Source organism: Rousettus aegyptiacus, unplaced genomic scaffold (assembly GCF_014176215.1).
Source record: "Rousettus aegyptiacus isolate mRouAeg1 unplaced genomic scaffold, mRouAeg1.p scaffold_m13_p_10, whole genome shotgun sequence".
In the NCBI taxonomy this organism is placed as follows: Eukaryota; Metazoa; Chordata; class Mammalia; order Chiroptera; family Pteropodidae; genus Rousettus; species Rousettus aegyptiacus.
In genome coordinates this window covers 24,613,876-24,719,984 of record NW_023416285.1, presented here as the reverse complement: position 1 = coordinate 24,719,984, position 106,109 = coordinate 24,613,876, and the positions used below count along the sequence as shown (strand labels likewise).

The following is a 106,109-nucleotide window of genomic DNA, read 5'->3' as shown; positions in this document are numbered from 1 at the left end:
TAAAAAACTCAAATTGAGAAACACCTGTAAAAATAACTGGCTTGTATTTTTAAAAAGTATTCATGGCATTAAAGATAAAGAAATATGGAGGAATTGTTCCAGATAAAAGGAGACTAAAGCCTAAGTAATAACGAAACACAATATTATCATTGACAGGCTCCTGGACTCTGAAAAGAGAAAAAGTATGAGGGATATTATTATTGGTAGAATTGATAAAATTGGTATAAAGATGACTAGGTAAAAGTATTATAACAATGTTAAATTTCTTGAATGTAATTTCTATACTGAGGCTATGTCAGAGAATAAGGTCAATATTTGTATTCTTAGGTGATGCACATATAATGCCGAGGAGTAAAGTCTTGTGATTTATTATGATGTATGCAACCTATACTTCAATATATATTTGGAAAGAGGAAGAAACTGATTATACAAATGTGGCAAAATATCACCAGCTGATAAATCTGGATATAGGATATTTTGGAGTTCACTTGAAACATTTTTGTGAATCTGAAATTGTTTTGAAGTAAAAAAAAAAAAGCAACAAACAAACAAAAAACCAGGATAGTAGAATTAAGATTAGAATGAAGGTAAAAAATGGAAATCCTGTTAAAACTTCATCTCTGAATTATAGCTAGAAATCTGTAATGAAACTTTTTGTCCAGGTTGTCAGAGCTTATGATTATAATCATTTTTCACATGTTCAACATACATTGGAAGAAACACCAGAACTTCAATGATCTTAAGTGATTAGATCAGGTTACTTAGCTTCTTAAGGAAAGACTAACATTTAAAGAGAAGTAGTAAGAATTTAAAAATTGAAAATTGACCTTGATATTAACGCAATTAAGGTCCATCTTTAGATAGAATTCGATGATACTTATATACTATTAGAACAGGACTGCTTTAGGCAGATATTTTTGGTATTCGTTTAAACATGATCTATGCCACATGTCCAAATGCACCATGTCTCTATAGCTGATGACCAAACACAGCAGCTGATTCTTTTTCTTCTGGACAAATGGAGTAGTTTCCTTAGCCCAGGGAAATACTTACAAACTCAACATTCATTAAATTCTCTTTTCTTAGGACTCCTTCCCTAACCCCCACCCCACCCTGGCCTTCTCCTCACCCCACCCCTGTTAATCCTGATATCATTTTACCCTTAGCAAAATCTAATTTCATTTTAGCAATTTGTACATTTGTAAAATTGGACTCCTAGGGTTTCAATTTTCAAAGCATTGCTTAAGGGGTGTGTCCCAGCTTCTTGGCTTCTTCAAATAAGTGTGTATCTGTGTGCATGCTTGTGTGCATGCACAGCGGTCTTCTCTTTGATAAACTGGTCCTCTAGTACTCTCTTGGAATTCAAATATAGTTCTTAATGTATGGCTACAAGTTTATTGACTCATCATGTTTTAGAGGTCAAACTCTCAGAAGGACGGGACCACGTCTGCCAGTTTACCAGGTGTCACATATGGTTATTTTACAAGTGTCGTGATGACGATGCACCTAGAAGGAGGTAAAGATTATTTCCAACCCAATGTCTGAGTGGTTTGCCTGGGTTATCATCTTAATTAATTATAGTTCAGAGATGAGAGGGCTTCAGAACTAAAATTTGGAGACACAATATAATACTGACATGATATATTATGATGTCTGCAACCCATTCTCCAATATACATCTGGGAGAGCAAGAGATCGATTAGAGAATGTGGCAGAATATTAACAACTGGTGAATCTGGACAAAGGATATTTTGAAGTTATTTCTCCACCACGAGAATCAAAGCCTCCTTATGGTCTAAGGGGCCAAATATTTCTTTACTATTTCAATTTCAATTAATTTTTTTTTCTTGCTGAGATTGAACCTCTACCTGTATATTTTGGTTGTTTATGATTCTTTTGTGAATACCTTTTTTTGGGACTCTTATTATTTTTCTATTGGGTTAATAGTTCTTGCTCTTTTAATTTGTAAGACTATTTAAATATTAAGTATATTAATTGTACATCAGCTATATATCACAAATATTCTTTCTTTGCTTTTCATGTGTCTTTTAGCTTTATTAATGGTGTTGTACGTAGTGGAGTTTTACAGTTTAACTACATCATTGTGTAGTTAAATCAGTTCATATTCAATCCACTTATGATTTCTGGCTTTATTACTACACTTAAAAAGGGATCTCCATCTGCAAGTTGCATATATAGTCTCCAAATATTCTACACGTTTTATAGCTGTATTTTACTTTGAAATTTTTAATTTATATACAACTTTAATTTCTGTTTGATGTGAAGTAGAGAGCACATATAAAATTTTGGTGAATTAAAATTAACTTAGTTTTGTAAATTTAAAACTATTTCTTGCAATTTTACAATGGAAGGATCAGACTATGTATGTCTGAAATATAATACATTTATAATAAAATTAGGAAAAAATAATATATTTGGAAAACAGAAATCCTGTCTCTGGTTATCTTTAATCTACAGTGTTTGGCAGATGTTTGGGCCATCTAGGTGAAGGACATTCTATATGTTTGGTGCATTATTGGGTTGGGAGAGCAGTGTTTTTTCCCCAGAGCACGATTCTCAGCTTGAGTGGACATGGGAATCACCTACTTTTAAAAATGCTAATGCTAGACTTCAGAAATTCTGATTTCATTGGTCTGGGTCTACCTATCTGGGATTTTAAGAGCTTCCCAGGTGATTATGAGTTTGAGATCACTGCCTTAGAGCTTCTTAATAATGCCTAACTGATAATATTTGCTAGAAGCTTAGCCCATGATTCGAGTAAAGTTGTGTGTCTAAATTTTAGTTCCAAAGACCTTCTTTCTCTGGGCCTTAATCAGTTAAGACCATAACCCAGACAAGCCACTCAGACAAGGGATTTGAGAGATCTGAAGAAGTGATGTTATCTAAAAAGCTTTAAAAATAATTTCCCATGAAAGAACAAATTTACCTTGGAAGTATAACTATAGAAGCCTACCTTGGAAGTATGAATTTCTACTATGAGTTCTTTGTAGATTCAAAATCAAGGACTTTTGTAAGAGCTTTGTAAAGCAAAATTTAGCAAAGATGTGGTTATTTTTTATTTTCCTTTTTTTTAAAAAGTAATATAACCATATAGCAATTGTAGATTTAGAGTGATTTTTATTTCACATATTTGTCAAGAATATTTATTAGAAGGAATACATGTTACTTTTATCATCAGAAAACATGCATATTATTTTACAATTAAAATTATAAACACTTATGTCACATGATCAAAACTCTGTAAAACATATGCAGAGAGGAATATATTTAATAGTTGTTGCCTCTGGTATTTGAGACTATGGGCAATTAATTTTTTCCCTCATGCTGTGTTTTTATATTTTCCAAGTTTTCTGGCATAATCATGTGTTGCTTCTATAAAGCAAAAAGATAACATATGTTTAAACTAAAAATTCATGATGAGCCCATAGAAGTCACCCAAATATTATAAACTAATATTTTGTAAACTAATACAACCATTTAAGTAGTGTTCTGTTAAAATTATTTTATATTTTTATTTGATTTAAATTCTTCACAGTTTAAACAACTATTTCTTTCTCAAGGTGGGGGGATAATCTGTTCTTTTATTTTGGTATTTTCATGCAAGAAAGTATGGTGAACTCTTTTGGTGTTTTATTTTTTTCCTTTTTACTTTCTTTCTGTTTTTATTTTTTTCCCCTCTCCCCTTCTTCAAGCTAAGTGACTACTGAAAATTAGGCATCAAGTGGATCCTGGTCCCAGGCAGCAGCCTCACAAACCAGAACGCCCACCCCTGTCTCATACTGCTGCCTCCTGGATTGGTCAAGACCAGATAGATATATTCTGTGGTGTCTAGTCTTACGTGATGTACAAGCAAACTGAGACAGGGGACAATTCCACTTGTCTGTCCTGTGGGTGCTTGGGTGGCTGCCGGGGCAGCTTGTGGTCCTCCGTATGTTTAGTCTCTTTGTCGATCCACTCTTTGTCCCAGTGTCTGGGACAAAGGGCTGAAGTCTCATTTTGGCCTTCTTTCAAACAGGATTTGCTAATCTGCCTTCACCAGGGTGTCCTTTATGCTGGGATTTACTCTATCTTCAGTAATAAGGCTGTCCCTGTGGTATCTGTGTAGGTATTAGTGGTTTGTGACTATAGGGTATTGGAACAGAGGAAGGGTCAATTGTTGGTTTACCCCCACCTCTCATACATTCTCCTAGAAGCACCACATGAGGTGACATCCTGCAAACATTTATGGGATGTCTATCACGTGCAAAACACTTTGGAGCAGATGAAATGCTTGGAGTTCACAATCTACATTATACATAAGTGCCTGTGAGAGTGAGTGTGTGTGCATGTCTGTGCATGTGTGTTGTGTAAACCTGCACCCAACTAATTACAGTGCAATGTGGTAAGTGCAAGAAGAGATACTAGCAAAGAGCAAGGAGAGCAGAGAGGAGGGAGCCCTTGCCTCCTCCACTCCTTAGCTGATGTTAGACATTCGATTTCAGTTAAGAGATTTGACAACTGTTGGCAGCATGTTGTAGAAGACAACACTTCAGGAGATTGGGTCTCGGCCTGTTCTGCCACTAACATCTTTTTTTTTTTCTTTTCTATGGGCCTCATTTTCCTTTTTTTTTTTTTTTTTTTGGTAATACGGGATGTTACCAAAGTGGGCTCTCCATGATTCCTTATGAAATGCTGTCATTTCTCTTTAGTAGATAAACAATGCATTGTAATTGGCAGTCCCTTATGTTACCAATCACAGCACGTACTATTTTTGAGCCAAAGTCACCTTAGGAATCATCTGGTATGACCCTCTTAATTTACAGAGAAGGAAACCAGCACCCAGAATGTTTTATTCAAGGTCAGAGCCATTATTGGCACCCAGGCTTCCTTACTTTTGTGAAGGTGAATTATTTGAAGCCAGGTGTCAGACTAAGGAGAACAGAATTTGGTTGAGTTGCTGGATTAAATGTCCAATAGAATTGGACTCAACATAATTAGCATAAAACAAATTCAGGCGATCCAAGGGGATCTCAGGTGAGATACATACCCTCGAGCAATCAACTGGACATTCTTGGCATCAGGTTATAAATGTGATTGGGAAAATAGCTGTGAATATCATTCTTTCTGTGCCCCAGAAATGTCACCTTTCTCAGGAATGCTATAAACTGGGTGTTCAAAAACATTTTTAAAAGCATGTGAAATAGACCAGTAGGTGCTGAATTTTTTTCTTTACTTATTTCCAAATAAGTAGCATGTTTATAGTATGCTATTATTTTTAGTTTAACTTGATGTTCTCTAACTCTTGACTTGTTTCTTGAATTTTTTCAGTAACTTCCAAGTGAAAATTAAGCATAGGGTCAATAAGTGTGAATTGTTCCAACTAAGTGGCATGCTGCAAAAAAACAAAAACGAAACAAAACAAAAAACGGAACAGAATCATCAAATGAAGTTCTAGTTTAAAATGGAGTAATTCTAGCGAAACCAATTTGTTCAAATATTAAGCAAAACCAGGCACCAAATTCATGTCTATGCCTCTGACTTTGCTCTCCGTTGGTCTTTTCCTTGTCCCCGTCCAAGAACAGCTGTGGCAGTAAACAGGGTGTGACTCTGGCTGTGGGGCTCAGATGCCCGCACTAGATTCTCTCTCTCATTGTGGCATTTGAGGTTGAGATCCACACGCTGGCTTTGCTCCTGGGCAGCTGGGAGGTTGTGTGGGGTCACAGGGCTTCTTACATGGGTGTCTTGCTTCCCGTTCCCAGCGGCCTCATTTCCATCTAGGGTAGAAGTGATGCATCTCCTTTCCCCCAGGGATTCCTCGGAATTTCCCAAATGACCAGGAGGGGTTTTCCCTTGGATCAACACTATATTTGGGGGGTGACTTCTAAGGGGGAATGTCCATCATCAGTTTCATAGAGGAGTTTTCTATTATTGGGTTTTTGGCAACTATTTGCCTGTGGGTAGAGTTTCGAGTCTCTTTAGTTGTGTGCATGTGTCTAAACACATGTGTGCACACACATTGCGAAGTGTTTTTCTCTGCTTCTTTTTACCTTTAACCTGCTAGTCATTCATTTCTTCACTTGACAAAGACATACTGAGTGTCTGCTCTGTGCCAGGCACTATCTCTACATTGACAAGCTGGGTGGTTGGTCATGTGACTCAGAAATCTGGTAGCACTTTGGAGCAGCTCCCTCTAAGTTTATTCAACTTTAAATAAAAATAAGCCAGAAATCACACAGTAATAATTTTAGAGAGTCATAAAAGGAAATGAGAAATTTATGATATCTAGGTACTATTCCCAGCACAAGCTTTTTTAGTTCTATGATTGTGAGTTAATTAATGCAGTTGATTTTTTCCTCAGAGGAGAGGAGTTCTTTGGCTTATGATGTAGAACCTGATTCTCACGGTACTGCAAGAATGATTCAAATGACACCAATCCCTTCGCATAAATGCCAAGCCTGTTTTAAATATTTTTCAAATCCAGAAGATCCTATAACTTTCATACATGAATTGTCATTGATAGATTAAAAAATAATTTGATCCTATACTTTTGGCATTCCTCTCAGTAAATGTGGGAGATAAAAACAAATTGTAAAAAATTATGTTTTTCCCTACGAATGCAAAAATTTCCAATTTACAACCCAAAGCCCTGCCTTTGTCTTTTAATCCTTAGACCAGTATAATCCAGATTTGACTACCCTCTTGAAGCTGTTTTTTACTCTAAGTATTTGCTTTTTCTTCAAAGAATAGTAAATCATTCTTCTCGCTGAAGACTCAGATGTGGATAAAGATTATTATATATCTAATACTTGCTATGCATGAAACATTCCACATGGTAATTTGTTTTAAAAATTTATGATCATATTACATTATTACTTTAACACTTGTTTGAAGAAAAGAGAAACATTTAACACTATTAAACAGGCAGGCTTGACAGGAAGTGAAGAGACACAGGGGTAGGAAAACTGAAAATATTCTCAAAAGGAATTTTGAAAGAAATGCTTTAGTAAATCTGTCCATATACGTCCAAAAATAGACGGAAGGGAAACTAGTTAAGTAAGATATAAACATAAAATTATCATATAAAACAGTACTGATTAAGCACATGTTTCCACTCACACGTGCCTATTTTTAATCATTGTGTCAAGTAAACATTGACTTTCTTACTAATTGTCAGGAAAAAATTGTTCTGTTGAGGCTTCGTGTTTTTCTTCCTATGCTGGAAGTATGTAACATGTTGGATGGCACTTAGTTTGCTAACAATGGGCAACATCGAGATTGAAGTTTTAACCAAGTATCCTTTGGAGAATCATTTTATCTAGACCTTTACACAGAGTGTATGTTTTGGACTCCCCGGCGTTTTTGGCATGAACTACTGAGACTAGGGCATAGAATCCTCACCTGTGATGTCTTGAATTCCTAAGAGAATTTTGAGTAGTTTAAGTGTGGCACTGATGGAGGCAGGGAAACATTCTAAAATGATTTTATTCTAAAAGTAATTTTCCTTTTGATAAATGAGACAATCAGAAAGGGATTGCTATCAGAGGCAGCAGCAGACCAGAGGGCAGAGTTTTTAGGTTATAAGAAAACTGAACATAATACTTTTCAGTGGAAGGTCAGTGGATATCTTACTAAGTCTCCTTTAAAATTACAACTTCAAGAAACAAAATCTTAAATCACAGAGGGAGAAAAACCCATAATCTCATTGCCTATTTAAATAAACTATATTCAGTTTTCTGGGTTTACTATTACACAAAATAATAAATATAACCATCAGATAGATAAGTTTGTATTCTTTCTATTAATATTGTGGTAAAAACTTCCCTTTTAATGATTACTTCATATTCTCGTAATTTTATAGCTATTTCTAACTGTTTCTAATATTTGATACCATGAGTAATATTACAATGCTTATTTGTATGATTATAACTTCTTTTTTTAGTGGAGCGATTATTCCTTTAGGGAGAAATTGCCAAGAATGAGATTACATGGTCGACGCCTGTGAATATTTTTATGGCTCTGCAACGAGTTGCCAAATTGCTTGCTAAAAGAGTTGCACCAAATGCAAGTTGGCTCTTAATTAAAGGTCAGATTTATTTTGATTCAAGATCAACATATGCGTTACATTAAACTAACCACTTATTAACTGGTGAGAAACATAACCTATCATTTCTTAACATAAAATAAGAATGTAATCCAAGAATGGTGACCAATTCTGCCATGCTGTGAACAGTCTAGGCAATCACAAATCTCACTTCTGTTCATTTTGGTCATAATTATAAAGTAGATCCCTTCTTTTGGGAGTTATATTTTGGACAAGATGTAGCTAAGACCCAGGTATGAAAATCTCAATTCTTCTTTTTGTCCTAGCTCACTTGGGAGGACTGAGGCCATAGTCTTTTGCATATACACATGGTGAGATCGATTTTATTTTGTTATTTCCCTCGTTTGAGAGGAGTAAGAGAGTGAAGATTTAAGCAGTTCCCAAACTCCCTGAAACAATGTAATTTTCCTTTTAATAAGTAAGACCGTCAGATTCTGACATATAGTTTAAAAATCCTGCACACTAGAAGTTTTTTCTTCAAAATGCTCGAGTTGCATAATTTTGTTATTCTTGGTTTAGCAGATACATTTCATGAAAGGGCTAAAATGAATACATGAATACACCCTGGGAAATGGGAGCCACAGGTGACCTATGAGAGAATGGATTCTTTCCATGACATAGATTTAATTAGCTGAGCTGTCACAGGACCTGAGATTCAGTGTTTTAAAAATTGCTCCAGGCTGTCTTGGTCTCAGCAAAAGGGACTAAATCTCTTCCTCCCTTCTTTCTGTACTTAAAGTCTTTGTGTAGAATTTGGAATAACACCATTTATTAGTCATGCTACAAACAAAACACTCACTTACATTCATTCTTGGGGTTGTTTCCTTACATTCACATTTTACTTCCCTGTCTTTAGTACTGATTTAAACTTCCTTGCAATCAGGACATCTATTTCTCTAATATAATGACTGCTTTTTTTTTTTTTTCTTAATATCTCCAAGCACATCTTTAGGGATCACTGAAAAAGACTACTTTAGTTTTCAAATGATACAAATTACGGCTTTCACCAGCAGCCAGAGAGACCTTATCAGGTGGAATTTAAATGGCTGGGTAACACCAAAGAAGTTGGCAAAAAGAACAGGGAGATGCAGGTGTCCTGGTCTCAGGAGCTGGCATGGGGGATGGGCACTCATCTTAGCATATTAGTGAAATAAAAGGAGCCCTGGGGAGCAGTTGTTTAGGCGCATGCTCTACAGCAGCAGTCCCCAACCTTTTTGGCACCATGGCCCTGTGCTCTTGCTCCTATGAGAATCTAATGCCCGATGACCTGAGGTGGAGCTGAGGTGGTGATGCTAGTGCTGGGGAGCAGCTGCAAATACAGATGAAGTTTCATTCGCTAGCCTGCCTCTCACCTCCAGCTGTATGGCCTTGTTCCCATCAGACCATGGACCAATACCAGTCCACAGCCCGGGGGTTGAGGACCTCTGCTCTAGAATCAGAATGGCTTGGTATTTGTGTCTATTTCCATCACTTATAGCTCTGAGACTTTGGGCAAGATCTTTAACTTCTCTAACCTCAGATTTACCTTCTATAAAATGGAGTTAATGCCTGCTTTTTATAGGGACGAGATGAAAGCTTTCCTTTTCAACCTTCCTCCTGATGGTGTCCTGACTGACGGCAAGCAAAGGTAGCTGATGTTTGAAAAAATAAATATTTTAAAAAATTTTTAACTTTGTGTTATGTGTTGTGAACCGAATGAAAAAACTCCTTACATAATGAAATATTTAGCTAGTTTACAGCATACAAAGTCTATATATACAACTCAATTTTATGTCTTTAAAAGAGCAACAAACAGCTAGAAAATAAAATTGAAGAACTATTCATTTATAAGGGCATTCAAAAAACAAAATACAAAGAAATTTAACAAAAAGATAAAAGTTTAAAATATCGATGAAAAAAATTAATGAAAGCCTAAATAAAGAAACATATAATGTTCATAGATTGGGAGACTTATTATTGTTAAGATGTCAGTTCTTCCCAATTTGACCTATATATTCAGTGAACATAATATGTGCAAAAAAATAAGCTTCGACTCCAATCTCACATAATATACAAATAGTAATCACAAACCCCAATATAAAAACTAAAATGCTAAAAGTGCCCAGACAAAAATAGGAGAATATGTTGAGACCTTGAAGTAGGCAACAATTTATTAGAGAGAATACATACACAAAATATAACCATAAAGAAAAATATTGATAAGTTGGACTTCTTCAAAATTAAAATCTGCTCATCAAAAAACAAGCCATGGGCTGGGAGTAAATATCTGACATACATATTTACATATTTATAAAACAAACACCTGGATTTGTATCCAGAATATATATATAAAGAACTTCTACGAATCAATAAAAAATTTCAAAATTCAATAAAAAAAAATGGGCAATAGATTTGAATAGGCATCTCACAAAAGAAGATACATAACTGATCAATCAACACATGAAAAGATGGTCAAACATCATGATTCCTTAGGAAAGGCAAATTAAAATTGCAATGTGCTATTAAGTCATACCTACTAAAATGGTTAAAATTAAAAAAAAACAGACAATACCAAATACGGGTGAGGATGTAGAACAACTGGAACTCACATGCATTGCTGGTGAGTATAACATGGAGCAGCCACTTTGGAAAAACGTTGCAGCATTTTATAAGTTCTATAAGTTAAACATGTACTTACCCTATGATCCAGCAATTAGGCATTAACTGAAGAGAAAAACATGCATTGAACCTGGAAACAATCCAAATATCCATCGACAGGAGAATGGATAAACAAATTATGATATATTCACAGAAAAGAATATTCCCAACAATAAAAAAGAGTGAAGTACTGATACAGACAACATAAATGACTATCAAAAACATTATGTTGAACAAAAGCCAGACACAAAAGCAAACCTACTGTATAACTGCAGACAAAACCAACCTGCGATGATAGAAATCAGAACAATTGTTGCCTATGGATGTGGGTGGGATAGATTGGAAGGAGCATAAGGAAAATTTTGGTGCTGATGGAAACATTTAACATCTTGGTTAAAGTATTCATTTGATGCATATACTCTTTTAGCAAAACTCATCAGATTTTACACTTAAGATCTGTTCACTTTATATAAATTTTACTTTAGTAAAAAATAAGTGAGTTGGTCTGAAGCTTGTCAGTTGTCGTTAAGCTAATAAAAATAAGTGAATGCATCTCAGTTTGAAGTCAGGCTGGCAAAACCAAATGAAAGCAACTTAATTTATTTTGTTTCTCAGGTATTTGAAATTTAAAAAAACATATCGTTGACTCAAATATTTTCTCTCCACCATGTATCTCGTACATCTTTTCAGTTTTAAGTGGTAAACCATGATTATTTTTATCTAAATAATTTCTGTCCTTGAAGGTAGAAAAGGGAAAGAAGATACTATTTCACGGTTCTATAAATATAATAAGAGCAAAAGAGGAGCAGCGAACTATGGTTTGAGTTTTCACTAATGTCCAGAAAGTAGTTTTAATTACATGAAGTTTATGACATCTCTAGTGTTCTTGTCACCCCTTCAAATGCTCCATACTTAATGGAACTATGCTCTCTAAGGACTCTGCAGAACTGAAGGGCAGGGGAAAGATTGTACTGGGATGATAGAAAAGCCAGAGTTCTTTCTCTAAACCTTGACGTTAAACTACCTGAGAACAATGAAAGGAGGCATTGTTGAAGGACCCCGCCAGTTGCTCTGTGGGGTGCACCCCTGCAATCAGAGACTCTCCACCCCTTTCCCTGACCTTGAAATGTACATTCTACCTACTGTTTCCACGCTAAGAGCTGTTGCAAGGATGCAGCCCTGTGAGAATAATGGACAGTAAAAGTGACTGAAACCGTTAAGGCCTCTATATATACTTTTAAGATTCCGGCAGGTGGGTGCAGAGATCAACTCTTTGCAGCCACCTAAGAAAAGCCTCATTGTAAGTTCCCTGGATTTTTAAACCTGTCACCTACCTAGCTTGTCCTAAAATGTGTGTAGAATGCATATATTTTATGATAAAGTGGTTGTGTAAAGCGTGTTTTGCATAGAATCAGAGGAAAACCTATATCTGGTGATTAACGATGCCAAAAAAATGCAAGTAACTAGCTATTGTTCAAATAAAGAAGTGCTATTTCTCTTTTTTGGCCTTTTAGACTTTTATTGGGAAACCATTTTCTACCTGGTCACTCTCGATGATGGTTTTTTCTTTTTTCTACTTTAAACAGTTTCTAAATAAAATTCTGTATTTCAAGAGGGAAAATAAAAAATAAATAAATACACTACTACTTACCAGTCTGGACTGGTCTACTTTTCTTGGTCTCTTTCCTGCCCTCCTGGGTGAGTTGGGGGCGTTGCAATTTCAGATTTCGCCTGGGGAATTCCCAAGGTTGCAAGCTAATGGTCATGCTGAGATTATGTAAATAAATGCAATGAAGTTTCAAATGAGCTCTTTCTTTAAAAAAAAAAAAATTAGATTTTATTGCTGCTTCATATAATTACAAATTATATATTATAAATTATGTCTTCTTTTTTATATACCCAATTTCCGAAGGCTTGTTTCTTCTTCTTGGTCAGAGAAAACTTTCTGGGTACTTGGGGCAGGCTTAGCTAAAAAATGGAACATAGGAAAGATTCTTCTTTTACATATCTTATTTAATCGAGTGCTTTAAAAAATCTGATTTCATTTGGTAGAAGCATGGCTTTACTTAATCTGTGCATTACTTAATATCCTTTAAAAAAATTGAATTTTTTTTTTTAAAGCAGTTTTAGATTTACAGAAAAATTGGGCAGAAAGTACAATCCCCGCCATCACCTCCTGGCCTCCTCCTCTGGTTTCCCCTGTTATCAATACCTTGCATTACTGTGGTGCATTTGTTACAATTGGTGAGCCAAATACTGACGCATCATTATTAATCAAAGTCCACATTTACATTAGGATTCACTCTTGTACATTTTATGGGTTTTGATAATAATATAATGGCATGTGTCCACCTGTATGTATCAGTGCCCTAAAAGTCCTTTGTGCTCTGCCCATTCACCTCTCCCCTCCCCCGATCCCTGGCAACCATTGATCTTTTTACTCTCTCCATAATTTTGCCTTTTCCAGAATATCATATAGTTGGAATCATACAGTATATAGACTTTCACAATGGCTTCTTTCACTTAGCAATATGCACTTATGATTCCCTCAAAGCGCGATGGTTCATTTCACCTTATTCCTGAACGATATGCCATCGTATAGATATACCACAGTTTGCTTATCCATTCATCTATTGAAGGATAACTTGGTGGCTTCCAGCTTTTGACAATTATGGATAAAGCTGATATAAATATCCATGTGTAGTTTTTTTTTGTGGACATAAATTTTCAGCTCATTTGGGTAAATATCGAAGGGAGCAACTGTCCTTTTTCAATAAAACTTTTACATGTGGTGTTCATACCTTGATACATTATAATTTGCCCTTCGTAGCTAGCTCCGGTGCCGTGCCTCTCAATTTCTTCCCCTCAACACCACTGCAGTGTCTGCCACATAAGAATCACAGAGATGCCAGACACACGTCAACAAGTTTCTCTCTGAAAAACAAGAAAGTGTTGTAAAATCTTGTAGGAACTGCCCTGTTAAATTTGATATTCACTGATAGAAGTGGCTTATGAAATAGCCTGTGTACTACTGTTTCTGCAGGTGGATGTTTAGTGCTAATCATTATTCCTACAAAAATGCACTGCCTGGTCACTTCTGGTTCCTGCAATCATCCCCATATGTATAGTATAAGGTTTTTGTTTTTGTTTTTGTTTCTGATGATGCCTCAGCTTGTTTATTCTGATCAAAACCACCATCGAACAAGGAGAGAATAAAGACTTCAGAGTTCATATTCTCCATAAATGTGTGTGACAGTGGGAAATTTCTCAGTCTCTCTAACCCTCAGTGTCCTGTAAAATGGGCAATAATATCTACTTGTGGGGCGTGTTGATGGTTGAAGGTGATATGAATAGAGCCTGGCACATTGCGGGCAATCTGCTAATGGCGCGGGGTGATGACTAATGACAGCTGTGTGGACAGCACCCAGGAGCATTAGGTGCTTAGTGCTTCCAAAGGGAAATTTTATCTGAAAAGTAAGAATGCGGACCAGCACCCATACACACGTCTCGCCTAATAGCTTCCCTTCTGTTGCTGTCCACTTACACTGAAAAGCATTCAGAGCTGTCTCCTTGTCATTAACGTCTAAATCTCTTAGACCTACCAGCAGGGTTTTCTCCCATCCAGCTGTGTCTCCTCAGGACTTGGGGATCTAATAAGCAAGCATTTTTTTCTTTGTCCATTTCTGTTTCACATCCTGTTGTCGGCATAGACTTTCTCTTTCTCCTTGCCTATGTGAGGCTTCTTAATTATTACGCCAAGCTTTGCTGCATGCTCCAGTCCGCAGTTTGGTGCAGTTTCCCCCTTCTTTTCTGGCACGTCCCGGAATACTTAGTGACCAGCCACTCATTAGCTCATACTCATAAACTATTCGTTTTTGTCGTTAGTCAACCTAAGCAAGCTTTTGAACTTAGGGGGCCATAACTTATATTTTTTGTACCGCATACAGTGTCCCATCACACGTAGCTGTTTAATTAATTAACGAACTCGTTATTTTGACTCAATTACAGAAATGAAAAGGTATTTGGCAGCTCAAACCCATAAAGCTATAATAGATTTTTGAGCAACTTTAAAATAAAGAGGACATTGATTTGCCTAGGAGAGATTCAGTTTCATCTGAAAGTAAGAATATGGACTTACAGATATCTCTGCAAGTCCTTTCTAGATGGATGGCTCTGACCTATGATTTTGCTATCCGGGCAATCTGGGCTGTCTGTGGATTAGCTGGGATTGGTCTTTTATATCACTGGTCTTGACATCTACCACAGCCATGCTCAGCCCATCATCTCTTAAGGGGCTTATACTCAACATTAATGATAACATTAGCCCAGGTGACATGTAATTAAGAAAGTGGCCTTTTTTCCACAAATAATAATGGGAGAGATTCCAGATCCAAAAAGAACATGGCTGTGGATTATTTTATATCTGTGTTCCAGCCATTCTCCTCATTCCTCTCCACAAGCACAGCTTGATGTTTGACTGTCCTCTAAGCCCCAGCTATTGCTGTCACCTGTGACACTGGCGATGCATTTTGCTGAAGAGGAAGGTTGTTAACAAGGTTAGAAACTTAGTGCAGGTTATTTGTAGGACACTCATTCTGAGACTTGAGTCTGAGTGAGTCCAGAAAGTAATGGAATATTCCACGTGCCCCCCCCCCCGCCCCGCCCCACACACATACACATGATTTCTGCTGCCCCAGGGTCTGTTTCCCCTATAAGTGATTGAAAAGTGCCCGGCAGAGGCCGGCTGAAATCAGAGAAATCCTGACTTTAGCTGTTTCAGAAAAGCGACCCAGTATTTGAGGAATGATGAGGACACAATTGAATATGAGTAAAAGGCTTGGAGCTGTTCCCGTTCTCCTCCATAATGGGTGCAACTGTTATTTTTGCAACTATCGCTTTAATCTGCATTTTGACGAGCACTTGGAACACTACCTCTGGGCAACTTAAATGAAAGGTTGTTTTCCAGGATGAAGTAACCTGGCAGAAATTTCCATTGTTCATCAAATCTGGTGTAAATGGTTTGCCTAAGCCAGATAGATACTTTTGGGCCTTGGGTGTACTGAAGAAATAACTGCTGTCGACCCAAGTACAGAGTGGTCAAGGAATTAATTGATACCTCATGCCTTTATTTCTATCACTGCGGGGAAAGATAGGCTGAATTATTTGGTTAGGAAGAGCAGTCAGCTCTGTTGGATTTCCAGCGCTTTCTAGATTGTGCACTATTCCCTTATTTTTTCCAACACGGCTCTATAATAACAATCCACTCTTTTCTCTGCTCTCCTGGCCCCTTGCAATGTTTTATTACAGTCATGCTGAAAGAAAAGGTGTCTGTGCATACCATATCTCTTCATTTGGCTCCAGGGATTTCCCTTTGATTTGGAAAGAATAATCTTTCAAATTCCGCTATAAAATATACAGGAGAGAGAGAGAGACAGAGAGAGACAGAGAGACATATCGAGAGAGAGAGAGAGAGACAGAAAGAGACAGAGAGAGAAAATTAGATTAAGCTCCAGGAATGTGCACTGGTGTTGACATTTTGTTCATATAATGAACAGAAGGTAAATTTTCTTTAGTATTGCTCAAGTAAGTGATCAATTACTAGGAGTCTGAATTATCAGCCGTGTTGTTCACTGTTGATTTATATGACGTAGTTTAACTGTCTCCATTCTTCAAGATATTAAAACATAGCTAATATTCAGCAGGTACCTCCAAGACACCAGAAGCAGCTCCACAGCCCCCTAATCGCTCCCTCCCTGGGTCTGCCCGGAATATTTATGGTGAGTAGCCAGTTATCTCTTCTTTGGCAGCCGGCCCTGCTTTCCTGTAGTGTGGAATTGCCTGCATTTGAATTTGCAAACAGAGGCTCGCTCAAGTGTCACTAAAGGAAGAGGAGGTGGAGCCAAAAGGGCTTTGAAAAGGAAAGAGGAGTCATGCTACTTTTCAAAAAGAGAAACTGTGTTTGGGGAGGAATCATATCTCCACATTTCTTCTTTCAGCTTCATCAAGGGTTGTGGTTGGAACTTTCCATCAATTCTTTCCTTTTTCTTTTTTTTTCTCTCTCTCTAGCCTTTGCCCGCTGCTCTGCCTGTCACAGTGAAATCAGCTTCAGGCCTCCAGAGTGTGGCTGTTAAACTGCGAAATTTGTCATAAGGGTGTCAGGTATTTCTTACCGGCTTCCCAAAAACTTAGATAAAGAAATCTTTCCCAGCGTATCCCTTTCAGGCTGCATTTGGACACCGTCTTGAGTGGAAGCAGAAGGAGGTGGCGGGGGTGGCAACAGCGAAAGAAGAGAGGGAAAGATGCCCCAGGGCTGCAGGCCGAGCCGGGTGAGCACGCCTGAGGTCAGACATACCCACCTCGTTCGGGCTGTGCTCTAGCAAAGTCAAGTGATTTTCTACTGAAAATTCAAGCCCATTACCATCATGCTGCTTTTCCTTGTCATTCTGTTGCCGGTAGTTTTTAAGTCTGGTTTTGTTAGTCTCTCAGCACTGCCTCGCTGGAACTGTCCTGAAGAGTCTCCCTCTGGAAATGGGAATCCTGCTTGTGTGGGTGAGTAATCCCATTGAAAGGAATTCACACCCTTCTGGAAGCTGCCTTCAGGTACCTCTACCTGTTCATTCCTTCTGGTAAAGGTGGGCATCTTTTTCTGATTTGTCTTTGGGGGTGTATGTTTGCTTAATTTTTGTTTTCTAATGCTTGTATAGTTCCTTACTGGCTGTCAGAAGTAATCTGCTGCCAACTCTAAAAATTCTCGGCTGTCAAACTGTTCTCCCATGTGTGAGGAAGTGCGTCTCATTTTTAACTAGCTGAACATTTCTTTTCATGGAAACCTCTATCTTTATTCCGACAGGAGGAGTAACTAAACATCTAGTCGATCAGATTTTTATTGGAGACTTGGGGAAATATATGGTGCTTTTTTGGTTTGTTTTCTAAACTGTCTCTATTTGAGGCATAAAAGAAAAAAAATCCTTCCTCTGATAATTTTGTGTAATAGCTCAGAAGTCATTAAAAAAAAAAACTCCAAAAAAACTGAAAAATAGGATGGGAATTGGGAACAAACGCGATTCTATCGCCAAAGCCAAGCTAAGTTTCATGTTAAACCTCCTCCCTTGCTCCCCGCTCCTGCTGGCTCGGACGCTCTGACACAGTTCCAGTTTCTCAGTAACAGGTGCATGGTAACTTTGAGAACTGCTAAGAAATGTCAAGATGCCACACATGGGTTTTTAATCAAGGAGAAGTGGGGGAATTGTAATGAATGCAAAATAACAATCCTGCTTAAGGACCTTGCCTGAAAAGCATCTCTCTCTCTCTCACTGTCGACTCATTTTATTGAGTCCTCAGGTGGGTCTCCAACCTGCAGCTCCAACAAAGCAGCCATTCCCATCCATGACAGAGCAATGAACTGATCTGACATTCTTTTCTTGTCATGTTGCTCTTTTGAGAAAGAAACTGGCTTCCAAAAAGAGGTAAATTGAGAGAAACACAATAGTTTCCAGAAGCGAAACCTCTGGAAGACGGCACAGAGTAATGGGAATAAAGAGAATAGTTCTGAGCCAAACTGCTGACGTCGGGCTCCTGCCTGGCTCTCTGTGAAGGAAGTCGTGGGTGAGGAAGTCAGGTGCTCATACTCAGAACCTCAGGGCTCTGTCTCCAGGCCGTACTCACTGTAACAGGTGAGCAGAACCCTACAGTATTGGAAGAAAGGACTAAATTCTGATGATCTCTGTGGCCTCGGCACCCGGAACATTTCCGCTTTCACATCATGTACTCAGAAAAGTCTTGCCGAATTGAAGGAGGAAACTTCCCTTAACCTGCCAATCACACAGTCCTAGGCCATAATAACAAAAGGGGATGATGAAAGACTAAAACGACCTCACGAGCCTGTTGCTCAGTTGTTGGAGGCAGAAGTAAAAGCTTTTGGATACAGTTTGTCTAATGAGCTGGAGCTTCTCTTAGGTAGGAGAATGGTCCCTAGAGTAGTTGGCAAGTGGCCAGAGTCAGGCACTGCTATTTGCATGGGACGTGAGAAGATGGTAGGAGCCAGTCAAGAAGCAGATCCAAGAGAAGGGGGAACAGAAAACCCCACAGAAATGAACTTTTGCACATAATTTTAGAGTTTCAGAGAACAACCCGATTCCTGCTAGCAAGCGGTCCCGTGCCTTGTGCTCATTGCCACCACCCCTGCCGGTGGCTCAGAAGTGCCTTCACGAGGCTAGTTGCATGAAATAAACTTGAAGCCCAGGAGAGAGGCCATGAGTTAAGTGGACTGTGTCTCAGAGCGGAAAGAATACAGGTTTTAGATGCAAATATACCTCATTTCAATTCCATGCTACCTACTTAGTATTTGAGTTATACTGGAATATTGCAGGAAAGCAGTAATATTCCCCTTTCGGGATTATTGTGGGGGTCACACGAGATACCGTGTGAAATGCACCTAGCACAGAGGCTAGCAGGCTGTGCTCAATAAATGTTCTCTTGGCTCGATGTCTTAGCTAAACCTCTTTGATCAGATCACACTGTGAGATGCTTTATTTGAACACTGCAGTGACATGGCACAGACCCCACGTGGTATGGAATGTCTGGTTGCTACTTCGTGACTTTGCCTCTTTGCTCCCTGGATCCTTGTAAGTCACTGGTTTAAACTCTCTACTTTACACTTCAGGTCTCACATTAGCTGATAAGTGCCTGGGTCACACCCTGTGCCCCCTGCATTTCAGAGGGTAGTATTTCTCCTCTCTAAATAGATAGGGTGCCATCATCTATCCGGGTCCCTCCCCCCACCAATTAAATTCTACTCACCTCGTTTCTTGCCCTTGGCTTTGAGACAGACCACCTCTGGCCAGCCTGTCTTACCAGAAAGAATGCTCTGTGGTCCTAGCTTCGTGCAAGGTTGTCATGCATGTGACTGCTAGTCAGACAAACCAAATGATGACACAGAATTAGGTTTTCTTTTCATCTCCCCTCTTCCCCACCCCTCCTGCATTTTTTTTTTTTTTTAAATATTGAGTGTTCTGTTAGCTTCTCTTTGAGCTGCAGTAGGTGAGCAGAACAATAAAGAAAACTGCTGGCAAAAGGCTTCTGAACTTTCAAGCCTCTTTGCGCTGGAGGAGAAATATCAGTGGAAAAAGGGAGGGTTCCTATTTGCTGTCAGTACCTGCATTATTTGCATGAACTTTCTTGGTAAATAAAGGGTTAGGAAGAAGTACATGCCAAGCCTCAGAGAGCTGGCTGCAAGAGGGATCCTGGGGCACTAAGCCAACTGGGAGATCACTTTCAGCAGTAAACAATGAAATCACTGATTTCAGCACTGGCTGAGGCTTGGTCAGCTTCCCAGTCATGTGCAAACCAAAGTAATTTCATGATCAGAATCTTGTTTGTTTTTTCAGCCAGGGTTATGCAAAAGGTTTCTTTCTTTCTTTCTTTCTTTCTTTCTTTCTTTCTTTCTTTCTTTCTTTCTTTCTTTCTTTCTTTCTTTCTTTCTTTCTTTCTTTCTTTCTTTTTTTTTTTTTAAATCTAACTACAGAGGAATTACAGAAATGATCTTTTATATGTACCATGTAAATGAAACCATCCCCTAGTACCCAGTGGTTTGTGGTATTTGATGGGTATAGTGTTTAGCGGTAAAGAGCTTAAATTTTAGAGATAGACCTGGGTTCGAATCCCAGTTTTGCTGCTTGTGAATCGTGTGTCTCATTTTCCTCACTGTAAAGTAAAGATTTTACCCCCTCTTTCCAGAATTGTTGTTAGAATTGTGTTACTATGTTTGTTTTCAACGTTGGCTGCACATTAGAATCACCGGTCTCCGGGTTCCCACCCAGACTATCTGGGCTGGAGTCTATCTGGGGGTAGAATCCAGGTATCATTTTCTTTGTTACTTTCCCTTAGTGATTCTAATGGGCATAATTAAGACCACCAAGTTAATACACATCTGGTGCATAAAACAGAGCCTGGCAGGTAATAAGCTCTCCGTAAGTCTTAGCTGCTATTAATATTTTCGTTAAAATTATTTTTATTGGAGGAAATAGTATATGAGTATTTTCTAAGGTTGCTTGCTTTCTTCTATAAAAACTGAATTTTTTTTATACATAGAAAATGCCACATTGAAAAACCTGATGACAATTTTACATAAAAAATTATAGTCAAAATAATTTTAACATTTGTAACTTGTATTTTTGTAGTCAGAAAAAAATGTTTATTAAAAATACAAAGACTTATCAAACTGATTTGAGTAAATGCCCTTGTGGAAATGCAGTTCCAATGTTTGTCTTTCTGTGACATTAACAGATAAAAAAATGCCACTGATGGCATCATAGCAAATTAAACCTGCTTGTTGGATTTCTTACCAGTAATAATTTTATTTTAACAACAACAGCAAAAACAAGACAGTTGAAGGTGATAGTTATTATTTTAATTTCATGTGTATTTTTCCTTATGTTTGGAACCAATTTCTCTAAGGTTTTTAAAACCATTGAGGGCATATAAAGAAATGATAAAATAATTCTCTCTTTTTTTTTCTTTTTAGGCGAGGCAACCCTTGGTCAATCTTACAGATTGCAAGGACCTTGTCAGCTTACAATCCCTTATTTTTTATTTTTTTATGCCTATAGCATCTGGTCTTCCTAGGTGGTCTCCCATCCAAGTACTAACCAGGCTTAATCCTACTTAGCTTCCGAGATCAGAGGGATTGGGCTTGTTCAGGGTGACATAGCCATAGACAAAAAATAATTCTTTAAATAAATTTACACTTTTGGGCTAGATGAAGGTTGTTCAAATATACGATGTTTAATTTAGTAATTGGAAGGTGAGAAGTCTTTACTTGTGTTAAGGGTAGAGCAAATAATGGATTGTTTCCTCTCAAAAGTAAATTAACTAGTAATTTGGCTCAAATTTGCCTTCATAAAAATCCCTTTAAAATAATTTTTGTTTGGTATGAATTTTTTTTCTTTACATTGGTGGTTTTCAAACTCCATCTCATCTATAAAAAAAATTAAAATGTGGGTATATACTCTGAATATGTGTTTATTCATCAGTTACTTACACATTATTTATACTACTCTTATGAACATTATACAACACATAACATGTCTAATATTTTCTTTCCACACAATAGTGAACCTTCTTACAGTATATAAGTGGTACACATCCGACTTGGGAGATACTGTTATAGAGAAATAATAAAATGATGGAATAAATGCTTCATCTTTTTTTGCCATTAGCCTAGCTCCTTTCACTTAGGCATGAGGAGATAAGCAAAAGGATTGCTTTTTTTCCCCCGCCCCAAGTAAAAGGGAGTTATTCATAGTGAATGATCTTTCTCAGAGCGTATAATCGAAGAAATAAAAATGCAGTAGAGTTGCGCTGAGATTTTTCCATGAGGCTCAGAAGGCCAGATCACATACCTAAGGATGGCTGGAATTCCAGAAACTCCAAAGCTCCATGGCCTATTGGGTCACTGTATCTTAGGATTTTTAAATAAAAATGGCCTATACCTCCATCCTATGTTCTGGGCAAACCCAGTGTGTGTCTCTCGTAAGGTAGTAGATTCCTGAGCACGAGCACGATGATGTGGAAGGGAAAGCTCTTATGTCTCTGCTGGCCCTTCTACTGAATTGTTGATGTGCTGTGAGCCTCGCTTCTCTTGTGTGCTTTCCCTTTCCCACACTCACTCCATCACCTCACACCAAACGCCACCTCCTTTCACTTCTTGAAGGGAAATGAACCGTGAGGGGACAGACTTTAACTGAAAGTTTGGGGCAAAAAAAGTCCTGGCCATGTCCTGATCCAGTATACCAAACAACTAAACACATTTTTCATTCTTGTTCTTAAAAGTTAAGTGACTGTTCTCTGTGGAAAGACTCACTAGCCATCTCTCTCGGGTGCTAGCCCTCTGCCATTTTGGCCGGCCTTGGTTAGGCTGACCTATACCTAGCCCTCTTTTCTGGGCCTCCACGATCTGTTTCAGACCACCCGCATCCTTTTGCAGCACATTTTAGATTTCTTCCTCCAATTCTGTTTTCCTGATCATATTCTGGGTCTCTTTTATTTTTATTTTTTAATTAAAAAAAAAACTAAAAAATTACTAAATAGCATATTAAAGTTTTAATAAACAAAACAAGTGTTTCTCAGAAGAAAAAATCTGGCCAAGGGGTTTTAAACCAATTTTTCCTCTTTTCTCTCCATAATGAGAGAAATTTAATTTTGAGATGAAAATGGCTTCTCGGAGGCAGGTCCCAGGTGGTGAGAATACTACCTGCAGAGAAGACGCTTTCCTGTATTCTTAGGCTAGGAAGGAATTCCAGGGTTCAGAAATGGCCTTCTTTGGCCTCATGGACACAGGTCAGAAGTGAAGCAGGACACTGATATCAAAAGAGACTGTCATAAATTCAGTCTTGGCCAGTGATTATAAGATATTCTATGGGTTGTTCTTTCCTATTATTCTCCATCCTTAAAGAGGGTCTTATTGAAAGTTAGAGGTTGTTCTTACTTGTGCGGAGGAAAATGAGAAACAGGCCAGTCCCATGTTTCAGGTAAAGTGGTACAATGAGTGGCAGGTAGGAGGGACTGTCTTCCAGAAGCACTGCGGCCTCACGGTGGTGTGGCCAGTGGTGGAGGAGGTCAGGTGAGAGGCATTAATGGGCAAGGATGGGGAAGGCAATATGCCCATATCAGTGGCCTACTACGAAGAGTGTTAAATAGTTTGGATTGTGAATCAATTATTGTATCTCTTCTCTCTCTTTTTTGTTATTGGCTTATAGATTTCATTTTACTAAGTTATTTAGATTAAATTATATGTTATCTCTTAAGCCAGATAGTTAAAAAATCAAACATTAGACCTCAGATGAAAGGTAACAAAAATCCCTTATCTGGAAAATAAGACTTCCAAAATCTGTTTAACATTATTAACTTTTGAGTCACTTCGATTATAGTGGAGAAAGCAAGGAGAAGAAACTAATAACTTTCTGTTACCAGCGGCTAAAGCGGTTATCAAAGTAACACCCTTAGATGTGTTCGTGTCTTTCCACAAGGTCAGGGTTAGTGAGTGGCACCTTCTCAGATAAACTGATCAGGTACCCACATAGCTTAATGCACAATACAGAGAGAGGGGAAGTACAGAGTCTTACATGATCATGAAGGGATGGATGTCCTTAGTGTCTCCAAAGTGAGCTTCATTGCCTGGTGGCACAGATAGCTTTACATAGGTCCCAAGCCAGCAGCTATGACCAGTAGAAGGACAGTCTCTGGCTCTCAACATACCCATCTGTGATGTTCTCCTGTCAGGCTTGAGTGTCATCTGTCTGAGGTATTCAGCTTATATGGACCTTACAAGATGGGATTCTTATGCTATTGGCTCCTGCAGTCAGGAGCCAATGGAGTCAGCTCCTGCTGATCTATGGGGTTGTGGCTGATGTTTCCGTGGTCTGGGGGTGTCCCAGTTACACCATAAGGGCATTTGCATTATGTGCCAGTTGACATTACTGTCCAAAAGTTTATGCTCTATACAGTTTCCAATATGTGTAAATTGCCTGATCTAAGATATTTCAACAATTATTTTAATGAGGTAGTTTATATAAACTCGTTATGAACAAAAGAAATTAAAGACCTAATAACTAACCCCAAGACCTGAAAACTATTGCATTAGAGAGCATTTTCAGAATGTCCATGCCAGTTTTAAAGAATGTACTTTCTTTCTATGATTTCTTGAATATTTTGAATATTTTCAAAGAAATTCTCAAATTCTATGAAGTTGTTTAATGTTTAGTTTAGTTTTCATTATTACTCCAAATTTGAGCCATCCTAGTGCTTGGGAGCAAAATGTTAGTTTTATTATTTTATCATTTCTAAGGTTAGATCAGAATTAACTTTAAGAAACAACCTGGAACAAGAACAAGAATAACAACAAAAACCTTGACCTTTGGAACCTATTTGTCCCCACCGTTTATTTCCTTCTTACCCTCAGGTCAGTATTTTCATCCAGAGTGATAATACTGCTCACCGCGAAGGAAGTATTACCTGGATGTTAGGTGAACCAGGAATGCAGCTTCATTTTCTAGAGGTTCTTTATTAACAATGATGCTAATAAATAATGGCTTTGCACTTGACCACTCCAGTCCCATCCCCAGCTGGGGCCCACAACAAGAAGATAACTGAGATCTGAGTCTCAAAGGATGAGTAATGTTTTTGTAGAAGAAGCAATGTTTTCAGATATAGAAGAAGAAAAAAATTACATTAAACAGAAGGGACATTTATACTTCTTGAAAGATCTCACTACATCTGAAAAGACATTTCTATTTCATTTTATATGGCCAACGTTACTAAACTTTGAGGGCAATTGTGGAATAATGCATGTAAATATGTCTTTCTTTAGGAGTTCTTTTCCTTAACATCACTCGAACCTTGCCTTTGATGCTGGAAATTAGTCAATGTATAGAAACTTCAGTCATTTTAGTCAAATACAAGGCAGGAACTTCTGCTCTCATCACCTCTTGACCTTCTTTCTAAGCCTGGATTAGAATTGGTGTGTCTGTTTTCACTTATGACCTTGATTTTCTGATTCTCCCAAACTTGGCCAATCATGCTAATGTCTCTCAGTGTCTGGGTTTCCCAAGCATTTTCCAGGATACACCGTACATTGGAATTTGTGTGAGTGCAAAGGCATTTGAGAGCCAGCGGACTCCTGTGACAGTGATGCATGGTGCACACAAATTAATTTGCAAAGCCCCCTCTCAGTGATAGGATAGAAAAGGCTTTTCAGAGAAAAGCACTAACTTCTTCAATTCAGAACGGCCTGTCAGGGTGCTACAGACCAGCCCTGTGTGTCCTAAGTGGATTTCATCATGAGATGGTTCTTTTTGTGGATAGATGGTTGCTGGGATACAGACAGTCCTAGCAACATCATGGCGGCTGCCTTGTTTTTCAACACATCGTGTGTCAGTTGAGAAACAATGTTTTATTTTATTCACCTCCACACTCTTCTGGTTAACATTTCAAAAGCTTGAAGAGGATCTTTCTTTTTCCATAGACTCCATCCTTGTATAAACAGATCAAAGATGGAAGATCAATCAAAGTCAACACTGTCATAATATATGGCTGCTGACACAAATCCTGTGTATTTTGGGTCTTTTCTTTATAAGGTTTAAAACCATGTCCCGAGGCAGAAGCTACCAGGGATCTTCTAGTGTTTTTCTGTCTCCCTCTAAATTGTCAATGATTCTGTTTACTATAGAATTTTCAATACAAAGGAATTTAAACTCTTTGGTGAGCAGAGAAATTGCAAAGATTGCTGTTATTAATCTTACTATGCAGTATGTGAAAATGTATATCTTTTAGATTCATGCAGTCTGGTTGAGAATTTAAAAAATTCTAAGTGGATTAAAAGACTTATGTTTTGAAAACAAATCTGAAAAATCAACAGAAACTTTTATATTTCTTGATTATGCTAATGAATCATAATAAAGATTTCATGTAAGAGGGGGGAAAAGGTATATGCCAGAAATTTCCATCTAGAATCTCAGTGTGTTTAAAAAGTACTCAGAGTGTTTAATAGAAGATGGTAGGTGACTGTCTTTCAGTACCGATATGTTATTTCCTGGAACAGAAAGCTGAACAGAAAGCTGAACAGAAGCACACGGCAGGGGTGTCCCTCATCAACATAAGCTATGTTGATGCAGCTGAAATGACCAGGTTTTATTACTTCCAGCAGACAGGATAAAATGCCACTTTTGAAACAAAAGATACAACTCGAACAGAGTAAATTGTGGTTGATGCTTTATGTAAGTGGATCGATCTTGTCACAGGAAAAAGTGGAGTAGTTTTGAATAGGTAGGTGGTTCTAGTGTCACACTTGCTTGTTGCCTTAACTTTGCAGGAAAAAGTTCTCTCGCTCTTAGTCGGTACATTATGCTTAGCAGGTTGCGTTAGGCCTTGGCTTTTGAAATCAGTGCAGTCTAACTATATAGCTGATATAAGCGGCTAGTACTTATCTCATAGGATTGTTATAAAGACTAAATAAATTAATTCATATAAGATGCTTTGAATCTTGCCTGATACAGTGAGTTCCTAGTAAATATTAGCTCTTACTCTCTGCCAAATACCATAAGCTGAGACAGTAGTGATACCTTTGTTTTGTGTAATTTTTCTAACCCTATTTTTCAAATTTTCAGTGATGCTTAGAGAAATCTAAAGCTGGTGTCTTGGGATGAGCCAAGTCCTAAAAGTTGTCTAAGCTAGGGTGTTCTCTGTGATTTATCCTTGATGATAAATTATGGCATGAAGTCTCCAATTAATTATTTTACCTAAGTAATTATTCTTATTATTTGCCTCATTTTCCCTTAACATGCCAAAAAAATGTTTACAAAGCATTTTTTTCTATATTTGTATAGTTGTAGACACAGCCAGGGTGCAGAGTTTAGCGCTACTGGTCAGGCGGGATTAATGAGAACAATGGAATTGGACTCAGGAAACCTCCAGACTCCAACAATTCTTAATTGTCTTTTGTTTTTGTCTATTTGTTTAGGAACACTTGGAATGCAGTATGTATAGGCAAATATTTATTTGTTTAGCCTTTCAATTCAAGGAACGTTATTATAAAGGTAGTAAAAAGAGAAGATAATTCTGTTAGTTACAAATGAGACCCACACCCCACATTTTGTACCTCTAATAAATTTTTTATAGACTTAATCAATAGATTAATTTTCTAGACTTCCTTCAGAGAGTTGAGGTTTCCTGTCACTTGTCAGAGAATTATTTGTTTTAGGTTATTGTTTTATTTCCTTTAGCGGAAGAAAAGGAAATAAGGTTATTGATTCGGTATTTGAAGTGTAGAGAAGCAGAAAGAAGAAAACATTTCATAGAAAATAGGAGTTAAGATGAATAATATTTATTTATGAATTTGCCATAAGCTTAGCCTTCTTTACAAAATGCCACTAACAAGGGAACTATTGAATTCTGTAAGACAGGTAGGATAGAAATTGAATTAATGAATGTTAGATTAGAAAGGACCTTCAAGATCATCCTACCCAACCACCTCATGTTACAGATGAGTAGTTGTTATTTAGGGAGAAGAAGTAAATCATCATGATCTTATGAGACCTAAAACTCAGGATCCTAGACTCTTATTTTACAAAATTTACCACACATATGCCACCTCCCATGATTAACTGCTGAAAGCCCACCAAAATAATTATTAGTCCTTCCTACCGAAAAGTATTAATAATATTGACTTGGTCTAGAGAAAGTCTCTTAATATATCTAGGTTCGTATGTTGAAAGTACCTTGAAAGTAGAACAGATTTCCTTTTATATAAATCACACTAATAAATTAATTTAAATCAATTCAACAAATATTTCTTCAACATTAGTTATGTGTTTGGTTGACGGTGGTGACATCACTGATCCAATGCCCGTGGTATCCCGAGGGGACAGCTCAGAGAGCCAAGTGCAGGGTGCACTGCAGTTTACTTTATGACTTACAAACTGTATTTGTTGGATTTATCAAAACTAACACTTACGAAATCCAACAAATGGCTTAAAAACGTTCCTGCAAAGGAACTAACGATGACAGACAATGTTAATAATTGAATCGAAACCCGAGAGACTAGTGAGGAAAGGACGGGACTGATCTTTCTATTGTTTCTAGAATAAGCTCTTTGTTGACTGCTTAGAGGTAAAAACAATGTAAATCTCTTTAGATTTGACAAAAAAGAAGAAAACAAATTAATGAGAGGAAGTCTGAAAAATGCTCTTCTGCTTATTATTATGAATATTATTATGTGAGTAATGAGCCTTGCAACAAGGGTAAAATTTGCTTCAAAAAGATATTTGAGGGTAATGTGAAGGTATCAGGACAGGCAAGTTATTTAAAAATGAGTATCCAGAATGTGAAAAGAACTTTTTATGATTTTTACAGTAGTGTTCAAAGTGATGATATTTAAGACTGTGTTTACTAAGCTTAGTGATAAAAAAAAGAAGGCTCTTTTGAGGTTTCTGACATTATAGCAAAAGTGAAAAAGCTTTATACTATTAGCAAAAGTGTTCTTTCTGCTTCCTGCAGTCGTAACATAGCTAAAAGGATACATGGAAAAACATGTGAAAACAGATTAAAATGTGCTCCTTTGCCAGCAAATACGATTAAAAACTTCACAGAAAGCATTAGTAAAATTTTGAAGAAGTAAATATTAGAAAATCATATAGTTGAGTGAAAGTAAATGTGTCTCTAATATATCTCAGCTTATGGTATTTTCTAGACACTCATAGTCAACATTTATTGAAGGGTCACATTATATGTGAGTCTAAGCACTTGGCTTGAATGAATTTATTTAGTCTTTATAATAATCTTATGAGGTAAGCACTATTATCATCTTCATTTAAAGATAAAGAAACTACTGCACAAAGAGGATAAGTAATGAGCTACAGGTCTGTAGGGAAAAGTAAAAATTCCCCCTTCCCTCTGGTTCTTTTGAGTGGTTGAATAATCAAATTGACACGAGGCAGATTGACAAGAGAAAATCAAATTTAATTTTGTGTGCACAGCAACCCCACATACGTGAGAGAGTCAGAGGCCCTGCACACACGAGAAGTTCAGAGACAGAAAGTTAAAATGAGGTAGATATGACATTCTGAGCTAGGGATGAGGTAAGGCATCTAGGGGCTTCCCAGGGGAGGAAGGTCATTGCAGGATGATAAGAAGAGCAAATGTTCAGTAATTAGTAGTTTGCCCTGCCATATAGATAGGTCAAAAAAGGTTCCCTCTGATAATCTCTTATTATGGGCAAGGCCCCTAATTCAAATTCTTCTAGGTAGTTAAGGGAGGCAGATTTCTCTTGAGGCTGCAGGGTACTGGTTGCCTTTAGCTCAAAAATAATCTATGTGTCACAGTGTCACATCTTGGGGTGACTTGTTCTGAACCCCTCTGGGCCTTCAGCTAATAAGTAGTGAAGCCAGAAAAGAGTCAGCATGATATTCTGTATCCAATGCCAGTGATCTTGGCCACTCTTAAATTTGCCTCTGTGTTTCAAAAATGAAATGCTCGGAGAACTACAATACTCCTTCATTAGCCAATAAAAGAAAAAGAGTGGGCCTAGATCGCAGTTACACAGTCTCGCAGAGAAGCAGTGCAACAAAGAAGTTGATATTGGAATTGCAAAGTGCAATGGGACGTCATTGATGTCATTACTCCTATGAAAACAAGAACAGACTAGATTCTTTATAATACTTCATATTAGATGGGGAGTAACCATGAAAATATTTGCCCCGCATGCTTCCCATAGAGTATCTTCAATCAAAGCTCAAAACAGAGCAATCGAAAGTTACAGTTTTTTCTTTTTAAAAAAGAAATGTTCCAATATTTTGACCTTTTCTGTGATAACAAATAGGTGTCGCTAGTATGCTACTGAAAAAATAACTAAAGCAACAGAACTTTCTACAAGTTAAAGGTGACATTCTGACAATGAATGAGAAAGTGACTGCTGATAGTAAGACATTTTTGTGTGAGGAGTGCAGATGCTGGAAATGTTTCCACGTTGTTGAACAATGTCAATATGTCACTTATTAAAAACTCTCATGTTTGCAGGTAAAAAAATAACATATAAATAGAATTTTCCAAACTATTTTTTAAAAACTTCTAAATAAAGAATTTGTATTTCTTTTAATCTATTTGTTAAAAGTATAAAATGCAACACCCTCTGGTTAGTTTACATTTACTAAAATCTAGGATGATAGAAATTTGCTAGTCTAACTCAATAAAATTTGTGAATAATTGATGGATGTAATTACAAAGTATATTTTGTGATTTTATACATACAGCCAATGAAGCATTTTCTTCATTTGATACAGACATGATTGTGGAACATCTTTTTTGTCTATGACAACTATCAAAGACTATGTCAAAATATATTAAACTTTCAACAAGATATTTTAATTCCCATGTCAAATTAAATCTTTTCAGTAAATGCAAACTAATCAGAAAGTATCACATGATCTCAGTTTTTAACATGTGGAAGGACTTTGGGCATGTGAGACATGCCCAACATGTCCAGCAGAGAGACGAAAATAAAGTGGCAAAACTCAGAAGACTGATTTCTGAGAGTCTTGTAGCGTGGGGTGTGAGGTATGTGTGTGTGTGTGTGTGTGTAACATCTGGAAAAACTTTTCTAATGCTTTAATATTGGCAAATGTATTTTAGTCTTGTAGCAGTAGTCTTTAAATAAAAGTAAACATCATTTATGCTGATAAGCTGAAGAATATTTAAACATGTTTACTTAAGATGAAAAATTACCTACAGCACAGAACCTTAAAACATAGTTCATTGTTCTGCAAACCGCATTGTTATGAGTTTTAAAAAAACTTTATACTGAACTGTGGTATTAGCCAAGAGATAAGCATGTAAGTTAATGGAATGGACTAGAAAGTCCAGAAACAGGCTTACACAAATATGGTCATTTGATGTTGGCTGAAGGTACAAAGCAATTCAATGGAGAAAGAATAGTCTTTTCAATAAATGATATTGGATCAATTAGACATCCATGAACAAAATAATGAACCTTAACCTAAACTGCACACCTTATACAAAGATGAGCTCAAAATGGATCATCTATTAAATTTATGATGTAAAACTATAAAACTTTCGGAAGAAAACATGGGAGAAATTTTTGTATCTCGGGGTTAAGTAAAGAGTTCTTAGGAATGAAACCAAAAGCATGTTATACAAAATAAAAAAAAAAACTAAAAAAAACAAAAACTGATAAATTGTATGTTATCAGAATTAAATTTTTTGCTCTGCCAAAGGCAATGGCAAGAGGATGAAGACATCCTGCATGCTGGAAGAAAACATTTGCAAGTTATATTTTTGACAAACTTTTTGCATCTAAAATATATTTTGAAAAACTTTCAAATGCAACAATAAGAAAACAACAATCTAGTTAAAAATGGACAAAGGATTTAAACAGATACTTCACTAAAGAGGACACAAGAATAGCAAATATGTCCAAAAGATGTCTCAAGGCCTGCAGAAGATAGTCCATTTCTTTTCTTACTTTCTTGTGTGGGGCTACTTCCAGAGACTCAGAGCAGATGAAGAGCTGCCTGCTGTGAATATTCAGTATCTGCCACCCACTGTAATCAAGACCTGCTTTTTGTAACTGACCTCTGAGCCATGGAGGCCCTGGTCCTTGATAGTCGTCAATAAAAATTTTCACTGTGCTCCAAACATTCTGGACTCCTTTCTAATTCCTGAAGATCCCCTTCTAATCTCCAGGTTAAGAAGTCAGAGGTTTCAGTTGGTATCTTGTGGCCTGTTGGCTGTCTGTGGGGTTGTATTCCTTAGAATGATGTTTGATTTTCTATGCACTTACCTCCTACTGAACTGCACCCAAAATAAATGTTGTCAGTTTTGACATGGGAAAGTTTAGCTGTTCAAACATGCACACCCTGCTGACATTCAAATCCCCACTCTGTACCATACACCGATGTTTAGTCTTTGACAGCTCTGAAAAAACACGAACTTATTTATCATTTCCAGTGGTAGTACAGAATAATGACTATTTCACCAAGCAAAATTCTCACTTTCATTTTCTTTTAGATCATATTACATTTCATTTCTGAAAATTCCCAGCCCAAGCTCTGGTTTACATAAAATGATGCTGACAGTGCAGGAATAATTAACAATGTTTTGAGGGAAGTGAAATTAAAATCACGTACATAAATCAAATGAAGATTATAACATCCTGACATGTAACATCTTGACATGTGGCAACCACAGCAAGAAAGAGAATTGGATTGGGAGGGTGGTATCTTGGTTCTAATTCCAACTCTACCAACTAGTGGTGGGACTTTGGGAAACACCACTGAATTTCCTCATCTGAACTAGATCGGTGATTTTCAAATTTTCAATAAGATGTAAGAATCATTTGGAGTGTCCATTCAGAAAAACAGATTTTTGGCCCTCAGCCCAGCCACACTGAGTTGGAATCTCAAGGGAAGGGATCTGCAAAAGACACACACACACACACACACACACACACACACACACACACACTCACTCAGTACTCTGTGGGACTCTTGAACAAAGCATTTTGGGAAACACAGGGTTAGGTAATGTCTAGGGTCTTCCAGTTCTAAGAGGCCATGATAAAGCCTGGAGGCTATGATTCACCAGTGAATAGAAAAAAATCTGAGGATAAAATTTGTTAATTTATACTTAGTAGTTTATAAATACTCTATACTTGTTTTTTTTTTGAAAAGTTACTGAAGTTAATGCTATCATTTGTGTTTTAAGGATCTCAGTATTCTTCAGATTTCTCATTTCTCTTTGATTTATTGACTGTCAAGTCTGGCCTATCTAGTTCACAGTGTTTTATTAAGGATAAATAAGATTAGAATGTGAAAGTCTGTTATTATTATTGTTATTGTTATGGCTGTTGTTGCTATTATTATTATTATTATTATTATTATTACTATTAGTAAAATAACTACCATAGAATAGACTTATGAATTTGATAGATTTGCTAGTGTCTTTGGCTTTCTTCCTATATGTAAAAACCCAGATAAACACAACATAATTATTTCTTCATTAGTTTATTTTAAATTTTGTGTGTCTATTATTTACAAAGCATTCTCTATGTTCTGTCTGAAAGAAGGGATCTGCAAAAGACACACACGCACACACACACACACACACACAATACCCTGTGGAACTCTTTTGAATGAACAATTTTGGGAAACACTGAGTTAGATAGTGTCTAGGGTCTTCCAGTTCTAAGAGGCTAAGATTAAAAACTCTACATATTTAATTTGGAGTACCTTTCTTTTCTCCTTTTTGTTTTCTTAAAACTGGAAAGCTCCCATTTAGTTACATTTTTAAATGAATAAAATGCTTCTTGATCTCATTAGTGTACCAAAGCATTATAAAATTAATAATATATGTTGGAAATATTTACTTAGTTTATAGAGAATACATGACACACATTCCAAAGACAGGACTCTTCAGCCCATAAGTTAGAAGCTTCTGGTTTAGGGTGCCTTTTCCTGTGCCTTCCTTTTCTCCATGATACATTGCTGTAGGAGAGCTGAGCTATGCCAACATTCTAGTCCATGGGCTCAAATATGAACTGTGGCACTAAGCTATGGTCGCAAGAGCTTGGCTGTGGGAATAAGCAATGAGGAATTACATGTGTGTAGGGCTCTACGATTAATAAAATTTTGGGGGGTTTATAATTTCATTTATTTTCCTGATAATCCTCTGATATGGGCAAGGAGGTCCTGGGAGATGTCCAGAGAACGAGTGGAGCCAGGACAGAAAACTGGGACTGCCAGCTCTCAATTTCATACCCTTTCCATTTCTTCTCTGATTCCTCCGATTCCTCGACTGGAGTGAGAATGGAGAATGAGCTCTCCTACACATCTGTGCAGGGGGGTCTTGTGTTGTGGAAAAGACATGGGAGGAGTGATTTGAGCCGATTCCCTTAGACATTTATGCTGGCACCTATTTCACACTGTCATGATTTTACACTTCTTCCTTCCTTGTGTCTCTACTCCAACATGTTCTCTAAAGCAGAGATTATGTTTTCTGGCTGTGGAATGTAATCCCCGAATAAGAGGCCATTAATCCATCATCTCATCATCTTGTTTAATCTTTAGAGCAATAAACACATATATTATGTTATGTAAAGGAATTAAAGTTTAATGTGAAAATAGAGTGCAATAAACCCAGCAGAGAAGTGAGAATCTGCTCGAATTGTATCTAATCCCCCACTGATCCCAGCAGTTCCATTGAGAGGCAGAATGGCAGGAGCCTCCTCATCCTCAGACAGAGGAGACCAAAGAAACTAACGTGGCTGCAGGGGATGAAGATATGCCCTCGTATTGGAGCATCAAAAACTCTGTGTGGAGTCAGCCAATAACTTATGCGGAGGTTACCAATGAGAAGTATAGGGTTCTCAAACAAGCGTTGAGTGGTTGGGAGTCAGAGTGGGTAGGTAGCCATCACCTGGAACAGGACAGGACCCAAGGTGTAGGGTTAGGGTATGTGGCGATGCCTGCAGGAGTCAAGACATGTACTGAAGTCCGCCACCCAGATTTAACAAATGAAAACATAGGGCACCTAGTTAAATTTCAATTACATGTAAACAGTGAATAATTTTTTAGTTAAGAGTGTCCCACACAATATATATATATATATATATATATATATATATATATATATATATATATATATGCAGTTCAAATTTAATCGAACATCTTGTATTCTATATGGCAGTGCTAACAGGGACAAAATATTTCAGAGCTTTCACAAGACAGCATTTCAATTTTTTCTTCTTCCACTGAAGACCTCTGGTTTTCACCATCTTCTTGCATGTCATGATCCTGAAGGCTCTTCATAAGTGAGACTAGAGCAGAGGGGTTCATTAGAAAGTGGTAATATCTGTAGTATTATTTCCAATTTGCATAATTAGAATTTACATTCATATAGACTCTTTCCCCAATAGAATACAGTAGGTGATTACTTTTTGAACATAAAATGGCATTGTATAGATAAGAGAAGAAAGTGCTTTTCTCTTCAAATAGTTCTTTTTTCATAATTTGGCATGTTCATTTCTTACAATTTGTGGAGAAGAAAATTTACAAAATTAATTGCAAACATCTATAGAAACACTATATTCTCTACACAATAGTCTTTATTTAAAATATAAAACCAGGAATTAAAAGATGAATTCTACTTGTATTGGTTGTCATGTGGAATTATTTTGTCTAAATCAGATAAAATATTATTGAAAATACACAAGTTTGGTTTTCTTCTTCCCTTTCAGGTCCTGCACCCTTCTTAATTTTCTCTCATGGAAATAGTATCTTTAGGATTGACCTGGAAGGAACTAATTATGAGAAATTGGTGACAGATGCTGGCGTATCAGTGATCATGGATTTTCATTACAATAAGGAAAGAATCTATTGGGTAGATCTAGAAAGACAACTTTTGCAAAGAGTTTTTCTGAATGGGACAAGGCAAGAGGTAAAGTATCATTTCTCAAGGTATTTGTTGGACTTTTGTATAGACTGACAAAAGTGATACAGTTAATTTGTAACATATAGATAAATGAAAATTAAACTACACATCAAGCGTGTCTGGCATTTGTTGGTATTTATTTAATCTGCATCTGTGGCATGTTATTGAATAGGCCCATGAATGTAGCACTGACATTCAGATCTTCCCAAAAAATAGAAAGTGAGAATGTCAATGTAATTTTGAAAATATGTAAGTTTATTAAGTCAAATAGATGATTTACATGATTATTTCCTATTCCAGTTGTTCTCAGCTGGGAATATTTTGCACTCAGGGTATATTTGGCAATGACTGAAAACATTTCTGGATGTCACCACTGGATTGGGAAGGAGGGAGGATAAGCTACTGTCATCTATCTAGTGGGCAGAGGCCAGGAGTCAGCCAAACATCTTACAAGACGCAGGACGGTCCCCACAACAAAGAATTTTCTGGCTCCAAATGTCAATCTTGCTGAGGTTGAGAAACTTTCTTTCATCTGTCTAAAATCTCTGTCACAGGTTTTGGCACCTGATATTTAGGAAGAAATTTTTTTCTTTTTTTTCCTCAAGATGTTTGCACTCTGAAAAAAAAAATTAAGCAGATGACAGATATAAAGTATTTTGCTTCAGGTACACACAAAAGACCTTTAATCCTTCTTTTTAACTGGTAGAGTCCTTAAATAAGTCCCAGGAAAAATGTTCTCTCTGTTCCTGGGAGATGGATTCCAGAGAGAGTGTGACTAGAGAAAACTTCAGCATTTATTCCCAGCACAAAGTGCCCACTGATTTTTTTTTAAACCAAACCTTCTCCCTGTAATTATTCTTAAAAGCATCAATAAGGTGCTAATTTGTTTGATCACATTTTATAATACTTGCTAATCTCACTTTTAACAAGGATGGCTACTCATTATTCTCCAGCCATCTGCAGAATAGTTTCAAAATCTTAAGTCTAAGAATCTGGAGGGTTTCCTGTCACATAACAAGAAAAAAAGTTAAACAGTGGTGAATATATGTCAAGTCATCAGGACAGGATTGGCTGGTTGCCTCAAATTGACCATAATAGTTTCTCCTTTGAGTTAAAACATTGTGTAGGACAACCATTAAAGTGGAAACAATTTACCTTGGTGAGCTGTAAGTTAATATATTGACAATTGGTTAAACGAATTGGCAAGATTACTCTGTTTTAGATGTAGAAATAGTACAGGCTTATGAGAATATTTGACCTCTGCCCAAATGCATTCGGTGACATTAGGTCAGTAGCCGGAACTCAGCTAAGGTGGGAATATTTATGCTGTTGGAATCTGCAACCATACACATCAGGGCTTCTCTCCACCTCCCACCCTCCACCCTGCAAGAGGACCGAATTACCTGCATATGATGGAATTAGGAGATAACAGCATTTTTTTGTTAGGTGGTTTTCAAATGAGAGAGCAGGAAACAGTGCCCAAGAGGCTCGAAGAAAAACCCTTCTCTTTAGGTCACAGGGTCATCATGCAAAGACACTGAGGGTTGTAGAAAGGGAGGAGCCTGATGGAGAAGGAGGGGCTGGAAGAAAAGTGGGGTCCCTAATGAGAAATTTATCTGCTTGGGGAACTCTGTGCACAGACTTCAAGGAGATCTTGCCAGAATTTGGCAAAGCTTGGACTTGGTTCAGGCGAGAATCTGGAAAATTCCAGTAGCAAGTGGAATGAACTGTCTTTAAGGTAACATAGAAATTCCACATTTACTATAGTTGAAATTATTAATACATCATGGTTGATTGCCTAATTTCAATAAGTATAAGATAACTTTCTAATTCAAAGCTATGGTATAAATACTATTCCCAGGTATATTCACATGGAAGAGTTAATATTACTTCATTACAATGATGGCACTGTAGCTGTGATTACATTTTCATTAAAATAATTTTGAGAATCCACAAAAATGACAAGTGCTTAAAAGAAGAGACTCATACATAAAAATTTTTTAAATTGTTGTAAATGGGGAAATAGTAATAACAATTTTGAAATTTGGTTTTACAGAGAGTATGCAATATAGAGAAAAATGTTTCAGGAATGGCAATAAATTGGATAAATGAAGAACTTATTTGGTCAAATCAACAGGAAGGAATCATTACAATAACAGATATGAAAGGAAACAATTCCCGTGTTCTCTTAAGTGCCTTAAAATATCCTGCAAATGTAGCGGTTGATCCAGTAGAAAGGTAAATTCTGCTGTTTTCAGACACTGAGATATATTTCAAAGTCTGATGAAAGTTCACAGAATCACAACATTTTGACTCAAAGGGACCTTCTCATTGAGACCAAAGCCCTTTTTTTTAGTACAAAAAAGCCATTTCCAACGGGACGCTTGCCTGGATTTGAACCATGACTGGCTCCCTCTGCAAACAAATAGCCCGCCTGACGAGCATGGTTTCCTGCTGAAGAAGCATAATCCTCCTCTGACTTGAAATCACACGGAAAATCCATAATAGGGCAATAAATATTTGTTGAATTGAATTTTTATTCAAAATAGTCAAACTCATCGTATGCAGACATCTAGGGACTGCTGAAACCCTGAGAGTTGGCCATTTAAGTGACCTTTGAATCAATTAAATGTCTGTGTAATGTGTTTGCCCCAGGTTTATATTTTGGTCTTCAGAGGTGGCCGGCAGCCTTCAGAGGACAGATCTCAGTGGTGTGGAAGTGAAGATTCTGGTAGAGACGGCAGAGAAAATAACAGCTATGTCGTTGGATGTGCTTGATAAACGGCTCTTTTGGGTTCAGTATGACAGAGAAGGAAGCAATTCTCGTATTTGTTCCTGTGATTATGATGGAGGTTCTGTCCATTTTAGTAAATATCTTTCACAGTAAGTTTTGCTTTTGGTATGAAATGAAACAATTGCCATTTGAAGTTTGTGTGATAAGTTAATTTTACATTTGCCAGTTAAACTGATGTGTGGTTTAGCACAGATTTTAGATTTCAAAAGACTTGAGTCCAAGTCTCAGGTTTACCATTTATTAGACAAGTGACTTTGGGCAGGTAAATGACTTCTTTTATCCTCAGTTTCTTTTAATGTGGGATATTAATAGTACCTATTCTTGGGGTTATGGGTAAAGTTAAGTAAAGAAACACAAGTGAAAATAACAGATTTTTAATAACAAGTTTTCATGTGTTGTTTATAATTCTTTTTGGAATTTTTATGTCATATACTTGTGAAGCACCTATCTTTCATTTGATTTGCTATTTTGCCAGTAACAGACTCTCCAGCTTGTGGCAAGAGATAGATATTAGCCAAGTGTGAAATGGACAAAACCAGAAGTCACTCTTATCCTGTTTCTACTTTCTTCCCTATTTTATTTTCATTACACTTATGTGCTGGTTAGCAAAAGAATGAGATAATGAATCTAGAGTTAGAAATTATATCCTATTAATTCAGATTATGACTACATAAATAAATTTTTAACTTTAATACCTGTTTCTAAATATAAATGAAAAACAATTGTAAAGGTAGTTGAGTAAAATTCATACAGTAAATTGAAATAAAGTGAAACTTTAATAAGCCTGGGAAGAAATGTTCTGCCATTCTTTATTTTTTTTTCTATTGTTTTTTAGGCACAATTTGTTTTCAATATCCCTTTTTGGTGACCGAATCTTCTATTCAACATGGAGAAAGAAGACAATTTGGATAGCTAACAAACACACTGGGAAGGATATAGTTCGAATTAACCTCAATGCATCATTTGTACCACCTGGAGGAATTAAAGTAGTGCACCTGATCGGACAGCCCAGGGCAGAGGATGATGCTTGGGCATCTGGTGAGTCATCTTTGACCTTGAACAAGGTCTGGCACTTGGTCCCCACCTATCCACTTGCTTAAACCAGACACTTAGGGGGGTCATCCTTGATTTCTCCCGCTGCCTTATCCCCGGTTTCCCATCTCCCATCAAGTCCTTTCAACTCTACCTCCTAAATACATCTCCAGTGCCCAATTCTCCCTTTTCTGCCACCACCATAGTCCAGACAACTGGCGTTTCTTGCCTGGCCTATTGTAGTAGCCGCTCAACTAATCTTTCTGTTTTCCCTTCCTGTCTTTAAATAGTTAATATGATCCATGAGCTCCCCTGCTTAAAGTCCTTCGAAAGCTTCCCTTTGCATTTAGATTGAAACGTGACACTTTCCCAGGCCTATCATCAATGTTTGACCACCCTGATCTTGCACTCTCTCTCCTCCGCCCCTCGCTGGAATCTAACATGGGACTTTCCATCATTCCTCAGGCATGCGCGGCTCCTTCACACCATTACACTTCTGTAGTCACTCTTCTCTCCGCCTAGACGTCTCTTCAGTTCTGAGCTTAAATATCATGTCCTCAGATAGGCCTTCTCTGGGCTTTCAATCAAAGTAGACCCTTTACCTATTTTTTTCTCAGTACACCCTTCGTTCAACTTATCACAACGTGTAATTACATATTACTTTGCCTTCTTTTTGATTTTCCTCCCACTTGATTATAAATGCCATGCAGGCGGGGACCATGTTTGTTATTTATTTATTTGTTTAAACCACCCTATATTCGGTGGTTATTTTTAAATAAAAAATTTTAAATAATGTTAGTAAAATAAATGGATCGACTGAATGAATCTAGTCACGGTCCCAAAGTTTTATTTTTAAATGTAGTCTTTTCTGTTTAAATTCTTTAGCATGTACTTTTTTAAAGGTAGAGTTCTCAATATGGCTTATATACTGCATAAAAATGATGTTGCAATAACATTTGCTTTACGTAAAAGTTTTATTTTAAGAAGGTTTTAATATATCTTTATTTTTATCCCCAAATAGCCTTGTGAGGTTTTGAAGCAGAGATGGAGTTGTTTGTTTTCTTCCTACTTGTTGGATGTCACTGGGGGTTGGTGATAGTGTGGGTAATGGTAGGGACTGTGAGGCCCTACCACAATTCATATACAAATGTGTTCGTACCTGCCCCAGACATAAAGAGCTGTGGAGACCGAATAAAATGACAAGCATGAGATTTCCGAAGGAAGGCTAGAATCTAGGGCGAACTGACATTATTATTTCTTATATCCTCAAGGAGGTAACTACTACTGTGAATGCTTTTATCTGATTTCTTTAAAAACTAAGATAGAAACTATAATGTAACTTGTGTAATGACTATGCTTTCAATGCAAGTAATGAGGAACTGCCAAGAATAAAAAATTCCAAGTGATGAAGCATTTAGTCAGATAAGTTATTTTTTAAAAACTCGATTTACTTGATTTTACAAAGCACGTGTCATGGGAAATGAATCAACTATGGGTTGTAGCACAACATTAAATAGCAACAACCTGTTGGTAACACTATAAAGTAGATGGTGACCATATGCCAGATATCTTCCATGGGAAATTTTGACTCAAGCTGTCTTCACATTCATTGCCCAAGTGGTGATGACTCACAACAAAATGAGAACCAACAAGTACTCTGAATAAGTAATTAGACATCTCATTCATAATATAGACATATCCATCCGTATCCTCAGCAGCATCCCTTACATTTATATGTGACCTCATAGTTTCCGAAGCATTTTTATGGGCGTTATCTTGTTGATTTGTCACAGCAACATTGTAAGACAGAAAGGTCAGCAATAATTGTGCTTATTTCATAATCGAGAAATCTAAAGCCTAGAGAAATAGAGTGACTTTTCCAGGATTTCACAGTTTATTAATGATGAGGTTTGGGGGAAAAAAACATCCCTGGTCTGTCAGTTGAGTGTTCTTTCTACCATCAACACTTTAACTCTTCAGAGTCCTTCATTATTACTCAGCCTCCATGATAGGGAGTTCAAATAGGATAATTGAAGCATGAATTTCAAAAGAAAATCCCTAATAATTCATTACAGAACGGCTTCACAAAATGTGGCAAGTAATAGAATTTGGTTGGGAAGCCGCTGCCAGCTGCAGAGCTACAGGCAAACCTGGAATCTAGATGGCAAGGGGCAGTGGGGATGTTGGCTGCAGTTACTGACTAAGGACATGATTCACATGCATTCCAAGTGCAAAGAACTTTCGCCATCAAGAACCATTACTTTAGCCAACACTAAAGAGGTTTAAATTGTTTTAGTGCCTTGTAGAGCAGAAATTCTTTACCCGAGGTTTAAGATGTATGAACCTCTTGACTGTATGTGGTAGATGAAAATACTCAGCTGTCTCCCTAGGAGATGGTATATGACTTTCATCAGGTTCTCCAAGTGTCTGGCATTTAAAAGCTTAACTTCTCTAGAGGACGGGTGGTTCCTCAGGTGAGGTGCACAGTAGCAGTACTTGGGTTTGCAAAGCATTTAGTAGTGAGACTACTTCAACCAGGAGACAACTGAGAAAGGTCATGTAACCTGGTAGATATTATTTTCGTTATAAAATGTGAGTCTTTGGACACATAAGAATATCAATAAACTGTGCTAAATGCCTCCACTACTATTTATTAAACCATGTTCTACAAAACACTGACTTCGTGGGACTTAGTGGGGTTATTTGGAGGAAAAAAATATTTCAAGGCAAAAATGATTTAGACAGGCTGGGTTAAGTAAGTTTAAACAGGTTGTTTTTTCTCAGTGACCCCTCAGAATCACGCGTACAGTTATGTGCATTGTTAATCTCTAAGGGCCAGGCAACCTGTGGCGTTTCTCTAGTCCATTTCCTGTGCAGCAGCCCATTTGACTCCAGAATTATTATTATTCCAAACCCTGACCTCTTTCTTGAGATCAAGACCAATTTTTTAAAAGAAGAAAAAGATTCAGAGGCATAGCTAGAGTTAAGTTGCTAGGATTTGCTACAGAGTTAAGCTGCGGAGAAAAGTGATTGAAAACATTGGGGATTTATTCAGAATATACAGAAGAAGTAGCCCTGGCGAAGACCACTGGCTGACCAAGGTCGGGGCGGGGCTTACCAAGGCAGCTCAGCGCTTGGGCAAAAAGCCTCCTTTGCTCTTTAGCTGAGGCCTGGGCTTGCCCTGCGGATTGGCTGGTCAGTGAGGATCTTCCCGCAGCTGACTGCTGAGCCCCAGTCGCCATGGTTGAGCCGCAGTTTCCCCATGAGGCTGGTTCCCTGATAATTTCAACCAGTTTTCTGAGACCGGTCACTCTGGTCCCTCCTCCAGGCCACACCTGCTTGCTGTCTGCCCTCTCCAGGCTCAGGGTGCCGCAGTGGGTACATGGTATGTATGTACACACTGAGGCTCAGTGAATATCAAGGCCCGCATGTTTAACTGCCTTCTGAGCGTTTTTGCTTGGGTTTCTTACAAGTGCTTCAGGTGTAAAGGAAATAATTGACATAGCGACTTTCATGTCCCTTCTCCCCAGCTGCTCTCCCTCCAGTTTTCGTACTGCAGTGAGTGACATCTCACCTCCATCTCCCAAAGCAGAAATCTAGGAGGTGCCCTTCCGTCCCTCTTCCTTCACTCCCACCCCATGAAATAAATCTGCAGATCCTAATAATTCTACCACCTTCAATCTAACCACTTCTCCTCTCTTGGCAGCAATCCCTCCCCAGTATCTCCCATATTTGTACCCTGCCTCCCCTTTCTGTCCTGCAGAGAGCATAACCCTTCAAAATGAGGGCCCAATTATGACATCCCTTGGTTGAAACCAATTGACAACTCTCATTGCCAACAGTGAAAGTCCACTCTTTATTTAGCCTATTCACAGGGCCCTCTGCTCATTTCTCAGCTTCACCTCTCACCATTTCCTGCCTCACTTCCTGTGCTGCAGCCATCATCAAAGACTTTATTTCCTCTCTCAGGGCAGCCTTGCTCTCTCTTCCAGGCCTTTTGGGAGGCCCAGGAACACTCTTTCTTCTTCTCTGTGCTGGCTCACTGTCCTCATCCCCTGAGAAACAGTTTAAATGTTGCCTTTTTCAGGAACACCTTCCCTGACCCACTCACAGTGAGCCCCAGTTAGCTGTTCTCAGAGAACAACAGATATCTCTGTCACATAGCACTGTATCATGCTTTGCTGTAATTGTCCACCTCAAACTTCCTTGGTCCTATGAGGACAGGGAATACAACTCACCTTTGTACTGCTAGTGGCCTGAGGACGTTTAATAACAATTGGAAAAAGAAAAAAAAAAACAACAAATAATAAAAAAAAACACCCTTTGCCACTCTTTCCTCTAATATCATAAGGAGCAAGTTCTAAGAACATTTAATATCTAAGTATGTGTTGCCTTCCTTACACCCTGGCTTTGGTGAGACAAAGGTCTTCATCAGGGCTGTTCCCTCTCATATTCTGGGGATAAATTGATTTATATCTCAAGAAAGTGATCTGGGCTAAAAATTATAGAGTGGGTGGCACATGAGCTGCCACATAGAATATAAAACAGAAAAGTGCGACAGGTTGTACCAGCCTTAAAAATAATAGAAATAGCCATAATTATTGAGCATGTACAGAATTATCTACTCTGTGATTATTCGTACCATTTTATAGATTAAAAAGCTGAGGTTCAGAGATGTCGTGATAGCTTGTACAAGGTCACATTGTGGTGGAATTGGGATTTGAACCCAGGCAGAGTGACACCATGCTGTCTCCCCAACTCAGTCTCACTATTATCTATCATTTTGTATCTTCGATTTCACCTTATTTATTTTGGGATAACATGTAATTCAGCATATTATTGTCTATCGATGGCCTGCTGGTGGCTGAATGTTTCAGTTTGCACAGATCATAGGGTCAAATCTCATTTCTCTCTCTTAAAATTTTTTTTTTTCCCCATTTCAGGAGCTCCGAAAATCTCTCTCTGTCTCTTTCTTTCTCTCAGACACACACACACACACACACACACACACACACTTACTCATTCACTCACTCACTCACGCACTCACACTTCTCTCCTACCTGTCTGAAAACAGACACAGAATTGATCTTACATTTTCGTTGGCATGATTAAATTCATTAAGTAACAGTGCTCTCCTGGCTTCCTTGACACCCATAGTTTTATTTTAACCTCAGAGCCAGTGTGTGGGAACCCCTTTATATACAACCGAATGACATTATTTCAAGCTCAACTTCTGGGGATTTTGCAGCTAGTTTTACTGCTCACAAATTTTTTTTAAAGGTGCAAATATTTTTGCTTTTTTTCTGTATTCTTTTAAATGTGGATTCTAGTTTTAAGCTCATAAGAGTTTCAAAAGCATATCCTTTGGAAAATGAAAGGTATCTATGATCAACATGGTACAAAATTTGCATTTATTTCATGTGCAAAAAATATCACTAAATTTTCTTAATTCTGAGAGGTCATGAAGGAGGATTGCCTTCTCCTGGAAATGCACCTGCTTACAGAAGTGATTGGTATAGGTAAAGCTGCCTAGATAGGACTCTGATTCATTCTGATTATGTTATTGCTGGAATGTCTACTGTAAACCCTTGGTTATTTGAAAACCTCTGGAAGAGAATCATCCTAGATATGTATTTTTTTCCCACATAATTTTTTTCTAAATTTTTATTGTGGTAAAATACACATCACATAACATCGACCATCTTAGCTATTTCTCAGCGTATAGTTCAGTTGTATTAAGTGCATTCATATTGTTATGCAGCCATTACCACCATCCATCTCTAGAACTCTTTTCATCTTGTAGAACTAAAACTCTATACCTACTACACTGTAACCGTTCTGAGCTCCCCCAGCAACCATCATTCTACTTTCTGTCTCTATGATTTTTCTAAGTATCTCATATAATGGAATCATACAGTATTTGTCTTTTATAACTGGCTAATTTCTTTCAGCCTAATATTCTCAGGGTTCTACCATGGTGTAGCATATGTCAGAATTTCCTTCCTTTTCAAGGCTAAATGATATCCTATTTTATGCATAAGCCACTTTTTGCTTATTCATTTTTCCACTGATGAATGGTGAATACTTGAGTTGCTTCCCTGTTTAGCTATTGTGAATCATGTTGCTGTGAACATGGGCATAGAGCGGCTGGTTCTTGTTCTTTTTGTGATGTTTGAGATTCATCAGCAGTTTGAGTGTTGCCAGCCTGGTCCATCCCTTACAAAGATTCCCATCAACCTTTTGCATAACAAATGGTTTTAGAAGTTTATCATTGCCTAGAGCGATTTTTTAGTTAGATGTTCAAAAAGATGACGTTCCAAGTCTATCATCACTTATGCATTTATTAGCTAAAGAACTTTTCCACATCAGCTACATGATTTCCCTGAGAAGGATCTTTTATCGGAAAGGTAAAATAAATGCTTGGTTCTTTCCCTAATTTATCCAGAATAAGAGTTGGTATAGCTTCCCAATGTGTGCGTGTGTTTTAAAAGCATCTTTATAAACCTATGGATTTAAAAAAGATTTGACATGTTTTAATTCATTGCAGTTATCATTTTGACCCTCAAATTGTACCATCTTTCTCTGGGAGGAGCCCTGATTTGAGGCTTCTAGTCTTCGTGGTGGAGATAACCAATAGGGTCATCTCACCAGCTCACTCCCAATAACTTCCCTGGGAGTTCTGGAAGCTGGGTTGAGGCTTTTTGGGGGGCTCAGCAAGAAAGGCCACCGGAATCATGTAGCCACTTCCACTGTAGGAAATGCAGTGGTGGGGGGTGATGGTAGTAACAGTGGGAGTAAAAGATACATACCTTGCATTTTCGTTTTCAAGCTATGGGCCAGCCACACTTGTCAGAAGTGGCGGTAAAATAGGAAAAACTAAATGGGCATTGAGAGGCTCTTCTGAGAGTAAAAAGCATTTATTTTTTTTTAACTTCCGGGAGGCTGTTGATTTGTTTACTCTTTGATTCTTAGAGGGATTCAGATAATTAAGAATATCTAAGTGATTTTTTAAAACAGCATTACTAAGAATTCCACTGACACAAAATGGTTATTCTTGTATTTTCTTCCTTGTTTTCAATTAACCAAGAAGAATAAAATTCTATATTATACGGTTTGGGAAGCTTTTTGAGGAAGTTGAGGGAGTCCTTAATTTAGGGAACTCACTAATAAGAAAGACAATAAATAGATGAAACAAAAATATCATTATTGGTTTTTATAGAAAAATACATGTTATTTATATGTAATTTAATGTGTTTTATCTTTATATATTACATATAATATAAAAGATATATGTAATATTATATATTATAAAAATATATACGGGCATACCTCAGAGATATTGTGGTTTCAGTTTCAGACCCCTGCAATAAAACAGGTATTGCAATAAAGCTAATCACACAAGATTTTTAGTTTCCTAGTGTATGTAAAAGTTGTGTTTACACTATTCTGTGGACTGTTAAGTGTGCAATAGCATTATGTCTAATGAAACAATGTATACACCTTAATTAAAAATACTTTATTGCTAAAACATGCTAACCATCACCTGAATCTTCAGCAAGTCACAATCTTTTTGCATATGGAGGGTCTTGCCTCGATGATGGCTGTTGCTGAAATTTGAGGTTGCTATTGCAATTTCCAAAATAATGCAACAATAAAGTTTGCCACATGGATTGATTCTTCCTTTCACAAACAATTCCTCTGTAGCATGTGATGCCTTTGGATAGCATTTTACCCACAATAGAACTTCTTTCAAAATTGGAGTCAAGCCTCTCAAACCCTGCCTTTGCTTCATTAGTTAAGTTTATGTGATTTTCTAAATCCTATTTTGTCATTTCAACAATCTTCACAGCCTCTCACCAGGAGTAAATTTGATCTCTAGAAATATTTTCTTTACTCATCCATAACAATAAACTCTTCTGTTCAAGCTTTATCATGAGATTATAACAATTCAGTTACATCTTCGGACTCCATTTTAATTCTAGTTCTCTTGTTATTTCCACCATATCTGCAGTTACTTCCTCTACTAAAGGCTTGAACCCCTCAAAGTCATCTATGAGGGCTGGAATCGACTTCTTCCAAACTCCCATTAGTGTTGTTATTTTGATCTCTTTCCATGAATCATGATTGTTCTTAATGGCATCTAGAATGGTAAATCCTTTCCAGAATGTTTTCAATTTACTTCCCTGGTCCATCAGATGATCTACCATTTATCACAGCTATAGCCTTATGAAATATATTTCTTAAATAATAAGAAATCATGTCAAAATTACCCCTTTGATCCATGGGCTGTCGAATGGATGTTAGCAGCATGAAAACAACATCTCATTGTGTATCTCCCTCAGAGCTCTTGGGTGACCAGGTGCATTGTCAGTGAACAGTAATATTTTGAAAGTAATCCTTTTTTTCTGAGTGGGCGTTCTCAATCATGGGCTTAAAATGTTTAGTAAACCATAGTGTAAACAGGTGTGCCGTTATCCATGCTTTGTTGTTCCATTTATAGAGCACACACAGAGTAGATTTAATATATTCTTAAGGGCCCTAGGATATTTAGAATAGTAAATGAGTATTAGCTTCATCTTAAAGTCACCAGCTGCATTAGCTCCTAACAAGAATGTCGGCCTGTCCTTTGAAGCTCTGAGGCCAGGTATTGATTTCTCTCTAGCTGTAAAAGTCTGAAATGTCATCTTCTTTTAATATACTTCTGTTTGGTCTACATTGTAAGTCTGTTGTTCAGTGTAGCTACCTTTATTATTTATCTTAGGTCTTCTGGATAACTTGCTACAGCTGCTACATCAGCACTTGCTGTTTTATATTGTACTTTTACGTTATGGAGACAGCTTCTTCCCTTAAGCCTCATGAATCAACCTCTGCTAGCTTCAAACTTTCCTTCTGAAGCTTCCTCACCTCTCTCAGCCTTCCTAGAATTAAAGAGTTGGGTCCTTGCTCTAAGTTTGGCTTTGGCTTAAGGGAATGCTGTGGTTGGTTTGATCATCTATTCAGACCACTAAAACTTTCTCTGTATCAGCAATAAGGCCATTTCGCTTTCTTATCACTCATGTGTTCAAAGTAGTAGCACTTGTAATTTCCTTTAAGAACTTTTCCTTTACATTCACAACTTAGCTAACTGGCACAAGAGGCCTAGCTTTCAGCCTGTCTCAGCTTTTGATATGCCTTCTTCACTAAGCTTAATCATTTCTAGATTTGATTTAAAGTGAGAGATGTGAGTTTCTTCCTTTCATTTGAACACTTAGAGGCCATTGTAGGGTTATTAATTGGCTTAATTTCAGTATTGCTGTATCTTAGAATGGGGAGGCCCAAGGAGAGGGAGGGAGATGGGGAATGGCTGGTCAGCTAAGCAGAGTACACACAACATTTATCAATTAAGTTCTCCATCTTATTATAAACAATTACAATAATATCATCAAAGATCACTGATCACAAATCACCACAAGAAATATAATAATAAAAAAGTTTGAAATATTATGAGAATTATCAAAATGTCACACGGAGACATGAAATTAGCAAATGCTGTTGAAAAAATGGCACCGATAGACTTGCTCAGTGCAGGGTTGCCGCAAACCTTAAGTTCTTTAAAAACGCAGTATTTGAGAAGTGCAATAATGTAAAGTACAATAAAATGAAGTACGCCTGTAACATATATTTTTCTACAAAAACCCACAGTTATATGTCTACAATCAAAAGGCTTGAGCCTGAGTCTAAGTCCTACCCCTTATTACTACACATGAGCCTTAATACTAAACTGTAAAATGGAAGGTAATACTCTCTCTGCATAGCTCAAGGGCTTGTTATGAAAATTAAATGTGATAATGTAAATCCTTTATAAAAATGTTCAATTTTTCCATTGTACCTGCTAAATATTGGGGACGCTAAATATTTAGTTATAAGAATGATTAAAGCGAATGGATTCAAATGGAAGAGACTAGTAAGGCGTTGTCAATGAGGCAAGTCTTACTGAGTTTGAGGTAGGAAGAAAGATGTGATCAGTGGGAAAAAAGCAGGATAGCTAATCCCATGTGCACTGTTTCAGAACTGGGCCAGAGTAAAGCCTATAGATTTACTTGGCTGTGGTAAAGCTCCTGAGAGCCCGTATGTTAGTCAGGCAGTTATCGAAGGCACAGGTGGTGGTGGACATTAAACTCCATGATTAGGAGCTTTAATTTGATCTCGAAGGTAATTAAGCCCCACTGCTGGGCTCTGGGAAGGGGTGTTATGTGAGGTCAGCATTCTGAGTGCTGGCTTCGGCCTAATTTAAAAGTAAAGAACAGCAAGCAGACGGTTAAGGAGATTAAACAAAAATATAGCCCTCAATCCTTTCTATGTGTTGCCACTTCCTAAAATGACCTTTTAAAGTGTTTAGTGTCTGAATTCAGGTCACATCATCAGCACGACCATTCGGAGGAGAATAGTGATTGCTTTCCTGCCTATGTTCATCTTTGAAGAGTGGTGTATATTTTTAAAATAAGTTCATTAAAACCATCAGCAGCATGGTATAGTGGACAGGATACTGGGCTAGCATAGTCTGACCATATGTTTGAGTTCTAACTCTAAGTTGACTAGGAATTGAAGGTGAAACGAAATAAAGGAGTCAGGTTGCAGGTGACATGATCACAGGATTTTGTGCATGTGTTTCAGGTATCTATAGTACACCTGTGTTATAAAAGGCACCATGCTAAATGGGACTATAAATGTGAATGGAATATATATGCACCTTATCCTCGGAAGCTTATCGATTAATGGAAAAAAGATGCATTTAGAGAATCATAATGACAGTGGTCATGATGGTGATGATGATGACATAAAAACGAGTGAGAGGTAGTAGAAAAGTAACCTCCCCCAAAAGATAAATAATATTAGGTCTAGATGAAGAACAGGGCAAAGCATTTCCTATACCCTAGACACTAATTATTTTATTCATTAGTCAGTTTGAATATGCATTAACATATTATAAGCAGTAATTAAGTTTTGATCATCTTTAGAGGTATATAATTAGAGGAATGTATCGTAAACATCTGATCCTGTATAGAACCATAAAAAATATTTTTCTAAGTGAAGGATCTCAGAGAATATCTATTTCAGCATTTTAATTTTATGGATTAGGAAATTGGAATCAAAGAGAAAAGCGGTTGTATGTAAAAGGCAGAACGAGGACAGAACTCAGCTATAAGGGATATTTACAGGAAAAATAATAACTCAATTTTTTGTTACCTCGAGAAAGTGGTAGTACTTTAGTGCTGTTAAAAAGCCAAATCAGACTTTTCTGGATTTCTGTTGTTGTTCACTTGAAAATGTAATTAAATTCAAGTTAAAAAAATTACATGCTCTCTTTGTTAGACATTTGCAGAGGGTGTATTTTGTCTCAAATAAATTTAGAAGTTTCTAATTTTAGTCATTTATTTAAAATCTTGGGTATTTTATTTTAATTTTGCTTAATTAAAATTTCAGTATGTGAATTATGTAGGAACATGAAAAACAATGTAATTATAATGTGCAATGGCATAAAAAACAGAAAGAAAATTTTTGGAATCAATATCAAAAAATTATTCAGTGTAAATCTTAACTGATTTAGTAGGTAATATTACAACAGTATGAATAATTGGCAAGACTGTGCATTTAATTTTATCAAGAGATCTGAATAAACAAGTTTAAAATAAGTAAGGAAATAACACAGACTAGGTAAAAGGAGGTATTCATAACTGAGATGAAGGAGGGATGTTTCATTAAAACAGACTGGTGTTTCTCAGTGTGCTGTGAAAAATTCAGATTTCGGAACCACTCCCCTGATTTACCAAATCAGAGTCTGTAGTGTGTGACAGTGTCTCTGACTTGGTCTTGATGCACACTAAGGACATTTTCAAGGGGCAAGAATATGTTTCTAATGTGTCATGCTGTTATTGGTCAAGAAAAGTGGTTAGTGGCTTAACAGAAGGAAACTGGTAATCAGAGTGAGAGACACTTATAAGTAGATAGAGACCTCCATGGAAAATGGGCTCAGCCCCTCGCACTGTGTGCTCAAGCACTCCCTGGTCTGTTTCTTGTACCGTTCACAGCTAGGCTGTTTTCAGCAGTCTGCCCTTGGGTCCTCAGCTCTTCTCACTCTTCAAAGGCTCTTGCCGACCTCAGACATGTAGCGATTTGGAGTCCATGACCCCTATCTACTTCTCTTGTGGTCACCTCTTGCCAGAGCTTTGGCCTTCATATCTACCTGCATCCTGGAATCTGCCCCAAGATTCAAGCTTATCTCTGTATTTTAAAGAGCATTTTACAAAGGTCCTGTCATTGTTAAAACTGGCAAAAAATAAGAAGGAACAAAATACGAGCAGAGAGATCCATGTTACTAGTTTAGCCTTTGACTGTGGCTCTGGAAATCAAAGGTACCCTGTTGGCCATTTGTTGTTCATTACATTTGACTAATTCAACCCAAGCATCTACCTCACTGAGCCTAATTTACTATTTACCCTGAACTATTTTGTAAAACATGGAATGCTGGCACAATAAACTCAGAAATTTGAGGATAAGCATATAGCAAAGATATATATCAAGTCTGAAAGAGGTTGTTCTTTAAAAAACGATCCTAAAAACAGCTAAATATATAGATCCGAACTATAAATATTATACTTAAGATGTTCTTAGGTTTGAAGCTTTTTTTATTTTTTAAAGAGCTATTTCATTCTCAGAACTCTTGTTTATGTACTTCATTATTATTTTTTTTATGTATAAAAGTAAATCAGACAGAAGAAGCTAATAAGTTGTGTTTAGTGTTTGTAACTCAAGAAATGACATTTCCAGCTCATTAGGTTGCCCTATCCTGAGAGCTTTAGCAGATGTAGTTCAATTAGAGAAATAGATGGGCTGCAGAATTTGTCTAAAGCTGTCTGACCCTAGATCAGTGCCACCACCGAGAAAGACAACACCCCCTGCTGACGTCATAGGGAGATTAGATTTCTTAAGAACCATGAAGAGATCCAGCGTTGTCCTCTGTTAAAACACACCTCGACCTCAAATAAACCATCATCTCTTTTAGATCAGAACTTCTGCAGACTGAGGAAAGGCAACTGCAGAGGCAGCGTGTGTGGGCAAGACCTTAAGTCCGGTTCGTGCACGTGTGCGGAGGGATATGCTTTAAGCCAGGACGGAAAGTATTGTGAAGGTAATGTGTGGTCTCTAACTGAAGCAAGGAACGCCACCTGACCCAGTGGCTGGTCTATAGTGTGTCACGCAGAGCTTCAATGTGAAACCGAGTTCGTTCCCCTCCTCCTTTTCCCAGAAAAACAATTTTATTCCCCGCTTCCCTGTTTTTAAAGCTTTTGTAATGCTTTCCAATCTTCTTTATATCTTGTGTTCCTACATTGAATGATTCGAGGCTTCTCGGGGGTCTTCTGAGTGGACCCCATGGACCTCTGTGGGTTCCACCGTGTGCTAGTTCCATAGCTATCACAAGATTCTCGAAGAGTATTTAACTCCACATCTCTCCCATGAAGGTCTAGTGGGAACCTAGGAAAACTGTGGAGCAGACTGATCATCTAGGATTCCTCCTATTTGAGACCCTAGGCCAAATTTAACGAAGTTCTGGGCCCTTCTTTGGGGAGCCCCAGTGAGCTACAAATGAAAAGAATCCAATGGCTGCAGCACATACTCAGTGGAAGTAGCTGGAGAATCCAATGGCTGCAGCACATACTCAGTGGAAGTAGCTGGGGTGAGACTTGAAGTCAACCTGACACATACCTGTTACTATAGTGCCCTGCTTACCTGGGACTAGCCAGAGGATGCCATCTCATAGAACAGTCACCTGAAAGCTGATTGTCAGCCCGATGGGCACTGTTAGGGAGTGTGCCCACATTAAGGTGAGGGCTCCTGTCAGCATTGTGAGGCGGAGGAGCAGAGCATGGGTGTCTATACTGGTCAAGAACTTTCAACAGCCCTGCCTTAAGTGACTGTATTTTTCCAGGGGAAATTGTACGACTTTTTCCCAATGATAATTGTAGTATTAAAATCTGTATTTGAAAGTATAAACTATGACAGTATAAAAATGGTTTTTATGATAATTGAACTGATTTCTTTCACTGTTTGCTGGTGTAGCAAAAACAGTCTTTCCATGTTCAGGTACAACAGATGCAACTATGAGATACCCTAATTTGGGCTGACTAGGTGATGCTATGATTTATTTTAAAAAAATAACAATCCGACTGTGTTTTGTCATTGTCATTGTGTAGATGTTAATGAATGTGCTTTTTGGAACCATGGCTGCACTCTTGGATGCGAAAACATCCCTGGATCCTATTATTGCACATGCCCTGTAGGATTTGTTCTGCTTCCTGATGGAAAACGGTGTCACCGTAAGTCACAGCAAGTATTTATTGTGTTACTTCCTTCATTTTCACTGATATTTCTTTTTTTAATTTAAAAAAAATTTTTTTTATTTTTTAGGTGAGGCAAACCTTGGTTGACCTCACAAATTGCAAGGATCTTGTCAGTTTACAATCCCTTATTTTTTTTATTTTTACTTTTACACCCACAGCACCTGGTCTTCCTAGGTGTTCTCCCATCCAAGTACTAACCAGACCCAGCCCTGCTTAGCTTCCAAGATCACATGGAATCGGGCTTGTTTAGTGCAGCATGACAATAGACTTCACTGATATTTCTAAGGTGGCTGTGGTCTGGGTTGATGGTCCTCGATCAGCAGTATGCATCGGAGTTACCTTGGAGTTTTATTTTGTTTTGCTTTTTAAAACCTGAATGACTGGACTTTACCCCAGATCTGTTAAATCAAAACCTCCAAGGATGGGAAACAAGCATATACATATTTTTTTCCCTGTTTCTTTATCCATATTTTATTATATTTTATCATATATCACTGAAACATAAACATGTAAAAAACCATAAACATGATGTATTACTATATCTAAAACAATAAACTACCTGTAATTCTCTAATATCATCTAATATCCAGTCAGTTTTCAGGTATAACCATAATACCATTATTACACCTAAAAAATAATAATTCCTTAATAACACCAAATATGTCATCAGTTTTCAAATTATCTTAAAAATTTTTTTAAAACAATTGCTTTTTTGACTAAGTGTCCAGACAAACCCCATGTACTGTACTAGGTTGATATATCTCTCTTTTATTCTACAGATTCTCTCTCGTCTTTTCCCCCCTTTTATTTGTTGAAACCATTTTTTTTCCCTGCAGAGTTTATTACATATTGGATTTTACCAATGGCATGTCTGTGATCTCCCTGTTCTTCTACAAACCCGTAGTTAGATCTAAAGACTTGATCAGATTTGGCTCTGACGTTTTTTGGCAAGAATACTTCATAGGTGTGGTTATAGTTCCATCAAGAGGCACGTTATGAACGTCCCTAGTAGTTTTTCTTTTTCGTTTTCTCTTTTTCTTTTTAAGAAACAAGCTCCAGCCTATTTTACTAAAGAAAAATTTTTCATGATTTACTTTTCACCAGTCTGTTCTGGCACGTTTCTAATGATATAGAAGAATCACCTGTGTGCATGTTCTGTGGTATTTTCCACATGCTGTGTCCAATTCAGTATGATTGCCATTGTTGTAATGGTCACCAGTTTTGGCCAATATAATATAGTACTGTATTTCGGATTGCCACAAGGCTGGGCAGTTGCTGACGAGGATGGCCAGTTTCCCTTTGCCATGCCTTATCATTTTTAGAGTCTACTTGTACATGCAGCACTTTCCACTTTTCGTAATGAATTGGAGTCCAGAGTTGACTCCAGTGACTTTTCTGTCTTCTTTTCAGCTACCATCTTCCCTTTTGTGGTACAAGACTGCCACCAACTAAACACACCTTGAATCTGCCAAGAATGCTAAGGCAAGAAAGATCCCAGTCATCTGTCAGGAAATGGTTGTAGCAGCCATTATTGATCCTTTCCTAGCTTCATTATTTCCTCAAGGTTTTCAAATGGTGATGTCTAGTTCTAGTATTTCTTTATTAACTGAAATACCTTTGTAAAGAAAACTTTCTCTCATTGGCTATTTGGTTACTTCAAGATATAATTCTTACAGTTAAGGCAAGATAAATGTTGGATTTTTAACATTTTTGATATGTTTCTACCCACTGCAGTTGTTATCCTTACCAATGAGCAAACCATCTCCTCTGGCCAGTGGGAGCCTCTGTTTCTGATAATTTTCTCGTTAACTGTAGCACCTATTTTCCAGGCTTGTCCTGTACATTCTATATTTTTGGCCTGGTATTTACAGTCTCTCAAGGAACATTTCTTCCTTTTGATGAGAAACTGTATTTACAGAACATAATCTGCTACTAACTAGTCATTGTTTCTAGGTCTTTTGGGGTATCAGAGCTAGGAATACACTATTTAAAAGATGTACATTATGAGTTTATATTCTCAACTCAAATTTAGGATTACATATTCAGATACCTTCTTATAGAATTTTTATTAAATCTACTAGTCTAGCTAAGTAGAAAGGAAAGAGCTACGTAGGAATGTAAATAATGTATATTGTCTAGTCCTGCTTCAGAGATGATGGAGACTAAGTCAGTCTAGATATCTGGATATCATCTATGCTTATGAAATCAGGCATGTTAAATGAATAAATGATAATGAATTTCTTGGACATTACCTATTACTTTGGTGCTTGTCTATGAACTTGACCTTCTTCTTAAACCATGTGGTTTACCTGTTGGCAAATATACTTAAGTGCATGGTGTTAATGTATTATAGTCTATGATATGCCAAGCACGACGCACATAATCACACTTGATTGCCAAAACTTCTAGAATGTCTGTGGTATATATTTTACATTTTAATCTTTGATGTACTTGGAATTTATTTTGATATATGTTATAGGGTAGGAATTTAACTTTTACTCCAAATCGTGACTCAGTTATTTCTCGATCATTTATTAGATTATTTTTTGCATGCTCAATGATTTAAAATACCTTACCGATATGCTATCTTCTTACATGTACTTGAATATTTTCTAAAATGAGCTTTCTATCTGGTTCTGTTATCCTGTATATTTCCTGACTCATTACCCGCTCTCTTAATTATTATACCTTTATGATACATTTCAATATTTGCTAAGAGTCTCTCATTTGATTCCATACCTAACTGCAGTCTTACAATGTTCTTGGTTTTCCATACACATACAATTTGTTTTCCAGATGAACCTGAGAATCATTTGCCTAAGTTCCATTTAAAATATTTTGGAATTTTGATAACTAATAACTTTTTAAAATATTATTTAACATAAAAGAAACTTAGAGGAAAATAAAGTCATCTTCTATAATCAGAAGTTTTGCTTTAATTTTTTTAGATTTGAATTTTTTTCTTTTAACATCTCCATTACCACAGCAATTCATAAATATTTGATCTTTATTTAACTTACTCTTTTCAAGATAGCATTTTTTATTAGCAATTGATTTTACTAAATTTCCATAAATCTGATTTAACACTAACCTTGACCTTATCCTTTGTTAATTAGAATTAATTTCCTGTCCAAGCAATGCATCTGAATGCAGCCATGAGTGCGTTCTGACTTCAGATGGTCCCATATGTTTCTGTCCTGAAGGTTCAGTGCTTGGGACAGATGGAAAAACGTGTAGTGGTAAGTTTATTTACCTTTCATTTGTTTGGAAATATTCATTTTCTAAGTGGCACTAAATATTCCATCTTATTAGCAAAAGAAAATGGATTATCCAATATTACACACTGGAAGATATTTATGCAATGGATTAACATAGATTTAAGTAAGATATTGTTTTGTTTTGGTTTGGTTTGGTTTTAGATAGTAAGTGTAGTGGTTATGAACAAGGATTTTGAAATTAGACAGCTAGAGGTCGCACAACCAGTTACTACCAATGTTATTTCAAACTAGCCCTCTCTCGGTCTCAGTTTTCTTATCTATAGAGGTTAACAATACCTTCCTCTTGGGTTTGTGGCCAGGATTAAACAGATGATGGATGCAATGTGCTTAGCCTGTTTCTTGCACCTATAAGTACCTCTCTACTTTTATCTTCATAGACTTATGCATATATAGGACTGGATGTAACTCATAATTATCAGAAGAGTTACACATGGCTTTAAAAAAAAATAAAGCAAAAAAAGTCGAGAGGCCAAAAATGTGAGAGAGAAAAAATATATATTACTCATTAGGAAGAGTTGGAACTGCCAAACTAGTCAAAATGTATTTCATATTCCAGCCAGCTACCAGTGTACTTGCTCTTGAGCTCAGTGGTAGAACAAGAAGACAAGGACCATTGGGATATGTAGAATTAACAATCAAGGTTATAGGGAAGTGAAATATGGTGACATTTGCTTCTAATCTCTGAAAAATAAATTGATTCCAGCAGTATAAATGATTGTGGAAATAGTTTGAAAAATTAATGTGTATTTGGCTCCCCTCAATTTTTTGATTGACATAGCATCATTAACAAGCCATTGGTTTTTTTGTTTTTGTTTTTTGTAGGCTGTTCATCACCTGATAATGGTGGATGTAGCCAGCTCTGCATCCCTCTCAGCCCAGTATCCTGGGAATGTGGTTGCTACCCTGGTTATGACCTACGACTGGACAAAAAAAGCTGTGCAGCTTCAGGTTAGTACTGAGGGTGTTTGAAAGTGCTGTTTGCCAATTCTCATGATATTAGTTAGTGTAACATAACCTGAGCTCTGAAAAGTTCATTAAGAAAGAGAGCATTAAGTTGCTTTTGGCTTCTGGGTAGAAAGTCTGACTTTTTATTTTTGGAAATGGAAAACATCGCATTAAACATATAAATAATATAAATAATAATCATATAAATAGTAACCATGTTTTTGAGGAATATTTAGAAGTGAATTAGTATTTGGCAAAGATTTGCTATAATATCAATTATGGTATTCTAGTATATGTGAAAGTTCAGAATAGACTATGTGTATGTATATAAATATATCACTTTATTGTTAAGAGTAATTTAATAAACATTTGTTGATTGATTTGATTTTCAACTCTCCAGTGATTGTATTAATAATAATAGTCTGACAAATTCTGTCCTTTTTATGTCAAAATTTAAGATGAAGTATGCTTCAACTATTTTTTCATCTTCTGAAAAAAGGACATAAGAGATGTCCTTCAATAGCCTCGAGATCCTAGATTTATACTAAATTGATTTTCTCTCTCCTGAGGTTTACCATGCTTGTAATCTGGGATAACATAATGATGAGCCTACAGAGCTTGCCTTAGTCAGAGCCCAATACTCTTAACTTCTCAGGGCCCTAGTTAATATAGCATAATCTGAGCTCCAAAAATTAACAAGAGTCTTGTTATTAACTCAAATAATTATTCTTCCCTTTCAGAAGTGCCCAGGCCTGAGAAAGGCATTTATTTCAATACAAGTTAATACAGTCTGCTAATATGAATATGTTTCAGAATGTGTGAATTAAGATTACAGCACTAAAACTTGCACTGTTTAGTTACAGTGTTGGTTATTTAATGCTGGCTCTTTCTATAAGTAATTTGTGTTTTAAAAGCAGGCATGGGCTATTAGACAGTGAGGAATCTGGTGATAAAAATTCCGACAATATGTCATCTCATGAAAGAGGAACTCTTCTTTTCTGTCTTAACGTACACCAACTTCTGGGAAATTAAGAAAAGAAGCACTGCGGAAATTAGGGAAGAGGGTGCAATCAAAGGAAAGAGTCAGAAATGACTTTTGGGTTTTAAGGCGCATTTTAAATGGAGCCATATTTGAATTTGGTTATCAGGACCACAACCATTTTTGCTGTTTGCCAATTCTCAAGATATTCGACACATGCATTTTGATGGAACAGATTATGGAACTCTGCTCAGCAAGCAAATGGGAACGGTTTTCGCCATAGATCATGACCCTGTGGAAAATAAGGTATGATTTTGTCGCTTGAACAGATGTGCGTTTTAAGGACAGAGTGTAGGATCTTACCCTAACAGATGACCTGGGCTACTTGAAAATGCTCTGCTAAGCTCTGATCCATTAGGCACAGAAAAATTTAAATATAGATATTGAAATATTATTTGATAAACTCTAAGGACTTTCTGTTATTATGACGCTGGTCCTCGATGTAATTCAGACATTTTATTGAAGATGATTGAGTAGGACCTTAAGTTTAGTTTCCTTTCAGGAAGTGAGGATGAGAGCCTAGCACAGTGTCATACACATAGCAGAAGCCCAGAAATAGTTTTTGCTGGTAGTAAGAGAAGTGGGAGGTTGGGGTGGGGCATAGAAAGTATGGATTAGTAGTTTGCATTTAGTAAATATCATTGAGGAAAGGAATTCAGTGATTTCTTAACCATGAAAATCAGGAAACTTAAGCTTTATGGCTCATGTGGGAATGGCAGTCTAACTCATGACATCATTTACCTAATAATCAGTTTTTACATGCAGTTTTTTATATATAACTTAGAATTTCTATATCATCAACCTAATTAGCTGACCATTTGGTCTTTAATTTCTTAGTTGTATTTGTGCTAAGTTAGAATGTACTTGAAATATGTTACAGTGTTTTCTGGAAATTAATCACTTAATATTTATAAATTTACATAGTTATTAATCTCACTCCACAATTAGTTATTATTAGATTAATTCCCAGAATTTTAAACTTTGTGCTTTTGTTTCTTCCTGATTTGAAATGGTCTGGTAAAAGATAAAAAAGAGTGAAGCAAATTAATTCTGTGTTTAATTGGTATAGCTCAATGGCCAGATATAATTATTTTTGCAAATAGAAGTTTAATAATTAAAAAAAGTAATTTCTTTTTTTCTGAGCAGAATCTGTATGACTCCATGGAAGAATTATATTAACAGAAAAAAATACTTAATAGAAAAAATTAGTTCAATATTCCTTTATTACCAAACTAGTTTTTTCCTGCACAGTCAGTATTTTTACAACTAGGTGAATAAGGAGACTTAGAATGAACCTTAAGTTATGTGGGTGATTTTTATTTCTCTGGTCAATGTTCTCATTTTTTTTTTTTTTTTTTTTTTTTTTTGCTTCTCAAATGGTAGTCCTCGGACCAGTGGCCTTAACGTCACCTGGAGCTTGTTAGACCTGCAGATTCTCAAGCTCCACCTCTAATTACTGAATCAGAGTCTGCATTTTAACAAGATTCCCAGGAGATTCGTGTGCACATTCAAATTTGAGAAGCAGAGCTTTAGAGGAGTGTTTTTTAATATACTCGTTTTGCATTATGGAATAGAATCTTTTCTATTTTATGTGGAAAGATGATAACCCATTATTTAATGAATTATCATTTTTGTGAATACTCCCATCATTCATTATAAGTTAATGTAGCAGTTAAAATTTCACAAATGCTATCATTGTCAGCTTACCCATAGCAGTTTTTAACACTCTCATTAAAAATGAATTTATATAAGATTAGAGATGAAAAAAGATCTTAACAAATATCTAGTTTAACTGCATTATTTTTATAGTCAAGAAAATTGAGGTTCAATGACTTGGCCAAGACAATCAAACAAGTAAGTGGTGAAACTGGGAGGAATCTGTGTCACCTGACTTACAGCAAAGTGGAGTGCCGTGGACTGAGCATTAGAAGATATGGCTCAGCATGTAGTCCCTATTAAACTACCAATCATTGCTCTCTTTCAGGTTGTAGAAGCCTAGGGTTCAAGTACAATGGCTTTGTTATTGACCAATGATCAAAGATTAATAAATTACCAGTAGCAATAGAACTATGTACCTGGTGCAGGGCTAAGAAGTTTTATATATTACACGAATGCACATGATTATAATGGATATTATTATCCTCACTTTACCAACGAGGGACTTCAGACTCTGCAACATAGACTAACTTGCTTAAGTTGACACGTATCTGGGAAGCAGCATAGTTGGAGCTCAGTTGCAGGTGTGTCTATGTCCAATGCCAGGCTCTTAACAATTCCACTGTGTGATATTCAACCCATTTGCATTCATTCCATATTCATTTTTTAAAACAAAGCAGACTGAAATTCCTGTGTTCTCTCTTGTAGATATACTTTGCCCATACAGCCCTCAAGTGCATAGAGAGAGCAAATATGGATGGTTCCCAGAGAGAAAGGCTTATCGAGGAAGCAATAGATGTGCCAGAAGGTCTTGCTATAGACTGGATCAATCGTAAACTCTATTGGACAGACAGAGGGTACGTTTCCTGCTTCAGTTTTTAGCCACAGGGGATGGGATTGATGGGATAGATAACAAAGCTGGCTTCATCTTCCACTTTGAACACAGGGGACCTGGCTGGGATTGGAGGATGCCCCTGTCTACACTCCCCACCATCCCTCCCCACCACCAAGCAGGATGTTTCTCTTTTCATCATGATTGGATCCGTATCCACAGGAGAATTTTAAGGACCGAGAAAGTAGCATACGTTTTTGCACTTCAGGCTATTGTAATCAGAGAAACGCAAAACCTGTCTGAATACAGTCCACAAGCATTCTTTGGGCATCTGCTATGGATAGGGAACTCTCCTAGGTGACATGAGAGATACGAAGGGGCATGAGGAGTGTCCCATCTTTTTAGTTGGCTCACAGTTTAGCTGAGAGATAAGATACATATACAAAGAAAAAACTAATACAAATGCCTGGCCTGAATTTCAGCACCAGAAATGTCATAAGGTCTATGGCCATGCCACTCTGAATGTGACTGATCTTGTCTGATCTTGGAAGCTAAGCAGAGTCGAGCCTGGTTAGTACTTGGATGGGAGACCACCTAAGAAGACCAGATGCTGTAGGTGTTAAAAAATGTCATAAGGCCATGAATACATAATTGCCAAATGAGGGGTTACACTCAGAGGGAGTGCTGGAAGGAGCTTGAGGGATCAACTGGCCCAAACTCCCCATTTTGCAGATAGAGAAACTAAGGCTCAAAGAGGCCGAGTGATTTATTCAAGTTACACAACATACAAGCAACAAACCTTAGACCTGAATCCACATTCTGGCTCTGTGTTAACTGACATGAAGTAGAGAGTGAGAGCTTCACGCTGGAGATGTGAGGAAAGTTCTTGTGAGAATGGAGAATGGTCTGTTTCCCCTTTAGTGGGAAATGACAGAGCCAGAGAGCAGTTGTAGTGTTTCTGTCTTCTGCCATACTGCTCTTCAGGCTGCAGGAAGGGCTGTTGCATGTGTGTATATGCGTGAGGTGGCCTATGTGAGCCCCAAGAATGATGGGGTTGAGGGGAGGGTACAGGAAGTGCCTGCAGCCCTCACGCGTGCTGTGAGAGCCCCCTTCCCTGCTTCTGAGAGAGGAAGCTAACCACGGAGCACCTCTCAGGAGAGCATCAGAGAGGCTCTATGTTAGAGGATATTTTCCCAGGGTCACTTAAAACTATAAAGTGAAATCGTGGCCAACCTGAATATCTAGTACTTATACAACTGTGTTAAAAGAAAGAAAAATTAATTAGGGTTTCACGTCTGTGAAATCAGCAGTCTCAACAGAGGGAAAAGTCCCAGGGAGCAGGCTTATATGCTTGGGGGTAGGCTTTCTATGTCCCAGAAAATTTATTTTTGTCTGGATAACCCATGGGAAACAAATATGTTTCTAAAAATTAGCCAGGTATATGGTGTGATGTACAGTTATCAATAATATGGCACATTTATGTCCAGAGTGAGTGTATTTTTGTACATTCATTTGTTCATTTAACCATACCTTCATTCTTTTATTCTTTGGATATTTATTTATTGAATAAATGAAATGTTCCAGATACTACTCTAAGAGTTTTATATCCATACCATCAAATCTCCAAATGGTAAGTTTTCTTATCTCCAACTTAAAGATTAAAAAAAATTGAGAATCAAAGAGGTAAAATAACTTTACTGAGGTCAAACGCCAGCAAACAGTGGCTCTGGAATTTGGACTTAAGGACAACCATTTCAAAGTTTGTACTTTTAATAATCATAAATATGTGCTGCCACACCAACAAGAGTTGATTAAAATGTGTTCAACCCAGAGTCATTTAACAAATGAAAATCAACTTCAGTTGTAATAATGATAAAAATCATAATAACAGCCTCTTCTGTGTTAAACCTACTTAAAAGGACATTTAAAATGTCAGCTGTGCATAATCACAGAGCTTGTACGTGGCTGTTCTCAGAAAAGTAAACGTTGATCAGGACAGCAGATGTTAGCCACTATCGACCCCTCTAAGGATGCTGGGTCTCCTCATATTTCCCACATTTGCCCAGCCCCTCTAATTTTGACAGTGTTTAATTAATAGCACCATGGGACCTACTGCCGAGGTGATGCCTTTAGGAGATAGACAGGCGCTACATCCTGGAGAAGATCTCAGATTCCCCAGTTCACTGAGTTCAGTAATAACAAGCCCTTCTGAAGTCCTCTTTCCTCTAAAGGCAGCTGCTAAAAGAAAACCTTTAATTTGTCTGGAAATGAAAGGTTTATAGTTTGAAAACCTTGATATTAGCTAGAAATTGGATTTAAATAACTGAGATTCCAAGCTTCTGATATTAGATTGTATGGTAACTCTTAACCAATAAAAGAACCAGAGTGGATGCTTTTAGTTTATATTGGCTTAGGAAAAGACAGAGTCAAATTAACATCTAACAGTAGAAAGGAAGCTAATTGATAATTCCACTGGCAATGCTATTATTTAGTATTAAGGAAACCTGATTTCTAAAGTCAATTATCCAGTTAAAAAAAAAAATCAGAGTGAAAAAACATATAAGGTATTCGTTTGCGCATTCTTTTAAGATAACAAAAACTACCATGAGGTGAAAATTACTCTCCCAGGATTTCAGAGGGACAACTCTTGTGCTGGAAGGTCTTAGAGGATCCTACTGATGTTGGGACCAATAGGTAGTGGATGTGAAGAGAAAGATGTTCCACCAGATCAAGGGCTGTGATTGCACTCATCTGGGCCCCACTGTCCGTGCTCGTCTTTGCTTTCTCATTACCAACACTGGAGTTTGAGATTTGCTTTCTGATTAAATCAAATAGAAATGTTTTATTGGATGAATCCCTTGGGGAGCTTTGAAAGTCAATTCCAGTAATCCTGCCTGAGACAGCTCCAGAGTCAGGAGTTCCTGCTGGTCTCAGTTCTCATCACCTCACTCCTGCTCAAAACAGCAAGAATTTAGAGATGATATAACAGTGAGAACAGAACTGATGGCCACGAGCAAGTAGCCTTGGAATTCCTTCCCTCCCACCAAAAGAGCAGCCAACGACAGTTGCGTCTGAGTGACTGTGGCACATTGAGTTCAAAAATACCTCCCGCCCAGCAGTACCCTTCCGATGACCACTTCATTGGGAATAAAATTACCTCTTAAAAGTGGCACTGGAGTATAAATGGTTTTGAATTATCCACCATATTTAACCCAGCATAGGCTCTGAGCTAATTTTGCCTTTACCTTCCTCTTCCTTATAGCCTGTAAGGAGGAATTTGTAAAGCCCCTTCCCGCCCAGTGGCTAGAAAGTGCACTCTTAAGCCACTTGCAGAAAATCTCCTTAGTGTTCTGTAAAACCAGGAGGAGAGAATGGTCCTGCCCTGTGTTTCTGGGCAGGCCTGTCTCATGTGGACAATGCCTACAAGACCAAGGGGCTACAGCCTTACCAGATGTTTGCTGAATGAATTTAAGATGGTTATATTTTCAATGTACAGCGGGGAAACAGGGCCAGGAAGCAGCATATAAGAACAAGGTTGTGGTAGGCCCTTACCAGATGTTTGTTGACCGAGTCGAAGGCAGTTACACTCTCTAGTTTTGGTAGGAAACAGGGAGAACAGGTAGCCCTTGGTGGGGGTGGGCCACTCCTCTTACTGTCTCTGCCTGTGTTCCTGCCTGCTCCAGAAGCTGCTCTGAAGCCCAGGTTACCTCGCAGGCCAATGACAGGGTGTGGGGGGTGTGGGGTTGCAGAATGGATTTTAGCATTTGACTCCACCCAGTTCTCTCCTTCCTATTACCGCAGTCCTAGCTCAGTCACATCATCTTTTCCCACCTTGTCCTCTCCACACCAAAGCCAGAGCGAACTTTCTAAAGTGAGGTTATGACTCTTCCATGCTCTTTTAGGTCTCCTGGACTCTGCCCTTGCTGATTTCTCTGCTTAGGGTGCTCCTTGCCTCTCCACCCATCTTCCTTCTCCCTCCCCTTCCCTTGGCTGTCCTGCTGAACTATAAGCTCTATAAGCACAGAGAAAGCCAATCCCCGGCATATAGTAGGCGCTTGCTCAGTAAATAATAAAGATTTGTCTGACAAATAAATGGACATATTAGGACACAAGAATTTTCACCTCTGCCAGATCCTAACGTGTTCTTTTTTTTAATGGACAGTTTAGCATATTATAATTCAGTATTTTCATTTGTTTTAGTATCACATGGAAGAAAATTAAAGTCACCATAAATCTCTCCTACTGTCCTTGTGCTCGTTGTCTCTGTGGCCCTTTGATGTCTACTCTTCCTTTTCCCGGGTTTGGTGACCGTAACCCGGACATCTTCTTACCGCTGGCTTCCATTGGTGCCAGCAGGAGATAGGAGGTTGTGAAGAGAAAGAGATGATAGTATTTAGACAGCCAGCTTTGTCCCTGCCAGGCCACTGACACAATTTCCTCTTACCTTATCCTGTCACTGTGTATTTTAGTTTCCTGGGATAAATATTGAGATGCTAATAAAAAGACTGTTTTAAAAAGCTTGTGGGCATTTAGTCCCAACTTGTGTGTGAGTGTGTGTATGTGTGCACACGCACGTGTGCTAATGAAAGTAGTTTAGAACACCTGTCTTTGCATTCAGTAAGAAAGGGACAAGGAGTGATTTTGTTTACAAAGTAAAGTTGTTGTAACAAGCCCTTCTGTATTCCACACGTTTTAGGAAATCGGTCATTGAAGGCAGTGATTTAAGTGGAAAACATCGTGAAATAATCATTAAGGAAGACATCTCTCGGCCACGAGGAATTGCTGTCCATCCAGTGGCCAAGTAGGTACTTGTGAAATTCAGGTGCCTTTCTGCAGAGATTATGTGACAGTTCATGTTTGAAATGCTAATGTCCAAAATTTGTCTTAAGATTTTGGGTGGCCGGTAGAGTCAGAAGCCAAGAGAATCCACTAGATTCGTTCACATCTTCAGAAATGATGTGGCTAGCATGATTTCCTCCTTTTTAAAATGTCTTTTCATTTTTTGTTCTTGTATAAATTTTTTTTTTGTTTAGATACTCTTTCATTTGAAGCAAATTCAATTGCTTTATGAACAATAAATGGGCCATAGTTTATTAATCAATTTAGACATAAGCCCATTAAACCACTTTCTTTAAAAATCTACATTATTGCTTTCCTGAGTGGAGGATGATATTTGTATTGTATGAATTATGAATTCTCTTTAGAAAAATCATCAGATGAGTTCAAATGATATGTCATTCCTAGATTTAAAAAAGAAGACATAGAAATCATAAAAGATTAGAAGATTATGTGGTTAATTATGCATTAGTGACAAATAGAGGTTTAGGTTCAGAGAATTAAGGAGAGTCACTGATTCCTTCTGAGATTTTAGAAAACAAGGATAATAACCAACCTTATTTTATTTACCATGGTCTATGGGAAATGATATATCGGTGACAATTGATTTGGAGCCAGCACCATGGTTAAAACAGGGAGAATATAACCATCTCTAAAGAGGCCAAAGAAAAGATATTGAGCCATATTGACCTCAAAAAATCTTCCTCAGCACACCGTGTGGTTTATAGAACTTAAAATTAACCAAGTTAACTGAGTACATTGTATAAAACTGGATAATAGATAAATATGCTCTTCCTTTATGTTGTAATTTTACATACACAGTGAGTTTTAAGTATGTATGGCAGAGGGACAAGCTAGCAAGATATCATTGCCTTTTGAGGAATGAAATGTTAATTTAAGAATATGCCCTTGAACATACTTTCAATTAGTAACATATTATAATTTTTTAAACTAATAATTCCTTTCTTATCCTATGACCTGAGCCTTAATTCAGCATTTCTTGCCCAAGATGCTCTACACAGAAAAGTTTTCGCTTTTGAAAAATTATTCACCAAACATACAGTGTTACACTTTCTCCTTCTGTATTCCTCAGTGTACTGCTTTAGTTTATCCTAAAGTGATCTACATTGACAATCCAATGATGAAAAAATGGAAGAATTTTTTTTTTGGTGCAAATTTTATTTGTCATATGCTTTCTTGATTAAAGGAGATTATTCTGGACTGATATGGGAATTAATCCACGAATTGAAAGTTCTTCCCTCCAAGGCTTTGGCCGACTGGTCATCGCTAGCTCTGAGCTGGTCTGGCCCAGTGGAATAACGATTGACTTCCTAACCGACAAGTTGTATTGGTGCGATGCCAAGCAATCTGTGATTGAAATGGCTAATCTGGATGGTTCGAAACGCCAAAGACTTGCCCAGAACGATGTAGGTGAGACTTTGGGATGGGCGATGTCTTCATCTTGCCTAAGAGTTGATGGATATTAAAAACAAAGTGTGTTCACACACACACACACACACACACACACACACACTTAACCATATGGTGAGAAAGAAATAGAGACAGACTGACAGACTTCGGATTTATGAACTGCAAGGATTATCTTAACATTGGAATGTTGAGTAAAAAATAGTGACGTGTAATCATTTCTTCTTGCCAAGATTTCTCAAAAATAGAATGAAAATATTGAAAAGTTTAAAGCTTCTTTAAGAATAAGAACTTGGTTCAGCCATTATCATTGTTATGCTTTAGAAATGTCATTTTCACAACAGTGATATAACCTTCAGACATTAATGAATAGCTAGTGATAACATGTGCAAAGATTAATATAGTTTTTCCCCCTGTTATATTCCTGGATTTTACATGAGGTATCATGTATTTTCTTAAGAATCTTTAAAACACTCCAGTCTATGCTAGCTGTTAAAGAAGAAGTACAAATGGATATGAGCTTCATGGGGAGATTCACGGACCTAGGGAATCTGCAAAGAAAGCATTTGAACAGGTCCATGTGGTAAATAAATGGTTATAAAACTTTATCATTTGAAATAAGGCTGCAAAAATTGGTCTTTGTATGTTAGTATTGCCAAGATATGTTGATGAACTTAATTCTGAATGCACTAGGAAGCCATTGCATGTTCTTGACCAGGGAATGTATATAAGATTGGTATTTCGGGATAACCACTTAGGTATCAGGATAGGTTTGGATTGGAATTTGTAGAAAAGGAAATCAGTTAGGAAACTATGAAGGTTGTCCAGACAACAGTTAATGAAAATCTGAGCTAGAACATTGCCATTTGACAGTAAAGTAGAGGATTAGAGTATTAAAAATATCATTGTGAATAAAAAAATTGAGAGAATTTAGTAACAGATTGGATATACAAATGAGGTCCAGGGAAATGTGGTTCATGTCTTTTAGGAGGAAGCTAACAAAGTTAATAATCTACATAAGATATTTATTTTGCCCATTTTCTTTGGTTTTAGAGATAATGAATTTCTAGATTTGTATATACATTAAATAAATCAAGATAGCTATAATTGAAAATTTTATGCACTGCTAAGTTTCTTTAATAATTAAAGAGATACTTTACAATAAATGATAAGCTTTTGTATAATCACAGACTTCATTCAGGTACTTAACAGATATTTATTGAGTCATTATAGGAAGTGGAAATACAGTGGAGAGTTAAACAAATATGATTCTTGTGGAGTCATGGAATCTTGTGGGGGGACATACATTATTTAAAAATATATTTTCCAGATAAATGTGAAATGTATAGCTTTGATATATGAGAGTATAAAGGAATTTGAAAATTTCTAACCAGAATATAAAGACACAATATTATAAACCAAAAATCATAGCAGATATTTAAAAAATAATTTGAATTTCTATTCTAATCTGTGACTAATATAACTTCCTATAAAAGGCCATTATCGGATAATTGGAAATTAAAATGTCCAAATAACCATTCCCGTCACTACAGTGCCATCTACAGGTATGGAAGTAGTGGCTTCTCAACTGCCAGTAAAAGGATCTTTAAAGATTGAAGAAATTTATTCTTAATTTTAAATGCAATTGTGGCTCTTCTATAACTAAAAAATAAGAAGAAATATGTCTAGTGTGGGTATTCATTGATAAAACTATAGCTAATTCTAACACATGGTACAACATGGGTGAATGGAGAGGACATTATGCTAAGGGAAATAAGCCAGTCACAAAAGATAAATATTGTACGATTCCACTTATTTGTAGTATCAAGGATAGTCAACTTCATGGAAAAAGAAGGTGGAATGGTGTTTCTTAGGGACTTGGGGGAGGGGGAAATGAGAAGTTGCGGTTTAATAGGTAACGAGTTTTAGTTTTACAAGGTTAAAAAAGTTCTGGAACTTGGTTGCACAATAGTGTGAATGTACTTAGTACTCTTGAACTTTACACAGGTTAAGGTGGTAAATATTGTGTTACGTGTTTTTAACCAAAATGAAAAAAAAAAGCACCACAGCTATACAAATAATAAATAATTTCCTTGCAGCATTTATGGCTTGAATTTGGGACAAAGAGCTAGAGACTACAATGAATCTCAATGGCCTTGATCAGTAATGGTGGGTGGAGACTCCTTGTCCCCAGAACAATTCATTAGAGTCGCTGACAGGAGAGGGAGACATTCATTCTAATCCACCAAATCTGTTGCTCAACTGCAAAAAGACTGGCCTGGGAGATGCGGGACTGGACATGGTTAAAGCTTCTAAATGTGGGTCTCTAACCGCTGGAGATGGTCAAATACTGGACTATCTCACCAGAGCAGTTTCGATGCAGTGGAGAAGTGGGTTTAGTTGAGGTGGGGTAAGAAGGGCCCACCTAGGGGTGTATTGCCATGACAATGGAGGCATCAGATAACAAATGATTTTCAAAAAACTTGGGTAAAAGTGGAAGGGATCTGAAAAAAAGAAGCTGAGGGAGTCGAAGGGGGTGGCGGATGAGGCAATTAAGACGGGAGAGACCTGAGGGTATTCGTCGCCTAAGGGAAAGGAGCTAGTAGAATGAAGAGAATGAAGGTGTAAACAGAATGGGTAAATTGACTAAACAAGGCCCTAGAGAAGGCAGGAAAGATGACGCCAGGAGCACAGGTCAGTGAATTAATAATAGATAAGAGGCGAGATAAGAAAGGAGGTGGGTGTTCAATGCAGGGAAATGCGTTGGTGTACCTGGGAATTTGAGGAGACTGTTACTCCCTTACCTTAAATTTTTAAAGATTCTTAAAAAAAACCTCTGAATTTAGTGTACTACTTACTAATCACTGTCATTCAAAAGACAAAGAACTGAAGGTAAAGAAGGAGAGGATAACTTACTCAAGTTTAGTCTATAAATAGAGACAGAATCACTGAACGCAGAAACATTCCCACCTGGCCTCCTCCCTCTCAGTGCTATTATTATGTCAATCAACCCACATTCTCCAGTTCTCCAAATGCTGGGTGACAATGGGCTTTCCTAGGATTTCATACCACCAGGCTTCCATTCTATGATAAGGTTGTCCCACCCTGTGAGTTCTTCTTGATGCAGATAGAGATAGTGGCTCATGCTTCGCTTGGCAGTTATATTAAAGAATTGATGTAGTGTAGGGATTGTGTGAACGTTTCAAGCCTTGTCCTCTTAAAAATATTCAAGGCAAAGACAAGATGTATGTGATGAACTGGAACTGCTTTCAGGTCGCCCCTTTGCTGTGGCTGTGTTTGAGGATTACATCTGGTTCTCCGACTGGACTGTGCCCTCGGTAATAAGAGTGAACAAGAGGACTGGCAAAAACAGGGTACGTCTCCGAGGCAGCATGCTGAAGCCCTCATCACTGGTTGTAGTTCATCCATTGGCAAAACCAGGTACACTGGACATGTTACACAATCTGTCTTTGGCTGGAATCTGCAACTATTTTAATCAATGGCGGGGGGGGGAGGGAGGATGTTGCAGTTCTCACCAGTCTGGGTAGATGTTAAGATTTCCTGACATTTGGATTTCATTTAGAGTGGAAGATAGTCTGGTGGGCTTTATTCCTCCAATCTCATTTTTTTTTTTTTCTCCTTAACAGCTTTTACTTATTTGCTCCTTTTAAAAGACTCTTAGGTTATAGTCTTTAATGATGGGGATGGGGAAGGGGCAATCTAGATACCTGCAGTGGAAGCTTCTGTCTATACTGGGACCTTTCTCTACCCCCTGAGAGTGCCAGGAGTGAGCATATAGAAAAGGCATCTAGTGTGTCCTACAGTCATTCTTCTTTCTGAATTGCCCTTTGTCAGTTTGACTAGATCATGAGTTAGGAAGTAGGAATTTCATCTGCCTAAAGAGCTTCTTGGACAAAAGTACTGGTTATAATCAATGAATACTCATGAAGTAATAGCATTCTGAGCTTAGTGGCTCCTTATAGAAACTCTTCTGAAATAGCTCTTCGTATAGGCTCCATTACATGCACTGAATTCCTCTCCCCCAAAGCTGCACACTGTGATTTGTGTAAACGGCACCCTTTTAATCTCCAAGCCCGCCTGTGAATGAATGCACCTCTTTCTCCACCAGGAGCAGATCCCTGCTTATATCGAAATGGAGGCTGTGAACATATTTGCAAAGAGAAGTTTGGAACTGTTCAGTGTTCATGTCGTGAAGGTTTTGTGAAAGCCCCAGATGGGAAACTGTGTCTGGCTCTAAATGGCCATCAGATAGCGGCAGGTAATATAATAAATTATGTAGCTAAATTATCTTGCCTTGGCTCAGGAATGTTGTTCTGTTCTATGTTAAATCCTATGCTTTTGCTGATTTTTACTATTTTGTATAATTAAAAGCTCCCCTGCTTTTTGGGATACCAGGTGTTTTTTTGTTTTTTTTGTTTTTTTTCCTTCCTCTGATGAGTTTGGGCTCCTATTCTTAAAGACGATTCAATAGACCTCCTCTAGTTAAAATTAGTTCACGAAAGATAATTTTCAAAGTCCAATCCTCTAGCCCCCTATGTATGGTGGAGTAGCTGAAACTTAGAAATAAATGCCAGTATTTTACTACCTCAGATAATGTTCAGACATTTTATTTAGAAGTTTTATGACCTTAATATTACAGATATTCTTATACAAACCCCATATCATGTGACTGGTCTTAGTATGGAAGGCAAAGTCCTTTCTAATAAATAATGTTAAGATATCAAGTGTGGAGAATCCAACCTGAGAAGGCTGTGATTATGTTTTTGAACACTATGGCTTTGAGGAAGAGGAAGAGCGGATCAAGCGTGATATAAAGTCGGTAGTCCTAACTTGCTTCCCTTGACTGTGCATTGAACAATTACGGTGTATTTGGATTCATTTTTTGATATCTTTGTACCAAAAACAATTCAGATTTTATTACAAACATTTTAAAAAAATTTATATTCATCTGGTAAGTATGGTGTAAGTTAGGTGACAGATTGACAGCAAAAAAATGGATCAATCTATCCATGGACCGGAATTAGATATTTTAGATTTTCAGAACTTTCTATTAATTGTTGCTTTAGGAAAGTAGTTCTCAATCTTTTTGGTTTCAGGTCCCCAAAGATTTTTTATTTATGTAGGCTATATCTATCAATATTTGTATTAGAAGTTGAAACTAAAAAATTCTAAAATATTTCTATTAAAATTATAATAATGCTTCATTATATATGAATGTAACATTTTTATGGAAATAAGTTAAATAATTATATTTTCCAGAACAAAAAAAACATGTAATAAGAAAAATTGCATTGGTTTACCTTTATATCTTTAATATCTAGCTTAATAGAGGCTAGCTGGATTCTTATACCTGCTCGTCTGTTAAATCTTTTGCTTTGCTGTTTTAGTTGAAGACTACGAAGAAAGTCTGACCTCACATAAATGTAGAGATGGAAAAGAGAGAAATATCATTAGCCTTTTCAGATGCCTTTTTTTGGTATTCTTTTGATATTATATCAGAACGAGACAGGTGGTAATTTCTTGGAGTTTAGTTGCAATGTGGAATCTGAAACCATATCAATAAATTTTTTGTCCTTTGTTCATTAAAATCCAGTGGTCTACATTGCATTTTGAGTGTATCTTTTATTTAGTATCATGATTTTGTAGCATCATGTTTTGGTTATTTGAAAATATTGATTGAGTTATGGAGATCTTTCATGTCACATTAATGTACAAAAAATTACATTAATTATTATCATCAAACTCATCAGAAAAGTCTTCAAGTATTGAGATTTTTTTCAGACTCGGTAGTGGAAAAATTTTTCCAAGATTCTGCTTTTTATTTGAAAGCTCAAATTTTTACTCGTGGCAACATTACTGTAAGTTGTTTCCTTGAAGCGACAGGCTCACTTCATTCATTTTTCAAAAAATGCTTGCCAAATCCCCAAGTATTAATAATACAGTTTATCAGTCATTCTTTCAAGTAAAAATCGTGTTCAATTGAAAAAAAGAGGCTAGTTTGAGCTCACAACTCAAAGTGTGTACAAGTGCTTTTCCTCCAGATAACCTTCATAATCAGTATCTTCACAGATTACAGGGTTTTATGTGTACTTCCCATTTCATTATACAGAACATCAAAAGCCAAATATTCTATAATCAAAATTTGAAAAAATTAATAATTTTTGCTATTCATTACGGATCTCCTTAAGTGAAAGTGGAGTGTATGTGTGTGGCAGTGAAGAACATGACTACTAGTGTAGTTTGATGCCATGGCCTTGATTTATGCTAAAGCACTTCAGTTTCACTCATCATTGCTTTTCCCCATCAGTATCAATTTAAGTACAGTGAAAAAAGGCACAAAAAAAAAAAGGCAAAAAGAGAAAGAAAGAAAGAAAGAAAGAAAGAAAGAAAGAAAGAAAGAAAGAAAGAAGGAAAGAAAGAAGGAAAGAAGGAAGGAAGGAAGGAAGGAAGGAAGGAAGGAAGGAAGGAAGGAAGGAATGGAAGGAAGGATAAAGAAAGAAAGAAAGAAAGAAAGAAAGAAAGAAAGAAAGAAAGAAAGAAAGAAAGAGGCAAAAAAAAAAACCCATTAAAGTTATTTGTCTTTTATGAAAATAGTTTTGTCCTTATGGACTCCATTCAGTGGAATCTCAGGGATCCATAGACCTCACTTAGAGGACACACCTTGTTTTTCAGGGGAGGCATTTCTCCCACATCTGGGGAGTGGCATAGGTCTCATGCTGACATTAAATGATGGCTTGTTTATGCCCTTTCACATTTCTAAATACAAGTAAAATCAGGCTAAAGTAAGTTTTGAAAGAAACCTAAAGGAGAGAGTGTGTATGGAAGGCAGGTTGAGGGAGATCATCTTACCAATTTTTTTTCTTGTAATGGCAGGCTGTGATTATGAACTGATTATATTCATAAAGATTTTGGTATTTTACACTTATTATGTTTTGCCAGTACCTAAAAAAATCCTGTCTTTCTTCTCCACTGGTCCCTCTGCTCTCAATCATCAAGTTGCGCAGAGCGAAGCTGGGAGAATGTGGTACATACAGCAAGTGAGGTTTTTTCAGTCACCAAGACCCTGATAATTCCCTAAATCCTGTTACTGAAAGAGTGAGTTTGAACTCACAACCAACAAAGGTCTGTGAATATAAATTAAATCACTTTTCTTGAATCATCAAAGATAAATTAATTGTGTCTGTTGATCTTCAATAGGTAGTGGAACAGATCTAAGTAATCAAGTAAAACCATCGGACATCTTACTCAGCAGTCAAGGGTTTGAAGATAATATTACAGAATCGCAACATGTGCTAGTGTCTGAAATCATGGCATCAGGTATGAATAATGAGTTCTCCAGTACAGTGTTGGTTCCAACAATTCCCATCTTACCAATTAGAAATTCTGAGTTATCTCTTTAACTTAATGTTGGCTAAATCTATGGAAAGTTGGTGAAGCCAAAGTTGGACTCCAACTTCGGTCCTTCCTCTCTTCTGAACTGTGTGCCTGAGGAAGATGGCTCCATATTAGACTGGACATGAACTTTAATCATCGACACTCTGCAGATAGGAGTGCACCCTTCCACCCCTGGTATTTTTGATATTTAGCCCATCTAGCTTTACTTCCATTGGTGTGAAAGTAGATAGTAATTGATAAGCAAATATAGGTTGTTGTTTGTTTTAGCTGCACCAGAAAGTCCACGAACAGCAAATGTTAGATTTTTTTCACCTTCTACATGGCACATTTATCACCAAAAATGCTGTTGTTTGTTCGATATGTAACAACTTGAGAGAACTTAATTCTTTCGTGTTCTATATTCACTCATGAAGCTAGCGGTTTTCAAATTGGGTTTAGCTCAGCCCTAAGGCTTCTGCATGCCCATCTCTTCTCACTCTAGGTATCAGTGCAGCTCTACTTTGAAACATATTTATTTATATTTCTGAATAAGATTTTTAACAAAGTGTCTGTGACTAAAAATAAATTTGAAAACCCCACAGTAGGACGTTACCTACACTTAACAAAGTGCCCATCCAACTTGTGGTCTGCAGACTACTTTGTCAATGTATGAGTCCCTGGGACCGCTTATCCCTCCTTATAAGAACTTATCAGTGTGATTTGGATAAAATACAAACAAAAAGGTGGCTATTTTTAGTAATGATAATTTGTATCAAGCTATAGAGTTTACCAGGTGCTTTATCCTTTAATTGGATCCTTATCACAACACATCAATTTCCAGATTTGAAAACTGAGACTAAAATGTATTGTTAGTGCTGTAACCAAAGATTTTTGAAAATTATGACAAAATAATCAATTTATATAAAGGAAAGAAGTACTGGAAAACACTGTCACATTATGAATATTATTCATTTAATGACTATTTATTTGCCACATACTATGCTAAGTTCTGGGGATACTGGAAGAGCTAATAAAGCCCCAGTGCCCAAGGTTACAGTCTGATGTGGAGACAAACAAGATGATGGAATAAAACAATATCAATAAATATTAGCAGTATAGAGAATTTTTCATAGTCACTAGAGATTCCTAGAAGTTCATAGGGTATATTTTAAAAGACTAATGTTTGGGGGACTCAAAGACCAACATAAATGACAGTAAATTGGGCACATGGGTGGGATTGGGGCGTAACAGAACAGCCAAAGATTTGGAATACATAAATAATAGGCAGTATTTGGCTTTGTGCCTGGAGACTATACTCAGTCTTGTGCAGAACAGATGAAATTGATTGTCCTGGTGAAAATGACCTCATCTTTCCATGCCTGGATTGTGTTCTATTTCGTCTTTGCCTGTAAAGCTGTAGTTATACCTGTGTTAGGCTGAGGGGTCTTATTTGTATTGTGTAGTGAGATTTCATTTCAATAAATTGTCTATACTTAAATAAGTTTGAAAACTCTATATTAGATTTTAGCTCAACATATTCTCATTCTCCAAAGCATGCAGACTGATATGTAGCAAGTAGATCTGTGTACAATATGGCAAAAAGATTCCACCACAAAAAGTTTCTTTGTCACATTTATTAAAATCACAAATTATTCTAAATTCATGAATTAAATTTAAAATTCTTAATGTGGCCTGTTGGGCCCTAGATGAATTAGCCCGTACATACCTCGCCAACTTAAATCTGTGCCCTTCCTTCCTCTACTTACTGTGGCTGGCTTCAGTTACCCTGGCCTTACCTAAATTACATACAGGTATTGTGTTCTTGGTCCGCAGTGCTCTTTCTAAACTACGTCAAGTCCTGCTAATTCTTCAGATCTCGGTTTGATGTGCTCTTATGCAGAAAGCCTTTTCTAGTCTCCTGACCACGTGAGGTGAGAGCTACTTCAGCTCTCTTAGAACTAGGTATTGTTTCATGATAGTGCTTATCATACCTATGCTTCAATATCAATTATGCAAAAAAGCAGAACCCTTGTCTATATCCTCCACCACTATATTTTTGGTCCTCATTAAGATCTGGCACATAGTAGGCACTTTTGAATGAAATTATTAATTTTATATACAGGCCTCAGAATCTTTTCTAGTGTGATAATGGAAAATCTGATTCAGGCTGTAACAGCATTCTTTTTTATCATCCTTATTTCAATATGCATAATATTTTAGAATTCTCAAAGGATTTTTTAAAAAATCATGTGAAGTGGACTGGATGGAAATTGTCACCTGTATTTTAAAGAAGAGGAGCATGGAACACTGGCATTCTCTTTTTTCAAAGCTAGTTTGTGACAGAAAGAACTTTGGCTGTAGCCTATCCCTCCAACAATTTTAAATCTATTGCTTTTCATTATGCAAAGCTGCCTTAGGGTTTGCAAGTTACCAAATAAATCCTGAATCATATTCTAATTTAAGATAATTCTGCAAGTGATTGAAAATTTCTTGAGTAATTGGATACTGTCCACCACACATTCTGAATAGCCTAGTGATTTGGGAGGTAGGCCTCCGAATAAATGTCAAATCAAATGGGTAATTGCTTAATCTGAATTTATCCATCTCCAAGAGTCATGAGTGACAGAGGAGTAGGCAAACCTGAAAGAAATCTCACTAAGCCTGAAAGAGAAATCATGTTTTTCTGTAAGAGAAGTCTCACTCAAATCGCTAAGCAAATCAAACGCAATTATCCAATGTCTGCGTTCACATGGCATCAAATCCTACTTAGATAATTTAACTTTCTTTAATTTATGGGCAAGTTTGAAGGGCTTCTTTGACCTCTTCTATACTCATTTGAGCAAACTTAGCAGTAAATAGACAGATGACAGTTTATAACTGTGGGATGTCAGATCCCCCTAACTTTAAAAGGGAGGAGGCATTTAGAGAATGATTATATATATAAGTAGTTTAGAGAAAAAAACTTGCTCATGTTTATGGCTTATCATGCAAGTCTGTCCCCTGGGGCATTTGCATTTCAATGGAGTATGAAATCAAATGATTCAGTTACAGCATTTAGTTTGTATGGTTCGTGACTTTGTAAAAGTGCCTCGAGGTTTGCAAGTCACTACATAAATCCTGATAATAAGCATACATTGTGACATACATATTCTATTATATGAAACATAAGTTTAGTAAATTGAGAATAAATCTTTCTGACTGAATCTCTTTGCCATTTTGGTACACAGAGCTACTTGGCTTTATATTATTCTATGTGCCTTTGAGGGATAAGAATATTTTGACCTCTTTTGTATGTTATAATGGTTGGGAATTCTCAAATGAGCAATAAACTTTGAAATTTGAGTCCATTTACTCCTAGCAATTTTATAATTCAAATTTTAAATGCTTTTAAAACTTGTTAATAAGTTCACCCAGGGTTGTTTGACCAACAAACACTTCTTTAAGACTAAAGATTTGTTGAAAACATAGAAATGGAAATATATGGCTATAACTTGCAGGTCAACAGTGTTTCTCTGTGGAGATTAACCTGTTCCAAACCTTGAGAAAGGAAGGGCTGGAATGCTCTGTAGAACCCAGAACATGAAAGCCCATTTTCTCCTCTGAGGTCTGAAAATAATCTGATGGGGTTCTCCCTGTTTGCAGATGATGACGACTGTGGTCCCATGGGGTGTGGTGCACACTCTCAGTGTGTTTCAGAGGGAGAGGTGGCCACGTGTCAGTGTTTGAAAGGATTTGCTGGGGATGGAAAATTATGTTCTGGTAAGAGCAAAGGCCAGTTGATACACATCATTGTGGAAAATAGTGAACATTCTCTCAGATCATATGGGTTCGAAATCTCCAGAAGGATTTATGTAATCAGCAGAATTGCATAAATTATTTGGTATTAGCTAAGAAGATTGTGGGTGGCATGTATAGTAAATATGAAACATATATGTTGTTACATTACCTTGAGTTTATGTTAAAATTATGTCATTCATGCAGTTGACGTTAAGGAGAAGAATTTATAATTAGTTTCAGAAGCATGAATTTGAGTTCAAGTCAAATTTATAAATTTAACGATTTCAATAAAAATACAACTTTTTTCCCCCCCAAAAAAGCTTAGGTCATAAGTTTTAGTTTAGTAAATGGATTGTGAGGGATAGGTTTTCGTTTTATATTAATAGCCTCAAAATTTTAAGTTAGTGATTACTGTAAAAATAAATTCTTATGGTATGCAACTCTGGTATAAAGTGATTTATTTGTACATACTTAGCTAATCAAACATGTGAAAAATCTGTAAAAAATGATTCAGACATGAACTTTATGTCTAAGAAATAGAATTTGCATTGCATTTGCAAACAGTCTCTGTAAATGACTAAATGATTGTATATAAGATTATACTTATTCTTTCATAAGCCTCATTTATATTGAGATTGCTTACATATTTCATTAGTTCATCATTTGCCCACAGATATAGATGAATGTGAGATGGATATCACAGTTTGCCCGCACCCCTCCTCCAAGTGCATCAATACTGAAGGTGGCCATGTCTGCCAGTGCTCACAAGGCTACCAAGGAGACGGAATTCACTGTCTCGGTAAGAGTGCATGTGCTAAGGGGGGTGGGTGGAGGCAGGCCTTAGAGATTCACGAAGCGCTCTGTCTGTGGGGGGCCAAGAAAAGATAGGGTCACATACGTGGTAAGACTAAAAGTAGAGTTGTGTGACCCGTTCAAACTGACACATTTCAGTTCTTGGTACATAGTAAAATTTATGCCTTTGTGCTGTTCTTGCGCTAGTCAATGTCAAATCTGTGTGGAGGTTATTTACCCCTCTACCTTTCTAATTCTTCCTCTGGGATTAAGTGACACAGTGCCTCATCAATACTCCATACTTCGAGCCATAATGAGGGGATCTGAACAGCGGTTTTCTTTGTCACCGAATTTGTCTATTGAACTGTGGTGAACCGCAGAGCTGATACAGGTTTTGCTGTGTGCGTGTAGATGAAAGAAGGTGTGGTTCTGTGAAAAAGCTCCTCGGGTGGCTTTTGATAAGTTCAATAGATGAAAGACTCAAGCAAGGCACTGACGTTTAGATACAAATAAAGAATGATTAAGACCTCTTTCATAATCACCATCCTCTGCCAAGTTCTGGGTGTGGCTTGTCGGGTGGGACCTCACTTAGTGGAGGTCTTGTCCCATTCCAGGTGCCAGTAGTATAGCGTCATCACACAAGTAAAGACCTGCTTGAAGCCATTGGGGCTCAGTGAAATAGTTAACTGAAGTTTTACAGGGTTTTAAAATGTCTCTTTCAGTATTTTCTTTTCCTTCTGAAAACATAAAATTCTTTTCACGGTGAGAGGCAGATGTCCTGATAAGAAACTAAAATGGTGCTGCTTTCTCCTGCATGTTGAGGTTAAAGATGAACTATCAGTCATAACTACCAATTTTCTAGATCTGATTGGTTTAAATCAGACCTTTATCAGATTAGTTTCATGGAGTCCACAGACATGTGTAAATGCTCTTTTAAGCACATAGTTGGCCGTCAGTCAGGAAAATGTCACTGCTCTAATTAAGTGGGCTCACAGATAATTTAGACAAACAGGCTTGATATTTAATTTACTTTGAAGAGAAAGAAAGGCATACTTTCTTGGATGTTTAAACTCATTAGACTCTGAATTTTCACTCTGTTCCTAACCCGCCTCCTTCCAGTGGCAAACATGCCATGGGGTGTCATGTCCAGGAAAGAGTGAGCTTGTTCCTGTCCTCTCCATGTCCCCTTCCTTCTCCCTCTTCTCTTCTCTCCTTCCCTCCCTTTCCATAAATAGATAGATACATAGATTGATAGAGATAGATAGAGATATGGATAGACATAGTGCTATATAAAAGCACTGTTATTCTTATTGTTAAGAGTAGTTGTGTTTTTTGGCCAAGAGTATATCTTTGTTTTTGCTTCTCGCAAAAGCTCTCTCTCTCTCTCAAGGTGATAGATAGTTCATAGAGATTGTAGCAGAAGTCAGTAAAAACAAAAGAAAACAAAACAAAAAAACCCCTCAGTTTGAGTTATTCAGGATAGCAATTCAATGTGATAAATATTTAATTGGCCTCTTTCAGTGCCAAGGCACAGTACTTGGAACTGTGAGAAATACCAAGATGGTGAAGGTAGTTCTTGCTTGCGAGGAAAATGTGATCGAAAAGAAATACAGTTTTGATAAGTGACGAAGAAAGATATGTATCAAAAGAGAAGTGAAAACTACAGTGGAAGTTCAGAACTGGAAGAAATATCTGTTTGAAGTAATGGGAAAGTTTTCAGGGAGGAAGTGTCATTTTGGATGGACCTTTGGGCATTTTCATTAGGCAGAAATGAAGAAGCAGAGAATTGCCTAAATGAGCACTAAGAGTAGGTTGTATATAAGGGAAAACAGAAACTGGGGCTGGTAGGGTGGTATCTTAGTCTGGTATAAAGACTAGGTGGCCTAAACAGCAGACATTTCTTTTCTCCCAGTTACGAAGGCTAGTTTGTCCCACATCAAGGTGCTGGTTTATTCGGTTCCTGGTGAGGATTCTTCCTCATGTACAGAGGGCTTCCTTGCTGCATACACACATAGCTTTTCCTCTGTGGTTCATGGAGGCGGGGACAGGGAGGTATCTGTAGATCAGGCATCTCTTCTTCCTATTGGATCAGGGCCCCTCTCTTATGACCTCATTTAACTTTAATTACTTCCTTATCAGCCCTTTCTCCAACTATAGTCACACTGGGAGTTAGGAATTCAATAAATAAATTTTGAGGGATATAATTTAGTCTATGGCAGGTGAGTTGGGTTACGTTTGTGGAAGATGAGCATCTGAGGGTCAGTCATTGGGGTTATACTTCTTTAGAATAGCACTGTCGAATAGAAATATAATGTCAGTCACATGTGTAATTGAAAATCTTTCTAGTAGCCACATTTGAAAAAGTAAAAAGAAACAGGTGAGGTTAATTTTAATATTTTATTTATTCTAATATACCCCAAATATTAACATTTTAATATTAAATCAATATAAAAATTATTAAGGTAGTTTACATTCTTATGTTGGTGCTCAGTTTTCAAAATTTGGTGTGTGTTTTACACTTACATCACTTCTTGGTGAGGACTAGCTGTGGTTCAGCTGCCCAGTGCTCACGCATGGCAACAGCCACCATACTGGACAGCATAGCTCTAGGCAACAGAGAGCCTAGTGGCGCAGTGACAGGAGACGTGGTTCAGGAAGATTCATCTGGCTGGCTCTGGTGTTGAGGAGAGGAGTGGAGGAGAGAGGGATGCAGGGAACATGGTCAGGCTGTTCTTCTTAAAGTAATGAAAACTGAAGAGAGGAGGGTCCTAGATGTTAGGGTGGTGGTAACTGAGGAAGGAAAGGTGGATAGTTAGGGAAGAAGGTGATGACTCAGTTCATCTTTATGTTAAAAAGGCAAAAGTGTTTTATTCGATATGATTGGAACTACTAAATGTTTGCCTAGAGATAGTTTACCAATCTCCAGCCTTCCCACTGAGCTGCTTATGTTGGGAAGGTTCCTTCCCTTCCAGGCAGCAGGAAAACTCCTAGCTCATGCCAGGAGTTTACCTGGATGGACATGCAGCCGAGGGACCCCATTCCTCTGTCTCACCAACTTTCATGATAAAATCTAAACATGTGTGGAGCTCTGAGAACGTGCAGCCTGACAGAAGTCAAAGGTGCTTTCCTTCTAGAATGTTGGGTTTTCTAATTGAATGACCCTCATCCTCCTCTATACCCCACTTTTCTCTTCCCTGCTCCTTTTTTTTTTTTTTTTTTCTGGCAGATATTGATGAGTGCCAACTGGGCATGCACACCTGTGGGGAAAATGCCACCTGTACAAACGCAGAGGGAAACTACACCTGCCTGTGTGCCGGCATCCCGTCTGAACCTGGACGGATTTGCCCTGGTAGGTTGGTGGGTTATCTAGATTCAAAGGGAGGGACTTGATTCCAGAAAATTCTGTACTTCAGTGTATTTGCATTAGAGATTCTAGAAATCATTTGGTTCAATCAGCCTGGAGAGTTTGCTTTCTCAATTAGGCCGATGCTGGGTTTGAGAATGTAAAATGTCCAAGTTTTCTTAATTTAACAGCATCTGGAATAAATCCTATTTTATTACTCATAATTCAATAAAGGTGGAAACACAGGTGGTTCTCTTTAACTATGCAGCTAATGTCCTGATTTGTCATGCCGATTTCTCAGGCTGCTGGAACAAGTCAGTGGGGCTAGACAGGTTGAGGAGGGTATCTGGACTTTTAGCATTTTGAATCATTTAAAAATATTACTTTAAAAAGTCAGTAGTTCTTGATCTGAATTAGAACTCCGGATATGTTTTCATTCTTTTTAAATGTTCATGGTGGTTGGCTCCTGACTCCTGAATCTCTTCCCGTACCGCAGTGTCTTCTCAGCATCGGCACCCCAGAAGGGGACCGGAAGTCAGAATTGGGGCTCTTTCCTGTTACTACCAGCTATTTATCCGCCTCTGCAAGCAGAAAACATACTAATAAATGAAAGTTCTGTGCTCGCTTGGGTCTCTTTTTTTTTAACACATGATTTTATCCCATAATTTGCTCTTCTTAAAGATGTTGGAAGACCATTACTACGGATTAGTCAGCTGCCCACCTTAACGTTTTCCTTTTAAAGAGCAGTGAAAAATTCGATGAAAGGGCCTTTGCCACTTTGGCATATGGCAACGCTTCCTCTCTGTCGATGTGACTAGTTTTGTCTTTGAGGGTTTCCCTTAAAGTTAAACAGACTTTAGAAGAAATTGTTGTGTGGGAGAAAATTTTGAGACTCCCAGGATAGTGGGAGTAATAGACTGTGTACTGGTGGGTGGTTTATAAGCCGTAAAGAGATAGTGTTGTCCAGTGAGACCCTCTTAAAGCTAGCGTCCTTTCACACAGTTAGTATGTGTTTGTGCATGACAGATGTGCTTTTATAATGAGATCAGTGACTTGGCATTCATTCGGTGTCTTAGGATTGACCAGTTTTCTTATTTGCCTCCATGTCAAATCATGCAGAACTAAAAGAAAGAATGGCTTGCTTCATAACACGAAGTCTGGTTAGAAAGTGTTGCTTTGATAGTCCTACTGTCACTAAAAGACACTATGTCACAAATCGTTCACAGAAACTACTTCCTGATATTGATACAGATTTCCCCAGCTATCCAAAAACAGAGAGTTCCGATGAAAACTTTCACAAGCCATAGTGGTGGTGTAAAGGAGCCATCACTACCATTAATTTCTATGGAGAAAATTTTTGAGCATTCCAAGACCCCCAAAATAACTTACCAAATACATTTAATTACTTCCAGTTTTATATAAGTTTAACATCCTTATAAGCTCTCTTAGGCTTTTCTGATACCTTAAGACACATCTTGCTAATAGATGCACAAAATAACCGGAGATGAAGGACGATGCTCCCAGACAGAGTTCGAAGCTATGGCAACTTGATTCTGAGATGCTCAGTGTGGTTCCTGGGGATGGAGCTCGGTGGGGCCACTCTCGCCACTCAGGTGCCTCTGCCCCTGTAACTGCCCATGAAAAACTATTGCTGAACCCTATTTTCACTTCTTGCCTTTTTTCCATAACAGCAAAAATCCTCTCAGGATTTCTTTTGGTTAGCAAAAATGGGCACTAATGTAGGTCTTGTGTGAAGCAAAGTGGCATAAACCAAGCTTTTGAAAAGTGGAGATACCTGTACCTGAAAGACCCCGATGGCTTCAGAAAGTAAAAGTAACGTCTTTGATTCTTCTAGACTCCACTCCACCCTCTCATCTCAGGGAAGATGGTCACTATTCTGTGAGGAATAGTTACTCCGAATGTCCCCCGTCCCACGCTGGGTACTGCCTCCACGACGGTGTGTGCATGTACATTGAAGCCGTGGACAACTACGCATGCAAGTAAGTCCAGCTGTTTTTGTGACAGCGCAGAGATGTGATATTGCAGCCCGTAACTCTCGACTAATTTGTAAAATTTATATTAAGGAAAATTTTCCTTAGGGAAAAATAAATAAACATTCATATACAAATTGTGTGTGTGTTGTCACTCCCACCACACCACCCGAAGCTGCCAGGGGCAAATATAAATCTAAAGAATTGGTGATTTTTCCCTTTTACTTAATTAACTTGATGTTACTACTGGTACAGTCTGGGGATTAAAGTTTTTATTCTGGTTGAAAAACTTAGGTTCGTGAGAGAAATCCTTAAAACTTTCATTTAGTTTCTGCCAAATACACGGAGAGCACCCACTGTATGTTTCCGAACTTACAAAAGTGTTGTATATTTTCACACTAGACTTCTCGCCTTCAGTACAAAACAAATATGTACATATGTAAAATACATATGTATTTCAGGATATTTTTATGTTATAAATATTTTCTTAATTTCCTAATAGCTGACATTTATACGTTTGTCGTTGAGTGACAACTGCTGAACGCAGTCACCGCTGCTTTTTGCTCCTTTTCGTGTCCCTGTGATGATTTTGCAGTGGCCCATGTCAGCCTGAGAAGTAGGTTCAAGGAAGCCCTGGGACCACGAGGCCCTCCTGCTGTCCTCATTCAGAAAACCTTCCCCGTGGAGCCTTTCATAGAACGACATTCACAAAAATCTAGTTCTGCATCAAATTTCACTTTTTGTTGCTTTCATATTTTGAAGGTAATATGAAGGAATTGATAGAAACCACAAAGCAAATAGGCCTCCTATGGCTAGACTCCTGACTCACGGATAATTTTCTGTGTGTCTGAGAAAGGATTGATAAATTATTCTGGTCCTCACAAATAGATGCTGTAAGCTTAAAGGCTTTTATTATTTTATCAATGGTAATCAGCAGTTACGTAGTTTAAATTATTAGAAGAATTAAGTTATATTCTGTGCCAAAGTGTATGGCCTTGCATTAAAAATTATGTAAGCCTGACAAAAATAATGAAAAATGTCCACGAATATTAGCAAAAATGACTCAGTTCAGAAAGAAATCTGTTTTCATATTCATATTTGCATGCTATACTTTTTTAATCTAAGATAAATCTAGTACTAGTTTTCCTTGATTTTGATAACAAGAATCAAATTGTTTTACTTGTTCATAGTTTCTTATTACCCCAAATAATGAAATTATAAAAACAATTATCCTAGTTTATTAGATCACCATTTGTTTTTCTCTCTGATACTTTAACTTTGGATTATAAAAGACTTTATGATAATATGAAGAGTCCTGCAGGGTTACATATGATAATTAGTACATTATTTTCATTTAGACCCGATAGTGTCAATTTATTAGATTTATGAACTCTTTAGCACACTACTTTTCTTTCTGTCATTAAATCCTGAGGAAAATATCATATTCCCCAGATAATGTTTTGAACTTGAGTTGCTACAAAATGACAAACTGCAGATAACACTCAAATTTAAGGACCTTTAATCAAAAGCAATTTTGAAAATATCACCAGAGTTCCCATTTGTCTGGATCATAACTTTCTTTTTGATTTCTACATTTAATAAAAATGTGCTTTAATCAAACATTCAACCCTCCATCCTCCTGCCCGATGACCTCATCTTGTATTTTTTTAAATTCCATAATAACGGATCTCTAGGGAGCTTACCAGTCCAACTTTTATTAGAAACACTTCATAAGCATTATTCTACATAGAAAGTTCCTGAGGCTGCAAGGAGTTTATAAAGAGGGCTCTTCCTTCCTTGCTTGGGGGCAGTGGACACTCCCCTCAGAGATAAGGACACCTTGTCACCCCCCCCCCACCTCCCCCACACACCCGTCCCACCCATCCCTGCTGCCTGGGGATGCAGGGATGTAAAGATGCTGAGAGTCTTCCTCACAGGTTCCCTGGAAGTCTTCCTCAGGAGACTCTAAACCTGAGCTCAGAAGAGGTCCTCACTCATTCTGGTTTGGCTTCGAACCAACCCACACCCTTCTGGGCAGGTCTTCTCCAGACCCAGAGCCTCTAGCTGTGAAGTGTTTCATGAAAAAGAGTGCTGTGAAGTGTTTAATGAAAAAAGGTTGTGTGGTCAAATCATTTTGAAAATGCCGTACGCTCTAGCTTTTGATTCTCGATTTATGATATACCACAACATGTGAAAAAGGCTTGTTGACCTTTAGTTTGTCCAGAATTTCTTGAAATTATTTGACCATAAAAACTGCAACTTATTTGACCAGGGACTCTTTTGTTTGATTTAACAGAAGGACTCATAACTGAAAGAACTAGTGGTGTGTGACCCACCCATGGAAACTTGTGAAATGCTGGCTCACAGAGGCTCTGATATTGCAGCCTGCCTTGGCCTCCATGACCCTTGTCACGTGATTGGTATATTTCTTGAGACCCCCAAATCTGAAAGGCTCTGAGGTGTGGTCCATTAATATCCGAACAGTTTAAAAGTATCTGCTTGGCATTGATAGTGAATGTCTATAACCGACGTTGGCTAGAATTAAAATGGCATCCAAGAAAGCCTGCAATCAGCCCATAGTCCTTTATGCTTCCTACACTGCCATCTCTTGCGTGGTCAGTTCTAGAAGAATAGCTTTTCAGAAGGTGTGTGTTGCTTAAAATCCTTTTTGGAAGAAGCCCAGTGTAGTAGGAAGACCCCTCGAGCTTTGAAATCAGAGAACCATTTGACTGGAACCTGCCATTTATTAGCTATGTAACCTGGTACGAATTACCTAACCCCTTTGAGCCTTACTTTCCTCATCTGTAAAATGGGAATATGCCATCAAAAATGAAATGAGTAAAAGTGCCCAGAACAGTGTCAGATGGATAAGGTGCTTAGAAAATGCTAGATCCTTTTCTTTTGATCTCTGAAAGTGACTCACCAAAGCTTCTATTACCAACTCAAGGTAGAACTAGGGAGGAGTCTGGGACGTCATCTACTGCTTTACCTGGGCTGTCTCTCCCTACCATGGGAACTGCATTCATTCCTTAAGGTCCTTTTGGAATAAGGTGGGGTTATGAATAGATATAGTCGATTCAGAGCCAAGGGAGAGAAATTCCTAACAAGTGAGCATCACCAAATATTTACTAGGATATTTTTAAAGTTTATGCTCTTGTGGAGAACAGATGGCAGTTATTCTTTCTACCCAAGATCCTGATAGTTTCTGGAAGCATGCATTCCCAGTAGATGGCAGCATTGTTTCATTTACTTTCATCTGAAGGTTTACAGCATTAGTTGCTGGTAATTCTAGAAACAATTTCACTAATGAAACAGCAGGATGTTTGCCAGTGAATGCCTGTTTTCCCCTCTCTTTAGTTTTTTCCCCTTGAAGAAAGTAGGCAAACGCTGAGAGCTCTTCTCTTGGGCCTATGGTGATTTAAAAAAAGAAAGAAAGAGAGAGAGAGAGAGAGAAGAAAGAAAGGAAGGAAGAAGGAAGGAAGGAAGGAAGGAAGGAAGGAAGGAAGGAAGGAAGGAAGGAAGGAAGGAAGGAAGGAAAGAAGGAAGGAAAGAAAGAGAGAGAGAGAGAAAGAAAGAAAAGAGAAAGAAAAAGAAAAAGAAAATGTTTCCTCTGTAGAGTAGGCTGTGTTTCCTTGTTCACCTTATTTATAACTTCTTCTCAAGTGAAGGACACTGCTGTCAAATTCTTTCTGCCTTTGAATTGAGATTTCATTGCAATCCAGCCAAACATTTGTTCAAAAACTCTCTTGGCTCTTAGGGCAGAGTTGCTTTGTGTTGGTCTTAAAGGTAGCTTCTCAGGATTTTAGCCTAAGAGTAATTGATCTTTAATCAATGTTCTGCAATGCTTCATAGAGGCAGTATGCAAATAATCCCCCATCAATCCCAGGGCAAACAGACAAAAGGGGAAGTCCATGCAGCATTAACTTGTAAAGCGGAGCGCTTTCAGTTGACCCCTGATGGATTTTCCATATGCTTCCAAAAAGCTGAGTCTGGAAATGCGGCGCTTGAGAGGCGGCTGGATACTGAGTCTGAAAAATAAAAGCGTTTTTTTGGCCAGGGCTTACAGCTGACCTCTGTTTGTGTGTTGTCACAGCTGTATTGTTGGCTACGTCGGGGAGCGATGTCAGCACCGAGACTTGAAATGGTGGGAACTGCGCCACGCTGGCCACGGGCGGCAGCGGAGCCTGGCGGTGGGGGCCGTCTGCGTCCTGGTGCTCGTCCTGCTGCTGCTCCTGGGGCTGTGGGGCGCGCACTGCTACAGGTGATGCTTTCTTTCAGCCTCTTTCTGACCCCGCCCACGGGGACCCAGCCTCCTTGAGAGGAACTTCTACACCCTTTCTACATTTAAAAAAAAAAAAAAAGGGAATAATGGTAAAATAAAATAGCGGATGGGGCAGGATTCCTGTTGTCTGAAACATCCGTGGTTTTACTGTTTCTCGTTCTATTCCAAGGCAGTTCATGGGACTGCTATTCAATGAGCTTTTTAATTTGTTTTCCCTTTTTTTCTAGTACCGTCACCTGCTTCCCCCGCCCCCCCCACCTCCACACCTGCATTACTATAATTCTTTCGTGGCTGCATTCCATTGAGTTGATTTCCACAAAGTATTAACTTTTGTTCAAGAAAATCAAAAGCGAACATTTTTAACTTCCCCAAGTTGGAAGGAAGTTTCTGGTCCTTGGATTTTGTGTTTTCAGTAATTTCAAGTTAAGAGTTAAAAACCGTGGAACAACATTTATACATTTAATTTTAAAAATTGATGGTATATTAGAGTGAGGAAATAGGCATCACACTGTTGCTGGGTTTTCCTTTTCTCGAAAAGGAGGACAGCACGATTCACTATCTTCAATATCGAAAAACACTTTATGTGCTTTTAGTTTGTGCCATACGAAATCAGTGAGTTGTAACGCTTTGGGGTTGAAGAGAATTTTATTGAATTATCTAATTTGCTCTCCTTATTTACGGCCAAAGAACCTAAGACTCACTTAACTAATAGATTCCAATTCTTTGGAATTTACGAAATACCTATCACCATCTGCCGCTAAAACTCCAGTCACACTGATTGGTACTACACAACCGCTCAGATGGCAACTGTCCTGTATTATGAAGAATTCGACATATCATCCCATATATGCATGTCTGATATCCTGGTATATGCTAGTGTGGCGGTTAAGAGCATGGGCTCTGTAATCAGACTGCACAGGTTCAAATCCCAGTTCATGTTTAAATAACATCAATTTCCTTTGCTATAAAATGGGGACAAGAATAGTACTTAAGAATTATTGTGAGATTAACTGAGTTAATCTAAGTAAAGAATTTAGTGTAGGTCTGGCATATAGGACTTGTTAAATGTTGTCTGTTATTATGATTTTACATGAACTGTAGTCTTTACCTAAAGAGTCACATATTTGATACCCTTTTCTATCTTGAAACACAAGATTCTCAGGGAAAACTTGAAATTTTATTTCAGTGGTCCATCAGTAACCATTGTACTTTGTAGCCTGATAGTTAATCAATATCTTGGATATCTGTAGAAAGAATATTGAATAATCGATGCTTTATCCCATTGGACAGACTGCCGAAAGAGAAGTAGACATTTGGTAAATAGTGTAGAAAAAAATGTAAGCAAAAAACTTAAGTTTTTAAATGGGCCATAATTATCAAGTATTTTTTCTTATTCTATGGGCTATGACATAGTAAGTATGTTTTACATTCTGTTAATGTTCTTCAGAGCTCTGGACTGAAAGCCAGTGGCAGATTGCTGGCTTCTTGACTTAGAATTCAAAGATCAGCTCAGCTGAAGATGACTATAGACTTCGTACACGAAGAAGGATGTCTTTAACTTCTGACCCCCATGTACCTAAAATCAAAATTTATAAGGACTACTTCAAAGAGAAAACTTATCAGAACCCTTTTTTTTATCTTTTTGCTGAAATGCATCTAGAGTTGTGAAGGTTTTTCTGAGCAAATCTATGGTTATTTACTGAGCAGATCTGGTCAGTGGACCTGCTCACCCCACTACAAATTTTCAGCTGTGCGCTTTGACTGCATTTGTACTCTAGCTGTATTGATTCTGATAAGATCAAATTAAAACTACCAGTCTAAATATTGCTATGTCACTGAAGTATGCCAAAAAATAGAGCTCTAGCATTGAGTTTTTAAGTAAGCCATGTTAAATGACTTTCTTTAAAGAGTTAGAATCAGTTTTTCCTTCCTTTGTATCTGTCCTTGCCTGTCATGTCCAGATTGAGTGTTTGGCACTATTTGTGTTGTGTATCTGTCAAAAGATGGTAGAACTAAATAATTTTTAAAGCACTGTAATATTATCACTTTATAAATCTAGATTTCTTGGAAGGACCCACTTGTAAGAAAATCAACAGAAGTATTCTGTCACAAACTGTAACTTTGGAACTGGTTATGTTAGCTACCTGCTTCAATTTTTTCCTTATCGCCTTTGATTAAAAATAACAAACCACACCATTTCCTGGTATTATCTATTATGTTGAATTCACAACTCTAGGGATGGGGCTTTTGTAGCAGCTCTTACCTTCTCGTTGTCGTCCTTGGATGTCTAGGTGGTCCTGCTGGATACACAGTGGCCCTCCCAGAAGGAACGAGGCTTCTGTGGGCCAGATACAGCAGTGCTGTTTAGAATCTTGAGGCTGACTAGTTGTTTTCACTGCCACGTTTCTCTTGTTGGCTTGTCTGTATGGTTGCTTAATACATTATGTACGTGTCTCTCACTCTCTAGAGGCCATGGCTTTGAGCACAGGATCCCACCTCAAGGCTAAATCTCCCTCCTTTAACCCCTCGCCTCTAGAGTATGACACCATGTGTTATATAGACTTAGTATTTAATGTTTGTCAAAGCAATAAGTATTTATAAAACTGGATTTGGAGGCAGGGGACCTAGTCTGTTTCCTGACTTAGCACCTCGGTTTTCCACTCCTCGTGTTCTTGCTTGTAATGTGTGTGAGCAGGAGATAGTGGTGGGCCAGTCTCAGGAGCCTAGGCATTGCGTCATTATGGCCTAGCTCCTGAGCTGCCCTTGCTAGCTGTGTGCCTTGGGTGAGTCACTGCTATCTTCTAGCCCCATTGGCCTCACTTGTAAAAACGAGCTAATATAGCGTATATATCACAATTATTGTGATATTATTTCTATAGGCCCCACCCCCACCCACCTTTCCACCAAACTGTAAGTCCATTAGGTAGAGATTCTGTTGCTGTTTTTCCATTGCTATATCCCCAGTGCTGGGATATAGTTCGCACTCAGCAGACATGTCCATGAATAAATGAACGCATGGCTCCCTGCCCCCTCACCTGTGCCCCACCCCACTCACAGAACCTTGGAAAAAATGAGACATCATCTGGAAAGTTCTGCAGAAAATATGCCTTTAAGAGCCCAAAGTTATACTCCTAATTTTCTTTATATTTCTTCTCTCCCGTGCATTTTAAGTACCTAAATTTCAATAGCAAACATAGTTGTCCTTGACCGCCAATGAGTGGGCTACTGTTTTGTTTTGTTTCAAGGTTGTCTCACATTTTGGTTTTACTGCAGGACTCAGAAGCTGCTATCAAAAAATCAGAAGAGCCCTTACGAAGAGTCATGCAGAGATCCGAGCATCAGCAGGCCTGCAGACGGAGAGGCCAGGGTGTCCTCCTGTCCCCAGCCTTGGGTAATGCAACCAAAATACATGAAGCAAGAAACTAGCTTTCTGTTAATCCTCATTCATTTCTTCTTGTTCTTCACAGAATCCAGAGAGACTGGGGTGTGTTACAGATTCCGGCTAGTGTTAATATGATCTGACACCACAATAACTGGAGCAGTCCTGAGGGGTCGGGGTGGTAATGTTGGGGGAATGCTGCCTTAAATGAAAGTAACCAGACGGGCTAAAACAGCGCCATAATTACATGCCACACGAAATTTATGGAATCTTGTTTTTTCTATCATGTAGCTTCTTCTATAACTTATATTTTGATGTGTACATGAGTCTTTCCCAGTTTTTTAGGTAATCCCTTTCAGATGAATGTCTTAAACGCCCAAGATTCGTATTTCTTTTCTCACGAACATTTTGAGTCCCTAACCTTTGGCAACAAAATAGCTGCCAGATTTAGCAAATAAAAATACAGGACACCTAGTTGAATTCACACTAATACTGAAAGTTAAATACAGGACATCTAGTTAAATTCATACTAATTTAAATTCAAATATAGCCAGGTGTCCTATATTTTATCTGGCAACCTTCTATATTCAAGTTCAAAATGCTTCAAAGATCTCCCCTTCAGTAATTGATCTTAGATCACTAGAGGGCACACTTGTGAAAGGCTAAGCTCTTTTGAAACTGAATTTTTTGTTTCTAGAAACCTGTCAAGATATATAATTGGTTTACTGTGTGCGGTTGGTGCTATTTGTGGGATCTATCGTGGGAGAGGCTGGAGCATATGGCAGGTCCAGCGGGACTGAAACCCGTGGGCACACAAGGAAAGGTCATTAGGGAGAGTTTATGAACGGGCAAAGGGGACCTCATTTCGTCCATTCCCCAGCCTCCACCTCACGTGCGTTTCCAGAGAGTAGATTTCCCGTAGCTATGCTTTTGACTAATAAGTAATCTTCAGTCCCTGACTGTTATAGGTCTTCAGCATATACTTACTTTTTGGTTAAACTCGAGTATGGAAATACAATAAGAAATGTGAATTCTGGTCTTACCCTCCCACCAATTGGCTGTTTAATTTTCAGCAAGTCACTTAACCCCTGCTTCCTCCCCTTTAGTTAAGCTCTAAGATTCCTTCTGTCTCTAGAGTTTCAATAAGTGTGTGATTCTGGGTGAACTTAGCTAGAGAATGTCTTCAGTTCTTTGACACCTCCTGACTTTGTGGACTTCTAAATTACCCAGATTGTGCTTGTCAGTCTATATGGTATTTCATTCAGGTTTTGGGTAGCACGTTTAATTCATCTTACTTAAATCATGGGAGAGAAGGAGACACACAATCTGTGTGTATCTAATATTTTAAAAAATCAAAAACACTTGCTGCCGTCATGAGCAGCTTGTTGGCTCAGAGCTGTGGTCGGAAGACCGGGGCCGCTAAGCTCAGTCCCGCTCACCACCGTAACTGTTGCCGGCACCAGCTGCTTCTGCAGATATCAGCGAGAGAGGGAGAGGGCTGAGCACCCGAACTAGGAGAGGAAGCAGCAGAAACAAATCTGGCTCAATCAGCTGCCATCGACATCTCAGCCTAGGGGCTTATGTTCTTCTGGCAGAGAGACATGTGGTTGGAAAATTTGCAGTGCGCAGGGCTGGGTTTTGACTTGAACCAGAAATAATAGGCATGTGCCCTTAAACAGTGGGTCATGTATTAATTCTGCAAAACGTTGCTGCAGGGAAATCATTAACAAGGAGGAGGGTGATTCGTGCTATGAACAGTCTGAAAATGAAAACACGTGTCCAGAGGACCCATCCTTCCATGACTAACATTCCTCTTTCTAATCGACTCAACGCATCATTCTTTTCTACACTTTTCTCAAGGAGAAATACGTGCAAGTGATTTTTCCCTTCCCCTTTCCTCTTTGTATTTCTGAGTTATGGGCTCCATCTAATGAGTGGCCCATTTCTGAACCAGTGGAGCATCATCAGCCAAAACTTTAGACAGTCCCTTGTGTGGGTCACTGATCAGCAAGGGGAGACTTTGCCAAGCGGCATCCTTTATCTCAGGGCATGGAGTCACTTCTTTCCTTTCCTTTTATCATTGACCTGTTTTAATATTTGCTTAATTTGGCATGAATGTGAGCCAGTGAACTCTGTCAGCCTGCATTGCAAGTGCCCAATGAATTGTGGATGAGACAAAAATAGCCATTTTGTTGACCAAAGAGAAATGTTGTTTTCTGCACTTGCCTTTAAGAATTCTGGCTCCCAAGCTGTTTAATCATGAAAAAGCATTTGGTGGATCTCTGCAACTAGTAGTTGCACTATTCGTTATTATCCCCCATGAATGACCCCAAATCACTCAGAACTTGGCAGCATTTTTAATGCATTTTATTAACTGAACACACACACACACATTTGAAAAGTTGGAGTACATACAGATATGAGATATTATTTTTCTGGCCTATTGGCAATGCTTAAACACTTATGGATTCTTGGATTGCTTAAAGTAAAACAGTAGCCCCAGGGATCCATGACCCGAAGGTGGGAATTCCAGAATTAGGATCGATTCTTCAGTAAAGGTATTGATAGGGCCTGGTTACTTTAACAGAGGGTAACATAAGATTCCTAACTGAAAACTGAATTTTTCATTGGCCAGAAGGATAAATGAGACAGGGCCCCTCTGTCAGCTTTCACCTTCCATAGGATGAGCACAAGGAAGCCGGAGACTTTGATTCCATGTACGATGAGATAATTTATGAATTATAGCAATGTCCTTGCTCTCTCTCCCTTATATTCTCTGCAGTTTGTGGTTATAAAGGAACACGAGAACCTCAGGAATGGGGATCCACCCGTGGCTCCCCGGGATGGCCAGGCCGCAGTTGCTGACCAGTTTTTCTCTCTGGAACCTGGTAAATAGTTATGTTTATTAGATCCTGAACGTTTTCCTGATTGTGAGACGTCTCATCTAAGCACAGAAACAATAGTTTAATTGTATAAGCTATGCAAGCGGCTAGGTGGTATTGGAATGCCATTGAATTTTAAGAGAAAAATATTTGGACTAGTTTCCTGTCTTATGTGAGGTTACCATGTTTACTCAAAACTCTGGTTATAAAGCAGTCTGCTAGATCACTTCGGGCAAGCACATGATGAGTGACTCCTTACTTTGAATTAGGTTGAGCTTTGAGGTCATTGTTGGGGTTTTGATTTATATTGGTAGATGTAGGTATAGTTCCAGTGAAATTGTCAGTGTCTCCAAGAAACTGTGTTCCATGTTCTACTAAGAAAGATTCCTGTGAATTTAAGTTGATCTGAGGGTTCTCCTAGAGATAGGAGACAATTCAGGTTTTATCAGGGGCTAGACCTCAGCTAGATGCCTGGCTATCTATGAAGTCCAGACAAGCCACTGGGAGAGGAACCGTGAAATTGACCCAAGTGCTCAGGCTGTTCTGGAAGTCAGTCTGCCTCAGGTAGAAATGGAGTTAGGTATGCTATGATGGAATACTTTTGACAGCATTTGTATTATGGAAAACCTCTTGGGCTTCTGTCCCAGATATCATAGTTCTGTTTTATAACTAGGGTAATGAGGTCAAACATGATTTGTATCATAAGCCTTGAGAAAAGTTTAGAGAAACTTTGAGCCAACAAAAACAGTTCCTTTGCTACTGAGAGAGGTTTCGGCTGCAGATATATTTGCCCTTCACAGATATGCTTATTACCATACTTTCCTCAGACCTCCTTGTAGAAAAAACATAGGCTTCTTCTTTTGAAAAACTCACTCTAAATTCACCTCTCATACATATGTTGCCATGTAACTCAAATTCAGTAGAACTTTATTTCCTAATTTGAGGAAAGCCGTGGTTATCAAGGTATACTTAAGAATTGAATGATAAAATTACAATAAATATTATAGTGTCATATACACTGTTACCAGTGCCATTGCCCGATAATGAAAACATTCAGCGTTTTAAAAAGTTGCTTGGGTTTTGTTGTTATTAGTCACATTATTAGAAATTAATGGAATATCTTGTAGTTACATGTTACTTTTTCTTGAAGAGCTAAAAACATAATTCTTTGTTATAAAGGTAATCCACTTAAGAGGCACATATAATATAATTTTACAAGTTAATCAATAGCATAATGATTTGTCCAGGGTATAGTTAAACTCAGAAAAGCGCTGAGGACCCAGCCGAGAACTCAGGAATAGATTAGAATATGTCTCTCTGTGCTCACTGCACCGCAGTCTGACCATTCTCTGTGGGCCACTCGTATAACTGTCTCCCAGTATGAGTGATCACATTCCCGATCGTGTCCAGCTGTCTCATAAATGCCTGTGGTGAAAGTGCACATAGAAATTGGACGTGGGGAGATAGAGATTAAAGATCAGGACTGGCTCCTAGCCAATTCCTTCTTTGCTTCTGGAAAACCCATTAAAACACAGGCTGTACTAGTGGTGGACCCGTAGAACCATATTCTTTGACCTCAGCCAACATCAAGTGGTGTGGGTTAAGTGCTGAGCACCGCACAGGGGATGGAGCTCCACACTAGGGGATAGGAATGCAAGTGCGTTTAAAGCCTGAGTTCTGTTCTCCAGCCATTCACAGTCCGGATGGGAGGAGAGGAAATACACCCAGAAAGCTAAAGACCAATGTCGGATAGCAGAGTCCTTCGAATCATCTTAACCAACCAAGACTGGTTTAATTTTTAAAAACTTGGGTCCAGAAAGATTTAAGAATAGGTTCTCATATTTCAAGCCTGTTCTCTAACCACTACTATTAGGTTTCCCTCTTGCTGGACATTGTGAATGATATGAATACTGAAATTTCTTTTTTTTTCTTTTGTATAGGGTCAGTGCAACTGACGCCATGAAAAAGGAACCCCAGAGGTGTCTGGGCACAGAGCAGGGCTGCTGCGTTCCACCCTCCAGTGATAATGGGTCTGGTCCCCAGGGAATGGAGTGCAGCTTTCCTCTGCCCTCCTGTGGGGTGCAGCCCGTTGTTGTGGGGGTTGAGAAGCCCCATTCTCTCCTGTCAGCTAACCCCTTATGGCAACAAAGGGCCCCGGATTCACCATATCAAATGGAGCTGACTCAGTGAAAACTGGAATTAAAAAGGAAGTTGAAGAAGAACAAACTGAAGGTGTGGACAATAATGCTTTGCTTCAAAAGCAGAGAGAAAATACAAATGTTGGCTTCATGATCTCTACAACTAATCACCTGATCAGCATCCTGGAAACAAATATGTTTTGTGCTTTTACTTCTTCCTTCCATCCTTCCCACTGTTTCAAGTTAGAGTACCTGGGAAAACCACTAGTTAACTCATTAGAAATCAAATGGGGACAGTTGTGTTTTATAAACTGTGTTGTCTTCAATACAGATAGATTTTTTACTCCCCTGCAGCCCTAGAAGGAATCTGGTGTTAAAGCAGGCAGTTACACTGGTTTGGTCAGTTATAAGGTAATTTCTTTTATCTAAACAACATTTAGCTCAATCTCATGAAATGGTGAGAATATTAAAATTACTGTATTGTAAATCAATAAGTTATTGATTTAACTTATCAATAGTGTGGTCTACGCTGGTAATTTTGCAGAATGAATTATGATAAATTAATGAAAAACGTGCTAACTTAGAACCTGAGTTCTTCAGAATTATATGGCTTATTTTTTCTATTTTAAAATCTTTGAATGAAAACAATTTTAAAACATTACCCAAGAGATTTCAGTGCTTCTCAGTCCTTACTGCCCTTTTCCCCACAGTTTTTCCTAATGAAAATGGTAAATTCCACCTTTATGTGTTTGCATGGAATTTTTACTTATTTTCAAATATGAGACTGTAAGCAAATTGCCAGATTTATTTTCATTATGAGCAGCAATTAATTAATAGCAATCTTCAAATTATTTAAATAAAATCACCATAAAACATAAAACACTTTTTGTATACCTGGTTAAGTAGTAAATTATAGTCTATGGGGATATAGTGTTGAACCAAAGTGATTCACCAAGCTTGCTATTGTTACTCCTTAAAAAAAATAATCGAAATCTCTAACTTTATAAATTTTCACAAAGTGTTCTAAATAAATGTCATTTTTGCAGTGCAGACATTGGTACTAGACTTTAAACAACTTAGCTCAGGAACTAGGCACGGTTGAGGGCTTTGGATTATTCAGTTCCTGCATTAACTAGTCCCTTTGTTCATCTTCTCATTCATTTCTCTTCAAATCCTCAGACTTTGGTTAAACCAGGAGTCAGCATAAAAAGAAATTGAAGTATATCTCTTTGAGTGGATATTCCTTAGAAGGTTTGGTAAAGATTTGGTGGTGGGGAGGATAACTTATGTTAGTTAAATATTGTATGTATGACCCTTTTCCCAGTTAGTTTAGATTTTTCTGTATTCAGTTTTGCTTTAATTGACAGCGGATATTCTGGAAGATCAGAAGACCCGTCTTTTATTTCTAATGAGTGAACTGACCTCAGAAAACAAGTCATAGTTTTCCCAATTATGGGAAAATTATATTCTGAAGTGGTGTGAATATTTTCTTCATTCGAAAGTGAGCATTTTGGAAGCTTCAAGGGTTTAGAATGTATTTTTGTATTTTAGTGCCTCATTCTTTCAGTGACAACCAAAGAGATGACATGAGGCCACGACAGCTCATAACACAGCATTATCTTTGAACCAGAAAATCCCCATTTACTTCGAGCTTGTAAATGAATCTGCTGTCTCGTACACTGGACCATGTCAAGTCCTTGACCAGGCAATACACCAGCAAAGAAAAAACTGCTTTGCATTCTTTAGTCAAGAAGTAATCCTGAAGAGGTAGCTTCCTTTCTTGTGGCTCCAGGTCTCTACCAGAAATGCCTTTCTTTAAAAATTTATTTTTAGAAAAAGCATTTTCATTTAATATATTTGATTTGCATTTTTTTCAGACTGAATATTCTTATTTCCTAACTCTTGTGATCTCATTGTGCACAATGCGTGATTGTGATTCTATTTGACTAAATGTCACCTACTACATATAAGATGAGCATTTTGCCCTCTTTTCTAGCACCTAATGGAGGCTTAGTGCAAACTGCATTCTTTTGAAATCATATGGTTCTAGTTCCACCTATTAGCCTTGATTTCAAACTTATATCCTTTGTGTTAAAAGCACTAAATAATAAATTCTTAAACAAACAAACAAACCAAACAAAGAGACTGGGAGAAAGGGAAAATAGTCAGTTTTAAGTACCTGTGACAGACAAGATTGTATTGTTTTGTTTTATATTTTTTTCCTCCTTTTTTGAAGTTTTTTAAATGAGAAGTACTTCTCTGCATTGTTTTATCTTGAGCTCTTTTAGGATAAAGAGGCATGCCTAAAGCAGAGCACTTTCTCTTTGGGAGTCGGAGCTGGACAGGGGTCCTGTAGCTGGAAGCCAGGCATTAGCAACAATATAGCTCAGTTGGAAAACCTGCAAATGATCAACATAAGGTTAGATTTCCATTGCATATATGTAACAGAGACATAAAGAAGCATATAAATTCTTAAACAGGAAAATTTCCTAGTTGGTGGTCACCCCTGGCACCCCGCCTTCCCCATCCTTCCTGTACAGTAAATATTTTTGACCCTTCTGACATGGTTCAATTTCTGTTTCTGCTGGATCAGAAGAAAAGTGAAGATGTGTTCCGTTCAACAATTAAGCTTTTAGAGGGCATTCTAAATTAAGAGCCGTAAATCCCTGATTAATGCTTAAATTATTTGGGTTCTAATTTTTCATTTATGCCATTTGTCAAAATAAAGCATAGTTAAACTGTTATTCAGAATATTGAGGGAGTCATTTTGGACAGTGAGTCAAGTGGTTGTACCTTGGTTTCTTTAGTTCTAAAATGAGCCATCTTTTGTGTGAAATAACTAAAAGTCACAGCAAGCACCAATACAAAGTAAGGTGTTTTTTCCACCACTGAGGTATTGAGATACTCAACACATTACCATTTTAAACATCAATATTTTTTAAATCAAATTAGGATCCTTCGATTTATTTTCTTAATGACATAACAGTTCAGTACACAACCACCATGATAGCATGCTATGATATTGTCCTGATCAGAGCTCCCTCACTGCATATTAAAAGTCCTTAGACCTTGAGTCCAAATACTTTAACCTATTATTTTTATTACCTTTCTTGTGGAAGTTTAAACTGTCAGTTCTCATGCCTCTGTCAATTACCTTCCACAGAAGTTCCTCATCACCTTCCTTGTTGCATCTGTTTTGTAAACTTGGTGTCTAGATAACCAAGCAAGTTAACATCGTAAATACAAGGAGAGTAAATGTATTTTGAAGGAGAGCTTAACATTTTCTGAGTAAACTATGTAAGGGTAAGCCCTTAAACTTTTGTCATGTTGCATCTTTTAATTTTTTTTCTTACAGCTCTCAGTTGCATTCTGGAGGGATTCCTGCATAGGGTAGTTATTAAGAAGATGGTCTCTGAAGTTAACAGAACTGGATTTGAATACCATGGTGTCAAAATTTTGTTCCTTTGTTCAATCTCCTTAATCTCTCTAAACTCCAGTTTCTCATCTGTAAAATGGAGAGAGCAACACAACTATTGTCACAGGATAGTTGTGATTTTTTAAACAAAATAACGCATACAGAGTGCTTCACGTAATGTTTCTCATAAAATCAAATGGTATTATTGTTATTATTTTGCCTTTTCTTGAGATCAATGTTTTAATATCAGCTTGCACTATGAAGAATTTGTTTATTCTGCTTTTAATTCAGCCAAGTGGCACATGAATATGGGCAAAGAGCAGAGCCCAAATCCACTGGACTAGAATTTTAAGAATCCCACTATGCGTAAATATCAAGAGAGATTAAACATTCAATTTCTTTTTTTTTTTCTATTAAAATGACAATCTTAGATATATATGTTTGGGACATGTTATTTATTCATCTTTTATGCATTGGATAGTGAAAATGAAAGAGAACATTAATGACTTTTAGTATGAGATAACATTGTGCAGTTTATCCATACTTATACAAAGCTGGGAAAAGTATTTTTTGTTTTTATCTATATATTTTTTTTGTAAGCAAAGGTGCTTATAAGCAGTAGAGGTCCTTGAGAAACCATCGTAAGGCTTCTACTGAAAAGCTTAGTTCACTTTCATAATTCAAACAGTAATTAAATATCCCATGTGTTACCAGAATAACCTCTCTGTCCATATATTCTAGTGAGATAGTTCTCTAACATTTGTTGGTAGCTAGTAAGCCAAAGAGAAATACACTGTACCAATTCTAGCCTGAATTATATATTCTAAAGAAACTCTTACACCTTTATATCTGAGGGCACAGAAAAGAGTTCATAATAGCAAAAACCTAGAGACCACAGAAATATCCATCAACTGTAACATGAATAAGAAATTATTGTATAGTATTATTGTGGAATACCATATAACAGTTAAAATTAGTGAATTACAGATATGCACGTGAAAATGGATTGATCTGAAAACAGTATTTAATCTGGATTAATCTATAAAACAAAAAAGAAAATGTTACATACTAAATAATTTAATTATATAAAGTTTATAAGTAGGTAAAACTAAGCAATGCAATGCATTAATTATAGTTTCAGGCTTCTATAATTCTGAAGGGCACTTGTCTTTGACACTAAGAGAATGTATCATCAGTGATGGGTATCCAGGGCCTCTGAGATACTTGGTAATGCTCTGTCCCTAAGTCTCAGTGGCAGGCACATAGGTATTATTATTACTTCTTTGTAAGCTGCCCACATGTCATACAAAAGAGTAAAAAAAAAAAAAAAAAAAAAAAAGGTGTATTTCATAGTTAAAAAAAAAAAAAAGCAAAAGAACACAAAAGAAATTGTCCTTAAATTCTACTGAGCGTCATGGATTCCAAAGCAGGATTATTCACATTCCTTGCATTGGTCTGGGCAGCATTTGCTGAACTCTGGATCCCTGAAGCCATGGGGTGTGCATCCTGGATTAACGTGTTTCTGAGCTGGGAATTTTCCTCCATAACTGGAAGAGCCTGAAGAGAGGCAGAAAAAGCTGTTCAACTACACATCTTGAACATCTTTGGCAAAAAGGGGAATAAAAAAAAAAGAGGAATGAGGTAATGGAGCTTATGGGGAAAGAAAAGCTGTATACAACCTAGGAAGCGATATATAGAAAAATTTTAAATTGGCCTTTGGAATCTCAGAAGAAATGATCTGGTCTGGGGATGGTGTAATCGTGATGAGAAGGGGCATTCAAATTCTGGTGCCTGGGTTTGTTTTGATCCTCTCTACTAACAAATCTGACCTTTAGCAATCTGTTGTCCCCTTCGCTTTCCATTTTAAGTGCCGCTTTTCAAATCCTTGTGCAACCTTCTGTGTTTGCTAAATTATTCAGCAGATTCGCACAGCAACACATAGGTTTGTCCTGAGCGGAAATTATAACGAAATGGTGTGTACTTCCTGCATTCATGAGCTAATGGATGGGGATAACTTTTTAAGCAATTTAAATAGAAAGGAAATCGAGATCACAAATGAAAGAAAGCGGAAGCTCCACGGTGCTCCGCCTCCAACATTTTATTAGAACTGTTGGAACCAGCTTTGTTCCTTTCTCATTCCAAATTCACAGATTTCTTTCAACTTTGTCTCGGACTCCAAACGACTTTTTATTCCCTCACAATTGTTACCATCTTCTTATTCTAAAACTGTCATAAAACTCAGCAGAGTTCTCAGACAATAAGGCCAGTGGAAAAATCCAGACTTCAGTGATAACTCAGAGCCCTAAAGCAGTCACTCTATCTGCATGTGATCAGACGAGAGATAACAGCTTTTATAATCATAGCCCTGCAACTGGATAATCTTGCAGATACACATATCCTAAAGGTTGTCCACTTCTATGCTCAAAGTGGAATTTCTCTTCCAAGTCTCTGAAGAAGGCCCTTTGCTTTTGGCTTTTGCTTAACACTGTGGTCACAGGAAGCTTGGTACTTCTTCACAAGACAGCTGTTTTGCGATTGGAATTGTAAGAAAATTCTTTCTTATAGTGAGTGGACAGTCATCCACTGGGCTGGCTCTGACATTAGAGGACCAATTCATCATTTAATCCTTAAAATATTAGAAAACAACATCTGTTTGTTTCAATACATGTCCCCTGAGAATTTTCTCTCCCACCAGCCAAATATCCCTGCTTTTGTTGCCCACTCCTCTATCGATTACATTTTAGGCACAGTCTCTGACTACGTGGGTGCCTCTCTCTGAATGTCTCAGTCTGGGGTGTCAGGGAGGGTCCTTTTTAAAGTGAGATGTCCATCCTGAGCACCATGCTCCACATGTGGCCCAGATCCTGTGGAGTACTGATTTATTTTCCCTTTTACAGGAAACTCTCCCAATTTTGTTAGTTTCAATAGAAATTATGGCACCCAGGAAGCTCTTTAAAAAAAAAAAATCTGAAAAACAGGCATCAGCAGCTAACTCCCACTGAAGTTACCTGCCTTACATAGGCATTAACTCTGTACCCCCTGGTCACAGGGCATCCATCTAAGATGTGAAATGCAACCTCTCTGGGACCTAGGAGTGAGCAGGAACTAAAGGAGTTGGCATCATACACTTAGTTCCTGGCCCCAGGGCCTCTTGTCTTTGTTTCTTTCTGCAGGTTTGTTCTGCTTTCTCTTCTCTTGAAAACATAGCCTTTTCAGATTTTTATGTGTCCTTGTAACTGGCTTGACTGCCCTCCAGTGGACCTTGAAACCGACCCAGCCCAAATTTTACCTATCTTTCATTTCAAGCGCTCCTTTTCCCATCATCTAGCTCCGTGTTTCCCAAACTATAATGCTCACAAAATCACCTGGAGAGCTTGTTAAAATGCACATGAAAGCTCAGTAGGTCTAGGGTAGGAGATGTACATGTTTAATAATTTCCCAGCTGACGTAGATGCTGCTGGTCCACAGATCCCACTTGGAGCAGCAAACGAAGCAGGAGGCAGTTGATCCGGTTTCCCAGTTCCAAATTTCTGAGAGAAGGAATCTGATTACCTTGGTCCAATTTTTTGATTTGCTGAACCCGGGTCACACTGCTGTAATTAGCCATTGGCAGGAGAATAGATGGACATAATACAAATGTGGCCACATCGGTTGGCTCTTTTGGCAGGAGCTATGGGTGGACTGGGTAGACTAGAACTCCCAGAAAAGAAAAAAATTATGAATTATCCTCTCAAAATAGGTTTTCGTATTTCAGATTTCATTCTTCTGTCATGTCAATGAAGAAGGGAAGGGAAGGCAAGACTTGCTTTCAGTCAGCCATCCTAAAGAAAGAGCCCTTTATATAGCATTTTTTGTCTTGTGCCAGCCCTGAACTCAGTGCGAATTTGCAATTATAATGGTCCAATGTCCTTTTTCAATAGTTTCTTTAGGTGGGCCTGTGTGGCCCTTCCAGGGGTCTGTGACTGTAATTTCCAAACTGTGTGAATGATGTCTAGAGGGAAACACTGCAGTTTGGCATTAAAATTTACACCCTATGCCCTTCCCCATCCCCAACCCTGCACCCACATACTATGCAAGGTGCTGAATCCCCACTACAATAGTTCTGCCCTATTCACAGCTTTACTTTCCTTGGTTTCAGTTACTTGCAGTCAACCACGGTCCAAAAATATGAAATGGAAAATTCCGTACTTAAACAATTTATATGTTTTTAAATTGCTCGGTATTCTGAATAATGAGATGAAATCTTTCGCTGTCCCGCAGTTCACCTGGAATGTGAGTCATCCTTTTGTCCGGCTTCTCCACCCTGTAGACACCTCCACCCGTTAGTCACATAGTGGCCATCTCAGTTATCAGATTGACTGTCGTGGTATCACAGTGCTTGTGCTCAAGTCACACATTTTATTTAATAATGGCTCCAAAGGGCAAGAGTAGTGATGCGGGCAATTCAGATATGCCACAGAGAAGACGTGAAGTGTTTCTTTTTAAGTGAAAAGGCGAATATAGTACAATAACGTATTTTGAGAAAGAGACATTCACATAACTTTATTAGAGTATATTGTTGTAATCGTTCTATTTTACTAGTATCATTCATTTCTTACTGTGCCTAATTTATTAATTAAACTTTATCGTACATATGTATGTATAGGAAAAACAGTATATATAGGATTCAGTATTATCTGAGGTTTCAGGCATCCACTGGGGGCCTTGAACGTATTCCCCATGGATATGGGGACTATTGCATGTTAAGGAAACTTAGAAGGATGTCAG

The 106,109-nt window shown here is 37.7% G+C and overlaps 1 protein-coding gene and 3 pseudogenes across 2 annotated transcripts; 2 read left to right on the top strand and 2 right to left on the bottom strand.

Moving 5' to 3' along the window:
- The first annotated feature begins 16,668 nt into the window (after nt 1–16,668).
- On the top strand, nt 16,669–98,665 carry EGF (epidermal growth factor). 2 transcript variants are annotated; one of them, XM_036227621.1, is made up of 24 exons: nt 16,669–17,286; nt 35,537–35,736; nt 37,787–37,968; nt 38,386–38,613; nt 39,360–39,562; nt 52,599–52,724; nt 53,788–53,910; nt 57,051–57,173; nt 58,035–58,160; nt 59,306–59,442; nt 61,561–61,709; nt 66,381–66,485; nt 67,728–67,951; nt 71,222–71,389; nt 72,078–72,227; nt 75,167–75,286; nt 78,986–79,102; nt 79,794–79,919; nt 83,139–83,261; nt 85,111–85,255; nt 89,340–89,507; nt 92,802–92,919; nt 95,690–95,802; nt 97,736–98,665. In XM_036227621.1, exons 1-24 carry the CDS (start codon nt 17,160–17,162, stop codon nt 97,977–97,979), a joined length of 3,645 nt encoding a protein of 1,214 aa, XP_036083514.1. In that variant the 5' UTR covers nt 16,669–17,159; the 3' UTR covers nt 97,980–98,665. The 2 variants fall into 2 exon arrangements, with proteins under 2 accessions (XP_036083514.1, XP_015996313.2); XM_016140827.2 differs by having other exon boundaries at nt 95,690–95,795; nt 97,730–97,869.
- LOC118608734 lies at nt 21,336–21,453 on the bottom strand (annotated as a pseudogene).
- LOC118608657 lies at nt 55,025–55,351 on the bottom strand (annotated as a pseudogene).
- On the top strand, nt 62,185–62,303 carry LOC118609141 (annotated as a pseudogene).
- Nucleotides 98,666–106,109: the final 7,444 nt, after the last annotated feature.

Bases quoted from the DNA above. Each gene is read 5' to 3' on its own strand.
- EGF (XM_036227621.1), top strand. From the start codon at position 17,160: ATGCTGCTTTTCCTTGTCATTCTGTTGCCGGTAGTTTTTAAGTCTGGT. The intron at 39,563-52,598 runs GTGAGTCATCTT...CATCTCTTTTAG, and splicing joins GGATGATGCTTGGGCATCTG to ATCAGAACTTCTGCAGACTG. The intron at 83,262-85,110 runs GTAGGTTGGTGG...TGATTCTTCTAG, and splicing joins ACCTGGACGGATTTGCCCTG to ACTCCACTCCACCCTCTCAT.